Here is a 144,179-nt window from a genome sequence, read left to right on the forward strand (position 1 = left end):
ACGTACGTATATACATACATACGTACGTATATACATACATACGTACGTATATACATACATACATATGTATATACATACATACATATGTACGTATATACATACATACATATGTACGTATATACATACATACATACGTATATACATACATACATATGTACGTATATACATACATACATATGTACGTATATACATACATACATATGTATATACATACATACATATGTACGTATATACATACATACATATGTATATACATACATACATATGTACGTATATACATACATACATATGTATATACATACATATGTACGTATATACATACATACATATGTACGTATATACATACATACATATGTATATACATACATACATATGTATATACATACATACATATGTACGTATATACATACATACATATGTATATACATACATACATATGTACGTATATACATACATACATATGTATATACATACATACATATGTATATACATACATACATATGTACGTATATACATACATACATATGTATATACATACATACATATGTATATACATACATACATATGTACGTATATACATACATACATATGTACGTATATACATACATACATATGTATATACATACATACATATGTACGTATATACATACATACATATGTATATACATACATACATACATATGTATATACATACATACATATGTATATACATACATACATATGTATATACATACATACATACATATGTATATACATACATACATATGTACGTATATACATACATACATATGTATATACATACATACATACATATGTATATACATACATACATATGTATATACATACATACATATGTATATACATACATACATACATATGTATATACATACATACATATGTATATACATACATACATACATATGTATATACATACATACATATGTATATACATACATACATATGTATATACATACATACATACATATGTATATACATACATACATACATATGTATATACATACATACATATGTATATACATACATACATACATATGTATATACATACATACATATGTATATACATACATACATACATATGTATATACATACATACATACATATGTATATACATACATACATATGTACGTATATACATACATACATATGTATATACATACATACATACATATGTACGTATATACATACATACATATGTATATACATACATACATATGTACGTATATACATACATACATATGTATATACATACATACATATGTATATACATACATACATATGTACGTATATACATACATACATATGTACGTATATACATACATACATATGTATATACATACATACATACATATGTATATACATACATACATACATATGTATATACATACATACATACATATGTACGTATATACATACATACATACATATGTACGTATATACATACATACATACATATGTACGTATATACATACATACATACATATGTACGTATATACATACATACATATGTACGTATATACATACATATGTACGTATATACATACATACATATGTATATACATACATACATATGTATATACATACATATGTATATACATACATACATGTTAACATAACATGTTTATATATATATATGTATGTTAACATATGTATGTGCATACATACATATACATGTGTGTATATATATATATATATATGTATATACATACATATGTTAACATGTTTATATATATATATATAATACATACATACACATGTATACACATAAATATGTATATACACACACACACATATATATATGTATACATATACACACTTATGTATAAACACATGTATGTTTTGTTTTTGTTTTTTTGGTAAAATATGCTTTTCGAATTATATTTTAACCTTTGTGTATGCCGACAATCCTTTTTGTTTAGAAGCTCAATGTTTGTTAAATATTACAACAGAGCAATATATAAAAGAATAACAATATAGCTACATTCCAAGATCCAAATATTTATTTTTCACGCAAAACAGCTCCTCCACCATGTTAAAATTTATATACAGAATTATGTCCCCTTTTTTCATCATTATCTTAACCTGAAACTAATTCTGATCTGATTACATTTTTTCTGGAAGAAATTAAATAAAATTATAATAACTAATTACCCATTATAATAATGATAATAATTTATAGAAAGAGAAATAATTATCTTGTAATAGTTTATAATAGCAGGAAAATAATAGCTTCATAATAATTAATAAGAATAGGAAAAATAATTCAATAATAATAATAAATTATAACTTTATAATGATATTTAATATCAGTAGAAAAAATAATTCAATAATAATAATAAATTATAACTTTATAATGATATTTAATATCAGTAGAAAAAATAATTACCTTGGATAATGAATTATATTAGAGCAAAAGTAGGAATAAGTTTGAAAAACTGATTTAAATTGATCAAACAATAAAAACTAACATAAAATAAAGATAAAATAAATGGGAAAATATGAAAGATGTTAAGGTAAAGAGACTTATAATAATTATAGCATTATATTATAAATTAATATAAATCATTATGATAATATAATTAATATAAATTAATATAAATCATTATAATAATCTAATTAATATAATCTAAATTAATATAATAATTAATATAATTAATATAAATCATTATGATAATATAATTAATATAAATTAATATAAATCATTATAATAATATAAATCATTATGATAATATAATTAGTATGAAATAATATAAATTAATATAAATCATTATGATTATATAATTAATATAATATAAAATATAAATCAATATAAATCACTGTAATAATATAATTAATATAAATTAATATAAATAATTATGATATAATTAATATAATATAAAATAATATAAATCATTATAATATAATTAATATAAATTAATATAATAATATAAATTAATAATCTAAATTAATATAATCTGAATTAATATCAATATAATATAAATTAATATAATCTGAATTAATATCATTAATATAATATAAATTAATATAATTAATATAAATCATTATGATAATTAATATAATATAAAAAAATATAAATTAATATAAATCAATATAATATAATTAATATAATATGAATATAATAATCTAAATTAATACAATCTGAATTAATATCATTAATATAATATAAATTAATATGATAATATAATTAATATAAATCATTATAAAATCTAATTAATATAATCTAAATTAATATAATAATCTAAATTAATATAATCTGAATTAATATCATTAATATAATATAAATTAACATAATTAATATAATATAATTAATAACAGTAAAACAAATAGTAATTAAGTTTAGAAAACAAAATAATAATCAAAGAATTTCAAAAATGATTTAAATAATAAAAAGTAAAGATAAAAAAGATATTAAAAAAACGAAAAAAGTTAAAAACTTTTGAAATATCACTTGGATTATTCAGACTACTATTCTCATCTTGGTTGTTTTAGATGATATAACGTTCTTTTTTTTTAACTTTGTGAAACTTTTAAACTTATATTGAAGGAACTTTTAATCTGTTATGAAGAAAGATATTTAATAACATTCTTAAATGTTTTATATTTAAAAGGAAATAATTCTTGTACCTTAAAGTTATCTTCTCTGGCCAGAAACATTCAGCAGCTTGAGTTATCTACCCTTGATTTGACTGCACGACATCAAATTTAAATGAAGACACTCGTCAACATTGGTGAACATCGTCATTTTCATATTTTTTCCTGTTACAATTTGTTAATGAAATCATTTTGTTGATCAAACTAGAATCGTTTTCATCCATTTTATTTCTTCAAACATTTATTTATTTCTTCAAACATTTGTTTCTTCAAACATTTGTTTATTTCTTCAAACATTTGTTTCTTCAAACATTTGGTTATTACTTCTCACAACCATTTTGCAACAAATTTTTAAAAAACAAACAAAAAGAAACTTAGGAATTTTTATTTTAAAAAAGATGCACTTGAAGCAAGTCAAAGGTTACCTTTGATAAATCACTTGTAAAATCTTCAACTACCGGAAGGTCACTAAGAAAAGGGCCTTTAATCATTGAACGAACACGTCCTCAACTGAGATGACAAGAGTAGTCTAACAACTAATCCAAGTGATTATTACTTTTATAAAATTCATGCAAAGGTCTAAGCAGCTTTGTAACACAACACGGTGAAAAGAACCACATTCATTTTTTTTTTTTCGATGCAACTGTGCATTTCAAAAAGACGGACCATCCATTGGTCTATCATGTTTCAGCTTGAAATAGTATTTTCGTTGGAATGTTAGGTTTCGGTTTAAAATACGATTTTTGGTAATGTTCCAGAATAACCAACAGAATAAAAAATAGTGAATAAAAAAAAAAACACAAAAAATAAATGTTATCAAAGCCAAAAGTTATTCTTCTACTTACCTGGATAAGCTTTTTGTGTTTTAACTTATTTTAAAGTGTTTTTTAGTTAAAAATAAAAGTAGTGTTAAGAAGGAAAATAAAATAGTGGTCTCATTAGAGCCAAAGTCAAGCATCATTAATCATTCAAAAATTAAAAAAATTAAAATGCTAGTAAGATATTTTCGAATGATTGGTATAATTTATTGGATGTTCTTATTTTGTTTAATTTTCGATTTTTGAGCGATTATCTACTATGGCTCGAATGAGACCACCATTTTTGTTTTAACTCGACAAGCTACTTTTATTTTTAATTAAAAAACACTTTAAAATAAGTTAAAATACAAAAGTTTTATCCAGGCATATAGAAGAGTAACTTAGCTTGCCATTTATTGGTTGTGTATTTATGTTTTTTTATTTTTGTTGGTTATTTTGAAAAATCGCCTAATTTCTTTATGTTCGTCTCCACGCATTTCTAAAATAGGTTCTGCTGTGGACAATAGATCACACATATGTGAAGAAATAACATTTTCATCAATTGAACAAGCTCATCTTAAAAAATATCCATTTTTATCAATTTGAGTGAAATCGACTTTTGATGAAGGCTTCGAACTCTCAGAACAGCAGAAATTAATGCTTAAAGGAAAAAAATAAATAAAAAAGATACGGAGAAAAAATAAGTTAAAACACAAAAAGTTTATCCATATAAGTAGAAGAGAAAATTAAGGCAAAAAAAAAAAAAAATGTGGGCGAGATAGAATGAAAAAAGATCTTCATGAAATTTTTGGCTTCAAATTTAAATTTATATAATGTCAGAAAAAGTGTTTAAAAATAGGATTTTTCGATTAAAACCAAAATAAATATCAAATACAAAATCGATTACAGTGGAATTACAACAGCGAAGCAAAAAACAATAAGCGAACAAAAAAACGTTTACATAAACACACACAGTATAATTTTACAAACATTATTAGCTACATATGTGCATACTTGTTTCAGCTGTGATTTGTTCCCAAATCCAGCATTATTAAATTACTAGTCTGAACTAGTTTCGATCTTGAAAAAAAAAAAAAAAAAAAAATTGTACATTCGCAATTAAAGCCAGTTGAGATGCTGGATTTTAAAAAACAAAAATTGTACATTCGCATTTAAAGCCAGTTGAGATGCTGGATTTTGAAAAAAAAAAAAATAAAAATCACAACTGTAACATGTATGCACATATGCAACCAATAATGTTTGTATAATTTTGTATAAATAAAGAAAATTATACAATGACACAGCTCTACCTGTTATTGAGCACTAGTTTATAAATACTGAAGTTTCATCGGATTAACATCTAGATAATCACAGCAAGACAATCATATATATGAAAAAGAAACAAACCAAGTTATATGTCCATCAATGTTTCGTCTTTATTGTAAGACTTCTTCTGGATGAATAAATTGAAGTAAATAAAATATCAATACAATAGTTAAAAATATATTTGTTGTGAAAAGCATGACTTGTTTTTTTATTTCAGAAAGAAAAAAAGTCGTTGGAAATTCTGAGATAGAGCAAAGTCAAACGTTTCAAAACAAATATATTTTCAAATATTATACTGCTATTTTATTTTCTCCAATTTTTCACCGAGAAAAAAAATTTTACATTAAATACGAAATACTTTTCACAACAAATATATTTTTTAAATATTGTACTGGTATTTTCTTTAATTTATTCATTCAGAAAAAGTTTTGCAATAAAAACGAAACGTTGATGAACACATAACTCTGTTTGCTCCTTTTTTATCTCTCTATTTTGTCGGAATACTATTTCCATTATTCTCATCATTTTTAATATATGTGTGTGTGTGTTTGATGCACATTGCTGGGGAACCATAATTTAATATGCTGTTTTGTTTTTAAATCCCCGAAATAGTGCTTCATGGTAAACAACTGATGATCCCTTTAAGAACATTGGTACTATTACTTGTTCATGTAAATAGAACTATTCAGCAATATGGGAGATTGATTTATTGACAAAATCATGTTCCAACAAAAGACAATTTTTTCTTTTAGTTTTAAAAAAACTTCCAAGACTTTATTTGAACAGAAATTCAGGTAGTTACTCAGTTTCAAAATGTGTTGTTTTTTTTATTGATAACACTTCGAAAACAATTGCTTTAGGCATATGAGTATATAATCATTCATCCATTACAGTTTTGTGTATTAGTTCATGAATTATAATTTTGCACAATTGGGCTTCATCAGCACATAGAAAAAACAATTTGTCAAGAGTTTCACAACCAACGAATTCGGACCTTTCTTATGAACACATCAGGTATTCATTCTTCCTATTTTTTTATTTGAATACCCGATGTGTTCATAAGAAATGTCTTGATTCATGGATTGTGAAACTCTTGACAAATTGGTTTTTCTATGCGCTGATGAAGTCCAGTTGTGCAAATTATAATTCATGAACGATTATATACGTATATGTCAACACTGAGGCCGAAATAATCGTATGCAAGGTGTTACTAGTAAAAGGCCAACATTTTGAAAATAAGTAACTACCCGAGTGTCTGTTCCTGCTAACATGGTATCTTTAAGAAAAATATTTATAGCTCTAGTATTGCACTATTGAGCTTTCTAAATGAGAACTTTGTTATTTATATGTTATTACTATCCCATATACAGCATAATGACGTTGACACACTGGTTCTTGTTAGATCACCAAAGTTAAGCAACACTGAGCCTGGTCATTACTAAAATGGGGGACCAGTTGAGAATTCCTGGTGGTGCATGTGCTCTCTGCTTGTATCGAGATTGTTTCCAGCCGTCCCGGATTTCTTCTTGCTACTGGAATCAAGCAGTGCCGATATAGGAGAGGTGTGGTTGGAGATTCTGCAACCCTTGCCTTACAAATTACATGCGCAACCACCATTACAGGGGGTATTCATTGTCTTTCGAAACTGAATGAAGGCAATGATTACTATCCGAAGTAGTCACGTTGCATATAAACATAATACTGGTCAATTTACTTATATATATATATAAGTAAATTGACCAGTATTATGTTTATATACGTGTGTGTGTGTATATGTATATATATACTAGCAGGGAGACCCGACGTTGCCAGGGATTGAATGATGATCAACATATGTTTCACACTCCCATTTTTTTTATTGTCATCGAAATCGGTGAAATTGACCATTTTTCAATCAAATCAATTGATTGCCTGCTCTAGTTGGGGACCCATCGCAGTGCACCAGGAGGAAGCTAATTTGGTTTCTGTCGTTAGCTCAGATGGTAGCGAATACCATTTGATTTGAGAAACAGAATCGCATATTTTGTGTGAGATGCTCGTATATGTTCTCAATAAGAAAAATGTGTTTCGATACAGTTTGTTTAAAACATTAATTAATCCGTCTATATACTAGCAAGGAGACCCAATGTTGCCTAGGATTGAATGATGATCAATGAACGTTTAACACTCCTATATTTCTATTGTCATTGAAATTGTTGAAATCACTCATTTTACCAATCAATTCGATCGATTGACTACTCTAGTTCTACGGTACGGTTTTTATTATGACTCCTGGGAAAACCTAGCTCAAAACAGATGTTCCTGATATACCACAAGCCACAAATGGCATTGAAGAATACAAGAGGAGACATGCTATTTGAAAAGATAGAGTAATCAGCACGTCTGCAACAGGATTATTCTGCAAGGATATACTTCAGAACTTGGATTAGATTGACAAGCCATCTCTGCACCCGCACCCGTAAAACAAGTACATGATGATGATGATGATCATCATCATCATCATGTCTTAATATAACCACTTCAGTAGACATCCCATTGCCGATGCAATTCTCCACCTGTATAAGAGCCAAATTCATCCAAGAATGGAGTATTATTGTCACATTTGGACAGGAGCTGTTAGGAGCACCTTATTCTGCCTTGACAGAGTTCAAAATAGACTTCGTAACCTAGTGGGCGGATGCCCTTTTCTCTTCCCTGCAACCTCTTTCCCACAGAAGAGATGCCGCGAGCCTGTCTCTGTTTATCATTATTTTCATGGCAAGTACTCGTCTGAGCTTCAATCTATGGTTCCCCCTTTGCCAACACTCGTCTATCTGAAACCACTATCAATAATTTCTCCCACTCTTTATCTGTGCCTAAACCTAAACGTAGATTCCATGAACAAAGCTTCTTTCTTAGAACTGCACGCCTGTGGAACTCTCTTCTCTTTCCCTGCTTTCAAACTTTCAAACTGACTACAACATGGTCGTCTTCAAGTCCAGTGTAAACAAGTTCTTGATGAGCCGTCCCCTTAAGTAATCTAATTTACTACTACTAACAATGACTACGATATTATCCCATTCGTCCACTCATTAACCCTTACCCCTGAGTGGCTTCCAGGCCTTGATAAGTGGTGACTTCTTTATAAAAAAAAAAAAAATTCTATCCAAATACATATAGAGAGTGTTCATAAAAGTTATTGAGGAATCACGGTGGGATTTTTTAAATGAATAAACATTTTTTTATTTTTGATGGTAACTTATTATATAACATAATACTAGCAGGTCGGCCGGCCTTGCCTAATCATATGCTTAAATATATTTTAATTCATGCAGATTTAGTATTTATAATTAAAGAGCCAATTCTTTGTTGATTATTATATTGTACCCAATATACAGTAGGGATTACAAGAGTTTTAACAAACATGAATTGGGGTGCCATCAGCTAGAATCAAAACAAGTGATATTCATTACCATCTTAGCTAACGACACACGCATATCAAAACTTGACAAATTGACGCAGTTAAACGTATAAATATATATGTAAAACATACATGTCACGTTAAATTATGCCTATCAAGTGCCAATTTTTCAGTTTTGATCCCTATTTTTCCAGCTATAAACCAAACCGATTTTGTTCAACAGGTCTGAATACCCCATATATTAAGTTTCTAGTCAGAGTAGTTTGGTCGTGATTGTTCTGCAGACAGATATATACACTTATATAATCTTAATCATCTCTATATATTATAAATCTCAATCAATAAGGGTTTTATATCTCTGTCCCAAGCTATCCGCTGCCATGCGGGACCCATGTGCTGTATCAGGTCATCCCTCCACATAGTTCTTGGTCTTCACTTTGGTCACTTATATTCACGAGATGTCCATTCTGTTGTCCAGATCGACCATCTGCTGTCATATATATATAGTTTAATTATTTTATATATCCACATAAAAATAAGGAGGTATTATGTGTTTTATGTATAGATTTTCAGTATTTACTTCAACAGTGCTCAATATTTGAGTAGAGCTAGGTAGTAAGTCATGAAAATATATTTATGGCAATTAATCTACACAGATTTCCATGTTTCATTCCCATAGGGAAGCATTATACTAAAATGACTGAAATTAGTCAGACAATTCCCTACAGAAGCCTCTGTGTAGCTTACGTGCCATAATTCTACCATATATATATATATATATATATATATATATATATATATATATATATTTCTGCCATATTATACGCACTTACTAGTCTTGATAATGCTTGGGAACTAATGTGAATTCTGTGCATTTCTGTTCCCAAAGCTGAACCTCTTATAAACATTTTTTAATTTTTTGTTTTTATTTACATCATTTTAAAGTTATGAATACAATACAATAAAATCATTTTTGTTGTTTATGGATAAAAGGCCATAATTATAAAAATTGCAAAAACTTGAATGCAAAATTAATACAATCATGCAATTTTTCATGAAATTTTACTCGAAAAAAAACGCCAAAAAATAAAGGAAACAATTCCAGTACGGCACAACACTTCCTTTTCATACAGTATAAAACTGCGTGATCAATAAGATCCAAGTGTAGTATCTGTTCTGATGCTACACTTTAGTTGATTTGTCTTTAGTCAGTGGAGGGGGTAACCCTTCTATACTAAGGCAATTTTTATTTTTGCCTACTTCCAGAATGCCCCCCCCTTTTTTTTTTTAGGGAGCTGATTTTCCCCTCCCACATTAAAAACGACCTTGTGTCACATTTTGCTTTTGTGGAGAAGCAAATAAATACCAATAGAATTTGAAACAATTGTTTCGTTTGTTTGTTTTTTTTTGTTGTTTTTTTTTTTTACAAGAAAAAGATTTTTTGATATAAAAAACATTTTTTTTTTATACAAGAAAAAAATTTTTTTTATACATCTTTAAAAATATCACCACTATTGTAATTTTCCTCCAAACTTATATCAGGGAAGGGAAATTGCCAGAAAAAAAAAAAAAAAAAAAAAAAAAAAAACTCACCACGAAAAATTTCATTTGTAAAAATTGATTGTAATGAAAATTAAGATATGGTGACCCCGCCCCCCCCCCCAGCCACTTACCGTCAAAAACATTTTATAGGTTTATTGGCCTGTGACCTCATACAGAATGGCCTCTGATAAAACCCATGGAATTGTTGATAAAATTCAAAGTCCTTTATTGTAATTTAGCCCCCTACACCAAAGTGGCAATTTGCCTTGTTTGGGGAGAAAATGTAATAAAAAAAAAAAAAAAAAAAAAAAAAAAAAAATTTAACCATATTTGGTCTGCATAAACTTTTTATCAAGTCTTGTCCACCAAGTCTTAGTTTTGACTGTTCAACAGTCTTTGTTTTACTGCTATTCAATAATTACAAATTTTAAAATTCATGTTCATTTGGGTACTTATACAGTACTAGGGCTGTGCTTATCATTGGAACCGTCTGGGAGTTTGCGGAAGATGATAGAAATAATAATTGAGAGGACTTTTCCAGCTAGTCCATAGCTGACAATTTGAAACATTGACTAATGTATACCCATTAACCCTTATCCTCGAGAGGCCTCCAGACCTTGATAAGTGGTGTTCCCTGTGTAAAATATATATATATGACATATGCATAGATATATATTCTTATTTTGTGTATCCACATAAAATGTTACAAGACAATTTTAATGTATCAGGTTTCAATATTTACTTCAATAGTGCTCAGTACGTGCGTAGAGCTATATAGTAAACTATGAAAATATATTTATGGCAAGTAAGCAACATAAAAACTTTAGTGTTTCATCTGCTAGACAAATATTACACAGTCGCTACATTGAACAGGCTAATGTTTCCGACAATTTGTAGGCAATAACCAAAAGTCCTCGTCAGGCGACATAATAAAACTTATGTGCCACTGAAGGCGTCTAGTTCACAAATGGAAGAAATGAAATATATATTTCTTTTTTTAATAAAAATAAAACGTTAAATTTAAAAGGGAGGGGTGGTAGGTTAAGTGACATTTTAGATTCCAAACATAGAAAGCGATCGGAAAAAAAAAGAGAACGTCAAGACTTAACAGGATAAAAAGGAGGAATAAAAAGGAAAGAACAGAGAAACGGAAGATGGAAAAAAAAAGGGGGGGTTAGCGTGATTACATTGTCATAAGAAATGGGAGGGGTGAACACGGTTCTTGCCAACCAATTGTCCGAAACATTAGCATGTTCAGTGTAGCAACTATGTAATATTTGTCTATATAAATATTATATATATATATATATATATATATATATATATATATATATATATATACAGGGTGACCCCAAAAAAACAGAGGACATTCAATTGTTTTTCTGAGCATTTTACAGTCAACGGAGAAAAAAAAGGCCAAAGACCCTAGTATTTTGATGTGATGTTTTGAATATAATAAACTAGTTATGACCAAAGTTTCATTTCATTCAAACAAAACACTAAGAAACGGGACCTAATTAGAGTTGGGGCCCGTTTTTTTGGGTCACCCTATATATATATATATATATATATAAAATGCGCTTAACTTCAATGGTTTTATGCAGTTTAATGTTTTTCACTGATTAATTGTGTACTTGATGGAAAACAAAGCAAAATCTAATTTGGTATTTTTTTTTTTTTAAATCATTAAACTTTTGGTGGCACCTTCCAACATTTTATGTAAACTGCCCAGAAATTTCCCACTATAACAACTATATATATATATATATATATATATATATATATATATATATATATATATATATATATTCTGCATAAATACCAAAACTTTCATCAAAATGACTGGAGACTGAATTTGGCATTAAATAATCAGAAAAGGGTTGATATGCCATAAAAACAAAACAAACCTAATTCATATTTACAAGACAATCGTTTTTATATGGTGAGCTTTTTTTCAGTCGCCAAAGTTTCCAAACTGCGACCCAAACATTTCTAACAACACGCAAACACTCACGACTTCAATAACATTTTGGTTTGTTATGAGTTTAACAATTCAATCATTTCAAAACTGAAGGCATCATTTTATACAATTCTTTCAAATAAATAAACTGGGTGGGTTGGGTTACATAATTTGTCGTGAATCTTTAAATTGAGGCGGAGAAAAGACATGAGTTGGAAAAAAATAAAGATGCATGCCACATTGTAAAAAAGACACTAAGACGTGGCATGTGGAGGTGCCAAGAGACGTGAGATGCGTTGGGAAAGACACTGACATCTGTGGCACATAGAGATGAGGGGAGAGACCGAGATAAGCAAAAACCAGAAGTCCTAATAACATAAAAAAGAAAAAAATATCAGTTTTTCTTTAAAAATTTAAAAATGTCAAAACTAAATACTTGAATTTAATTTTCCAATTCTATATTTCAAACTTTCATATTTCATGCTTCACTCAAATTTTTTATCAGGACGCATTTTATAATTTTGTGCCTTACTCGACTTTTGTATGTATATTTATACAGAAAACGTTAAAAAAAAATTAGTTGTAAATAACTCCTTATATTACTACATATTATGAATTACCTCCCCTTGCTGATTTTTATTTATGGGTGATTATTTAAAATGTTTTAAATTGTCAATTGTCGGCATCTTCCTCAAGATGCTGTCATAATGTTGTCACAACTTGGGTCATATTTTGGATAAGTACCAAATTGGGTCATATTCTGGATAAGCAACTGCAAAAAGAGGTGGTAGCCTTTTGCTAGACAGTGGGTAGTTTGTAGCAGGAAGTGGAGTGAAATTATGAAAAATAAGCAGTTGCAGCGCATATGAAACAAGGCAGGGGGAGGGGTCGAGTGGAAAAAATGGAATGAGGCAAGCAATCGAACCAGGTACAGCTCGTTCAGAAAGAAGGAAAGAGAGGATGCTACAGGTGTGTAAAAAAAAAAAAAACCTTAGCAGCATCTCTTTTCCTGCAATTAAAGATGCGTCATAGAAACAGCAGTTTTTCTGGAAGCGATCAACCAAAGAGAATTACGTTCGTGATTTTAAAAACTTTCATCATTGTCTTGTCTTTGATGATATTCAGTTCATTTGTTTTTTTATTAACATATTGAAAATAAAAAAATAATGGTATTAATTTAAATACCATTATTTTTTTTATTAATAAAATTGATTTATTAATTTTAAACTCAGCTTTCCTCTCTCTCGCCCTCTTTATTTGTTGCCACTCTTGTTCAGGGGTCAAACGTTTTCCTTACATTTTGAAAGCTCACTCTCCAATTTTGATGGAAATTTTTTTTGATAATTAAACTTCTTTAATATTTGTAACCTCCAATGACAGTTTTACTAAATATGTACGACTAAAAATTATGTACGATCAATGTACAACTGATTGCCACTGCTGTTGATTAAAGCAACTTCGACACAGACAATCGACTGGGTCAGTCAGCATAAAATATCGTAAAACAATCTTGTAATAAACAATATATGAATTTACTCAGAAGTTTTGAGATGTTTTTTTTTTGGTAAATATCTTTTTAAGTCCATACTTATAAATATATTTACTAAAGAAAACTCTTAATTTTTATTAAATATTCCCTCCTACATAGGCAATGTACTGAGTCTGTTAGCGCAAAAATGTCATTAAAATAAACAATAAAATGACTTAGTCGCAATTATTTTGGCAAATTCTTAAGACTGAGACTTTTTTGAATCCTGTGTGCCACTTTTTTTATTTTTCAATCTTTGTAAAAAAAAGATATAAAAATAAATGACTTTATTTCTCTATTACTGAAATAAAAAATAAAACGAATTTAGTCACAACTTTCAGCCGAGAGGTTTTTGGGTTTTTTCGCAAGTTAAATTTTACAAGTGACCTTTTTCTTTAAAATTTGAATTTTGTAACACAATAACAATGTAACACTAGAAAATCTTTGTAAAAGGTAAAAGAAATCCTTATCATTATTATCAACGATTGTTTGTTTTTTTTAAATTAAACTTGAAACTGTCAAAGTTGCTTTGACTAATTAAACACTTAACAACTGAGAATTATCTATATATTAATTTGCTTGTACGTACGGTGTCACGTCATCATCATCGCAAACATTAATTAATGAAACGCGTCATCATCATCGCAAACATAAATTAATGTGAATTATCTCCCTTTATTCTTCAATCTTTATCAGTTTAAATATAGTATAGTATTTTACTTACATTTTTAACGATGTCTTCTGGAACGCTTATGTTTTTTTATTCAATAATAAATATATTTTTTACATTTAACGCTACGAGTTCGTTTTGTTTTTATTGTGCCATTTTATCTTTTTTATTATTTTTATTTACTTTTGAGTGAGCCTTACATAAAAAAAAAATATGTTTAGAAATAAATGTTACAAAAGTCAAGAATAAATCACCAGTCACCATTCGCAAATACACTGAGTGAGTAACACAGAGTCAAAACATATTTTACGTCTTGTTTTTATCAATACAGTGTGTCAAATAATTGTCTCAGTCTTTTAGGATTTAATTAGACGTACAAAAAATCGTGTTTAATTTTTAGTCACGCATAATTAGTAAAATCAAGGCACGACTTATCTAAAAAGTAAACTTGTTTATTTTTTTTACAAAGATTTTTAACAAAAAAGAAAAACAAAAAAAGTGCCACACAGAATTGGAAAAAGAATAATTTTTCAGTTTTTAAAGAATTCATTATGTAAATAAATTCATTATGTAAATACTTATGTATCTATTTACTTTCTGCCTTAAAAAAGAATATATTTTAAAAAATAATTGATTTTTTTGTAAATACTTTTTATGTGAATCTAAAAATATATTTGGCAAAAAAATTAACCTCTCGACTGAAACTTGTGAGTAAATTTATTTTATTGCTTATTTTAATAATACCATAACAGATTTCTACAATATTTTGCGCTGATAAACCCAGCAGTTTGTTCGTGTCGAAGTTGCTTTAATAGCAAAACAGCAGCAGGAGCAAATACTCGTACATTATTTAGTTTAGTCGTACAATTTTAATAAACCCTCTTATGTCCGATCAAAATTCAGCACAACTAAATTGTCCAATTCAGCTCCTGCTGATTCAAGCAACTTTACACGTTTCTATATGACAAACAGCAGGAGCAGTCAGTCGTACATTGATCAGGTATAATTTTTGGTTGTACATTTTTAGTAAAACTCCTCCAATAGTAAAAACGGACAATTCCTATCAACACAGAGAGAGAACAAAAAAAAAATTTAATTAAATTTAAAAATTTTTTAAATGTTTAAAAAGTAAAAAAACAAAATCCTAATTAATCTTTCCCAGTCTTGATCCCAAGTAATCCTTTTCAGTGTTGATCTCAGTTTTAATCCCAGTTAATCTTTTTCAGTTTTAATCCCAATTAATTCCAGTTAATCCTTTTCAGTCTTCATTCCAGCTTCAGATTTATTTAATTCTTTTTCATCATCAACAGATTTATTAAACTCGTCATCTTCATCAAAGCTATCATCGCCAAACGTCTCCTCTTCATCCCCAAATGTCTGAATGTTCAAATTCAATTGCTCTTTACATCGAGCTGAAGCCATAGCAGCAATGTTACGAGTCAGAGAGAGACCCGATATTCCAGAGTTTGCTGCGTAACGTTCTTGCAGGTCCATAAGGTTAGTGTTTTGCAGAGAACGTTTTGGCAGAGGAATGTTGTCGCCATCGTTATCCTTATTAGCATGTAAGAAAAAACCGCTACTCGGCGTAGAAGACGTTGAATCAGTATGTACGGGGGAGGAGGTTGTGATGGGAGCATTGTTGTTTATGTGGTTACTGTTAGTATTTGAAATTCTGTGGGTTGGCGTCAATGAGGGACTTCTGGAAGAATCTTCGGATCCCGGATGTAGAATAAAACTAAAAGACTGTTCCGAAGGAACCGGGTCACTTCCGCGCGACAACGGTTGGTTGGCGTTATTCTTCAGATCTGTGCTGCCATTCTTGAAAGGCAGCAAATTGGTTGAATTCGCCTCGTCGTTGATCAGGTTGTCTTGCAGGGAATCCGTTTTCAGGCTTTCCGTATCAGTTGTGTCGCTTCCGGGAGAAAAGAGCATATTCCGCAGGTGCATGTCGCTAAGGAGATCCGATTCCACTGGCTCCGTGGATCCATGGAGAAAGAATGGCGTCGTCTCTTGTTGGTCTTCTGTATTGGAAAGGAAGCTTTTACTCCAGGAAACTTTATTTACGCTTGATACTTCAGAATTGCTCAAGTCCTTCAATTTGCTCGATGAAAATTCGTCATCCGAAGCAAGGAGATCATCGTCAATCAAATCTTCATTTAAATTATCGGACTGCTGCATCGGATCAACATCTGAAATAAATTATTAAATAAAAAAGAATAAGAAAACATTTATGATGGATTTATTCGCTTTTAAGGTTAATGACTATTAATCTCTATTATCGACATTATTATATATTTGGTGGAGAAGAAAGTTCTTGCGGAATTTTTAATTTTGATTTCAAACGATGTATTTTCAAATAACTATCTAATCGCTTAAATTACAATCGTTTTAAAACAATTATGTCTTCTTTTAAGAACATTAAATACAAGATAGAAAAAAGCAAATTTGTATAATTTTCTTATTTCAATTCAAGCTAGGCCGAAAAGCTGCTAAAACAATGTGATATCAACAAAGTGTTTGGCCCAGGAACCACTACTGAATGCACAGCACAATGGTGGTTTAATAAATTTTGTGGTAGCGACAAGACTCTTGAAGATGATGAGTGTAGTGATTGGACATCGGATGTTGACAACGATCAATTAAGAGCCTTAGTTGAAGCCAATCCATGCACAACTGTTTGAAAACTTGCTTCTGAATTAGACGTAACATATGACAGTTTCCAACCACTTGAGAGAGATTGGAAAGACAAAATATTGATAAATGGCTGCTTAAATTGAACGACAACCAAAAGAAACGCCGTTATAAAGTTTAATCTTCCCTTCTTTTATGAAACAAGAACCTAGGTTTACCCAGCCGGGCAATAAATTATTAAAAAAATAAAAACAAATTTCTGTATAAGAAGTTTAGAATGGTCATCAAAAATAGTATTAAATTACAAATTTTTGTATATTTATTTTTCAAAAACCTTTCACATATAAATTAGTAAATACGGAATTGCTATGAAAGACAGTAGGATTGAGAAGTCAGTGCGCCCTTCCTCGGAGGCACTGACTTGCAAAAAGTGCTTCGGCAGCCCCGACGGCATTCTTTGGTAAGGGTGCCTAGGCAATTAGCAATAAACTAAGAGAGAAGACTAAGCCTGAGAGAGTGAACCTCCTAGAACTGTACAGGAGTAAACTCCCACTGGAAAATCAACAGGGATCATATTACAGGAATGGTCTAATCTTTGTGGATTTTGGGGCCTACAATAAAAATCCCGAGATGTTAAATACAAACAGGTTGATATAAAGTCTTTGAGAATTTTGAGAGTAACATCTCTTTTTCAAAAAATAAAACAAAAAAATATATGCTGTAAAAACAGAACAATGAATACAAATCCAAGATAGCTGTCACGCAGACGAATAACAGGGGAGCAATGTTTTAATTAAATTTTTCTTGTATCATTTACGTTTTTTGTTAATTTAATTATTAATTTGTTATTAACCCTTTATGACCTGAATTATGATGTAGATGATTAAAAAATATCGATTGTTAATTTTAGTTTGAAGAGTAATGATGCTGTAATTAAACTACGACTGAGAATTTTTGCATTTCATAAACTTAGATTATTATCCATTGTGCTTGAAAAAAGTGTGTTCATGACAACACACAAAATCCTCCACTCTCTGAGACAGATGGTAGCATACTGAATGTAGTTGCAATCTGGAGGTATCTGTTATCTACGCATAAACTGAACTAATACATACAAACTGTGTTTGCATCATTTCCCATTTTATTTATTTTCATTTTATTTAATGTATTTATATTCATATATTTACGACTGAATGAATTAGTTCAACCAGGTCATAAAGGGTTAATAGTATTCCTACGTTTGTTTATATTTTTTGTTTTGATATTTAAACACCTGTGCGAACATCTAATTTATAAAATTTAAGTTGCAGAGCAGAGCTAGGGGCCTCAAATGATTGGATTTTTTATGGACCGTTCTTTTATGGGTTTTTAAAAAATTGTTATTAATTTTGTACATTCATCTTAGTTTAATTTTTAATTTTTATTCAGTTCATACGCGTGTCACATTGATGTAGTGGTAACATCACCAGCTTTGAATGCTACAGTTTTGCTTTCGATTTCGATTCTAGCTGATGGCACCCAAATACTTTTTTTTTTTACTTTTAAAATCACGACTCTATAATAATATATACGAAATTTGAATAAATTAAAATATCCTACTTAAGCGTATTTTCATCCCCCCCCTGCTAGTAATATATATATATATATATATATATATATATATATATATATATATATATACATACAAATAAAACAGTAGATGCATTTATGTGTGTGGGTCTGTTTGTATATTATTTAACCAATAAACTCAGACTACTGGTCACATAGCACTAAAATTAACAGGAAATACACCAAAGACGGTTTATAACAAGGAAAATATAGCTGTTTATATATTAGATTATAAACACAATTTTCCTCCAGCTAAGATATGGCTAAAAATATGGCCAAATATGGTTAAAATGTGCCTAAAATAAAATTAAAGTCTTTAGCTGGTTAAAATAGTTATTAAGGGGTCAAAAATGGGTCAAAATTAAAAATTGTACATTCATTATATTTTTTATTTTGATATTTAAACACCTGTGCGAACATCTAATTTATAAAATTTAAGTTGCAGAGTGGCGCTAAGAACCTCAAATGATTGGGATTTTTATGGACTGTTCTTTTATGGGTCTTTAGACGGTTAAAATAGTTTTTAAGAGGTCAAAATAAAAAAAAATCGTTATACATTTTGTACGTTCATCTTAGTTTATTTTTAATTTTTTAATCCGTTCATATGCATGTCACGTTGGTAGAGTGGTAACGTCACCAGCTACAGTTTTGCTTGCAGTTCCCACTGTACCAACTCTTTTCCTTCGATCTTGATGCATATATATATATATATATATATATATACATTTCATCCGTTGATGTTGTTCTTGAAGCCTTTCTTTAGTTTGTGTTGTGGATGCTTTCCTTGTATAATTTCGCTATACGACAGGCACTTAAGTAATCTCTCATCATCCATCCTTGTTAGATGTCTAGATGTTCTACACAATATCAACTGTAGCGAAATAAAATGACTTAAATGTTGATGCAAGTGAGTCATCAATATGCGTATGGCATGATAAACATATATATATATACATTTCATCCGTTGATGTTGTTCTTAAGTAATCTCTCATTATCCATCCTTGTTAGATGTCTAGCCCACCTCATCTGGTTGCGTATAATCAATTTTTACTCTCTCCATGACCTTTATGTGTCTACTCTAACCCTGTCCAGGGTTTCAGATGCGTAAAGTAAGTATGGCAAAATACACTAATCTTTATAATCTGTGAAATGTGAAAATAGTGGCAGGTGTGCATGTTTTATTGTCACAGAGTTTAATCTCTACGACTTAAATGTTGATGCAAGTGAGTCATGAATATGCGTATGGCATGATAAACAGTTAAATAAAAAAGATCCGTACCTTTATTATTCGGAAGGTCGGATTGCAAACTATCACTTTGAAGGCTATCCGTGTGCAAACTGTCGTCCGACTGGTCGCCATCACTGGATGAATCTGTCGAAGCACAAAGAGTGTCGTCTTTCAGCATTTGATTTCGTTTCACAGCAATTTCTTCTCTGCGTTCCATATCTGTTGCTCGAACGGCAATCACATTACGCAACTCAAACATCATTCGGCGCGACTCTTCTCGATCTTGTTCTCGTTTTACCTTGAAAAATATGAAAAAACATTTTTTATTTTAATCAATGGTTAAACATTTTTTTTTTTTTGTAAAATACTGCATGCTGTATATATACTGTAGAAGTCAATAAAGAGAGAAAATGAAGGTATAAACACTATATATATATATATATATATATATATATATATATATATATATATGTGATACTGCGATCTATTGGATGGATAGATATATGCACACACCCATATATAAATACGTTTGGATGGCTAGAAAACGCATTTTTTTTTATAAACAAATTTATATTTAAAAAAAATATGCATTGTTTTCTAGCTTTCTAGATGTATTTATATACATAATACTTAATTTCAAAATATATGAAACACTTCAAATGCAGGTAATATTTTATATATATATATATATATATATATATATATATATATATATATATATATATTAGATCGTCGTGAGACAGGTTAGTTTTATCTTACCAATCAACACATGTGCAACGTCGGCTGTAGCCACAACTACCCCATACAGTACAAGAGGAACCGCGGGATCGGAGCAACGGTTCATGTGCTCGCTCGAATGAGCGACGCTGCCTCTGCGCAATAATGGCTTAAAGCCTCTAAGCCGGAAACGCGACCAGTGCTGTCACGGTATTACAAAAGGCGTCTCTTTCCATTCCGCTGGAGCCTGCCATAGCGGTCGTCGTCGTGGTGGCGGCGGTGGTGGCTTCGTTGGCGGTCTTCGGGCCCGTTGTTGTTGCCGCTTATGCGTGCACGAACGGGCCAACCGACTCAACATGCACGACCGGTGAGGTGTTGCCGTCGCCGTCCTGTTTCAAACCCCCTGTGGAATGTGAGATGAGGGATCGCTCGTAGACCACTTGACTTCAGGCTCGGGGTGTCGTACTTAGTAGAGCAGCCACCATACTGCGATCTATTGAGACTAAAGGACGATTCCAATATTTTCCCCATTTCCAATTCTGTACTCAAGTAGATTCCAATTCTATAAATCAAAAGAAGAGTTGGCTTAAAAGGTTTTTCCAGATATTCAAATTAATTATACGAATTCCACTTGACTGAGTGAACAAGCTATTCTTGCAGCTCAATACAATGATGTCCATAAACTTAACTTAAATATTATTCAACGTAAAATTTCAAGTGAGGTAGAAATCCATCGACACTGTTGTTAATTATCCAACAGCTAGATTTTCCAGGGATGCCACTGCATGTACTGCAACTGAAAATTGACATACTAATTATCATGTTGTGAAATAAAAACCAAGCCAAGCTTTGCAATGGCACATGGCTTGCAGTAAAAATAACTGACAAACAATATCATAGAAAGAACAATCTTAATAGAACCTTCAGTTGTTGAATGATGACAAGAAGACAACAGTTACAAAAATCGATGATGTTCTCATTTCATTTGACCGGTCGAAATGATGATGACGTCAGTAATTCAAATTCGGGATCTACATGGTTAAATGTTCCCCCTTCGCTTCTAAAGGCATGTGCACAGCGAAATCGCAAGTTCCCATTCATCTGCAAACGTTCTGAATTCTTTGCTGCAGAAGGCTATGTCATTATCTGTCAGTAGTTTGTGAGGTGGGCTACATTAAAAAAAGACCACTTCCAGTTCGCGAATCATAGTTGCTAATTGCCTCCACACTGAAAATCGCGACGGACCACAATCCATGATAGTTAGGAAATGTTAAGCACTGTAGTGTGTAATGTCCATTCCCAGCCGTTACCAATCACTGCTCACCTCCAGTTTCCTGTAGAGCTATCCAAGTCTAATAATAGTAAACCAACAGCGACAATGTCATATACGTACATCCTAACTGCCGTTGGATCTATAGATTGGCATTGCTGCTTTTGTTGCCGCAAAGCAACTCTTCAGGTGAAATAAGCGCACTCCTAAATGTCAACTTTTTTTGTGTGAATGGCCATGATTTGGGCAGCATCTACCAATCAGTAGCTTGTGTCCCGCATCCTTGAACCATCATTGTGGTACGCATGTCAATTGTTAATTGTTGCTAATTGACGCAACCAATGTCACGTCTACTGAGAACCCATATTCCTTCACCGATTCTTCTAATGAGCATCTCACTGGCAGTTCCATCCATTTCCAATGCCAAGCTGGATAATTCCACTTCATTGCGGCCACAGTCTCACACATCATATGCCAGAATGTGATTGAACAAGCTCTTCTCTTTATTAATCCAAACCAGGAAAATACAGTCCGTCGTATTTTATGATATTAAGAATTTCTGGGATTGCATTCCCTCATTTCCAGCACAGGTCACCATGCTGTCTCAAGACTGTCAGTCCCAGCATGTGTGTGCCATCCCCAAGCCATTCTGGGTCCTTGCATTCTAGCTCAAATCAAGTTAAACGTTCCTGAATTTGAGATGTGGGCACAACGTCTTTGTCAACAAAAATATCATCAATATAAACTGACATTGTGCGGTCCACAGCTTCTTCCTGTTATAGCACTCTACTAACGATAGCCTTCATGGAGTGGAACCACGTGTAAGCCAAACCCCAAACGTGTCAGACAGTATCTATTTCCATCAACCTCTACCGTCTGGTATAGCCACAGTGTTTCGTGGACTCTTATTTGGAGATATGCAGTGACACGTTTGCTCCTTTTTGGTGCCATTCGCACATCTTAGCACCGTGAATGCATCTACGTGATTGTTAAGTTGTTGAGAGGTTAGAGTCTTTCTTTCAGGTACAAACCAACCCTTGTTCATTCATGCCCAAAGTTCTTGATAATAAAAATCTGGTCGAAGTTCTGCAGCCTCGATATTCTGGCACTCTGTTATGCACTCCTTCCTGCTCACTTCTGATGGTCAAATGTAGCAGTAAAGTCCGGTTCACTGATGGAGATAGCCGAATTTTCCCCACTCTTTATCTGTTCCTAAATCCAAAACGTAGATTCCATGAGCAGAGCTTCTTTCTCAGAAGTGCACGACTGTGGAACTCTCTTCCGTTTGCCTGTTTCCCACCTGACTACAACTTGGACGTCTTCAAGTCCAACATAAACAAATTCCTGACAAACCGCCCCCTTAAGTAAGACACTCTATCAAATCTCCAATACTAATGATTACTATGATACTATCTCATTGATTACTGTACAAGCAATAACCCTTATCCTCGAATGGCTTCCGGGCCTTAATAAGTGGTGACCACCATGTAAAAAAAAAAATGTGGAAACTTTCTCAACGTCAATCCACTCGATATCTTACAATGTTTTTATCGCATTGAGCCCTAACAGCAGATAAAATTCCAGTGGTTTAGCACACATCACCATAGCATCGATCTTAAAATAGTCTGTCAGTTTGTTGAAATAATGACTACGCCTCTTCCGCAGCATACACTGAACAAGCCGCCAATAGTCAGGATCGACATCGAATTGCATTATTGTAAGTGAGCTTCCTGTGTCAATGCCAAACGTCACATCATAGCTGTCAATCTCCAGAAGCGCTGCATTTACATCTTGGTGGGGAGTAGGCTGGCACTGATGCCTCGTCCCTTTGTTTGTTTCCCCGAACAGTTCTAGACCCAATGTCTAACACTGTTGCATCAGTTCCACGTCTTCGGCAGTCTCTCGCTATGTGACCCTTGTGGCCGCATCTGTAGCAGTTTACTTCTATGCCAGGGCAATTTCTGGTAGAAACAGCAGATTTACTATTGATGGATTCACGTGATGGCTTTGGTCCCCGGCTGACGTCAGCACCCTTTGCTCTTGCCCTCCCATGGTTAGGGTTTCAATTTTTGGTGCCTGCTGGAATTTGATGGAAATGGTATCATGGAACCCTGTGACAAAAACCAGTTTACTAAGATACAATGGCAATAGGCTTGCCACATCAGCTATCTTTTGAAGGTGATGTATTAGCCCTCTACTTGGAGATGAGCGAGATTGACCAACTGGACACTGAATGGATAAAGACTCAATTAAAGGAGGCATTCACAGATGGTGTGTTCACAGCCTATAGGAAATTAACCATGGTGAAATGGGTTGGCGAGCAAATGGACATTTATGCAAACAATATCAGATGGTTCGTTGGACTTGCTGGTTTCGAGGGAGTCAGACTAGAAAAACTTGCCACAACACTTGTTTCTATGACTGTTATCACATAAAGTGCTAGTTGTACAAAAAAATAAAGACTTAGGTTTATATATATATATATATATATATATAATTATTTTTTTACTATAATAATTAAATACCTACAGACACTAGTGTTTCATCCTTTCAGGATTCTTCAGTGCAGGGTGTTACGATTACTACCAGTCGAACGATTCGAACCCCGCGACACGAGACATCTCTGGCTCGATTAGCGGAGGCCGTATCCATTCGGCTACCATTAACCGTATGAAATAGCGTTGAATTTTAAACATTTTAATTTAAATGTTCATTACGTCAGACAGACAGTGATCAAATCGTTATACGATGATCTACGCATAAGAGCTAAATTGACCGACTTTTTAATTCAACAGAAAGTGCTCAACGATAAGAAACGAATTTCTTAAAGGGGCTTTCATAATTATTTTTTTACTATAATAATTAAATACCTACAGACACTAGTGTTTCATCCTTTCGGGATTCTTCAGTGCAGGGTGTCACAATTACTACCAGTCGAACGATTCGAACCCCGCGACACGAGACATCTCTGGCTCGATTAGCGGAGGCCGTATCCATTCGGCTACTATTAACCGTGTGAAATAGCGTTGAATTTTAAACATTTTAATTTAAATGTTCATTACGTCAGACAGACAGTGATCAAATCGTTATACGATGATCTACGCATATATATATATATATATATACTTGTGCCCGATATTATTCATACCCCCCCCTTGAAAATTGAGTTTATTAGGTGTAACTTTGTAAGAATTTATTGTTTACGTCCATATTGATACATATTCTTAATAAACCTCTTCTGATCATTTTCATCATTTTAAAATCTCGGGATACTTGTAATAAAAGAAATATACAGCTATTTATAAAATCTGCAATGTTCAAAAATAATCATACCCCCCTTATTTTTTCAGTATTAAACGAGTTTCTGACTGTTTGTTTCCTGTTTGATTCTTATTTTGAATGCTTTTATACAACCTTTGATGAATTTCATTTCGTTTTTTGCATTTTTCAGAAATTAAAATGATATCAACTGAAAACCAATAAAAGAATAAAAATTATTAGAATGGGGAAGAAAAAAGAGCTTAGTAATGATCTTAGGACTAAAATTGTGAATTCACATAAGGATGGTTTAGGTTACAAGTCAATTTCCAAGAAATTTGAGGTCCCTACAGCAACAGTACAGAGCATCATCAAAAAATTCCAGAGCCACCACACAACAAACAACTTGATTGGTAGAGGAAGGAAAAGGAAACTGTCTGCTAGAGCCACCAGGAATATTGTAAGAAGTGTTAATGCAAATCCAACCACCACTACTAAAGACATTTTAGAAAATCTGGAGTCTTCTGGCATAAAAATATCAAGGCAAACATTGCAAAGGACTCTGCATGAAAATGGTCTGAAAGGAAGAAGACCAAGAAGGACTCCATTGCACACCGGAAAACACCTTGCAGCACGTCTAAAGTTTGCTAGGACCCACGTAAATTCTCCAGAGTCCGTTTTCTCAAGTATTTTGTGGACTGACGAAACAAAAATTGAATTGTTTGGCCATATGGATGCTTGTTACGTTTGGAGGAAGAAAGGAGAAGCTTAAAACCCAAAGAACACCATACCCACGGTGAAACATGGTGGTGGTAGCCTAATGTTTTGGGGCTCCTTTTCGGCTAGTGGTCCAGGTAGTTTGGTCAAGATAGATGGAACTCTGAAGAAGGAGCAATATTTGGAGATACTCCAGAAAAACATTAGACAGGATGCGGAGAAGCTCCATTTAGGACCAAACTGGATCATTCAACAGGATAATGATCCAAAACATACTACCAAAATAGTCAAGAAATGGTTTGAGGATAATCAAATTAATGTTTTGGAATGGCCTAGGCAGAGTCCCGACCTGAACCCTATCGAAAACCTCTGGCACATATTGAAAACTGAGGTTAAAAAGCGGAAACCTAGAAATTTGAGGGATTTGGAGAACTACTGCATTGAAGAATGGTCAAAAATCAGTGTTGTTAATAAATATCCAAAACGGTTACAGGCAGTTATTAAGAATAAAGGGCATGCTATTGACTATTAGTAAGAGAGGTATGAATAATTTTGAACTAGTGCCATTATTGTTTTTCTTTGTATACTGTTTCAAACTTGCATAATTTATTTATTTGTTGAGTTTAAATTAAATGCTTATGCTTGATTTATTGTTTGAAATCCCTTTAATATTGTCTACCTTCTGGTTTGAGCAATATTCTCATAGAAATCTCAAAGATCCGAGGGGTATGAATAATATCGGGCACAAGCGTATATATATGTTCGTAAAACGATTAAAAAAAAAAAAAAAAAAGGCAAAAAGCTGTAAAATATTTTTTCAGAAATTTTCAAGGGAGGTAATTCAAACGAAAACTGTTCATTTTTAAAATTACAACAGTTTTGTGCCCCGTCGATGTACATACACCAGACAAACCTGTTTTCTAGCAAAACGCCACCCCTTTCACTGTTGAAGTCTCTAAATGCCAGAAAAGCTTCTAGCTTATTCCCACGAAGTGCTACGCTTTGGAATTCCCTCCCTGTTTCCTGCTTCCCTGGCTGTACTAACATGTAGAGGTTTAGAAGTAATGTGAACAGACATCTTGCTGCCCAACTCCCTACAGAAGTAGTTCCCAACCTTTTTTACATGGCTATAGTGTTTACTATAGTGTTTATTTAGATTTTTGTGGCACACGTATCATAAAAAATAGTATTTTCTACTCATAAAACCTTTTTTGTAATTCGAGTTGTACCCCCCCCCAAAAAAAAACAAACTTAGGTTTGTATATAAGTATAGATTGTTATTTACCCTTTCTTCAGGCGAGAGATGAATATAATTACATTCAAATTCGTCTTTGTCAGGATCAGTATAATCTTCAAATACCTGCAATTATACGAAACAAAAAAAAATAATTAAAAACGATTATTGTTATAGAACAAAGGTTACTTGTAAATCACATGATTGGTATTTTATCTGTAATCAAAAAAAGTTTCTTTAAATTTTTCTTATCGTTCTGATGATATAATAAAGTTATATGTAACTTATTTCTCATTTTTTATTTAATATATCATTCAATTTTAGAGAAGTCAACTTATGATGTTTCTGAATTGGTTATTCGTATTATTTTGTTCTTATGTGATTTAACCTCCGACCTTCTCCAGGCCTATCTTGTCGAGCTCGGGAATTTTGACTGAATTTTGAGTGGAACCCTTTATTTACTTCACGGGAGTAACGTGCTCTTGTTCCGTCAGCCATGACAGCATAGAGGCCCTAAGTAATTCGCAATTGTATTTTCTGGTTGCCCATATTGAGGATTGAACCTTTAACTGAATATCACTTTTTACAATTGATTTTTCCAAGTACTCTAACCACTGCGCCACGGTCCTTTTGGGCAATTCTAATATTTTATATTCTATTTCTAGTTGCAAATGTCACTATTTATTACTATATATTAACATATATATATATATATATATATATATATATATATATATATATATTAATGTTTATGCTAATTATTTGTATATATTATTTATTGTTTATAATTACTAGTTCCCATATTGTATTAAATTCTATATTAGGTCTACTTTCTTCGGTCATCTTACTCTCCACCATTCTTCTGTCTATAATTTTTACTTTGTCCCATAATGGTAAATGGTTTCCCTTTTCTTTCAGATATGGTCAGCTATACCTGACTTTTCATTCTCTCCAAGTACGGCTTTTCGATGTTCTTCTAACCGTAATTTCAGTGGACGACACGTTTCACCTTTTGTATAGTTTTCCACATTTACAAGGGACTTCATATACACAGTTCTTAGTCATGATTTTTTCTGTAGGGGGCTTGATCTCACAGGCTGTTTCCAGAGAGTTGAATCACTCCTGAATACTGTCCTAATGTCATATGGATTACATATTCGTTGAAGGTTTTCAGACAAGCCCTTCATATATGGTATAAAAACTGTGCTGAGTTTTTAAGTGGTGTCCTTTTATGTCTGGTCCAGATTTCTTGGAGCTGATATCATGCGCGCTGGATAGTTGGTTCGGTGGAGGTTTTCTCTTAAACTGTCCATCTCCTCTTGATATGCACTGATGTTACTACATATTGCTTTTGCTCGGTGTTGTAAGCAATGGACGATTCCTTTCTTTACATTATATGGATGGCGGGAGTTGAAGTTTAGGTACTGTCCAGTGAAAGTTGGCTTCCGGTATACAGATGACATAAATCCCTGACTATTCGACCTGCAGTCTTATACTCTACCACTGAGCTAATCTCCAGAAGACAATACCTCTGTTAAGAAATGATTTTCTGAGAATCGAATCTCTCTTGATTTGTTGAGAATTATCTCCCTTGACCGGCTTAATATAAATTATTGTCCTGTATAAAATTTTCTTTTTTTTTTAATCTATAAGAAAGAAATACTATTTATTTTTTAAATTTCCGAAACTTATCAGATGAATTACTGTACAAAACATATTTAAGCCAGACATATAAATTAGTTTTGTGTGAAATTTGCAAAAGATAGACTCAGCAGTTTAAGAACCTATGAGGATCTCTCTATCTCTCACATACACACACACTCACACACACACACACACTCACACACGTCTAGAAACGATAATTTGTTGTTATGTTCTTTTTCTATCGTGAACTGTATAGTTGGATGGATTGAGTTCAAATGGTCTAGTAACAGTAAGTTTTTTATTCTTTTTTGTCAAATAAAATTTCATGGAATTTTATTTAAAATTTTAACATTTGTATAAATTTTATTTTCAGTGAAAGCACGTATGGGAATGAGGTTGAAGATGAGGAAAAAGACAAATTTAAAAGGTAAAAAAAAAAAAACAATTTGTATTTCATTCAATTTTAATTTTGTTTGAAAATAATAATTTTTTATAATCTACTAGTGGGGGGGTTGATCAGCATAAAGTATGCTTAAATATGATATTTTAATTTGTGCAGATTTCGTATATTTTATTATAGTCGTGATTTCAAAAGTTAAAAAAAAATATATTTAAAGGTGAATTAGAAAACTTTAAATGTCATGAAATGATAAAATCATTTTTTTTTATTTACTTTGTTGGTCTTGTATTCCAATATTTTGCTAATAAAATTAGCCTCATCAAGGTTTTATGTCCAGTCAGTATTTTTTTTTTATTTTGTTATTATAATGGAGGAGGTAAGCAGAGTATGAATGTGTCATCTACATATCGCAACCACATTATTGTCTTTAGTGGTGTTGATCCTAATGTCATTTCCTCAAAGTATTCCATGTATGCATTGGCCAGTACTGGGGACAATGGTCATCTCATTGCTAGACCTTCTTCCTGCCGATATATATCAGATCTCATAACAAAGTATGTAGTTTCTACGCAGAAGGTCACCATCTCCATTACATTGGGATGCAAGTGTGTTCTTCCAGTGAGGCATCCGATGTCAGCTTGTTCTCTACCACTGCCAGAGTCTCATCAGTGGGTACTTTCGTGAACAGACTCCCTATATCTAGGCTCAGCATCTGGTTGGAATGAGTGGGATCATTGTTTATTATTTGCACAAAATGAGCTGAGTTCTTGACGTATGCTGGAGATTTGCCAATGATTGGGGTGATTATATCTACCAGGAATCCGCTCAATGGATGGCATGCTGAACCTCCAGCACTGACGATGAGTCTCAATGAAATACCATCCTTATGAATCTTGGGGAGGCCGTATAGGTGTGGTAGCTTGCTGTAATGCTTTACTAGCTGTCTGTATTTTGCAGGTGGTTTAAGGTCCTTATTCTTACTGAGGATCTGTAACAGCTTCCTTTCTGTTTTCAAGGTCAGATTCTTTTTCACTTTACAGTAGCCACCAGATTCTATTAAATCTGACAATTTCTTGGAATATTCTGCTCTATCCATTAACACTGTTACATTACCTTTGTCAGCTGGTAGTATTATATCATGGTCACCAAACAGGGACTTGATAGCTCATACTTCTTTGTTTGAGAGGTTCGGTTGGAAGGCTTTGAATTCCCAAGTGCTTGTCTCACTTTGCCACAATTATAAAGCGGATTCCATACTTAGATATGATAGCTCCAATAGAGGAGGCAGCCTTGAATAAACTGAAAGCACATGAACTAAGGAAGAGGACACAGATACGACAATGGCAGAAATTAAGGAAATATTATCTTTGTATTCAGAGAAAAGGTCGAAGAGTTTGAACAGTGAGCTTTCAGCTAGAGTTTTGTTTATGACGATCAGTGGTTGAGAAAGTTTTAGGTTTTCGATGCTTTATCTCAAATTTGGAAATCTTTACGGAATTTTGAATTAGAAATCTTTATAGTGAATTCTAGAATGTGTACAGAGTATGTAAATTTCATACAAATTCCCAACTCAAACAAGACACACAAGTAGGTCGGGTTAGGTCGGGTTAGGTCGGGTTAGGTCGGGAACAACATCAATCAAAACATTATGCATGATTATGATAATCCAAACGATACAAAATTTTCAAGAAATAAATAAAAACCTACCTCATCCACAATAACCGGATCAATATCATCGGCTGAAATGATTTTGTTCACTTTCTCTGGTTCAGATGTCGGCGTTAGTTTCGGAACTGAAAGTGGAAAAGGAAATTTAATCGCAGCCTGAAATGAAATAATAAAATAACTGCACTGAGTTATATCCCTTGCACTGAAGTAGAAAGAGTTCTCTGCCCATGAGCAACATTACAGTTTGAGAGATAAACAGATGTTTAGTTCTCTTCCACTGCAAGAACTGTGACACCAGAGTCAGAAAGCGGGATAGAGAAGTCAGCGCCTCAAAGGAAGGGCACTCTAGCCTGCAAAAAAAATGCCTGGGTATACCCACCGGCATTTCCCGTGGAGGGCCTCTCTGGCTATTAGCAATAAACTAACCCCTTCACAAAATCGGAAAACAAAGCTTGGGATGGTGGACCTCCTAGAAATGCACAGAACTAAACTCCCACCGCAAAATCAACAGGGACTGGATCAATGCAGGAATGGTCTCATCTCTCTGGATTTTGGGGCCCACACTTTAATCATAACGCATCAACCATTTAATATGGAAATTGTTGAATAAATCTGTTAATTCTCCATTCTTTGATCAACTATAGGGTAACCCCCCCCCCAAAAAAAAAAGGGCATTCAATTGTTTTTCTGAGCATTTTACAGTCAACGGAGAAAAAAAGGCAAAAGACCCTAGTGTTTTGATGTTATGTTTTGAATATAATAAATTAGTTATGATCAAAGTTTCATTTCATTCGGACAAAATATTAAGAAACGGGGCCTAATTAGAGTTGGGGTCCGTTTTTTTTTTGGGGGGGATCACCCTGTATTATTATCAAATGTAAAAATAACAAATGTGTGTATATATATATATATATATATATGGGAGAGGCAGCCTACTGAAATTTTTTTCTCTTTTATAGTGGTTCAATATTCTACCATATTTTTCACATTTTTAATAATTTTAATGTAATTATTTATTAATTATATAAGAAATTTCTCAGTAAATGTTATCAAAAAGTTTTTCAATATTTAATTTTTCCAAAGATTTTCACGTCATATACATGATTTTTAATTTCAAAAAACTAACATTTCAGCCCAAAACGTACATTAAAATAATCCACAATGCATTCTGGAATATACCAGACTTCATTGCTTTGAATGTTACAATTGGAATATGCTTTTCATGCAATCATTTTAGATTTAATTTTAAATTTATGTGCTAACAAGCAAACTTTATAATTACCTATATTTATTTTGCTAAAAACATTTCCTCTGATGACATGAGCCATTCATTAAAAATCCATGGATTAAAGAAAAAGCTGAATTATTTTGTAATCCTTGTCAAACTATAAAAATTTACAACCCATAATTTACACAATTTCATTCAAAGTTTTATTTGAGGTTAATATAAATATGTCCTATTAATTTTTTCCATTGATATAAATATGTCCTATTAATTTTTTCCATTAATATAAATATGTCCTATTAATTTTTTCCATTAATATAAATATGTCCTATTAATTTTTTCCATTAATATAAATATGTCCTATTAATTTTTTCCATTAATATAAATATGTCCTATTAATTTTTTCCATTAATATATGTCCTATTAATTTTTTCCATTAATATAAATATGCCCTATTAATTTTTTCCATTAATATAAATATGCCCTATTACTTTTTTCCATTAATATAAATATGTCCTATTAATTTTTTCCATTAATATAAATATGTCCTATTAATTTTTTCCATTAATATAAATATGTCCTATTACTTTTTTCCATTAATATAAATATGTCCTATTAATTTTTTCCATTAATATAAATATGTCCTATTAATTTTTTCCATTAATATAAATATGTCCTATTAATTTTTTCCATTAATATATGTCCTATTAATTTTTTCCATTAATATATGTCCTATTAATTTTTTCCATTAATATATGTCCTATTAATTTTTTCCATTAATATAAATATGTCCTATTAATTTTTTCCATTAATATAAATATGTCCTATTAATTTTTTCCATTAATATAAATATCTCCTATTAATTTTTTCCATTAATATAAATATGTCCTATTAATTTTTTCCATTTATATAAATATGTCCTATTAATTTTTTTCCATTAATATAAATATGTCCTATTAATTTTTTCCATTAATATAAATATGTCCTATTAATTTTTTCCATTAATATAAATATGTCCTATTAATTTTTTCCATTAATATAAATATGTCCTATTAATTTTTTCCATTAATATAAATATGTCCTATTAATTTTTTCCATTAATATAAATGTCCTATTATTTTTTTCCATTAATATAAATGTCCTATTATTTTTTTCCATTAATATAAATATGTCCTATTAATTTTTTCCATTAATATAAATATGTCCTATTAATTTTTTCCATTAATATAAATATGTCCTATTAATTTTTTCCATTAATATAAATATGTCCTATTAATTTTTTTCCATTAATATAAATATGTCCTATTAATTTTTTCCATTAATATGTCCTATTAATTTTTTCCATTAATATGTCCTATTAATTTTTTCCATTAATATAAATATGTCCTATTAATTTTTTCCATTAATATAAATATGTCCTATTAATTTTTTCCATTAATATAAATATGTCCTATTAATTTTTTCCATATTTTTTTTTTTTTTTTACAGACTCTACTTTTGTAAAAGCTATATCGCCTAAAGAGGTCTCACTTCTTCCATCTTCCTTCCCCTCTACACCTCCCTGGTGCATCCGATTTTCAAATACAGTATTCAGGCCACATCTTCCATTATGTGAAGGACGTTCAACGTCTCGAACAGGTTCAGTGTCTGGCAACAAGAATGGTGGCTGATCTCAAAGGTCTATCCTATGAGCAACGTTTAAGGGCTCTAAATCTTTTTTTCCTTGAGGTTTCGAGGTGACTTCATCATTGCGTACAATATCTTTCAAGGATGGTGTGACCTGGACTAGGACCTGTTCTTTACCCCTACACCGGATGGGCACACGCAAAAAGTCTACCTTCACCCCTGCCCTGGATTACAAGCTCTGTGGACACACGTACAAGATCTATTAGAGTCTTCAATGCCAAGCAGCATTCTTGGTTTGAGTGGCATCTCCGTGGAACCAGCTACCCGATGAGATCGTAAACCAGCCCACACTACAGGGCTTCAAGGCAGCCTTGGACAGACGGTGGTCGGACCTCCACGTATTGTATAGTTTCTCTTTGTATATAGTCCCCTAAATTCTCACAGACTTTTTCCCCTCGTAAATGGCTTGTGCATTTATTCTTTGCAAATCGAATGAATGAATGAATTTTAACCGTGTAGTGACATATAAAAATAAAAAAATACTTCAGTATCGAACACTTTTGTATGAACCTCACTAAAAATTTATTGGTTGTTTTAAATAAATATACAGTAGAACCCCAGGATACAGCATTAAGAATTAGTAATAAAATACAATACAGCATATAATACACATGTATATAATCAAATAACATCATAAGGCTGGGCAAATACAGTCACCAGGGTCAGGAAAAACATTGTATTTCATATCATAACCTGAAAAAAAAACAATCCCAGGGTTCTACTATATATATATACTAGCAGGGCTACCCGGCGTTGCTCGGGACCGTATAAACAATGAAAAAACAAAAGCAGATATTGAACATGTTTTATTCTTAGGGGAGAGGAATCTTTCATCTCAAGTTTTAGCGTTACAAACAAACATTTGTCTTTTATATATATAGATAATGACAGGTTTTTTGGGGGCCCCCCCTCGAAGATAACTGATCAGTTGACCAACTTCTAGCATTCCGTTTGACGTGAAATTTCGATATTTGTCATCCGGGTGATGGGGCTTCGATATGATACCAAATTTGTCAAGTTTGGTTCCGTCTTTCTAAAGTTTTAGCATTACAAACAAACATACATACACACAGACGTTTGGCTTTTATATATATAGAAGACTAGCAGGGCTACCCGGCGTTGCTCGGGACCGTATAAACAATGAAAAAACAAAAGTAGATATTGAACATATGTTTTATTCTTAGGGGAGAGGAATCTTTCATCTCAAGTTTTAGCGTTACAAACAAACATTTGTCTTTTATATATATAGATAATGACAGGTTTTTTGGGGGGCCCCCCCTCGAAGATAACTGATCAGTTGACCAACTTCTAGTGGTCCGTTTGACGTGAAATTTCGATATTTGTCATCCGGGTGATGGGGCTTCAATATGATACCAAATTTGTCAAGTTTGGTTCCGTCTTTCAAAAGTTTTAGCATTACAAACAAACATACATACATACACACAGACGTTTGGCTTTTATATATATAGAAGATATATATATATATATATATATACGCACATCTTATCTTTCTTTTAATAATATATTGGAATTCTTACCCTTTTCCTTGTACCTATTTGTGAATTATTCCACGGATTTCTGTCTTTTAGATTACTTTGGACCATCTTCCAATTACGCGATTCCCTTGGATTTTACTTGTGGAAATAGAAATTTAACCAACTTTTTTAGATTTTACCGTCATTGGATATTTTACCCTTCACCAGACTATCCATTCACGTGAAATCACTTTTTTCTTCACCATATTCCCTCTGCTTCACTTTTTGTTACCAAGTAAGATCTATGACTTAATTGTAGTTTCATTAAATACTTTTGCAAGCAAAATCCCATCTCGCATTTTACTAAATCCTGCCCTCTGATGAGAAGGAAAGTATTTCTTCGAAACTCCGCGGATTAAGGACTATCCACTTATTTTGTACTTTTTTTTTAAAATTAAATATGTTTTTAACTCTTCTTCAAAGTGTTTTTTTCAAAGTGTTTTTTTTTTAACTACTTGTTCTTTATATACTAGCAGGCCACCTGGCATTGCCCAGTCACAAAATACACATAAAAATCTGAGATATCAAAGCATATCAAAACTTGACCAATTAAATGTATATTTGGCAGGCATAGTTTAACGTAGCGTTTATACATTATGTTAACATTGACATTGGGAATTGAATCTTCAACCTTCAAGAGAATATCACTTCCACAATTGATTTTTTTTTTCAAGTACTCTAATCACTGTGTCACGGGTCCAGTGTGGGCAACCAAAAGATACAATTGCGAATTACTTAGGACCTCTATCTAATCATGGCTGACAGAACGAGAGCATGCTACCCCCATGAAGTAAATAAAAGGTTTTGTTCAAAATATCATCCAAGTTCCCCGAGTTCAACAAGATACACCTGAAGAAGGTCGGAGGTTACATCGACCGAAACGTTGTGAAAATCACACTCAAAATGAGAAAAGCAGTTCGATGAATCCAAAGAATACGAATACTCAATCCTCATCTCAAAATTTTAGAAAGAGAATAAAATTTTAATTAAAAATGAAAATCAATTTTATCGTATTTTGCCAATCTGTCATTCATTATTATTTGATTAAATGACAGACTGACTTACCTCCTCTTGATTTATGAAAGTTTCTGCTCTCATCGATGGTAAATCAACAAAACTGAGTTTATTTTTAATTGAAATTCTATTCAGTAATTTTTCGTAAAGATACCTATTTTTGCCTGATGCATAAGTATATAAAAAAAGTTTGGTACTTGTAGTTTAATCAAGACATTAAAAAATGAAATTATTGAAAAAAAGGTTACATTGCACGTATCTGTTACGGAATGAAGCTTTCCCCCCAAAAAAAAGTTCACTTTATTTCATCAAGTATTTTTTTTTATTTTTTTACATTGAAAAAAAAAAAAAAAAATTTGTTATGATACCGAGCAAAATGTTCGATTTTTAGGAAGAAAATCTTGTATTAAAGATGGGGAGGGAGTGTCTGCACTTTAAACTGAGTTATCTCCCCGTGGTCAAAAAATTCCAAGATGGCTACCTTCAACGTGCTTTCATAAAAATGTGTTTTGCGCTGTAAAAAAAAAAACAAAAAAAACTACTCGATCAAATTAAGTGAAATTTTTTTTCGGAGATCTTCAGTTCAAAACCGACACATTTTGCCTTTAATGGTTTTATGAAATGTTGCTGATATTGCTACTGTTTTTTTGTCTAGTTTCATGCATGAAATCATAACTAACCTCTATCAATGAAGCCAAAAGAATTAAACGTCTCAAATCAGAAAACAAGAAACAAGATGAGTATATTTGCTGATGATACAATGCTCTACAACAAGCATGAGGGAAGAACAGATGTACACAAATCTAAGACAATGGCAGAATTGTTAAAAAATGACCTCCAGACTATAGTGGAATTGGGCTGCAAATGGATGGTAACATTCAATGCTGCTAAGAATAAGCTTCTTTCCTTTAACAATTACAAGATGCCTCTCCAACCACTGATATCAATGACAAATAACACCTTACTTGAGAATTCTTTCTTTTAAATTACTTAGCTTAACATCTGCGGCCAATATGAACTGGGACAAATACATTGAAGACATTGCGAAGGCTGCTGCAAAGAAGGTGGGTTCCCTCTATCAAGCTAGAAGACTACTCACACTTGAGAGTATCCTGTACCTCTACATGCACGGAGTATTGTTACCCCATCTACTACTAGTCTCTCCCTCTTGGATAGGGTCCAGAAAAGAGTTTTCAATCTAAAAGGAGGTCCGACTTTGTAAACTAAGCTCCTATCCCTGCGTCATCACCGCAATGTTGCATCTCTGAGGTATTTTGATATAACGTGTTCTAATGAACTCGTTGCACTTGTGCTCCTTCGACGTACATATCCCCGACAAACCCGCTTAGCAACAAAATCTCACCCCTTCACTATTGAAGTCCATAAACGCCAGAAAGTTTTCTACTCTAATAATTTCTTCCCTCAAACAGCTAGACTTTGGAATTTCCTTCCTGCTACCCTGACTGTACTGATATGCAGAAGTTTAATTGTAATGTGAACCAACATCTTGTTAATCTTTCCTAGGTATGGTCCCAAATAGTAGCCCTTATGTCCAAGTGGTGATATACCTTGTTAGGAATGAACGCTAGTAAAAAAAAAAAATATATATAAATAACAATCAAAGTTTTTAATATTGATTTTGTCCTTTTTTTATTTTTTTTAAACGTTTCTTGAAGACATATTATAGATCATATATTAGTTCATCTGTTGGAACTCGTTGTGGTTAGCATTTAGGCCTCGGCAATTCCATTGGATTATCTTATGGTTTGGCATTAGGATTTTTCCTTTAGTTTGCTATTTTTTTTTTTTTTTTTCAAAAGGTTAATGCTTTTTTTTTTTTTCAAGACGCTAGTGCTTTCTTTTGGTTTACTGTTTTTGTTTTTATTCTTTTTTATATAGTGTTTATTTTTTGTACTGCTCTTTTTTATATGATATGCGTTATATCTTTTTTATATGATATGCGTTATATCGTTTTTATATGATATGCGTTATATCTTTTTTATATGATATGCGTTATATCTTTTTTATATGATATGCGTTATATCTTTTTTATATGATATGCGTTATATCTTTTTTATATGATATGCGTTATATCTTTTTTATATGATATGCGTTATATCTTTTTTATATGATATGCGTTATATCTTTTTTATATGATATGCGTTATATCTTTTTTATATGATATGCACTATATCTTTTTTATATGATATGCGTTATATCTTTTTTATATGATATGCGTTATATCTTTTTTATATGATATGCACTATATCTTTTTTATATGATATGCACTATATCTTTTTTATATGATATGCACTAGATCTTTTTTATATGATATGCGTTATATCTTTTTTATATGATATGCGTTATATCTTTTTTATATGATATGCGTTATATCTTTTTTATATGATATGCGTTATATCTTTTTTATATGATATGCGTTATATCTTTTTTATATGATATGCGTTATATCTTTTTTATATGATATGCGTTATATCTTTTTTATATGATATGCGTTATATCTTTTTTATATGATATGCGTTATATCTTTTTTATATGATATGCGTTATATCTTTTTTATATGATATGCGTTATATCTTTTTTATATGATATGCGTTATATCTTTTTTATATGATATGCGTTATATCTTTTTTATATGATATGCGTTATATCTTTTTTATATGATATGCGTTATATCTTTTTTATATGATATGCGTTATATCTTTTTTATATGATATGCGTTATATCTTTTTTATATGATATGCGTTATATCTTTTTTATATGATATGCGTTATATCTTTTTTATATGATATGCGTTATATCTTTTTTATATGATATGCGTTATATCTTTTTTATATGATATGCGTTATATCTTTTTTATATGATATGCGTTATATCTTTTTTATATGATATGCGTTATATCTTTTTTATATGATATGCGTTATATCTTTTTTATATGATATGCGTTATATCTTTTTTATATGATATGCGTTATATTTTCTTATATGATATGCGTTATATCTTTTTTATATGATATGCGTTATATCTTTTTTATATGATATGCGTTATATCTTTTTTATATGATATGCACTATATCTTTTTTATATGATATGCACTATATCTTTTTTATATGATATGCACTATATCTTTTTTATATGATATGCACTATATCTTTTTTATATGATATGCACTATATCTTTTTTATATGATATGCGTTATATCTTTTTTATATGATATGCGTTATATCTTTTTTATATGATATGCGTTATATCTTTTTTATATGATATGCACTATATCTTTTTTATATGATATGCACTATATCTTTTTATATGATATGCGTTATATCTTTTTATATGATATGCGTTATATCTTTTTTATATGATATGCGTTATATCTTTTTTATATGATATGCACTATATCTTTTTTATATGATATGCACTATATCTTTTTTATATGATATGCACTATATCTTTTTTATATGATATGCACTATATCTTTTTTATATGATATGCACTATATCTTTTTTATATGATATGCGTTATATCTTTTTTATATGATATGCGTTATATCTTTTTTATATGATATGCGTTATATCTTTTTTATATGATATGCGTTATATCTTTTTTATATGATATGCGTTATATCTTTTTTATATGATATGCGTTATATCTTTTTTATATGATATGCGTTATATCTTTTTTATATGATATGCGTTATATCTTGTTTATATGATATGCGTTATATCTTGTTTATATGATATGCGTTATATCTTTTTTATATGATATGCGTTATATCTTTTTTATATGATATGCGTTATATCTTTTTTATATGATATGCGTTATATCTTTTTTATATGATATGCGTTATATCTTTTTTATATGATATGCGTTATATCTTTTTTATATGATATGCGTTATATCTTTTTTATATGATATGCGTTATATCTTTTTTATATGATATGCGTTATATCTTTTTTATATGATATGCGTTATATCTTTTTTATATGATATGCGTTATATCTTTTTTATATGATATGCGTTATATCTTTTTTATATGATATGCGTTATATCTTTTTTATATGATATGCGTTATATCTTTTTTATATGATATGCATTATATCTTTTTTATATGATATGCGTTATATCTTTTTTATATGATATGCGTTATATCTTTTTATATGATATGCGTTATATCTTGTTTATATGATATGCGTTATATCTTTTTTATATGATATGCGTTATATCTTTTTTATATGATATGCGTTATATCTTTTTTATATGATATGCGTTATATCTTTTTTATATGATATGCGTTATATCTTTTTTATATGATATGCGTTATATCTTTTTTATATGATATGCGTTATATCTTGTTTATATGATATGCGTTATATCTTTTTTATATGATATGCGTTATATCTTTTTTATATGATATGCATTATATCTTTTTTATATGATATGCGTTATATCTTTTTTATATGATATGCGTTATATCTTTTTTATATGATATGCGTTATATCTTTTTTATATGATATGCGTTATATCTTTTTTATATGATATGCGTTATATCTTTTTTATATGATATGCGTTATATCTTTTTTATATGATATGCGTTATATCTTTTTTATATGATATGCGTTATATCTTTTTTATATGATATGCGTTATATCTTTTTTATATGATATGCGTTATATCTTTTTTATATGATATGCGTTATATCTTGTTTATATGATATGCGTTATATCTTTAGTTTATATGATATGCGTTATATCTTTTTTATATGATATGCGTTATATCTTTTTTATATGATATGCGTTATATCTTTTTTATATGATATGCGTTATATCTTTTTTATATGATATGCGTTATATCTTTTTTATATGATATGCGTTATATCTTTTTTATACGATATGCGTTATATCTTTTTTATATGATATGCGTTATATCTTATGTTTGTTTTAGTGAATTTTGATGATTTCTTTCTTTCTTACATTATATTCTGTTGATACGTTTCTGTTTTTACAACCTCCATTTTTTTTTTTTTTTTTTTCAGTTATTTGTATTTGGAGTTTGATCCGTCTCTCCTTTCTCCTTATTTGGAGTTTGATCCGTCTCTCCTTTCTGTTTTATTTCTTGCTTTTCCAATTTATCTTTCAGTTTTTGATGTTTCAGCTGTTTGTTCGATTGGATTATCTATTTCCATTTCTTCAAAGGTGTTTGATTTCTTTTTTGCTGGGTTTTTTTCAGTCTTCTTTGAGTTCATAATTTGTAGATTTTATTGGTTGGAATTTAGGTTTTTGGTACTTTTGTTTTCCAATGGATTTGTTTTTATTTTGAGGACATTTCTTGAGTTTGAGATGAAGTTTTTTTTTTTTTGTTTCATTTTTTTCCTTTAGTTTAGCCTTTTCAATTTGTTGGAGGGAAAACAGCAAAGAAATACCCATTGTAACTGATATGTCCTAAGGTGGCCTATTATTCGGACACTCAAGGATAAAAAAATAAATAAATGTTTTTAGTTTTTTTTTTGCATTTGTCCAAATTAATTTTAATTAGTTTTTAATTCATTGCATTTGTCCGTTTGGTGTGGATTATTTACGTTTGCTTTCTCTGACACTTTAACATAGGTTCTTCATATTCTTCAACTTTGCTTTCTGCTTCTAAGAAGGGGAAGGTTTTATGGTTATTATTTCTTTTTCTTTCATCCAGCGTTCGCAGGATTGGGAGAAGGCTGAGTGGTTCCTTGGCAATTTCCATATTTGTTTTCTTGACATTCTTCATCTCTACGATTTGTTACTCCTTGGCATACGTCTTTATGATGTCCAAATTTTTGGCATCCGAAACATCATGGATGATGATTTCCACGGGTTCCATATTGTATCCAATTTCAATGCTTTGTACTATTATGGGTTGTATTATGGGTTGCATTATGGGTTGTATTATGGGTTGCATTATGGGTTGTATTATGGGTTGCATTATGGGTTGCATTATGGGTTGCATTATGGGTTGCATTATGGGTTGTATTATGGGTTGCATTATGGGTTGTATTATGGGTTGCATTATGGGTTGCATTATGGGTTGTATTATGGGCTGCATTATGGGTTGCATTATGGGTTGCATTATGGGTTGTATTATGGGTTGTATTATGGGTTGTATTATGGGTTGCATTATGGGTTGTATTATGGGTTGTATTATGGGTTGTATTATGGGTTGCATTATGGGTTGTATTATGGGTTGCATTATGGGTTGTATTATGGGTTGCATTATGGGTTGTATTATGGGTTGCATTATGGGTTGTATTATGGGTTGCATTATGGGTTGTATTATGGGCTGCATTATGGGTTGTATTATGGGTTGCATTAAAAGTGAAGATGTGTTTGTTGGAATTCTTTCATTTGCTTTCTTTATAAAAATTATTCTATATTTTATAACCCTTGTTTTTTTTTAAATTTCGTTTGGCACTTCTTCAGGTTTGAACTGATTAAGTTTATTACGAGTAACTTTGATATTCATATCATGGAATATTTTCATTTTTTAAATTTTATTACTTTGTGGTTTTGTTTCTACTTTGATTAATAAATTTCCATTTTTTATTTTCATTGCATTGTTACGTTTTATATAGTTTGATAGAGTTTTTTCTAGTTTAGAAATTTGTTTTTCTCCTAAAGATTCTATTACATAGAATCTAAGAAAGCCTGTGTGTTGTTTTATTTTCTGAATCAGATAGAGATCTTTGGGGTTTTTTTTTGTTTTTGTTTATAGATTGCTTTCTTTATAAAAATTATTCTATATTTTATAACCCTTGTTTTTTTTTTCATTTTGTTTGGTACTTTTTACTATTCCTTTGAACTGATTAAGTTTATTATGAGTAATTTTGACATTTATGTCATGGAATGTTTTCATTTTTAAAATTTTATTACTTTGTAGTTTTGTTTCTATTTTGAGCAATAAATTTCCATTTTTTTTTTCATTACATTTTTAGGTTTTATATAGTTTGATAGAGTTTTTTTCTATTAGAAAAGGAGATAGTTTAGAAATTTGTTTTTCTCCTAAAGATTCTATTACATAGAATCTAAGAAAGCCTGTGTGTTGTTTTATTTTCTGAATCAGATAGAGATCTTTGGTTTTTGTGTGTGTTTATAGATATCAGTTTTTATTTTTAATTTTCACTGCCACAGTATTGGGATCTATCAAAGGAGAGGTCAGAGTTACACAAACCGATATACTCAACTATGTGTCTCTCTCAAACCATCTGTCACAAATATTCGATACACATCCCAAAATCTATGTGGACAAATAAATTTGTTTTCAGCCATGTTTGAATTAATGATCTTCCCATGTCAATTGACCCTCAGCCAACACCTCTTAACGTCTACTTTTGTTAGGATCTTGTTTATTTTTCATCTTAGAATGGAGATGAGTTTTTTTTACTGTTCTTTTATCCATAGTTGTATGTTGATCCTTGTGTTGTGTAGTGCGGGTTTCATATTAAAACATGACGCTGAGTTCATACTGAAGAGAGACGGGGGATTCATATTGGGCCAATACATATAACGGATATAACGATAATTACAAGTAGATATTTATACAGTTCTGGAATGTTTCTTCTTAACTCATATAGCGAGGGTGATAGTGTGATTAGATGCATAATTCTTATATTTCTTGCAACACATATAGAGAGGAGGAAGAGGGATGCATATTCTTGGAAGGGTTACACAATTTTCATAATAAGATGATTAACGCATTACCTTTTCATTTGTGAAATGACGACACGAAGACATCAGTTTTACAAAAACACAAAAATGGGTAAATTTAATTGGACCGATTGAATCGAATTTCACATTTGTTCTACATAGTTTAATCTTTCTACCCTTCGCTTCCAAAGGGAGCAGCTGACCATTGACTAACTCTCCTGATCTCTGCGGACTAGCAGACTCAACTGTTCTGCCTCAATTCCTGCTATATGACTAACTGTAGCTCTTATATTGAGAATCCTCTTTTTGCTATGGCGTCAGAAGTGTGGTTCCAAAACGTGGCCAACTCACATGGTTAAGCACACGTTTTCCAAGCACACTTTTGACAACAAAGAATTCTTAACTAACTTATTTTTTAACCTAACCTATTTTTTTAACAATACGTTTTTAATTTGCATTGTTCATTCTTTTCAGCAGACATTTTTAATTCAGTTTAATTCGGTCGAATGATGATGACGTCAGGAATTCACATTTGTTCTACATAGTTTAATTTTTCTACCCTTCGCTTCCAAAGGGCAGTTGACCACTGACTGACTCTTGATCTTTGCTGACTAGCAGACTCAACTGTTCTGCCTCAACTACCGCCCTGATCTGACTAACTCTTGCTCCTATATTTTGAACTCTCCTTTTTATTATGACGTCAGAAGTGTTTCCAAAATGTGACCAATTAACGTGGCTATGTTTTTCCTAACACACTTTTGACAACAAAGAATTTTAAACTAACCTATTTTTAACCTAACCTATTTTTTTTTAACAACACATTTTTAATTTCTATTGTTCATTCTTTTTGGCTGACATTTTTAATTCTTTTTACAATATAAACAATATCTAATAATTTATAATAGAATTTAACAATAGACCTTTTTAATATTCCGATTTCTAACATTCTATTTCTGAACCTTGCTTACAAGGTTCGAGTCTCGTCTTATCCTAATCTCATTTTCACTTATCTTCTTATTTACATGCAAACTTGTAATACTTGTATTCTGTGTAAATTTGTTTGGTAGTAAACGTTAAGGCTTGACCTGACCAGCCGATTGATCAAATCGAGCCTCTCCAACCGCCCATCTAGCCTAGGTAAGGGCCGAAATGGAATGTTGGGAAATGGAGCTATTTAACCTGACCTCCAATATCCTCAACTATCAGGACCTTGTCCCAATGCATTACGGGTCGCCACCCATGGCTAACAGGTGGCCTCATTGAGGGACTTTTACTCTCTGCAGGGGATGCAGTTGACGTATTTTGATGCCCTACTGACAGGGCGAGGTCAGTTTATTTTGGTACTGTGATTTTTACCTGCGCCCTATACTGTATAAGCATCTAGTTGATAATGGACAAGTTTGAACTTTCATATTTCAGAAAAAGACAAAGTGATTCTTGTTCATACAAACCTTGTTGGGCTTGTTTTTTCTTGTAGATTTTGTTGATCTTATCTAAACCAACTTCCCAGCATCCTCGACACGCATCAAGTTCGGCCTTAACTGATTCCAACTGTTCGTACCATAGTTTTTCTTTGTTGATCAAGTTCTCTTTGATCTCTTCATCATCTTTCTTTTCGCCATCCAATCCTTCTTTTTGCTGGATTTCTGATTCGGAAAATTTTTCCAACTCCGTTGAAAGTTCAAATGATCTGAATAATAATAAAAATAAAAAAAATAAAGTTTGGTACACATGTCAACTGAAATATCCACAAACACAAGAAACTTGCATTTGACATTCGTGCTACGACTGGTGCTTTTTATAACATGTCATTAATCTAAGGGGATAACTCCATTTGACTAAGAGATTTGTTCCTTTTGTTGTTCTGAGAATTTAGGATGCTGAATACACAACTTTGTGGAATTGTAAAAAAAAAAAAAAAAAATGAAACCATTAAAAAAAGAATTAAGCCATTAAAAAATGAACAAAGCCACTAAAAAAAGAATGAAAACATTAAAAGAGAATGAAACCATTGAAAAAGAATGAAACCATTAAAAAATGAATGAAACCATTAAAAAAAGAATGAAACCATTGAAAGAGAATGAAACCATTGAAAGAGAATGAAACCATTGAAAAAGAACGAAACCATTGAAAAAGAACGAAACCATTAAAAAATGAACAAAGCCACTAAAAAAAGAATGAAACCATTGAAAAAGAATGAAACCATTGAAAAAGAATGAAACCATTAAAAAAAGAATGAAACCATTAAAAAAAGAATGAAACCATTGAAAAAAGAATGAAACCATTGAAAAAGAATGAAACCATTAAAAAAAGAATGAAACCATTGAAAAAGAATGAAAACATTAAAAAATGAACAAAGCCACTAAAAAAAGAATGAAACCATTGAAAAAGAATGAAACCATTGAAAAAGAATGAAACCATTAAAAAAAGAATGAAACCATTGAAAAAGAATGAAACCATTGAAAAAGAATGAAACCATTGAAAAATGAATGAAACCATTAAAAAATGAATGAAACCATTAAAAAATGAATGAAACCATTAAAAAAAGAATGAAACCATTGAAAAAGAATGAAACCATTGAAAAAGAATGAAACCATTAAAAAAAGAATGAAACCATTAAAAAAAGAATGAAACCATTGAAAAAGAATGAAACCATTAAAAAATGAATGAAACCATTAAAAAATGAATGAAACCATTAAAAAATGAATGAAACCATTAAAAAATGAATGAAACCATTAAAAAAAGAATGAAACCATTGAAAAAAGAATGAAACCATTGAAAAAGAATGAAACCATTAAAAAATGAATGAAACCATTAAAAAAAGAATGAAACCATTAAAAAAAGAATGAAACCATTAAAAAATGAATGAAACCATTAAAAAAAGAATGAAACCATTGAAAAAGAATGAAACCATTAAAAAATGAATGAAACCATTAAAAAAAGAATGAAACCATTGAAAAAGAATGAAACCATTAAAAAATGAATGAAACCATTAAAAAAAGAATGAAACCATTGAAAAAGAATGAAACCATTAAAAAATGAATGAAACCATTAAAAAAAGAATGAAACCATTGAAAAAGAATGAAACCATTAAAAAAAGAATGAAACCATTAAAAAAAGAATGAAACCATTGAAAAAGAATGAAACCATTGAAAAAGAATGAAACCATTGAAAAAGAATGAAACCATTAAAAAAAGAATGAAACCATTAAAAAAAGAATGAAACCATTGAAAAAGAATGAAACCATTGAAAAAGAATGAAACCATTAAAAAATGAATGAAACCATTAAAAAATGAATGAAACCAAAACATGAATTAAAATATTAGAAAAGTGCTTTTTTCTAAAATGTTTTCATCCTTTTGTTTAATAAAAATTGCAATTCCTCTGCAACTATTTTTTTTTTGTAAGGTTAAAGATTATTTAAAAAGCCTTCACATTTTTTAATAAAAAACGTAGTTGGAAAAAAGTAGTCGTTACTTTTACTCCTTTCTAATGTTTTCATTGTTTTTTTTAAAACCTTAAAATTTATTTTTTAATAAAAAAAAAAGTAGTCAAAAAATATTAAGAGTCATGTTGCAGTTTTCTTCAATAAAAATTTCTTTTCTTTTGTAATGTTTTCATTTTTAAAAGACAAATCTTTTAGCATTCATTTAAAAAAAATTCACACTCATAGATCTGAAAATTAGCCTTCTCATGTTTGTGATATCATAAAAAAACCTAAGTACCTCCACGGCATGTGGGTCTGATCTCATTCCAATCATACTCAATATACTAATTAAGAAATGTTCCGCTGAGCTAGCCCGTCCTCTCCAAACTCTTCAGCAAATGCCTAATTGAGTACTGCTTTCATGATAGCCTTTGTTGTACAAGTGTTCAAAAATTCAGACAAAAGAACTGACCTGCTCAATTATTGCCGCATCAATCTTCTGCCTCTCTTCACCCAAATTTTTATGTCTTTAATCATTCAACATTTTTCCAGCTACGGTATAACTGGAAATGTTTTCTCAATCATTAAATCATTTCTCTCCGATAGGGTTATAAGAGTAGTGGTAGATGGACAAAAATCAGAGGCCTGCAATATAAATGCTGGGGTCCCTCAGGGGTCAATCCTGGGCCCAACTCTCTTCCTGATCTATATCAATGACCTCCCTAAACACATACTTAAATCATTCGTTGACATCTATGCTGATGACACGACCATCTACGGCAACACATCAAAGGCTGTAAATGACAAAGTTCTCTCTGATTCTCTCTCCTCTGATCTCGAGCGTGTGGTTCAGTGGGGGAAGATGTGGCTAGTTACCTTTAATGCATCTAAAACCAAACTCCTATCTTTACATCATCAACGCTCTGATCCCCAGCTGGCATCAATTGTGATGGATGGCTCTCGTCTGGGTGAGGCCCCGTGTTTTGACAAGCTTCTGGGTTTGACCTTTACTCCTGATCTGAAATGGAACACGTACATCAAGTCTGTTGCCAAGGTCGCTGGAAAGATAGTGGGATCCTTCTACCGCTCCAGAAGATATCTCACTACTGATGCAATTCTCTATCTATATAAAAGCCAAGTACGTCCAAGGATGGAATACTGTTGCCATATCTGGGCAGGAGCTGCCAAAAACAGCCTATCATGCCTTGACAGAATATAAAATAGACTTTGTGGCTTAGTGGGGGATGCCCTTTTCTCTACCCTGTAACCCCTCTCTCACAGAAGAGACGTTGCGAGCCTATCCTTGTTTTATCGTTATTTTCATGGCAGGTGCTCGTCTGAACTCCAATCCCTGGTCCCCTCTCGCCAATCTTTCACGAAAAACACCCGTCTAGCTGAATCCACTGTGAAAAATTTCCCCCACTCTATATCTATGCCTAAATCAAAACGCGGATTCCATGAACAAAGCTTCTTTCTTAGAACTGCACGCCTGTGGAACTCTGTTCCGTCTGCCTGCTTCCCTCCGGACTACAACTTGGATGTCTTCAAGTCTAATGTTAACAAATTCCTAATGAACCGCCCGCCCCCTTAAGTAGACACTCCATCAAATCTCCACACTAACGTAATGTACTTGCAATAACCCTTATCCCTGAGTGGCTTCCGGACCTTGATAGGTGGTGATCACTGTGTAAAAAAAAAAAAAAAAAAACATTAGTCTGCCATTTTGTAAATACTAAGCTTCTTTCTGATCAACAGTATGGATTTAGGGAACCCCATTCTACTGTAGATATTTTAACGGTCATCCCTGAATGCATATACTGTGCAGTAGATAAGACGGGGAAAGCTAGAACTGTAGCCCTAAGGCCTTCGACAAGATCTTAAGAAATGACCTTCAGTCTGTAGTGGAATGTAAGTTGATAATATTTAATTCTACTAAAACTTCTTTCTTTTTCCTGATCTACATTAATGATCTTCCATCATTTCATAATTTGTAGACATTTATGCTGATGACACTACCATTTATGGTAGCACATCTAAGACAGTAAACGACCAAGTTCTCTCCGATTCTCTCTCCTCTGATCTTGAGCAAGTGGTACAATGGGGAAAGGAGTGGCTGGTTACTTTTAATGCATTTAAAACCAAGCTTCTCTCTTTACATCATCAACATTTTTGATCCACATCTGGCATCAATTGAAATGAATGGCTCTCGTCTTCAGGAGGCCTCAAGTTTTGACAAGCTTCTGGGCTTGACCATTACTCCTGATCTTAAATGGAACATGTACATCAAATCTGTTGCCAAGGCTGCTGGAAAAATGGTGGGATTCTTCTATCGATCCAGTAGATATCTCACTGCTGATGCAATTCTCTATCTATATAAGAGCCAGGTACGTTCAAGGATGGAATATTGTTGCCACATTTGGGCAGGAGCTGCTAGAAAGGACTTGTCCTGCCTTGATAGAGTTCAAAATAGACTTTGTAGCCTTGTAGGAGATGTCCTTTTCTCTTCCTTGCAACCTCTATCTCACAGAAGAGATGTTGCGAGTTTGATGTATCGTTATTTTCATGGAAAGTGTTCGACTGAGCTTCAAGTCTATGATCCTCCCCTCGCCAAACTTTCACAAGAAACACTAGCTGAAAACATTATCAATAATTTTCCCCACTCTTTATCTGTGCCTAAACCTAAACGTAGATTCCATGAACAAAGCTTCTTTCTTAGAACTGCACGCCTGTGGAATTGTCTTCCGTTTTCCTGCTTTCCGGCTGACTACAATATGGTTGTGTTCAAGTCTAATGTAAATAAGTTCTTGATAAGCCGTTCCATATAAGTTAACAAATGTACCAAATTGATTACTATATTGTCCAATTTCTATTGTACACTCTTTAACCCTTATCCTCGAGTGGCCCCTTGGCCTTGATAATGTGGTGATGCCTGTGTAAAAAAAAAAAAACCTTCGCAACTACTGAACAACACCTAAAGGCACATTTTTCAAACACCACAGCTTAACATTCAGACAACATGAATTGGAACAAATATATTGAGGACATTGTCAAGAGTTTATACATTCTTTTTATTGGAATCCTTTGAGATGAGTAATTTATGTATTTATTTTTTTAGGCGCAGTGGATAGAGGCATTGAATCTCTAAACATTGTTTGAAAATAGCAGTTTCAATTCTACCCAAAGAAGGCCAGAGGTTTAGTTGGCCAAAACGTGCTGAGCCGACAACAACTATGGAAGGCAGTAATTACTGAAGATACAGTTAAGACACTCAGTATTCCTATCCCGTCGCAGTTAACAACCTGATGAAGGTCAGATGCTGGCTGAAACGTTGTGAAATAACAACTTTAAGATAACAGTTTGCAAATAAATAATAGAGTTCATGAAGATTGTGCCACAGGGTTGTCTGGTTTGCATGGAGTTATCAAATCTGTTGCCAAGGCCGTTGGAAAAATTGTGGGATCTTTCTATCGATCCAGTAGATATCTCACTGCTGATGCTATTCTCTATCTATATAAGAGTTGGCAAAAAAAAAAATTAGTTGGTGACAACTATGGAAGGCAGTAATTACTGAGGATACAATTAAAAGACTCATCATTCCTATTCTGTTGCGGTTAACCACCTGAAGAAGGCCAGAGGATGAGTTGACTGAAATGTTGGGAAACAACAACTATGAAGATGAGGATAACAGTTCATAGATAAATAAAATTGCCAAGGCTGCTGTTGCAAAAAAAAAAAAAAAAAAAAAAAAAAAAAAGGCGTTTCTTCTACCGTGTCAGAAAATTACTCACACCAGCCACAATTCGCCGATGCATGGCATATTGCTGCCACATCTGTGAACATTTGCCACTAGTTTTCACTCTTAGACACGGTCCAAAAAAAAAAAAAAAAAAAAAAAAGGAGTATCAAATCTAATAGGTCCCGCACTATTAATAAAGCAGCAAAATCCAACCCCTTCACTGTTGAGATCCCTAAATGCCGAAAAGCCTTCTACTCTTCCCTCGAACTGCTGGATTTTGTAAATATCTCCTTGTTTACTGCCTCCCCAGCTGTACTAACTTGCAAAATGTTAAATGTAATGCGAACAAACATCTCGCTGCTGAACCACCAGCTAAACACAATCCCAAATAGTAATCTCTTGCATGCTTGGGATTAAAAAAAAAAATTATTTTTAAGTAGATTTGACCGGTTCAATTACTTTGTCTCGTTAAAAATAAAAACATGCTTACCTGTGTAAGGCTGCCCTCAGATGAAGGTCAAGGCTGTGAACAGCCATGTACAGTTCTGACACAGAAGACGTAGCCTGTTTCGGGCTAACAGAACTTTTGGCATCTCGTTCCTGGAAACTACTCCGGTGGAATTCATAGCTATTTCCAAGTGTTGTGGATTGCAGAGTCAGTCGCTTATGAAGGTTGGCAACTAATGGCCAAACTGATGAATTCAGCTTTCCTGGAATAGAAGAGAACCCAGCTTTTTAAAAATGCCATTAAAATCTTATTTTATAGTCATACAAAAATATGAATCAAACAAGAGCCCCCACTCTCAAATATACATAACTATATCTGTGGAAATATATTTTATTTCTTTATAATATATACCAATCCTTATTTAAGAAGCTCAATGTAATTACAGAGCAATATAGAGAATAAATGACAAAAAGTTATATTCTAAAGTTCATGATGTTGACCATCTTATAATTAATTCCTTTAATTCAGTTGACTTTTTTTTTTTTTTTTTTTACATAGGCATCACCACATTATCAAGGCCAAGAGGCCACTCAAGGATAAGGGTTAAAGAGTGTACAGTAGAAATTGGACAATATAGTAATCATTAGTAATGAAAATTTGGTGAATTTGATAACTTATATGGAACGGCTCATCAAGAACTTATTTACGTTAGACTTGAAGACAACCATATTGTAGTCAGCCGGAAAGCAGGAAAACGGAAGACAATTCCACAGGCGTGCAGTTCTAAGAAAGAAGCTTTGTTCATGGAATCTACATTTAGGTTTAGGCACAGATAAAGAGTGGGGAGAATTATTGATAGTGTTTACAGCTAGACGAGTGTTTCTTGTGAAAGTTTGGCGAGGGGGGACCATAGATTGAAGCTCAGTCGAACACTTTCCATGAAAATAACGATACATCAGAGACAAACTCGCAACATCTCTTCTGTGAGATAGAGGTTGCAAGGAAGAGAAAAGGACATCTCCTACGAGGTTACTTATACAATTATTGACAGTATCTGTTTCGTAGTGCAAAATCAATCAATTAATTATTATGTCAATTAGTGAATCTATTTTGCCTTTTGATTTCTTTAATTCAAAATGGTGTAATGGAAACATAAAAGGTATTTGCAGCTTCTCTTCCAATTTTCGAATTTCAATCATGTCAAAACGCACTTTATTTCCTTTTGACGGATTGATGGTTGCTATTTCTTGTGATGAGTTAAGGGCAAAATAGATTCACTGATTGATATAATAATTAAGTGATTGACTTTGTGCTATGAAACAGATACTGTGAAGAATTGTAAATGTCAACTGAATTAAAGAAATAAATTATAAGATGGTCAACATCATGAACTTTGGAATATAGACTTTTGCTATTTATTTACTATATTGCTCTGTAATTACATTGAGCTTCTTAAATAAAGAGTGGTGTATATTATAAGGAAATAAAATATATTTCTACAGATATATATATATATATATATATATATATATATGAAATTTATTACTGTGAGTCCAGAATGAGTTTACAAATTGTTTCAGCTAGAGGAAAATCCTCAAAGAGAGGAAAAATCCAACTAGCATCATCAGAATTCATAGATGGACTACTATGAATTCTGATAATGCTAGTTGGATTTTTCCTCTCTTTGAGGATTTTCCTCTAGCTGAAACAATTTGTAAACTCATTCTGGACTCACAGTAATAAATTTCCTATATACTGCTCTGACTACACATTGAGCACTCTAGTCCGGTTTTTTCACCACTGGTAAATATATATATATATATATATATATATGAAAATAAAAAACGACAATATAAAAATATATACTGATGTATATATATTTATTCCTTTATTCAATAAAGATGATTCATCAATTAGGGATGTAGGATAGTAAAACTCTTTATACTGTGGTGTTTCGAAGCCTAATGCTTCTCATCAGAAGAGAAAAGAAGATGCTAGGTAATTAGGGATGTGACATCAAGCAATAGCTTTTTTTTTTTTTTTTTTTTTTTTTTTTTACACGGTGGTCACCACTTATCAAGGCCCGGAAGCCATCAGGGATAAGGGTCATTGCAAGTACAGTAGGTTAGGTGTTTATTTTACGTTATACGAAACTGATCCCAATTCTAAATTCTAAAATAATTGTATTTTTTTGTTTTAGATTTTGCCTTTCAGCATGTTCATAAGTAATCGCTTTAAAAAAAAAAAAATTAATCTCACTTTAATTTTACAGAGGATTTTAATTAGGCGATTATTCGCTTTCCAAGTAAAATATTAACCAGTTTGCAGTTAAACACATCGTAGAAGTAAGACAGAGCGAATAACCTTTTATTTTCGAAATGGAGTTCTTTTTCTTTTTTTGTAATAAAAAAAATGGTTATTCGTTCTGCTCTGCATTATGTGGTCAAGGATATTTCCAGATAAATTGTTTGATTTCATTAGAACAAAATAATTGGACGTGAGAGGGAGAGGGTAATACATTGGAATTATGGGAAGAACTACAGTGATCTATGCAACAGACGAGGAATATACCTGATAATACAAAATGAAGATATATATACACACACACACATATATATATATATATATATATACACACTAGCTTTTAGCTTTACTGGTAGTTTAAAATCAATGCATATTTATTATTTTTTATCACTACCAGTGGAAGACCGTTTTTAAAAAATAAAATCAAAAAAAAGTTCATTAAAAGAATGGTTTTTAGCATTAGAAAATGAGCACAGATTTTTCAGATTCCGATACCACAAAAAGTTCTGATTTTTTTCGATTCCCAATTCTAATTAATCGTCCCAATAAGGGGGTAAAATTGAAAGCAAAACAGTCGACCAGGGTAAGTCGAATAAGACATTCCTGCTGTTACTTTTGCACATGCGCAAAATCAAACATTCAAAGTTTAAAGTTGCCTAATTTGAAAGTTTTCGTATCCATCTGTCAATAGCTCAGACCGTACCAACACTGGAGAGATAAATAACATCAAAGGTTGGAGCGCGAAAAGTTCTGGTTTCGATTCTAGTACCGAAGACATATATTAAATTATAATATGCATGCATATTTTATGACCGAAAAATGCCGAGCGGCCTACTAAGCTAATTATAATTTTGGTACTTGTACAGTTTAATCAAGACATTAAAAAAATGAAAATATCGAAGAAAAAAAAAAAAAGGAAAATATCGAAGAAAAAAAAAAAAGGAAAATATCGAAGAAAAAAAAAAAGGAAAATATCGAAGAAAAAAAAAAAAGGAAAATATCGAAGAAAAAAAAAAAGGAAAATATCGAAGAAAAAAAAAAAAGGAAAATATCGAAGAAAAAAAAAAAAGGAAAATATCGAAGAAAAAAAAAAAAGGAAAATATCGAAGAAAAAAAAAAAAGGAAAATATCGAAGAAAAAAAAAAAGGAAAATATCGAAGAAAAAAAAAAAAGGAAAATATCGAAGAAATAAAAAAGGAAAATATCGAAGAAATAAAAAAAAATGAAAATATCGAAGAAAAAAAAAAAATGAAAATATCGAAGAAAAAAAAAAGGAAAATATCGAAGAAAAAAAAAAGGAAAATATCGAAGAAATAAAAAAAAAGGAAAATATCGAAGAAAAAAAAAAAAGGAAAATATCGAAGAAAAAAAAAAAAGGAAAATATCGAAGAAAAAAAAAAAGGAAAATATCGAAGAAAAAAAAAAAAGGAAAATATCAAAGAAAAAAAAAAAAGGAAAATATCAAAGAAAAAAAAAAAAGGAAAATATCGAAGAAATAAAAAAAAAGGAAAATATCGAAGAAATAAAAAAAAAGGAAAATATCGAAGAAAAAAAAAAAAAGGAAAATATCGAAGAAAAAAAAAAAAGGAAAATATCGAAGAAATAAAAAAAAGGAAAATATCGAAGAAAAAAAAAAAAGGAAAATATCGAAGAAATAAAAAAAAAGGAAAATATCGAAGAAAAAAAAAAAAAGGAAAATATCGAAGAAAAAAAAAAAAGGAAAATATCGAAGAAAAAAAAAAAAATGAAAATATCGAAGAAAAAAAAAAAAAGGAAAATATCGAAGAAAAAAAAAAAAGGAAAATATCGAAGAAATAAAAAAAAGGAAAATATCGAAGAAAAAAAAAAAAGGAAAATATCGAAGAAATAAAAAAAAAAAAGGAAAATATCGAAGAAAAAAAAAACATATTGGACGTATTCATTATGGAATGAAATTCTCAAAAAAAAGATGTTCACTTAATTTGATTCTAGTTCCCAAGACATATTTTTTATAATTTTTGAAAACATTACTACACACTGAATCAATAACCAATAGGGAATTGTCTCTATAATAATAAATTTATGCATATAATAATAAATTAAATATAATATTTATGCATATTTTACGACCGGTCAATGCAAATTAGTATATATATAAAAGTGACCTTGTCTGTTTGAGTGTGAGGAATGGTTTCTCCTGTCAATTTTTGGTCTACAGACTTGAAACTAGATATGTAGAGGAGGGGGCTTTGCCCGGTCGTAAAATACGCTTAAATATGATATTTTAATATGTCCAAATTTTGTATATATTATTATAGAGTTGGGATTTCAAAAGCAAAAAAAAAGTATTTGGGTACCATCAGTTAGAATCGAAACCAAAATCGAAAACTGTAACATTCAAAGCTGGTAACGTAACATGCATAACGTAACATGCATATGAACTGATTAAAAATAACCTAAGATGAATGTACAATATATAACAATTTTTTTCAATTTTGACACCTTAAAAACTATTTTGACCGGCTAAAGACCTATAAAAGAACGGAAGTCTATAAAAAATCCAATCATTTGAGGCCCCTAGCGCAGCTCTGTGACTTTTAATTTTGGAAGAGTTGAAAATATGGAGACAGACAGACAGACATAGTGAGTTTTATAAATTAGATTTGAACTTGTGGAACAAATTTGATTTGGTTTTAGCCGGTTAAAAATCGCTGCTAAAGGGTCAAAATTGAAAACATCAGAATCTGAAAGGTGTAAATCGACTAAACGCATGCACATGGCTCAGATGGTAAGAAATAAAGCTGCAGAGCTTTGTTTTGGTTTCTAGCTGATGGCACTCAAGTTATTTTTTTTTCTTTTAAAATCACTACTATATATTGGGTACAATATAATAACGAAAAAAGATGGCGATAGACTATGGTGCCCATTCCACACATCTAGTACCGTTTTTCTGGTATGTTCAGGTATGGAGATGAAGCATTATTCAACTTCTATAGACCCACTATCTGCCTTGGGAATCCATCCGTTTTTAGCATGACCACCATTCTTGAACACCAAGTAGTAAGTATGCCTATTGGTCCCGATTCTATTATCCCCAGTGCGACGTCTCTCTCTATCTTAACTTTTTTCTTCCAGTGATGGGGAAAAAAATATAATAATAAATACAAAATCTGCATAAATTAAGATATCATATTTAAGCATATTTTACTATTGGGCAATGCCAGGACACAGTCCTGCTAGTAATAATATACAAATGGATTTTACCTCTCTGAGTTTCTGGCTGCGCATTGACACAGAAACAGAGTGCCAAGCGTCGGATGAATTCTGATTGTTGCATGCCATAAAGATAAAGCATCGCCTAAAATAAATTAATTTACAGATTAAAGTTTGTAAACTGAAAGAAGGATACACAATTAATGATCAAGACAAAAAAGGTTAAAAGATTGATCAAAAAAAATTTTTATGCTTGGTCAAGAGAAAAAAGTTTAAATGCTTATCAAGAAAAAAAGTTTAAATGCTTAATCGAGAGAAAAAAAGTTTAAATGTTTGATCAAGAAAAAAAAGTTTAAATGCTTAATCAAGAAAAAAAAATTTTAAATAATTAATCAAAAAAAAAAATTTTAAATGCTTAATCAAAAAAAAAAAATTTTTAAATAATTAATCAAAAAAAACAAATTTTAAATAATTAATCAAAAAAAACAAATTTTAAATAATTAATCAAAAAAAACAAATTTTAAATAATTAATCAAAAAAAAAAATTTTAAATAATTAATCAAAAAAAAAAAATTTTAAATAATTAATCAAAAAAAAAAAATTTTAAATAATTAATCAAAAAAAAAAAAAAGTTTAAATGCTTGTTCATGGGAAACTCCATGATAATTATCAAAATCTTAATCAAAGAATGAATACCTTTAAAGCAGTGACAGAAAAGTCATCAGTCAATTTACTCAGCTTTTCTTGTGATTCATCGTCCGCTTGAATCTCCTGTAAACTTGGCCCATAATCTTCCAAAGGAATGTTGGCAAGGTAAGTAGAGGCCTTATCGACCTCGTCAATTAATGGATACCTGGATTAATATTAAGGAAACTTCATTTTCCTTCAATAAATAAATGTACAAATAACAAAATGACAAAAATAGATTAAACGTGTTTGACCTTTGACATAGGCACAGTCGACATTGTCCAGAAATGAATGGGGACTATTGCCCCCAGATTTAATTCAATTTTCTTTGAAGATTGTGATAATTAACAAACCGAGCATGCGTGATCCCTCTTCTATGAGTGAAAAATTTACCTTCACCATGACTAATGCTTGTGCAAAATTTTTAAAAAATGCAAGGCATGATTATTGAAAAAGTGTTAATAAATGAACAAACGAATGATTTGGGTGCAATTTTATCCTTATAATGCCCGCTAGGGAAGCAACCAGAATTATTCCGCAAAATCCATTCCAACAAAAATTTACTTTCACCATGACTAATGTTTGTGCAAAATTTTTTAAAATCCAAGGCATGGTTATTGAGAAAAGTGTGAACAAACAGATGAACAAACAGGAGTGAATTACTAGGTCCAATCTCTCCTTTTGAATTTGTGAAATGAGTCCAGTTTGTAGCAATAGGGTTATCAATGATAGTTTGTATCAATGACAAATTCCCAAAATCAATGATCATCATTAGTTCAAGAAATTGACTTCCGTGTTTCCGGCCAGGTTGTTATTTATTCCGCCTTTTCAAAGTATGACAAGATCGGGGGAGTGTGAGTTTTTTTTAATATCATAAGGATGTTTTTTGGAACAGTAGTTGTATTCCAGCGTAGCAACCACCTGGGTTTTTTTTATACTACACTGGGTTAGGTCATTAAAAAATTCCGACTGCAGAATACCGGTTAAAATTAGGGGGGGGGGGTCTCATTCAAGTCTGGCAAATAGATTAAAAATATTTAACCTTTGACATAGGTATGTCTGACATTGTCCAGGAATGCGTACTCATTAGATTGAATCCCATATTCCTTCTTTTTTTTTTTTTACAAAGGGGTCAACACATATCAAGGACCGGAGGCCACTCGAGGATAAGGGTTAATATGTGTATTGCAGTCATTGGGACAATTGTGTAATAATCAGCTATAGAAGTAATTTGCTATAATTTGATTATTTACGATGACGGCTGAGCAAAAACTTGTTTATATTGCACTTGGAGATAATGATATTGTACGGGGTGGGCCAAAATAAGGGTCCTATCTTCAAATTTGAATAACTTCCACAAAATAAAAGTTAAACTCACCAAACTTTATGTGTGTGTAGACTGACCCTTCCGAGATTTTTTTGAAATAAACAAAACAAATTTTGGCCGAAAAACACTTCTTAAAACTTACATGAATTTATGAATTTTTAAAAATAGGACCCTTATTTTGGCCCACCCTGTAGTTAGCTGGTAAGCAGACCAGCAGAACAGAGTTCTACACGCAGGCAGTTCTAGGGAAGAAACTTTGTTCATGGAATCCATGTTTAGGTTTAGGCAACGATAGAGAGTGGGGAATTTATTGACAGTGATTTTGGTTAGACGAGTTTTTTTTTTTTTTTTTTTTGTGAAAGATTGGCGAGGGGAGACCGTAGATTGGAGCTCAGTTGAACACTTGCCATGAAAATAACGATAAAGCAGGGACATGAGAAACGAAAGAATATGGCAGACATGTTATTTTTTCATCAATCATTATGTTCTCACCTATGAGCAATCAAGAAATCAAATCAGTAAACAGGCATATTCACTTCTTCACGCATTCAATGAAACGTGTGTAAGACATACTATATTAACAATAAAACATTATGAGTGTGAAATAAATACATCTTTGACCTTCAAATCTTCTGACCGACTGTAACCGTAACTCCCTGCACTAATGATTCCCAAAAGGATGAAACACTAGTGTCTGTAGGTATTAATAATTATTATAGTAATAATTATGTCGCCCCCTTTAAGAACTCGGTTCTTATTGTTAAGGACTTTAAAGTTGAAATGAAAGTCAGTCACTTAAGCTTACATGCGCAGATCATGATGTTATGATCGTAAGATCACACTTGCTGTCTTGACATTTACGCTTTATGTAAATGTTAATTCCAACCGTATTTCCCACGGTTAACATTGGCCGTGTGGTTTGTTCTTTGCTAGTGAAGTCGGAGATGGCTTTGTGGCCGGGTTCGAATCTCCCAACTGGCTGTAATCGTAACACCTTGCACTAATGATTCCCAAAAAGATGAAACATTAGTGTCTGTAGATATTAAAATAATTATATATTATTAAGCTATATGGAATTTTCTGTGTTTCATCCTTATGAGAATTCATCAGGCTATTGCATGGAATTCATGTTGCTTCGTGTTTTTATATCTTCCCATTGTACTGGGTTTGCTATTCAGCCAATCAGGTTCTTAATTATTTACACACACATTTATTGTAACGCGCTTAAACAATGGTTTTCCCAGTAAGAAAATAATTCTTCATATCGTCCATTAATGGAAGTAGCTATGCCTTCCCATTTTCAAAAATCAGAACCATAACATCAAGGTTTACTCCTCCAAATCCATTTATTTTAGTGGAATTAGATTCAATGTTTTTCAATAAAATCAAATTGTAAATCTTTAATTTACCCCCTGTTTATTTCTAATGTTCCCTTTTTTACATAACGTTTCACTGATTTTCTTTGATGAAGAACCACTGCACGCTAAAATTATAAGTTGTAAGGAAATATTTTCCAGTGGACATGTATTGGTCGTGGATATATGTACTTGTCTTTGTCAGAATGCAGTTCTAGGGCTCATCTATGGATTGGTTGGTTGGTTGTTTTTGTTTTACGGCATATCAACCTTTTTCAGGTTATTTAATGCCGAATCTAGTTATTTTGAGGAACGATTTTTAATGGAGTATATTTTTTTTTACGTCAGATTCTATTTAACCCATAGTTGGGACCCTAACAGGTACTACCACTCTGGGTCAGAGTGGACCTGGGAGCAATGGCAATTAAAGGGTGGCTCAACATTCCCCAAGGCCCACAAGGTGGGGCCTCACCTTCGGATATAGTTTTAGGTCATATCCAGGACCCTCATCTATGTAAGTTGCTGATTCGCACAAAGGTTATCAGATAAAATCTCCACAAAGCTTGTGTCATTCAGTCGACCAATACTGAGGTTTGCTCAAGAGATTGTTGGTTGGTTGTTTTTGTTTTACGGCATATCAACTCTTTTCGGGTTATTTAATGCCGAATCCAAAGATTTTGAAGATTTGAAGAAAAATTTTTTAATAGAATATATTTGTTGTTTTCACGTCGGTTTCTATTTAACCCATAGTTGGGACCCTAACAGGTACTACCACTTCGGGTCAGAGTGGACCTGGGAGCAATGGTAATTAAAGGGTGGCTCCACACTCCCCAAAGCCCACAAGCTGGGGCCTCACCACTGGATATAGTTTAAGGTCATATCCAGGACCCCCATTGAGGGACTTTTACCCTCTGCAGGGGGGCAGTCGGTGTATTCTAATGCCCCACCGACAGGGCCGGCTCAAGAGATTGTAGATGAAACTGTGCATTTGCAAAATCATCAGTGCAGGGTGTCACGATTAACAACAGTCGATAGATTCGAACACAGCAACAGAAGCCATCTCTGGCTTCATTAGCAAGGACCTAATCCATTCGGCTACCGTTAACTGCAAGAAATATTGTTGAAATTTAAATAGTATGAGCTGCCTTCAATAAGTTTCCAGACTTTTTTGTACAGGCATTTAAAATTGTCGTAGACTCTTGAAAATACAGCATGTTATTGCTATACAATTTTAAATGCCTGTATAAAAAGTCTGGAAACTTATTGAAAACAACTTGTATTAGTTTTAGAATAAGCCTGTTATTTTACTATGATATTCATTATGGAGAGGCTATAGTTGTGTGTCGCATGGTGCTGATCAGTCCGGGTCACCTCTACATACCCAGAAAATTTGTGAGATCACAAAAAAACAAAAAAAAAACAAAAAAAAACAACTGAGAAATGATTGTGTTAGTCTTACAAAATGCATATATAAAAGAAGGTTTGCTGCCTGCAAATTTCTTGAGGGATCGTGTTTTAAGTAAAGGATACTGCTCGAAGAGAGCAAGAGTTGAATTGCGACAAGATAACATGTTTGAACGCGATGCCGAGAAGAGTAAACGTCGAAGTTCGGGGCAGAGCCGGTGGTTGACAGGCGTGGAATGTTCAGTCTTGGAGACAGCGATTTGAGAGCTCACCCTGAAAAGAAACACAAAAAAAGAGATACGTCAAACGTAGATGTTACGGTAAAGAGAAACAGACCAGTCTTTCAATTTGTTTTTAAGAGAGATTTTATTAAGAATTTCAAATGGAAATGTTTATTTAAACCAATGTTTCCCAAAGTGGGCGATACGTCCCCACTGAGGGTGGTGCTTTGATATTAGGGGATGGTAACACACATATATAGAGACAAAAGGAAAACTTTTTATACTAAAGAATACACAAAAGTGTGTGTAGATTTTATATATATCTATATATATAAAAGCGAAAATGTATGTATGTATGTATGTATGTGTGTTCGCTTTTTCTGTATGTCAACAAAAGGCTTTTTTCAGAGAAGCGCTCGCTCGCTTCACAACTTTTTAAAACTTTTTATATCACATATAAATCATAATATCTCACAGTTAACAACAAAGCTCACCTGTCTATTTAATTTGCTCGATTTCGGGAAGATAAATATTCAATATTTGTCGCTCGCCGCATGTGGGTTAGTCTTTTTCCTATAACATCTTGGGGGGGGGGGGGAGCATTCAGCAGTGAATGAATACTATCCCACAGTCAAACTTGACCTCATTAACTCATTAAAACGGGCACCTGCTAAATCCAAGTAATTAAATAAATTCAAACGTGTTTCCGTTAGCATCTCGCGGTGGGGCAATCGTTAACCTCGCACGCTTTTTTTTTCACACTTTAATTTCCAACTTTGCCTCAATGGTTCGGGTTCGATCCTCATACTTACTTTTTTTTTTTACCCCCCCCCCCCCCACACACACCTCCAAACACCCGGGCAATGCTGGGTACCCCTTGCTAGTATATATATAAAAGGCAAAATGTGTGTGTATGTATGTATGTATGTGTATGTATGTATGTTTGCTTTTTGTGTATGTCTGCAAAAGGCTTTTTTCCGGCGGGTTCTTGAGGCCGTCGCTCATTCTTAAAACTTTTTATATCACGTCTAAATGATAATATCTATGACTTAACAACGGGGGGGTCATGTATGTATTTAATTTTCCGACTTTTACCAGCTCGCTACGTCTTCGAAAAGTGAAAAGTGGGGGAAACAGTAACTGGCTTGCAGCGCAAAACTAGGTCAAACATCACACCACTTCCTCGCACCTGTATATTTTACTTTATAAACCTTATTTTAACACGCTTATCAATTCCTCTCCCCTCGTGGCGGAGATGGTTAGGTGTCTGGCTTTTTTCCCCTTTCGTTTCCACCTTCGCGTCAAGGCTTCGGGGGTTCAATCCTACCTTCCAACTAAGACATTTTTTTTTTTTTTTTTTATACACCTCCAAACGCCCGGCCAACATTTTTTTTAACACACACACACCTCCAAACACCCGGGCAACGCCAGGTACCCCCTGCTAGTGTATATATATAATATAAATCTCACCTGTCTGTTTAAATGAATGTATGTATGTATGTCTGCCTAAAACTTTTGACAGAGGTGACGGATTTTCACAAGATCGGTAGCGTTTTGAAGCTTGACCCTTCAAACAACAAATATTAAAAAATTGGCCAAAAACATTAATTCCTTCACCCTCAACTGGGCACTTTTCTACAGGGATGGGTCACTTTTTTTGCCGATATTTTCGAAGGTCATCTCCTCAATAATTAAAAACAATAATAATACTAACATCACACTGAACCAAACAAATGTAGTGTATAAATTTATTTGCTCCTTTGAAAAATACACACTCATACACACAGATCATCTATGTCACTCGTTTCATTGTCGATTATCTCTGTAACTGCAACGAATAAACTTATCATGCATCAAAGATACAAGGAAATGTTTGCTGAGTTTTCTTCAAGGTTTTATTGGGAGAGAACAAATTTATGAGAAAAAAAGAGACTAATAACATACATAATCCTTCACGACTGAGACAATTTGTGTTTTTGTTCCTTTTCTCCACATTAAAAAACCACCCTGGTGTCTAACTCTGTCTTGTAGGGAGGCATTGTAAATAGGAACATCATATCTAATTGTTTATTTTTTAACTAAACAAATTAATGACGTAAACAAACACTTGAGAAGAATTGATCTAAAAATCCTTTTTCTTACAGTGCAAAAACGTGACATCATTTGTCATCACTCGAGTCTGTATTTGTCTACCATGTTTAAACTTTGCCATCTCATCTCAACTTCGCATCATCCATGTGACCATTGTTAAAATTCAAACTAGTTAATGTAATCATTACTGTTAAGGAAAACTCAGCGAACGTCTTCTTGTGTCTTTTTCATGCAAAAAGTTTTTTTCATTAAAAATAGTTGAGGCGATCGACGGTCACTCATGAAAAGAAGCAGAAGGTTAGTAAAAGGCTAGCATGTAGAAACATTCTCATGTAAAGATTATTTTTACACGTCAAGTGGCCTCATACCTTAACCATTTCTCAAGGCCTGAAGGTGACTTGAGGATAAAGGTCAATGAATGTAAAAGATGTTGTAATCATTAATAGTGTGGATTGTGTAGCATTTGGATTATTAATGGCGACAGCTCGATAAGAACTTGTTTACATTGGACTTGAAGGCCATATTATAGTTGGCTGGGAAGCAGGCCAGTGAAACAGTGTTCCCACAGGCGAGTAGTTCTATGAAAGAAGCTTTATTTATGGAATATGCATTTCGATTTCGGCACAGATAGAGAGTGGAGGAAACTGTTGATAGTGGTTGTAGCTAGTCGAGTAGGGTTTTTTTGTGAAAGTTTGGCAAGCCATAGATTGAGGCTCATACGAGCACTTGTCATGGAAATAATGATAGAGCAGAAACAGGCTTGCAACACCTCTTCTGTGGGAAAGTGATTGCAGGGAAGAGAAAAGAGCATCACATACTAGATTTCAAAAGAAAAATGATTGTATAAAAATAAATTATATAAAAATTTGATTATATAAAAATTTGATTATATAAAAATTAATTATATTAAAAATGAATTATATTAAAAATGAATTATATGAAAATGAATTATATAAAAATGAATTATATTAAAAATGAATTATATTAAAAATTAATTATATAAAAATAAATTATATATAACATAATTATATAAAAATAAATTATATAAAAAGTTATATAAAAAATAATCCTATAAAAATTATATAAAAAATAATTATATCAAAAAATAATTATATAAAAAAATAATTATATAAAAATAAATTATATATAAAATAAATTATATATAAAATAAATTATATATAAAAATAATTATATAAAAAAAATAATTATATATAAAATAAATTATATATAAAAATAATTATATAAAAAAATAATTATATAAAAAATAATAATATAAAAAGTTATATAAAAATAATTATATAAAAAATAATTATGTAAAAAATAATTATATAAAAAAAACATAAACCGAAAAGATGATAACTTACAAAGTAAATCCTCTCCTTACAAGTTCCACTTCTTGAATAAGCCGCAGCGATTTCTTTTGTAATGTGATCGCATGTTCAGCCTGTTGAAGAAAAGCCAGAACGCATCGCGCTCTATGTTGCAGGAGTATGACATGCCCAGCAATGACGCCTATCAGAACGACCAGCAAAAGGATGTAAATTTTTACCAGCAGTCGGAAGAGGTTAAAGGTCGGGTTCATTAAGATCGTTGCAGACAAGGGGCTGAACAGGCACCACATGTAGAGTAAAAGAATAGGAAACACGGGGTAGAGACTGGAACGAAAAAGAAACGTTATAATAATAACATCAGGAGCAGCTGATTTGAATTTTAACGAGACGTAAATAGTTGATTGTTTTAAAAAAAAAAAAATCTTGTCATGAGATAAGTATAGCTTAGTTCACAGGTCCTTAAACTATATCCGATGGTAAGACCCCCAGCTTGCGGGTTTTGGGGAGGGTGGAGCCACCCCTTAATTGCCATTGCTCCCAGGTCTACTCTGACCCAGAGTGGTAGTACCTGTTAGGGTCCCAACTATAGGTTAAATAGAAACCGACTTGGAAAAAATATATATATATATATATATATATATATATATATATGTACTAACGAGAAACTGCTATTTGTTCATCCTGGCTACGTCACAGTGGTAAGTCTGTTCACAAAAGTACCCACTGATGAGATGACAGTGGTACGAGACGAGCTGACTTCATTGAAGGAATGCACTTGCATTCTAATTGATAATATAATGGAAATGTTAACCTTCTGTGTAGAAACGTGATGGAATCCGATATATATCGGCAGGATTGGTTGGTTGGTTGTTTTTGTTTTACGGCATATCAACCCTTTTCAGGTTATTTAATGCCGAATCCATAGATTTTGAAGAAAAATTTTTTTAATAGAATATATTTGTTGTTTTCAAGTCGGTTTCTATTTAACCCATAGTTGGAACCCTAACAGGTACTACCACTCCGGGTTAGAGTGGATCTGGGAGCAATGCCAATTAAAGGGTGGCTCCACACTCCCCAAAGCCCGCATATCCAGGACCATATCGGCAGGAAGATTTGGCAATGGGATCACCATCGTCCCTGGTACTGGCCAATGTATACATGGAATACTTTGAGGAAACGGCATTAGGATCAACAGCACTAAAGCCAACAATGTTGCGATATGTGGACGACAAATTCATACTCTGGCTCCATCAGGAAGATGTTCAATCTGTCTTTCTTTCCAAATCTGAACTCCATCTGTCCAACTATACAGTTCACAATGGAAAAAAAAGTATCATTCCTAGATGTGCTGATAGCTCGCATTGGTTAGCGATTTATGTTGTCTGTATAACGAAAGCCAACGTTAACTCCTACCATCCATATAATGTAAAGAAAAGGAATGCATATCAAGAGACAATGGACAGTTTAAGAGAAACCCTCCATTGAAACATCTAGAGCTTGAAATCTGAACCAGACACAAAAGGACAACACTCAGAAACTCACCACAGTTTGTATGCCATAAATGAGGAGCTTGTCCGAAAAACTTCAAAGAATATGTAATCCATATGACATCAGGGCAGTATTCAGGAGTGATTCAACACTCCGGAAACAGCTTGTGAGAGTCAAAACCCCTACAGAAAATATCATGCCTAAGAACTGTGTGTATGAGATCCTATGTAAATGTGGAAAATTACACAAAGGTGAGACATGACGTCAACTAAAAGTCGTAACATGTGGAGAGATTGAAAAATCGGGTATAGCTGACCATATCTGGAAGGAATAGGAAACCATTTACCATTATGGGACGAAGTAAAAATTACTAACAAAAATAACAAATAAAGTTTGTTTATTAATATCGAATGAAACCCCAATGCGTCGTTTCCTCATTTCTATAATGTCATCTACTAAAAGTACGGTTACAGGAACATCGAAATTCTATAATATGTGGAGAGATTGAAAAATCGGGTATAGCTGACCATATCTGGAAGGAATAGGAAACCATTTACCATTATGGGACGAAGTAAAAATTATGGACAGAAGAATGGCGGAGAATAAGACGACTCAAAGAATATATTAATTCTATCTTCACACAAGAACACTTCAACATATTAACCCCATTCTCTCTTGCACTCTTCTACCAACGCTACTAACAAAAATAACAAATAAAGTTTGTTTATTAATATCGAATGAAACCCCAATGCGTCGTTTCCTCATTTCTATAGTGTCATCTACTAAAAGTACGGTTACAGGAACATCGAAATTCTATAATATGTGGAGAGATTGAAAAATCGGAATAGGAAACCATTTACCATTATGGGACGAAGTAAAAATTATGGACAGAAGAATGGCGGAGAATAAGACGACTCAAAGAAGAAGCACATACGCTTGGCAGCAATCAATTACCAAGTAGACTTACATGATATGGGAACCGTTAATAATAAATAATAGATAATATATACAGTAATAAAATATGCAGTAATAAAATAAACAAAAATATATAAATAAAATATAAATATTAATAATAATTTAGTAATAAAAATGTGATATTTACAACTAGAAATAAAATAGGTTTGAGTTCGTACTAGAACTGTCAACATGGACACATGTCTGCAATATTTCATGGCGCAATGGTTAGTATACTTGGAATAATCAGTCTGAAGATTGAAAGAATACAATTGCAAATCACTTAGGACTTCTATCCAAGTTACGGCTGACAGAACAAGAGCATGCCGCCACCTTGAAGTAAATAAATAAAGGGTTCCGTTGGAAATTCCGTCCAAATTCCAGAGTTTGACAGAAACATTCCTGAGTTCAGCAAGATACACGTTAAATCGACTGCAATTGAAACATTGTGAAAATGACACTGAAAATGAGAACAGTAATCCGAATTTAATTTCAGAAACCATAAAACGAATAGTTAATAGTTTTTCAAAGAAATATTAGTTAAACTTCATGTACTCACTGACTGAATATATTAAAATATTTGTTTTAATAAAGCAAGAAAAACAACTCAACTTCATATAAGGTGATAAACATTATGTATAAATTTTCCGTATTTATTTCAATAGTGAGTAGAGCTATACATGAGTAGAGCTTAGTAGGAAATTATGAAAACATATTTACGGCAATTCAGAATTCAATGAAGTGATGTGATGTATGAATAAAAACAGACGAACAAAGGTGTTGTTGATTTTATATATCGGATATCTATTTATTTTTTTAAAATCATTTACATATATAAATCAGTAAATATAGACTTACTGTTTAATATAAATCTAACAGAGATGATAAATGTCTTTGATATTTCAAGAAGAAAACAAGCCAAAAGTATGTTGTAAAATATATATATATATATATAATATATATATAAATATCCATTCAGACAATACAAATGAAAACTTTATCAGACAAAAGCAAAAATTTTTTTTAAAAATCGGAGGAGGGGGGGCAGTGTCAGTAGGAGAGAAGTAGATTTGTTTATTGTGTGTGCATACAAAACTGGCAGTCAGTGAATTATAATGGATAATACAGGTCTTTATATCTCTATAAGTACTTGTCTCTACAAAATTTGAATGAGATTTTCTTAATCAGCATAGTCAAAAACCTTTAAAAGTCATCATTCTAAAGAAAATTGTGGAGGTGAGCCTAATGTACAAATTTACCTCCCACCCATAAAAAAAAGTTAATGTGTGCGCAATGTTGAGAATCCAATAGATGATATTGCTGAAACATATATTTTTGATTTGGCGACGATCGTAATAGATTGCGCAGGTTAAAAAAGTATATTTAAATAAAGTACAAAAAAAAAAAAAAGAAACATAGCTATGCCTGAAAAAAAAAAAAAAACATAATTACTAGAACAAATGTACAAAGCAAGAGAGAGAGGAAATAAATGTTTGTTGTTTTTTCTTCGGCATCGCCATGAAGAAATGTAAAAAGCAAGAGAGAGTTGGGAAGAAAATATACAGAGAGAGGTAGGGAGGGAAAGAGAGAGAGAGAGGAAATGCAAACTTGTGCTGTTAAATGTAAGAAAATGGACGCAGCAGTTTACTCAGAGAGCAAAAGTAGGTATCATTGCGACATCATATTTGAATGGTACATTAGCGTTTGTTTAGCATGTGAATACTGTTAATCTAGAATATAGGAATGGTCAGAGGTCAACCAATCAGAATGAGCAGAATTAGTCTGAAGAGACTTTATTATTTTTGAATTTGAAAAGGGAAAGATTATGTTATGTCTAATAGTTTATGATCCAGTTACGAAGGGTGAAACCCCACATCTGTCTAAAGTGCAAAATTCCTCCCAGTAATTGGGGGCAGTAGGAGGACTTGATATTTAGAGGCAGTAGGAGGGGTCTGTAGCACAGTGGATAGCACATTGAGTCTCTACGGTTCCAAAATAAAAATAGCAGTTAAGCACCTTTACTTCAGTAGTTTACAGGGAATGCTCACCTAGAATTGTAGAGATGGTATTTATTTGCTCCCCCACTGAGCAAATTAGGCACAAGGCCGTTTTTAATGTGAGGTAAAAACCAGCTCCCCTAAAAGTAGGCAAAAAGGGGGCACTCTGGTTACCAAAAATAATAATTGTCCCAGTATAGAGGGTTTCCCCTCCATTGACTGGTACAAATTATCTTAAGTGCAGCATCTGCCGGAACAGATGGTATTTATTTGCTCCCCCACCGAGCAAATTAGGCACAAGGCCGATTTTTAATGTGAGGAGTGAAGGGAGGGGGAAGGGAAAAAGGGGACCAGCTCCCGAGAGGTGGGAAATGGGAGCTGGTTAAAGGTCAGGCATGTGGGGTTTCCCCCACATCTGGTCTTTGCTAGTCATAGCTGGTCTTTGCTAGTCATAGCTTGCAGTATCTGCCGAAACAGATACTACACTTTGATCCCGGCCCGAAGGCCATCTACCTAGAATTGTAGAGATTCAACGCCTCTCTATCCACTGTACCACATCCCGTTGCGGTTAATCTCCTAAAGAATGCCAGAGAAATTGTTGAACAAAATGTGCCGAAACAACAACAACTATGACGATGAGGAATACACAAATTACTCATCTCAAAAATAAATCAAGACTGCAAAACATGGAAGATTCTCATCAATGATGTCCAAGCGCCAAACAATAAGAAAAATTTGTCACATATACAGATATTTTCTTTCAAAATCTGATTGAACTGATCAAAAGTAAATTTTCTCACCAACATAGAAGTGCTTCTTTCTCTTTGGTGAAGTCGGCAGATTCTCTTGTTTCGGAAATGTAATTCTCCAAGAATATTTTATCGTCATCTTCCAAGGATTTACTTTGGATAATCCTTTTCAGCAGGAAATGGTTTTGATAACTATGCTACAAAAGAACAAACAAGGATTTAGAAAAAACAATATCATATATATATATACATATATACATACATATAATGATTGCAACGTCTTGTCAGACGAGTGCCACTCCCTCAGACATTTAAAATACATGAGCCCAAATGCCTGAGGGAATATCTATACAAATATGATGTTACAGAGTCTTAGCTTTGTACGACAGCTAAGTCTCTCTCTCGGTTCAAAATGTTGAGATCCAGCAACAAGCAAGAGCAAGATAGCCAGCAACAAATTAAACTGCAGACCAGCTTAATGCGGGTAATGGTCTTCCGCTTAATGGTTTTTTAAATCAGAGATTTGCTTCTCCTAGAAAGGCTGCCTTCACCACGGCTTACGGGAGCCCTCTCCACCCCAATACACATATACACACACACAAATATACATATATACATACACACATACATACATACATACATATATATATATATAGATCGATAGATAGATAGATAAATAGATATACAGGGTGGCCCATAAGTCACTTTACCGTTTGAAAATGAAACAGTTTTTTTCAAATGATTGTATTTCATTAATTCTTTTTTATTACACAGTTTAGAGTGTGAAAATTTCTTCTGCCTTGATTACGAAAGATAATGTCTCTTAAGTAGCCACCTTTCTCAGCGTTGCAAAGTCGAGCTCTTTCTAAGCTATTCTCCATGACAGTTCTTAACATCGAAGGTTGTAGGGAAAGAATTTCCTGTTGTATGTTTGTTTTAAGTTCTTGCATGGCCTGAGATTTATTTACATACATTTTGTCTTTAAAATATTCCCCAAGCCTGGCATCTGGTGCTGTCAAATCTTGTGAACACGGGAGACCATTCAAAATTGGAATTTTGAGAGATTTTTCAATCTTGAAACATCGCAGTTAACAACTGCATTGTGGTTCTAGCTGTATGTTGCTAGCAATACTCTGACATGTTTGCTAACTGAGGTTGAATAAAATTCACTAGCATATCTCTATATTTGTAGTTTCAGTCACAGTATTTTCTTTTGCATCTTCAATCTGCGGAATATAATATCATTTTTTTTTGTTTTTAAAATTTTCTCATTCTACGGAATATATTATAGTGTGCATTTTTTCTTTGAAATATATCACAGCATTACAAGGTTTTTTTGGATATACTTGCACATAGTTGTTGTTCAGATTGATTACCAATATACAGAATTCTCTTGAGGATTTTTTTATCCAGGAACCTTGTTATATCGTGAGATGTGTTAGATCGATATAACATAAAATATCTTACCGCAGGGAGTCCAGTCTACACGTTGGGTACATAGCAGCTCATGAAGAAAGAAACGTAACACTTCCGAACAAATAAGGAAACATAAAAAAAATCTGTTGCATAACAATATACATTTATTAAGAGACACGCACACACACACACGTACATAGCAGCTCATGAAGAAAGAATGTAACACTTATGAGGAAACATTTCACTGTTACATAACGATATACGTTTATTAAGAGACACACACACATGTAACTACAATTTAAACATAGTAGATGAAAATCAGAAGTCCAAATATGATGATCGATGAATGGGGCACGATGTTCATTTTCAAAGTCACTCTCTTTTCCCTCCACTTTCGGTCGTTGATCTCACGAGAAAACGCAAGAAATTAAAGTTTAGGACCAATGGACAAAGGGAGGCGACTTTGCCCAAAGAAGCAAAGAGTTACTCCCCTTTGCATTATAAATTTGTTCGATCCCAACCTTTGAGCTGTTTATTTTGGACGACTTTTAACTCATCCAGAATACCATTTCAAGAACTTTAAATCTGGTACCGTTGCAAAAGGAACAAACAAATGAAACAGAAAACAAATAAAACCCGACTCAGCATTTTTTTTTTTAAGTGCAAATGAAAGGCATTTATTTGCACTTAAGTGGTTTACTGTTTTGTCTATTTGTTCACAGATGCTACATTTGTTTTCTTGGGGTTGGTGTTGTAATTATCAAATAGTTTGACTTAAAGAAAATCTGAATTAATATTTGTCTATCGATTAATGAATGAATGAATCGTTTCTGACTTAAAAAAAAAAAATATTTGGACAGCGTCGGTCTTTGATTTTTAATGCTCCAGTTGTTAAAGTAGCAAGCACCGACCTAACGACCTTAAACTAATTTGTTTGCATTGGAGATGAGGTGGTGGGGTTTTCTTTCGCACTTTTTGATGTTATTTGCGGTTCTTCAAAAACAATGCATTTCACTTTTGAAAGTCTCTGTCCTGGCTACTTCACAGTGGCACCAGCCAGCACATTCTCGCCCTCAACTTTACACGTCCATTTTTCCCAGCATGCATTTTGCTTTTCCCTCAATCATGTGGAGTATTTTTCTCTTTTCTTGTGACGCAAGTTCGCACACACTTGCTAATTTGCATACATGCTTGCTTTAACAGCTGCTGCTGCTAATATCTTCGCAAGTCAGCTATCCTACAGCTGCTGTTGATTTTGTCACACACACACACACACACACACTTATACATGCTTTGTTACCTATATATATATGATGATTGCAACGTCTTGTCAGACGAGTGCCACTCCCTCAGACATTTAAAATCCATGAGCCCAAATACCTAAGGGAGTATCTATACAAAGATGATGTTACAGAGTCTTAGCTTTGTACGACAGCTAAGTCTCTCTCTCGGTTCAAAATGTTGAGATCCAGCAACAAGCAAAAGCAAGAGCAAGATAGCCAGCAACAAATTAAACTGCAGACAAGCTTAATGCGGGTACTGGTCTTCCGCTTTATGGTTTTTTAAATCAAAGATTTGCTTCTCCTAGAAAGGTTGCCTTCACCACGGCTTACGGGAGCCCTCTCCACCCCAATACACATATACACACACACACAAATATACACGGTGCTAGTTGGCCGTTGACCCAGAAAAAGAGTTCATTCGCCCTTTGGAAGGTCTTGTTTTTAATCCTTCAGGGAGACTAGCCGCCCTCCTCACCAAACAAGTCTGGGGGAACCAGTTTAGTCGCCGGTGACCCGACCATGAGGCAGGTAGTACTGGGTTACATGGTACCAGTAGCATATGACATGACCTGACATAAATATATATATATATACACCTATAAACTTGGGGAGTTTTTTGTGTATTAATATTCATATTAAAAACCATATTTCCTATTTATTTAAAAAGAAAATACAACTTTGTTATATACGGGCTCTGAAATTGCATTTATCTGCAAAAGATCTAGCTAATTTACATATTCTTTTAAAGATTCATTTTAATTAATTCCCCATTAGTTTTTCCGGTTTTCTTTGGGATGATCATCTTTAGTTAACTATTACGTGTAATTATATTCATGCAGATATTCTACATATCTTATACTTGCTTAAGTTTATGTAAAAAGCTTATAGTAAACACAAACCTCTTTCTATATATATTTATGGATGCGTATATATATTTGTTTAAAAAATTTTGTCTACCAAACTCCTGTCAGTTTTTGATTTACAGGCATAAAACTTCATATGTGGTTATTCAAATTATTATGCGGAACTTTACATTTGAAAATCGGTGCAAAAGTGTGAAAATTAAAAAAAATGAAATTTGCCAGCTGAAGGTCGAATATTGATGAGTAGAAATCTGGAGCTCGCAGTGGTCCATCCTGGGTCCAACTCTCTTCCTGATCGACATCAATGATCTTCCAAATCACATCCTTAGATCATTCGTAGACATTTATGCTGACGACACTACTATCTATGGCAACACATCAAAGGCTGTAAACAACCAAGTTCTCTCTGATTCTCTCTCCTCTGATCTTGAGCATGTGGTACAATGGGGGAAAAAGTGGCTGGTTACTTTTAATGCATCTAAAACCAAACTTCTATCTTTACATCATCAACACTCTGATCCACATCTGGCATCAATTGAAATGGATGGCTCTCGTCTTCAGGAGGCATCAATGGAAATGAATGGCTCTCATCTTGGGGAGGTTCCATATTTTGACAAGCTTCTGGGCTTGACCTTTACTCCTGATCTGAAATGGAACACGTACATCAAATCCGTTGCCAAGGTCGCTGGAAAAATGGTGGGATCCTTCTATCAATTTAGTAGATATCTCGCTGCTGATGCAATTCTCTACCTATGTAAGAGCCAGGTACGTCCAAGGATGGAGTATTGTTGCCACATCTGGGCAGGAGCTGCTAGAAATAGCTTATCCTGCCTTGACAGAGTTCAAAATAGACTTCGTAATCTAGTAGGTGATGCCCTTTTCTCTTCCCTGGAAACTCTTTCTCACAGAAGAAACGTTGCAAGCCTGTCTCTACTTTATCATTATTTTCATGGCAAGTGCTCGTCTGAGCTCCAATCTATGGTCCCTCCCCCCTCACCAAACTTTCACAAGAAACACTCATCTAGCTGAAAACATTATCAATAATTTCCCCCACTCTTTATCTGTGCCTAAACCTAAACGTTGATTCCATGAACGAAGCTTCTTTCTTAGAACTGGACGCCTGTGGAATTGTCTTCCGTTTTCCTGCTTTCCAGCTGACTACAATATGGTCGTCTTCAAGTCCAACGTAAACAAATTCTTGATGGGCTGGTCTCCTTAAGTAATCCAATTTACCAAATTTACACTACTAATGATTACTATGATATTGTTCCATGGACTTCTGTACACTCTTTAACCGTTATCAAGGCCCAGAGGCCACTCAAGGATTAGTGGCGACTCCTATGTAAAAAAAAAATGTATGATGTAATAGCTATTGGTTCATGTTTTAATTTTTAGCCTTGCAGTAAACATGTCTTCATAGATCAGTCATTAACGTCAAAGGAAAAAGTTAATCATAAGCTGAACGATTTGGTTTCAATTCTTGGTGGTGCCACACGAGTCATTTCGTTTTTAAAATTTTTTAATTATTACTATATATGGAGTCCAGTATAATATAATAATAAATATGAAATCTGCATTAACCAAAATATCATATTTAAGCATATTTTAGGACCAAACAATGCCGGGCTGCCCGCTAGTATATATATATATATATATATATATATATATATATAATGTTAAAAGTCCACGTGTGCTTCTAGGATAGTGATTTAAAGGTTATGAGGGTTTTTTGGACCATGAAAAATGATGTTACTTTTTGTATTTAATACGTTGCAACATTAACAAAATATTAAAAAAACAAAATCTTCTTCCACAAACGGCTAAAATGATTCACGTGAACTTTTTCGAACATGATTGCTAGGAATGAACGCTGTCCACGCTACAAATCTCCAGTTCTTTCAACGGTTTTCGTTTTCTTTTTGATACTTTTTTGTGATCAAGAGCGGAGGTCAGCTTGAAATATAAAAAATAACAATAAAAATATTAAATACAAAAAATAACATCGTTTTTCATGCTATATATATAGATATATAGCATGATAAGATGAGGTACAAAATTGGAGCAAATTTTCATAAATTTATCGGTTGTATAAGATGACTAATAAATCACAAAACTATGTTTGTTTAGCCTAGGCTAGAGATTGCAACATCCAGTATCTTATGAAATATTCAAATATTGTTTTTTAAAGATGATTTTTTAACTTTAAGGGTCGTCTTATACACCGAAATATACAGTATATATATATATATTGTGTACAGAAAGTTGTTAGTTGAGAGACGTCATTGGTACCGTCGGTTTCAAGCCCGATAATAAGGCCCGTTTAAGGTATCCTTATCAAGCTCTCTTCAGCCAATATTCGAATATGAAGAGAGCTTGATAAGGATACCTTAAACGGGCCTTATTATCGGGCTTGAAACCGACGGTACCAATGACGTCTCTCAACTAACAACTTTCTGTACACAAAATATAAGTACGCTCTTAAAATTTGGATTTTCCTTTTAATTGAGCACTCTGCTGGAATTCTTTTTCCAAAAAAAACTAATCGTATATATATATATATATATATATATATCTTATTTATAATATTCAGAATTTTATTATGTTTATATAATTGAGAATTCAGTAATCGTTCATATACCATTAAATTTTAAGTCAGTATAAAGTGAATTAATTTGCAAGCTTTAAAATTACACTACTTGTTGCTATCAATCCAACTTTTGTTGTCTTGTTTTTATATATATATATATATATATAAATAAAAATAAAATAAAAGTTACAATAAGTTTACTAAGGTAATCAAAATGGTAAACTTAAAATATATTATAAATATTAAAGAGTTAATATTTACAAGTAAAATAAACTCAGCCAGATGTAAAAAGCTCAATAAAACCGAAAAGGAAATAGAGTTTTTAACATATTTTATGAATCATTTGTTCATATATATATATATATATATATATATATATAAATAATGGTAACCTTATCTATTGTCTACATTCCATTTTTATTTCATTTCATGGTTTCCCTTTTTTTTTCTTTTTTTTTCATAGGCATCACCACTTATCAAGGCCAAGAGGCCACTCAAGGATAAGGGTTAAAGAGTGTATAGTAGACATTGGACAATATAGTAATCATTAGTAATGAAAATTTGGTAAATTTGATAACTTATATGGAACGGCTCATCAAGAACTTATTTACATTAGACTTGAACACAACCATATTGTAGTCAGCCGGAAAGCAGGAAAACGGAAGACAATTCCACAGGCGTGCAGTTCTAAGAAAGAAGCTTTGTTCATGGAATCTACGTTTAGGTTTAGGCACAGATAAAGAGTGGGGGGAATTATTGATAGTGTTTACAGCTAGACGAGTGTTTCTTGTGAAAGTTTGGCGAGGGGGGACCATAGATTGAAGCTCAGTTGAACACCTTCCATGAAAATAACGATACATCAGAGACAAACTCGCAGCATCTCTTCTGTGAGATAGAGGTTGCAAGGAAGAGAAAAGGACATCTTTTCCTTTTATATGTGATAAGCCATATTCGATCTTGCGTAAAATAAAATGAAATGAAAGCATAGTTTCTACAAAATAAATAAATACAAATCACACGTAAACAAACTCCCAGGCAACACCGGGCGAGTACGTTTAGTAGGAATAAATAAAGTTTATACCAGTTTTGTGAAGAGTAAATCCACGGACAAATATGTCCTCAGCTTCCGGTAAATTGCTCTCGAGAATTGGAGGATATTTTGAACCGTATCTTTCGGCTAAAAAAAAGAAAAATTAATCAAAATTGAAATGACATCAAAAACAAAAATTAAAAATAAATAAAAATTTTAAAGTCATGTAATAAATTTTGATACGGACTGCATTATTGTTGCTTCAAACAGGTTACGTAGTAGAAGCAGACGCACTTAATTAAATCACAGCAGCTGGCGATAAGGAAATGGTATATTTGTTTAATAAATTGTTAGCTGAATGTACAGACTAGTTAAAAAAGTCTAAATAATCATGATCCATAAATGGAATTCGTTTTTTGTCATTAAAATTGTTTTCAATTATAACTTTCTTCAACCTTTAACTGTTTTTACCTTTTTAAACATTGGCCATTGTTTTCAGTAAAGGAAAAAACGTTTTTAGTTTTAGTTAACTTCTTAACTTCTAGTGTGTCTGCTACTGGAAGTGGTGACAAGGCAAATCAGTTCCTTTGCATTTTTTCTCATGCTTTCTTATACTCCTTTCTTTTTTTCATGTCTATATCTTCCCTATACTCCTTTTTTTTTTCCCCACGTTTTTCCAATCGTTTTTTTTTATATTATTAAATAATCATTGAAAAGTTTTTTGGTCTTATTTTAATTAGTTTTATTTTTTAAAGAATTATTGAAATTAGTTTTATTTTTTTTCAAGAATTATTGAAATTAGTTTTATTTTTTTAAAGAATTATTGAAATTAGTTTTATTTTTTTAAAGAATTATTGAAATTAGTTTTATTTTTTTAAAGAATTATTGAAATTAGTTTTTTTTTTTTTAAAGAATTATTGAAATTAGTTTTTTTTTTTTTAAAGAATTATTGAAATTAGTTTGTTTTTTTTAAAGAATTATTGAAATTAGTTTGTTTTTTTTAAAGAATTATTGAAATTAGTTTTTTTTTTTTAAAGAATTGAAATTAGTTTTTTTTTTTTAAAGAATTATTGAAATTAGTTTTATTTTTTTAAAGAATTATTGAAATTAGTTTTATTTTTTTAAAGAATTATTGAAATTAGTTTTATTTTTTTAAAGAATTATTGAAATTAGTTTTATTTTTTTAAAGAATTATTGAAATTAGTTTTATTTTTTTAAAGAATTATTGAAATTAGTTTTATTTTTTTAAAGAATTATTGAAATTAGTTTTTTTTTTTTTAAAGAATTATTGAAATTAGTTTTTTTTTTTAAAGAATTATTGAAATTAGTTTTATTTTTTTAAAGAATTATTGAAATTAGTTTTTTTTTTTAAAAGAATTATTGAAATTAGTTTTATTTTTTTAAAGAATTATTGAAATTAGTTTTATTTTTTTAAAGAATTATTGAAATTAGTTTTTTTTTTTTAAAGAATTATTGAAATTAGTTTTTTTTTTTTTAAAGAATTATTGAAATTAGTTTTTTTTTTTAAAGAATTATTGAAATTAGTTTTTTTTTTTTAAAGAATTATTGAAATTAGTTTTTTTTTTTTAAAGAATTATTGAAATTAGTTTTTTTTTTTTAAAGAATTATTGAAATTAGTTTTTTTTTTTTAAAGAATTATTGAAATTAGTTTTATTTTTGTAAAGAATTATTGAAATTAGTTTTTTTTTTTAAAGAATTATTGAAATTAGTTTTATTTTTTTAAAGAATTATTGAAATTAGTTTTATTTTTTCAAAGAATTATTGAAATTAGTTTTATTTTTTTAAAGAATTATTGAAATTAGTTTTTTTTTTTTAAAGAATTATTGAAATTAGTTTTTTTTTTTTAAAGAATTATTGAAATTAGTTTTTTTTTTTTAAAGAATTATTGAAATTAGTTTTTTTTTTTTAAAGAATTATTGAAATTAGTTTTATTTTTTTAAAGAATTATTGAAATTAGTTTTATTTTTTTAAAGAATTATTGAAATTAGTTTTTTTTTTTAAAGAATTATTGAAATTAGTTTTTTTTTTTAAAGAATTATTGAAATTAGTTTTTTTTTTTTAAAGAATTATTGAAATTAGTTTTATTTTTGTAAAGAATTATTGAAATTAGTTTTATTTTTGTAAAGAATTATTGAAATTAGTTTTATTTTTTTAAAGAATTATTGAAATTAGTTTTTTTTTTTTAAAGAATTATTGAAATTAGTTTTATTTTTTTAAAGAATTATTGAAATTAGTTTTTTTTTTAAAGAATTATTGAAATTAGTTTTATTTTTGTAAAGAATTATTGAAATTAGTTTTATTTTTGTAAAGAATTATTGAAATTAGTTTTATTTTTGTAAAGAATTATTGAAATTAGTTTTATTTTTTTAAAGAATTATTGAAATTAGTTTTTTTTTTTTAAAGAATTATTGAAATTAGTTTTTTTTTTTTAAAGAATTATTGAAATTAGTTTTATTTTTTTTTTAAATTATTGAAATTAGTTTTATTTTTTTAAAAGATTATTGAAATTAGTTTTATTTTTTTAAAAGATTATTGAAATTAGTTTTATTTTTTTAAAAGATTATTGAAATTAGTTTTATTTTTGTAAAGAATTATTGAAATTAGTTTTATTTTTTTAAAGAATTATTGAAATTAGTTTTTTTTTTTTAAAGAATTATTGAAATTAGTTTTTTTTTTTTAAAGAATTATTGAAATTAGTTTTATTTTTTTAAAGAATTATTGAAATTAGTTTTATTTTTTTAAAGAATTATTGAAATTAGTTTTATTTTTTTAAAGAATTATTGAAAACACTTTTTAATATCTTAAAACTATTTTGGGAAAATTTTGTATTGAATATGTTTTTTTTTTATCATGTTTTAAATTTTGTTATTTTGCTTTCAATAATTTTATTTTTATACTTTCATAAACATATATTTATTATATAAATTCAAATAAAACACTTTTATTTTTAAAATCCCCAAAAAACTTACTTTTATAATTTCATAAACATATCTATTATAATATAAAACTCCAAGAGTCTTGCTTGAGCATTGAAACCCTTCATCCGGTTTAGGAGTTCTGGTTTGAAAAATTCTATGCATGCGTAAACAAATAAAAACAAACCATGAATTTTTTTTTGTTTTTTCTAATCAACAATTTTTTCGCTTTTAAAATATGCAAATAAAAACAAAACTGTAAAAGCCTTTTTTTTTTTTTTTTTTACAAATTTTATTTGGATTTTTTAATTACAAATTTTATTTTGATTTTTTAATTCCAAATTTTATTTGGATTTTTTAATTACAAATTTTATTTGGATTTTTTAATTACAAATTTTATTTGGATTTTTTAATTACAAATTCTATTTGGATTTTTTAATTACAAATTTTATTTGGATTTTTTAATTACAAATTTTATTTGGATTTTTTTAATTGCAAGTTGGAATCGTTTTTAAACAAAAACAGATGTTTTACGATTTAAACTATTTTAAAGTCTTTTATATATTCTGTAATTGACAGTTTAAAGACATTAAAATTACTCAAAACTCAGATTAGTTTGACCAGTCGTTGAAATCGTGTTAATAAAAAAAATATTTAACTCTCAACACATTATGACATCTAACGTTTTGTTATAAATGGAACATAAAAAAATTGTACAAAACTGTTACCAAAGGCAATAAAAGTGACATCTCATAGTTAACCAGTTGGTTAAGAAAAAAATTGAAGAAATTAAAATCATTTAACTGGTAAATCCTATTTCAGATCCCTTTAATTTTAAAAGTGAATTTCTTACTGCAACTGCAACCAAACACAGTAGCAGTTACTTTTCTACGTATTCGCTTTAGTGCTTTATGATTTAAACTATTTTAAAGTCTTTTTTAATGTATTAGATTCTGCAATCTAAAGACATTAAAATTACTTGCAAATGTTTATTAATAGACTTTTTAGCTTGTTAAAAACGGGCAAAAGTTATAGCTGTTGACTTTTTGTATGTGCTTTATGCCATAATTATAGAGTAATGTACTAATCCAAATTAATTTCTAACTCTGCATCAAACGGATACCATAATACTTAGTTTGCTGCACCTTATCGTAACAAAAAAACAAACTATTATTCATCAATTAATAATTTTTCATTATGTATATGAAATCGCGTGAAGTGCAACATTAAGAATTGATTAAATAATATTACAAATTGAATTTTAAAAAAATTCTTAATGCTGCAATATTTTAAGTTATAAATTTATTATTTTTTACTAGAATATTTTGTCCTTCTCTTTTCCAGTTTTAACAACTAGTTCTTTACTTTTCTATGTTTAAGCTTAACCATATAACTTTACATGCTCACATTTTTCTATTGTAATCCATGATTTTTTCCAGGTTTCCAATAAATTCACTTGTTCTTTGTTTAATTTCAGTCTTATTTTTTTTGCCCCCATAAACACATAACAACAATGCGTCTGCTTTCAATAAAATATCCCCAATTATCTCCCTTTCATGCTTTCATTCTGTTTCACGAGTTACTTATCTTTTCATGACAGTAGTTGCTGAAGCGATGATGTTGCTATGGAAACCAGTCATAAAAAGCGTCGCTCTTGGCCTTATATATTTTTTTACGATTTTGAACACCAGAAAACTCATCATAAATTTGGTTTTACTGAACGAAAATTGACATTTTTTTTTTCACAATATAGCTGAGAAGGTGATCTATAAACTGTAATATTTGTTTGAAATTTGGTCATAAAATGAGTGAGCGATGAAGCTTTAAAGCAGTTCTAAATGACTAAAACTACCACTTAACCATATATATTCAAATACTACTGTGTTTCAATGATATATATAATTATTTCCACAGACAAATATATGTATATATATAAATAACTACTTCATTTAATAACATAAATTAATATATGAAAGTATAAATTTATGCGTAAACTTTAAGTATTTACTTCAACAGTGCTCAATACGTAGGTAGAACTAGGTAGTAAGTTATAAAATATATATGGCGATTAAGCTACACAGAATATTCCGCGTTTCATCCACCCTAGGATTCATCAGGCATTTGTATAAATAATTGAATTCATTCAATGTGTATCGCAAAAACAAATAATATGCGAGATATATATATATATATATATTTCTTAATCCATTTATGTAATTGTCAAAAATATTTTCTTTCTATCACATTTACACATTAATTGTGTACACTCACTATTCCATATTCTATAATATATACTGACCCAACAAGTCACATTTTTTTAAAATTTTGTTATTAAGTGCAAACAAAGATTAATTGTGTTATTTTTATCTTTTTACAATTTTGTTAATTTTTATTGCATACTTTTCAATGTCTTTTTATTGTCATTTTCACTATGTTTCGGTCGATCTAACCTTCAGCCTTCTTCATGTGTATCTTGTCAAACTCTGAAATGTTTCTGTAGAACTTGGGAATCTGCACAGAATTTTGAACAGAACCCTTTATTATTTACTTCATGGGGGTAGCATGCTCTTGTTCTGTCAGCCATGACTGGATAGAGGTCCTAAGTAATTTGCAATTGTACCTGTGGCACAGTGGTTAAGAGTACTTGGAAAAATTCAATTGTAAAAGTGATATTCTCCTGAAAATTGAAGATTTAATCCTCAGTGTAGCCGATTGAAAAATACACGTAAAGAGATAGTAGTTTTAAGAGAAATATATTTCACTTTTACACCAGGCAGTGCCAGATAACCTTGCTTATAGAGAGAGATAAAGAGAGAGAATGATAGATAGATAGGTTGTCTTGTTGCATCCAACCACAGTGTGCACTGCCGTCTCCTATTGGGGACAGCATCTAAACATGTCTTTTCTGCTTGAAGTTTCCCCAGCCGAAGAGTAAGAAAATCTTTTCATAACTTCTGACTTATTCACTCAAACATAATCCATGTTATTTAACAAATTATTACTTTGTACTGCCATGGCCAACTCACATGTGGAAAAGATGTGCTAATTGACGAAGAAGCGAATCGATGCAAGATGCTCATTATTCTAAAACAAGGAATCCTCATGCTAGTAATCAAAGTTTTACTTACCTCTGATAAATAAGCTGCATCATCTTTTTCTTTTGGGGAAATTTCATGGTGTTTTTTACTCATTGGTTCTACAGGAATGTCCGAGACTCCAGCATCGACCAAATGTTTGTACAAGGCAGAGTTCTATTAATAGAAAAATATATTGAGTTGTTGAATATTCATATATTTATTAAATTTGTTATATAGATATATATATATATCTATATATATATATATATCTATAAAAGTGAACGTGTCTGTCTGTCTGTCTGTGTGTCTGTCTGTCTGTGTACATTTCCCTACGCAATAACTCTGTCAATTTTTAGTCTATAGACTCGAAATTTGAAATACCGGGTACTGAGATTTGGGAAAATCAATGTGACGGGTGTCAGCCAGAAATTTGGCTGTTAAGGGGTCAAATTTCAACGATTTGACCTTTAAGAACTCTACCAAACTCCTCCAACAATTTTGGGTCTACACCCTTGAAATTTTAGATATAGGTTCCGTGGACATGGATCTAATAATTTGATTTGAGGCCAAAACAATAAATTTTCAGGGGTCATAATAGGGGTCAAAGTTTAAAAAATTACCCCCTTTTTTTTTTGCTCAGCATACACCTCTAAACACCCGGGCAACGCCGGGCACCCATGCTAGTATATATATATATATATATATATATATATATATATATATATATATATGATGATTGCAACGTCTTGTCAGACGAGTGCCACTCCCTCAGACACTGAAAGTTCATGAGCCCGAAAAAGACATAGTCCAGCCAGCGAATTCACATGCTCAAGCAGACATGACACTAAAGACGGTCATTGTTATATATACATATATATACACGCACACACACATACATACATGCGTACATACACAATACACAATACGCACACATACATATACATACACACACACACGCAAACATAAACAAGACGGTCATTGGTATACATACATATAAATATATACATGTATACATACATGTCTATAAGCATACGCTCATATATACCCATATGCATACACAATGCATAATAAACAAACATACATATACATACCCACATGCATACATGCATACATATACATCCACATATACAAATACATACACACATATACATTCACATATATATACATACATTTACCTACATATACATACACATCCATATACATACATACATGCAATATACACACATACAAACATATATAAATGTATATATACACACACAAACATATATACACAGACACATATACATACATATACTCATAGATATAAATACATATAAACTCACATGTACATATATAAATATACACACACGTACATATATAAATATACACACACATATATAAATATACATACACATATACATACATAAATACATATAATATATATACACACGTTTTTTTTTTTTTGTTTTTTTTTAACACAGTGATCACCACTTATCAAGGCCCGGAAGCCACTCAGGGATAAGGGTTATTGCAAGTACATTACGTTAGTGTGGAGATTTGATGAAGTGTTTAATTAAGGGGGCGGTTCATTAGGAATTTGTTAACATTGAACTTGAAGACATCCAAGTTGTAGTCCGTAGGGAAGCGGGCAGATGGAACAGAGTTCCACAGGCGTGCAGTTCTAAGAAAGAAGCTTTGTTCATGGAATCCGCGTTTTGATTTAGGCACAGATATAGAGTGGGGGAAATTTGTCACAGTGGATTCAGCTAGACGGGTGTTTTTCGTGAAAGATTGGCGAGGGGGGACCAGAGATTGGAGTTCAGACGAGCACCTGCCAAGGAAATAACGATAAAACAAGGATAGGCTCGCAACGTCTCTTCTGTGGGAGAGAGGTTGCAGGGTAGAGAAAAGGGCATCCCCCATTAAGCCACAAAGTCTATTTTGTACTCTGTCAAGGCAGGATAGGCTGTTTTTAGCAGCTCCTGCCCAGATATGGCAGCAGTATTCCATCCTTAGACGTACTTGGCTTTTATATAGATAGAGAATTGCATCAGTAGTGAGATATCTTCTGGAGCAGTAGAAGGATCCCACCATATACATATATAGCCACATACACACAATTTTTTTTAGGGGTACAAAATTTGATTATAGCTGTTAAAAAAGAAAGACTGAGTTTTTTTGTATCCATGTTAAAAAGAAGGACGGAGGAAAAACATTTAATGGAGGTTGAAAAAAAAAAAAGGGGTAGAGTCAGCCGACTGGGTTTCACCCTTACTTTTCAAAGCCGAATCGAAGTTTTTTTGTTTTTTTTTTGTATAGGGAAACAAATTCAAACGGGAGAACGACTAAAATAAAATCAAACGATCGTAAAGAAAAAAAAAAAAAAATGGGGGAACGACTAAAATAAATCCATCGTTATGATAATTATATAATGGAGAGGAAACGCCTTAGAAACTAATCACGTCCAGACCCAAAAGACAATCCCTTTGCTTACAAAGAGAAGGTTTCTTTAAACGGACGTGAATAGTCTCGAAAACCTTTAGATGAAATAATGAAGGAGTGTGACTTAGAATAGAAAATGAGTCGCTGCTGAAATTCTTTGCAAATCGCAGGTTTTTAAGTAAATGGTCCGTTACAGCAGAACCATACGTATTACTCAAAACATCCATTGGTCGGTAGATTCTATTTCTGATTTTGCTAGATACATGTTGGCCCATAGAAGCAGTGCTCGCAAATGACCTCAACAAATGTCCATTAAAATAAACATTCCTCCACTGCTTTTATATAGCTCGAGCTGCTCATTTATTTACAAACAAACAAACAGCGAGCCTCGTTTTATAGGCAATTTATGTGGTGGGTGAGATATACTTACGACAGTGCTCTACCCAAAGAGGCGGGCTTAAATATATAGTCATCAACATATAGTACTGTTTCGTTGTATCACAGCTCATCAGTGCAGCTAGATTAGCACCTTTCCCTAGCCGAGGATTGAATCTACAACCATCACGTTGATAGTCGGCAGTTCTACCCACTGGCCCATAGAAGCAGTGCTCGCAAATGACCTCAACAAATAAACATTCCTCCACCGCTTCTATATGGCCCATGGGAGCGGTGCTATATATATATTTCCCCAAAACCTCTAGCCTTGATGGAGGGGAGACTAAAACTTGCTGCTATGGTTTCAAATGATCTGAAATAACAGTAAGGGAGCTCATTTTACGTTAAATTAATATAGAAAGGTGATCCCCCACTTTTTGAAACAATGATCAATAATCGCCGAGATTTCGAACTTATAAAATTGCTAAAAAAAAAATGTAGTATATTTACTAGTCTATGATTAAAATTTTATGAACATTGGTAAAAAAAAACACTTTCAAACCAATAAAATATGCTCAAATTTGCCTACATTTATATATATAGTGTCCTGGCAAGCCAGCTTCAGTTTTTCTGCATTGATTGTCTACCCTGTGGTTTTGTCAGGTTACTAATATTATGTCAAGCACAATATGGTATAATCACGTTGACACACTGCTTCTCATGAGATAACTGAAGTAATGTTGAGTCTGGTCAGTACCAGATGGGTGACCAATTTTTTTTTTATTTTTTTTTTTTTTTTATTACATTTTCACCCCAAACAAGGCACATTGCCACTTTGGTGTAGGGGGCTACTATCAGGGGCAACAACTACTGGGGTACCATGTTGGGATTTAGGCAGCAAGATGTCGGTTCACGTTACACTTGAACTTCTGCATGTCAGTACAGTTGGGGAAGCAGGGACCTGGAATGGAATTCCAGAGTTTAGTGGTTCTGGGGAAGAAACTACTGGAGTAGAAATACCTTTTACATCTAGGGATCTCTACTGTGTGGGGGTGGGATTTAGCTGCCTGTCAGGTTTGTCGAGGGTGTCTACACCGTGGGGGCACAAGTATCTGCAGTTCGCCAGAGCATTCACCATTAAAATACTTGTAGAACAAGCAGAGAGATGCAACATTACGTCGATGGGACAGAGGCTGAAGCTTAGATGACAGTTCAGGATCTCTCAGATTGGCGACTCTATTTTGAACCTTGTCAAGGAGCGAGAGACTAGTAGCAGATGCACCAGCCCAAATGTGACAACAATATTCCATACATGGGCGAATGGTGGCCTTATAGAGGTACAGAATACTTTCAGGTGTCAGTAGTTTTCTAGCACGGTAGAGAGAGCCTACCTTTTTCGCAGCGGCCCTGGCAATGTTTTCAATATAATTGTTCCAACTCATGTTTCCTGTGAACGTTAGGCCAAGCAGTTGTACTCTCAGATAAAGAGTCACTGGCCATTGCTATTGGTGGCAGAGAAGATTTCTTGTAATTATTGAAGGAAACCAGTTTAGTCTTGGCAGCATTGAATGTGGCCATCCATTTTTGTCCCCATTCCACTACAGATTGGAGGTCATCCTCTAGTGTTTTTGCCATTTCTTTAGATATATGTTCATTTGTTTTCCTGTCCTGCCTGTTATAGAGTGTGGTGTCATCAGCATATATACCCATCTCAGAGGCAATGTTGTCGGGGAGGTCATTTATGAATATTAGAAATAACGGAGGTCCAAGGATAGACCCCTGAGGCACTCTCGCATTTATATCACACTGTTTAGATGTACGACCGTCGAGGACAACCTGGATTTTTCTCTTATCTAAGAAGGATTTAATTATGTTAAGTATTCTACCAGTGATACTGTATGATCTAATTTTCCTGAGGAGACCCTCATGCCATACCCTGTCAAAAGCCTTAGATATATCTAGAGCTACCGCTCTGCACTCCCCTCCTTTGTCCAGTGAATGGTATATACGTTCAGAGATTAGAGTGAGGATGTCTGCTGTGGAACGGGCTTGTCTAAATCCATATTGTTTGTTAGTCAGAAGTTTAACATCTGTAAGGTGATGGACTAGAGCATGATTAATTATGGTCTCAAATATTTTGACGAAGAGTGGGAGTAGGCTAATGGGGCGATAATTTGATGGGTCAGTTCTTTCGCCAGAATTCTTGAATACTGGTACCACAGAAGCAGTTTTCCAACAGCCCGAAAAGCAAGATTCATTAAGACATTTGTTGTAGTGTTTGAAGAGAACTGGAGCTACTTCGGCTGAGCACTTTTTTAATAGCACAGCTGGGATGAGATCAGGTCCACATGTTTTTGAAGTGTCAATTTGGGAATATCAGGTGCTGTATGTAGGAGGACGTTAAGACATCCCTCCAAGAGTTGCAAAACCCTAACATTGTCATCTCCTCTGAGATATACATGCGACTGGGAACTGCTTGTGAATTTCATACTCCCATGAAACTTTCTCCTTTGGAGGAAGCCAGTTAAATCTACCTAGGGTTAGTGCTGTTTTGGATGGATGGATATATGCACACACCCATATATAAATATAAGTATTACATATATAAATATGTTTGGATGGCTAGAAAACGCATTTTTTTATAAACAAATTTATATTTTTTTTAAAATATGCATTATTTTCTAGCTTTCTAAATGTGTTTATATACGTAATACTTAATGTCAAAATATATGAAACACTTCAAATGCAGGTAATATTTTATTTATATATATATATATTTATATATATATATATATATATATATATATATATATACATGTATTAGACCATCGTGAGACAGGTTAGTTTTATCCTACCGATTGACACATGTGCAACGTCAGCCGTAGCCACGGCTACCCCATTCAGTACAAGAGGAACTGCGCGATCGGAGCAACGGTTCGCGTGCTCGCTCGAACGAGCGGCGGTGCCACGCTGCCTCTGCACGATAACGGCTGAAAGCCTCTAAGCCAGAACCGTGACCGGTGCCGTCACGGTATTACGAAAGGCATCTATTTCCATTCCGCTGGAGCCTGCCATAGCGGTCGTCGTTGTCGGTGGTGGTGGCTTCATTGACCGTCTTCGAGCCCCTGTTGTCGTTGCCGCTTACGCGTGCACGAACGGGCCAACCAACTCGACATGCGTGACCGGTGAGGTGTTGCCATCGCCATCCTGTTTCGAACCCTTTGTGGAGCATGAGATGAGGGATCGCTCGTAGACCATTTGACTTCAGGCTCAGGGTGTCGTACTTAGTAGAGCAACCACCATACTGCGATCTATTGAGACTAAAGGATGATTCCAATATTTTCCCATTTCCAATTCTGTACTCAAGTAGATTCCAATTCTCTATAAATCTATAAATACTTAATTGTTATTTTTTTTTTTTGTTATTGTAAAAAACCCAAAAAAAAACATGTAAAATGTACAGATATTTTCTCAGACGTAATAAGCACACTTGTAAGAGGTGATCTATAGATTTTCATTTTACTGGTAGTTTAACATCCATAAATATGTTTGATTTTATCATTATTACTAGCAAATTAATTAAAATAATAATAAAAATTAAAATAATAAAATAGTAAAAAAAATAGTAATAAAAATGTAACAATAATAAAAAAAAAAAAAAAACAATAAAAAATTGGTTGATGGACGCCCAACTGTTCAGAAATGTCCCATCAAAAACATTTTCTCTTCACCTTCTCCTTGGTTTTCATTACCAGGGCTGTGACAACAGCATATTCTTTTCATTGTTTGGACTCTTGAGTATATATCCGTTAATATCTTATATGTTTTTATGTAAACTGATGTGGTTCTCGGTTGATTGACCGTGTCTTACTGTGTCGGATATATACTTGAGAGTCAAAAGAATGAAAAGAATATTCTGTTGTTACAGCCGTAATCATTACTACCAGCAAATTTATCAAAATAATAATAAAAATAAAATAATAATAAAAATAAAATAATCTCTATATAAATAAAATGAACTCATTTTTTCCCCCCGTCTGATTTTGACATTAATAGGATTAAAAATCAAGATATTTCATGCAAATATAATATGCACAAACGGCAGAACAATATCTGAGGTGTGTTATAGGCTTATTATTTCTCAAATTCCTCGATGATCTTAGATTTCTATACTTTTTCTGCTGAGAAGTCACGGCCAAAATCGGTTAAGATCAATGGAAGTGGTAAAATATTTTCTCTCTAATAAATTCCTCCTCCCCCTGCCACCACTTAACACCGTTTGGGGATCGTTCACAAGGAACATTTGAGAAGAGAACACCGGTTTGGCTTCGTAGTTCTTTCATGTGAAGTTATTTAAAATCACTAAACTAAGCTGCAGTGCTCTGTGGCGTAGTGGTTAGCGTGCTGGACAATTCACATTATATTTTCACGTTCACGCCGACCTACCGTAGTCGTTTTTTTTTTTTTTTTTTTTTCCTAAACAACTGGAATGGACTTTTCTTGGTGGCCAAACTGTTAACGTTGCAGATGTTTTTTTTTTTTGTTTTTTTTCACACTTTATTTTCCTACTTTTATTCATGACTCCGGGTTTGATCCTTCCTACTTACCTACCATAACATTTTTTAAAACTCTCCCCCCCGTCCCGGAAACAAACACTCGGGCAGCGCCGGGTACCCCCGCTAGTAAAAAATAAAATAATAACAAAAATAAAATAATAAAAATAAAATAATAATAAAAAATAAAATAATAATAAAAATAAAATAAAAAAAATAAAATAATAAAAAAAGCTGGTTGATGGCCGCCCAACTGTTGAGAAATATTCAATCAAAAACATTTTCTCTCCACCTTCTCCTTGGCTTTCCTCTGCCTCTTTTGCCTCCTAACATACCCTCAAAGCATAACTTTGACAGGCCATTGGTTGATCGTTTGACGTGGCCAAAAAGTTTAAGGGGTTTTCTTTTGATTTTCTCAAATGATAATAATAAAAATAAAATAATAAAAACTAATACTAAAGCTGCAAAATAGAAACGTTATTCAAATAATTTACAAAGCAGTCGCCATTATTAGTCATGTTTTAGTCTTTCTGTAACTAATCAAAGCAAAGTACAAAAATAGATTATAAAAAAAATAAACTTTTTATAAAAGCGGGCAATATTTATTCGCAATTTTCCCAACTGCTATTTTTATCCATTTTTTCAATGCTTATTTATTCAGAGGTCAATATGTCAAATATACATCAATTAAATTTGTTTCGTTCAACAAATAAATGTTACCAAAGAAACGATAGGCAACTCGGGTTTGTATTACTGTACACAGATTCGAAAAAGTTGTCAAAAAACAAATATATAACAAATAAATGTTATCAAAGGTAAGATAAGTTACTTTTCTACCAAACTGGATATATTTTTCGTGTTTTTCGGATAAAATACTGCTAAAAACTCGCTCAATATATGTTACCGTGACATAGGTTGACATATATTCGGCGGGTTTTTAATAGGATTTTGTATAATTTTTTATTTATAACACCTTTTCCCAAACTTACCGTGTTAAAGAGAGAATCAGACGCCATCTTGAATTTTCCAATACATCGGTAAACACTGTATAGTTTTCGAGCTGAATAAACATGTTACATTGAATAAAAACACGAAAAATATATCCAGTTTGGTAGAAAAGTAACTTATCTTACCTTTGATAACATTTATTTGTTATATTTTTGTTTTTTGACAACTTTTTCGAATCTATGTGTACAGTAATACAAACCAAGCAACTCTTCTACCTACCTTGATAAGTTTTGTTTGTTTTAATGGAATCTAAAGAGTTCATTATAAAAATTAATTTAGTAAAGTCGGTATCATTTTGAAGCTCGCCCTTTGGACGACAAATATAAATAAAAATTGGCCAAAAACATTAATTCCTTCACCCTCAACAGTTTTCTACAGGGAGGGTCGGTTTTTTACTTATATTTTTTGCAAATCATTCAACCCTTGCGGCCACGATGTTGCATATAAGGCATTATTTTGATCGGTTGTAACGTCACAATCACGATGGGTACAGTTTGCTTTTTTTTTTTTCCACCTCTTTTTCCTCTGGCGCATTACAGGTTCGAGCCTAGTTACAACTCCTATTGTTTTTGTTTTGTTTTTTTTTGCTCTAACACCTTTACACACACCTCCACTTTCTTTTCCATCTTCACGTCATGGATTCGAGCCTGCTTGCCTGCCTACAAACAACTTTTTTTTTTTCTGTTTTTTCAACACACACCTCCAAACACCCAGGCAACACCGGATATCCAAGCTAGTGTATCATAAAACAAAATACCTTCAATTGAATTACGCAACCGAAATCGTATTTTATTATTTTTTTTTTTATGATTTCAAGATAGCACAAGAAGTGTTAAAACTAACATATGGTTTCATAATTCGTTTCATGTTTAGTGACTTCTGTTCCATTCCATATTTTAGCTAAACCAAGTCCACTTCCAGCATCCTAACTTTGCGTACTGAATTTCTGAACTTAACCCCAGTGGAGGGGGGGGGGGTACTCAAACAATTTTTAACACCCCTGAAAACTCTTTAAATTTATGGAATATTTAATTTCACAAAAAATCAACAGCAATCTGAATTTCCCCGAAGGACTTCCACCTCCTTTTTATCCCCTTTGTATAGAACTAGATTAAACTAAATATAGCCCATGTTTGGACACTATAGGCCTACTAGCTGTGTTTCGAAATTCATAATAATCGGTTAATTAGTTTAGGTTGAATACAAATACCTAAATTTATATAGTGATAAAAGAAAATGGAAACTAAGAGAAGAAAAATAAAAAAGAAAAAAAGAAAACAAAAAAGCAAAAAAGAAAAAAGAAAAAACAAAAAAGAAAACAAAAACAAAAAAGAAAACAAAAAAGCAAAAAAGAAAACAAAAAAGCAAAAAAGAAAAAAAAGCAAAAAAGAAAAAAAAGAAAAAAACAAAAAAGCAAAAAAGAAAAAAAACAAAAAGAAAAAAAGCAAAAAAGAAAAGAAAAAACAAAAAAGCAAAAAAGAACAAAAAAGCAAAAAAAAAACAAAAAAGCAAAAAAAAGCAAAAAAAAAAAGCAAAAAAAAAGAAAAAAAAACAAAAAAAAACAAAAAAGAGTGAAAACAAGAAAAGAAAAGGAGACAGAAAATCATGTAAAAAGACAGTAAAAAGCAAAAAACAAAAGAAAAAACAAAACAAAAAACAAAAAAGAAAGAACAAAAAGACAGTAAAAAGCAAAAAAGAAAAAAAAAGAAAAAAAAAAAGAAAAGAAAAAAGAAAACAGGAAAGGGACTAGAGTACACTAGAAGCAAAAAAAAAAGAAACAAAATAGAAAGAGAAAACAAAAAAGGAAACAAGAGAAAAATAAGTGAAAGAAAAGGAAAAGCATAAAAGAAAAAATAGAGAACACAAAGAAAAGGAAGAAGATAAGAGTAAAAAAAAAGGCGGTAAAAGGAAAAAAGAAAAAAAAGAAAGAAAAAGGAAAACAAAAAGCAAAGGAAAACGAGAAAAAAAGTTAAAAGCAATAAAAAAAACAAAAAGAAAAGAAAAAGAGAAAAAAAGACAGTAAAAAGCAAAACAAAAAATACAAAATAGTTTTACAAATATGTCTGACTTGTGTGAATAACATAAAAACTTGAGATAAAAATAAAAGTAAAAGTATGTTACCACGTGATTTTATTTTGCAGCAGCCGATTGTGAAACTATTTCACAATAGACAAGTTATGTTTTTTTAAACTTCAAAAAAAAAAAAAAAATGAATTAATTACTTAATGCTAGTAATTTTCTATAGATGTATTAAACAGTATGGAAAGTTTTGAATAAAGAATAAAAAAAAAACTTGGGTGATGTACCCCTTTCTCCCCTTACCTTAAAAAAATTTCCATTTTAATTTTTTATAGTTGAACAACTCCAAACAAAAAATTATATATTAAGCTAGCAGGGTAGCCCGAGGTTGTCCGGGCATGATTAACAATCAACAAATGTTTCACTCTCCCATATTTTTATTGTTTTCAAAATCAGTGAACTCGCCCATTTTTTAAATCAAATCGATTGATTGCCTGCCTTAGTTGCGGGCCCATTGCGGTGCACCGGGAGGATGCTTCACGTGCCTTCCCACAATGACTTAGTCCACAATACATTGTAGTTTATATTGCACTGTAGAGAAGCTACTGCTGATTTTATAAAATTAATTTTTTATATATAGCTTGAGGTTGAAGTTTGAAATGCAAAAGTCAAGTATCATGTTTCAATTGCACTTTAAGCAGAAACGTTAATTTCAACCGCACCTCTGTCATATCAAAGAACCTACTGTTAATTTTATATGCCTGGTCTTACTGCTTGTACAGTGATAATATCTTAAAAATTTTAAATGAAAAGGTCAAGTATTATGGTTCAATTGCGCTTTAAACAGAAACATACACTTCAAACACGTCCCTGTCATACCAATGAATCTACTGTTGATTTTATATGCTGGACTCTTCTGCTTGTGTGGTAATAAAACATAATGCAATTGTGATGTTAGGCTGTATAAGAACGTTAACTTGATTGGAACAAAGGTTTCATCACTGTTCTCACATAAACTGCTTTATTTTCTCACCATCTTCTTCTATTAAATAAATCTCAAACGTCTGTGTGTGTGTTTGTATGTCCACTAAAAACTTTTCTCATGCGCATTGTATAATCACAAACTTGGCATCGTTAGAAAGAGTGATCTTGTATTATTTGATTTCATCGGACTACTGTTCTCATCTTGAGTGTGATTTTCACAACGTTTTGGTCGATGTAACCTCCGACCTTCGTCAGGTGTATCTTGTCAAACTCGAGAACTTTTCTGTCAAACGCAGGAATTTGGACAGAATTTTGAGTGGAATCCTTTATTTACGTCACAGGGGTAGATTGTTCTTGTTTCGTCAGCCATGAATGGATAGAGGTCTTAAGTAATTCGCAATTTCGTATTTTTCGGTCGCCCACACTGAGAATTGAACCTTCAGTCTTCAGGAGAATATCACTTTTTACAATTGATTTTTCCAGATACTCTAATCACGAGTCCGACAGAAACATTCCCAAGTTTGACAAGATACATCTGATAAAGTTTAGAGGTTATTAGTGGACTTTCGGTCAGCGTTCAAGTTGTGGATAACTTGACAAAGACTAAAGTTACTTCTCATGAAAGAGGAGAACTATTTATGGCACAATGGGAGATTCCATTGTGCACACATGGGCCAGTCTATTCCTTGGATTGTGATTGGCTGAATCACCTGATTGGATATGCTTGTACATAAATACAAGCCCTCAGTCCAGCTCAATCTGATGTCTGTCTTGTGCATGAGCTGGACCCTTGGTAAGTGTTGCTGCTATTATTATTGTTGTTGTTGTGTGTTATTGACTAACACAGTTCTTTTGATTATTCTACAGTTATATCGACTGAAACATTGTGAAAATAACACTCAAAATGAGAACAGTAGTCTGATGAATCTAAATAATACGAATAATCAATCCTCATCTCAAAACTTCAGAAATGTGAAAGAGTGATCTCTCGGACAAAAAATATCTAAAAATCAGACTTTAAACTTTAGACGCGATTTGCAAACCACGCATACGCTAATCGTTTGTTACCTTCTTTCATTTGAAATAACTAAATTTTCGATATCGTAGCATCTCCGTAATCATAGCCACATCGATAAAAGTGTTTGGTTACTAACTTCAGTTATGCAAGTTTGCCTCCAACTTGCTTCATTTTTTTTTTTTCTGCTTTCAGTTTTGCTTCTTGCTGATGGCAACCGATTGTCACATTTTTTTTGCACCCCCTCCCGGTATCACAATTTTTTTTTTCTTGTTTCGACCAGACAATGCCACCCCACCCCTGCCCTCATTGTCACATTTTTTTTTTTTAACTCTATCAAGGGTGGATAGGGTGCACCGGGCAGCTTCTGCCTAAATGTTTAGTTTGGTTGTTTTGTTTTATGGCACATCAACACTTTTTGGGTCAAATCATTTTATCAAAAATTTTGTATGATTCAAATTCTTTATATCTTAAAATATTTATTCATAATGTTTAGTTTGGTGTTTTTTTTTTAATGAAATTTTCTCTCTTTTCATGAAAAATAAAATACATGCACTAGTATTGCCATATAAATATATAATATGAAAATCTGTACAAATGCTGTGGGTCAATAACGCGGTAAACGTGGTACGAGTTGAACCCAACTTTCTTGTGTCAAGTTGATTGCCAAGGGGCCAAAAAAAAGGTTACGTACGACATAAACGAGACATGTTAATTCGGGGTCGGCGAACGATTGCACTGAGAGATTGACAAACGCCACAGGTCAGGGAGTGCATTTTAGGTGCGAACGGTTAACATCCCTACACATACACCTTGAGATAAATAGGGACGCACATGAGTTTCTAGCGAGTTAGTCTAGAGTTGACCAGGGGAATCGCAGTCAAACACTTTTGGATTCAGGATGAGAAAGTGGAAAAAGGAAACCTGAATCGATTCAGAAATGCGAGGCTGTCGAGAAAATGTGGAAAATCCAAAATAAAGAATTTCTTCAAACAATAAAATTAAGTCGTGTTTTTGGAAGCAGGCATGAATTGTCGCAATGGACGGAGAAAAAGGTATGTGTCTTAAGATCTCCTTATATGCAACACACACGCGATTGTATATACACATGTGCACACACAAAAACAGACGATCACAGCCATGTTATAAATATATAGACCCACATATACAAAATACACGTACACAAGAATATACAGGTTGAAACAATAAAATTGTCAACCTAGAAAAAACGACATGATTCCATTTCCGGTTGATGAAAACTGGCTTTCTTTTTTGTTGAAGACCATCTACTAGTTGTGTACAAATCTCAAAAGCGATAGGAGACTTCTATCATGTCTGAAAGTGACACAATGTTCAACGAGCGAGATCGGAGATGCGCTGCTGTACAATTCATACTCTCTACCGATCCAAGTTACGACAACAGGACCATTGCCAGCACCCTCAAAACACATCACTGGATTAACATGAATAACAAGGACATGCCTAGTGTAATGAAAACAAAGTTTCCAGCCACGGTTATAGTCTTTCATGTGGTTTCAAGTGAAGGCCACATCAAGCCACCTCACATTTTCGAAGTCTGCTTGAAAGTCAACACCAAAGTGTACCTGGGTGCGCTGAAGAGTGTGGTGATCCCCTGGTGCAATCACGTGGGCGCTGGCAGACCATGTATGTGACAGCAGGACTCGGCACTGGCCCACAAGTCCAAAGAGACCCAGGCCCGGCTTCAGAAGGACTGCTATGACTTTATGCCCATCTCTCATTGGTCTCCCTCCTCCCCGAACCTGAACCCGCTGGACTACTTCGTTTGGTTATATGTCGAGAACATCACCAACATGACCTCCCACAACACCAAAACCAGCCTGATCGCCACCATCCACCGAGTATTCAAGTAGTCAGTGCTTGTGGAAAAGGCATGCTCCTAGTTCCGGACCAGTATCGAGGCAGTGATTGAGGCTGAAGGCGGCTACATTGAATAGATTCCAGTTCTATTTACATAATCAAGTTACCTGAATTGCTTTTTTGAATAAAAGTTTTAAAATAAATCTGTAGTGTTGTTTTCTTTAATGTTGCACCCTGTATACTCCTCTCTTCTTGTTCTCCCTGGATCGCCACCTTGTCGTGGTGGAGAACTTTGTGTGTTCCGATGAACCTGAGAGCGATGCCGTCCGGAGCCTAGGCTCCTGGTAGGGCCACCCATGGCGGTAAGGTTCCAGACAAAGAGTGATCCAAAAGACCTCAACGGCTGATGCGACAGATGATGACAATAATGACAAAACGGCACTGAAGGCAGATGAAGGCTGCAACAGCATCAACCTCATCATTTTCTGTCTCCATCATTTTCTGTCTCCTCATCATTTTGTGTGTCCTCATCATTTTCTGTCTCCCCATCATTTTCTGTCTCCCCATCATTTCGTGTCTCCCCATCATTTTGTATCTCCCCATCATTTTGTTTCTCCTCACTATTTTGTGTCTCCCCATTTTTTTGCCATCATCATTCTGTGTGTCCCCATTTTTTTGTATGTCCCCATCATTTTGTGTCTCCCCATCATTTTGTCTCTCCCCATCATTTTGTCTCTCCTCACTATTTTGTGTCTCCCCATTTTTTTGTGCCATCATCATTTTGTGCCTCCCCATCATTTTGTATGTCCCCATTTTTTTGTATGTCCCCATTTTTTTGTATGTCCCCATTTTTTGTGTCTCCCCATCATTTTGTATGTCCCCATTTTTTGTGTCTCCCCATCATTTTGTGTCTCCCCATCATTTTGTGTGTCCCCATCATTTTGTGTCTCCCCATCATTTTGTGTCTCCCCATCATTTTGTGTGTCCTCATTATTTTGTTTATCATTTCATCATTCAAAACAGTTTGAGTTTCAATTTCATTCAGCATTTCAACTTTGTTCGATTCTGCAAAGAAAGCCGATATCAGTATTGTTTTCTTATTTTATGACCAGGCAAGGCCGGGCGCCCCCTACAGTTATAAATACTTCTATTTTTGTATCTCATAGCAAATAAATAATGCCTCCCACAGTAATTAGTTTACAATACATTCTAGTCTACATTGCACTATTGTTGATTTTATAATATTATTTTTTATAACGACTTGAATTAGAGTTTAACATGAAAAAGTTTCGAATGTTCCCCCGTCTTATCAAAGAACTGTTGATTTTATTTGCTGGGTCTTTCTGCTTGTGTTGGCTAGTCAGAATTAAAGAGTGATTCGTCAGTCTAAATGCTGTTTAGATCTAATTTTTAATCTGTTTGACAATTTTATTTCTTGGATATGCTAGCATTCTGACTATCAAATGTCGATCACGTGATAATCACATTCCAGTATTTGACTTTTTTTTTAGCAGTTCTTTTAAACTGTAATTACTGTTTCAGCAAATGACCAGTTTTTTTTGTTTTTGTTTTTTTTGTACAAATCTATTGAGTAAGCACAATACTAGGATTGTCAGAGTAAAAAAAAAAACACACAAGGTTTCATTTTAGCCATTTTTTTTTTCTTTTTGAAGAATGAGGAAAGAAACTCAATCTTTTTCAACATCTTGAAAGTGAGAACAGAAACCATGAACAAAGCTTCTTTCTTAGAACTGCACGCCTGTGAAACTCTGTTCCGCTTGCCTGTTTCCCTCCCGACTTCAACCTGGATGTCTTCAAGTCCAACACAAACAAATTCCTGACGAACCGCCCCCCCCTAAGTAATGACACCTTACCAATTCTCCAATACTATTGCTACACTATCCCTTTGATTACTGTACACACAATAACCCTTATCCCTGAGTGGCCATTGGGCCTTGATAAGTGGTGAACTCCATGTAAAAAAAAAAAAAAAAAAAAAAAAAAGAAGAAACGGAGGAGAAATGTCATTAAAATACAAAACTTCTTTCAATCTTATATAAATAGGCATTTTGTTCGTCAGGTTTCAAAGAACAAATTTTCATTACTAATGATTATTATATTGTCCAATTTCTACTGTACACTCTTTAACCCTTATCCTTGAGTGGCCTCTTGGCCTTGATAATGAGTTGATACCCATGAAAAAAAAAAAAAAAAAAAAGAAAAAGTCCAATGTGAACAAGTTCTAATTGAATCGTCCCCCTAAGTAATCCAAGTTACAAAATTCCCACTGTTTACTATGCTAAAATCACAATGACTAATGTATACCTATTAACCCTTATCCTCGAGTGGCCTCTGGGCCTTGATAAGTGGTGACACCCTTGTAAAAAAAAAAAAAAAAAAAAAATAAGAAATAAATAAAAGGATAAGCATTATCAATAGCATCGGAAATTATTTTAGAAGTTCAAAGAAACAAATAAAATACATGGAAAACTTTGTGAATTTATCACCGAAAAATACTAGCACACACCAAATTTTACAGAAAATAATAGAGTAAAATTTTAATAAAATATCTGGTGTCAGCAGATCAGGCTGTCTGGAGATATGGGCTTCCGGGTTTGTATTACTGTACACATAGATTCGAAAAAGTTGTCAAAAAACAAATATATAACAAATAAATGTTATCAAAGGCAAGATAAGTTACTTTTCTACCTAACTGGATATATTTTTCGTGTTTTTATTCAATGTAACATGTTTATTCAGCTCGAAAACCATACAGTGTTTACCGATGTATTGGAAAATTCAAAATGGCGGCCGACACTCTCTTTAACATGGTAAGTTCAGGAAAAGATGTTATAAATAATAAACTAGATAAAATACTGTTAGAAATTCGCTCATTATATGTTACCGTGACATAAGTTGACATATATTCGGTGTTTTTTTAATAGTATTTTGTCTAGTTTATTATTTATAACACCTTTTCCCAAACTTACCATGTTAAAGAGAGTGTTGGGCGCCATTTTGAATTTTCCAATACATCGGTAAACACTGCATGTTTTTCGAGCTGAATAAACATGTTACATTGAATAAAAACACAAAAAATATATCCAGTTAGGTAGAAAAGTAACTTATCTTGCCTTTGATAACATTTATTTGTTATATATTTGTTTTTTGACAACTTTTTCGAATCTATGTGTACAGTAATACAAACCCGGACTTCCTGAGCAAAAATGCAACAAATATTGATGTTAACCATGTCTACAAGTTAAGCAAAGACTGAAGTCTCCAGTCTTTGCTTGACTTGTAGACATGGTTTCAATTATGAAGCTATGTTTTGTTATGTATTGATTTCGGTTTCGATTCTAGCTGATGGCACTCAAATAATTTTTTTTGACTTTTGAAATGATGAGTATATATTGGGTACAATATAATATGAAATAACTGACTTTAACAAATACGAAATCTGTGTGAATTCAAATATCATATGTAAGCGTATTTTATGACTGGGCAATGCCGGGCATCCCTGCTAATATATATATATATATATATTTTAAAATATTTTAAAATAAAAATATGATGAAAACCTTTAAAAAAAACCCACAATTGTTGATGGCTACACTCTTTTAAATATATATATATATATATATATATATACTAGCGGGGATACCTGGCGTTGCCCGGGTGTTTGAAGGTGAAAAAGAAAAAAAAAAGGTATTAGTAGTCAGTCAGGCTCAAACTCGTGATGAAACCAAAGGCGGAAAAGAAAGTGAAAGGTGATGCGGCATCTTATCGCTACGCTACAAAGCCATAGGAAGTGAAAAGCGTTCAAATTAAGCGGTGTCAATCAAGAAGTGATTACGCAGGTGCAGAAATGAAGATTGGCTGAAGGCCAGTTCAGCTTTCCGCCGTTTCATTTATTTGTTTCCCCACAATGTTGGGAAAAACAGCTCCCTCAAAAAGGGGAGAACTCTCAAATGAATAACAATTGTCTGATATGAAGAGTTTTCTCCACATTTGATCAAAGCTAATTGCCTCCAAGACGTCCTGGCACGAAAGGCCGCTGATGCCTTTGCATCAGTGAGTTTCGCTTTATTTATACGAAAAAGACCGACAAGTAATCGAAGCAGGAATGTCTTGAAAGCAATAAGCTTTGATTAATGTGAGGAAAACCCTTCATATCAGACAATTGCTATTCATTTGAGAGCTCCCCCTTTTTGAGAGAGCTGGTTTTCCCCAATATGTGGGGGAAACAAATACGGCGAGAAGCTTGACTGGCCTCAAGCCAGATGTTCATTCCTGCGTCTGCGTGAACTCGTTTCTGCAAGTCAACTTTTTAATCGTTAAATCTGAACTCTTTTCACTTCCTCTCGTCTCATAGCGTGGCGGTAAGATCTCAGCTTCTCTTTCACGCGTTCGCGTCACAGGTTCAAGCCTGGCTGTCTACTAATGCTGTTTCCCCGCAATGCCGAGCACCCCTACTAGTCTTATATAAAATAGACATATTTGTTAAAGTTGGAGTTATCGAACTTAGTGGCTTTTTTCTATATATTATGTTATGACCCTTGTCTTGAGTGGATATTTAATATGGCGTCCAGCCAACAGTAACACATGTTTATCCTACGTTGTAGCAAGTAATAAGTGAACTAACTAACGTTGTAGGCAGAGTGTCTTCTTTCGTGTGACAGACATAGCTGTTTAACTGTTAAAAAGTACTACCATATTAATATGAAAGAAACTGAATCTTTTTCAACATCTTGAAAGTGATAACAGAAACGGAGGAAAAATGTCATTAAAATACAAAACTTCTTTCAATTTATATATAGAAAAGCGAAAATGTATGTATGTACGTTTGTTTGTATGTATGTGTGTTTGTATGTCTTGTAAAAACTTTCCACACGGGTCACGGATTTTCGCCAGATCGGTATCATTTTAAACTTCCAACCTTCGCCCGACAAATATCGAAAAATTGGCCAAAAAACGTTAATTTCTTTACCCTGAAATCAGCAGTTTTCTATAGGGGGGGAGTCAGAAAAAAAACGTCCTCTCATGATGAGTTCGGTTCTACGCATGCGTCATATGACATCATAATCTGATTTACTTTAAATATTTGAAAAAGCGACACAATTTTGTGGGCGTCATCTTAGCTCAGTTGCTTAGAGTGCGGCCTCATTATCTAAAGGTTTTGGGTTCGAATCGTGGTGTGAGATGTCTTTTTTTTCCGATTTTTTAAGTTTTAATATTGAAGCAGGGGTTATTTTAAGCCATTTTTCACATTTTTTTCAAATTTTTTAATGTTCGTTTTTCTGTTTTTTTTTTACTTCGCTTATTCTTAGGTTTTCATTAACACCCCCCACCCCCAGCCGACCACACACACCCAAAAACACCCGGGCAACGACAGGTAACCCCTCGCTGGTTATTTAAACCAGTGTTTTTATTTTGGTTTTTATTTTTCAGATTTTTTAAAGAAGTTTTAACGTTTCTTTTTCCTGTTTTCTTTTTTTGTTTTCCCAATTTTTACATTTAACATCGTTCGTTTGCCTTACGTTAGTTTTTTTTACTTCATTTATTCTTATGTTTTGATTAACACCCCCACCCCCACCCCCGCCAGAGCATAAACACCTCCAAACACCCGGGCAACGCCGGGTACCCCCCGCTAGTCTAATATAATATAATTAGAATTTTAATAATAAAACATCTGGTGTTATCAGATCAGACTGTACGAAGATAATGACTTCCTGAGCAAAAATGCACCAAATATTGATGTTATTGTTTTTTTTTTCCTTTCCCTTAGCAAAACTCAATCATGTTCTGCAAAGTCAAACACAGAATCAATTTTCTTCTACAAAACAACCAAACCAAACTCCAAGAATAAATATTTGAAGATGTAAAAAAAATCTTGAAGCAAAAATTTTTTTTTTTTTTAATTGGATTCGGCAGGTGAGAAAGACTGTCAAAATACAAAACGTTAACAGAACTTAAAACATTACCATAATCAGAAATCTAAATTAGTTTTTGAAATAAAAAATATTGCATTAAATAATAAATTCCCAACAAATAAGACAGATGGCACGAGCAGAAATCCAAACCGAAATATTGCCATCTTCAATTTGAAGTTCTACCTACTGAATTTCCTTTAAGTAGAGCTTGAAACATTACCATAAAAAATAATTATAAATTTGGCATGATGTCACAACTTTTTTTTTAATGTATTGTGAAATTTTCTTATTTCAAAATATTAGAAAATACTTTTAAAAATAAAAATGGTTTCGATACAATTGTAAATTGATTCGGCATTCATTTATTTCTTTTAGCATCTTATATAAATAGATATCTTGTCCATCGACAATCACAATTTATAATCACAATTTGCAATAGCATTAAACACATCTTTTAAGTATAATAAACATACTGCAACATTTGTCTTACTGATGCATTCAACACAAACGACCCCGAAATAAGCATCAATTCTGAGACAGTGTGAAAATTATTCAACCGAGAATGACTTAGCTCATAACGTCTCTTCTGTGGAAAAGAGGTTGCAGGGTAGTGCACCACCTACCAAGTTTTGAACTCTGTCAAGGCTGGATAAGGTACGCCCAGCAGCTCCTGCTCAGATGCATCCTAGGACGTATTTGAATGTAAAATAGACATCAAACCAATGACGCTGATCATCATTTCTCTCCATGCAATGCATATCCTCAAGTATTACTGGCCAGATTCCATACTTTCAAAAAATTGAAAATTAATAATTAACAACGTGTTGTTATTGATTATGCTCATAATAATCAATCAAATTAATAAAAAGCTGAACAGGTTGTCGATAATGTCTGTTAATGTATTAATGCAGGTCCGTAACGATTTGATATTTCTGAATATTTTAGATGAGGATCGATAATTTCTATTATTTGGGTTATTCAGACTTCTTTCAGACTCTAAAATCAGAACAGAATTTCAAACGAAACGTTTTCCTTAATCTACATCCATTTTATATATATATCTATAGTAAATATATATATATATATGAATGGAAATGTATAAAAAAGAATACGAAAAGTATAAAAGCTTATAACTTTTCTTTATTCGTTTTCATCGGTGTAGTGAAAGTATGAGCATGCACGGGGAAAAGGGGAATGAAAAAGGAAGGAAGGTAGAGGACAAGGAGAAGGAGCTATAGCCAATGAGAAGGTGCCACGTCAGTTTAAATATATACACATAAATACACACATGCACACAGTACATATACACATATAAACGAAAAATTAAAAATTAAACAGTAAATAAAAATGAGAAACACGTCTTTAACGACTTTTTTTTATAAGTTTTACTGTTTATGAATATTGAAATAAATGAAATTACTACACATTTATTAGTAATAATTTTTTTTTTATATTTACATTTTCTGGTATTGAATGACTGTCATCTCTCGCTGACATACAATGCAGTTCATTTTTGAAGCAAGTATCTTCCGTTCCTTAAGGAACTGATATGCGGATTCAAAATCCTTGGTCCATTCAGTTAGTTCTGTAAACATTTTGGAAAATAGCCGGAATATTTGTTTCATTATTGTTGTAATGAAAAAAAAAAGTTTCATTCAACACACAAAACTAAAAACACATAGTAATGATAAATGATTTATTTTATTCATTGAAATTGTCTAAATTTTAAATGAAAAAAGTTAAAAATTTTTAAAAATGCTATTTAAATTAATCAAATTAATAAAAAGCTGAACAGGTTGTCGATAATGTCTGTTAATGTATTAATGCAGGTCCGTAACGATTTGATATTTCTGAATATTTTAGATGAGGATCGATAATTTCTATTATTTGGGTTATTCAGACTTTTTTCAGACTCTAAAATCAGAACAGAGTTTCAAACGAAACGCTTTCCTTAATCTACATCCATTTTTTATATATATCTATAGTAAATATATATATATATATATATATATGAATGGAAATGTATAAAAAAGAATACGAAAAGGATAAAAGCTTATAACTTTTCTTTATTCGTTTTCAATTGGTGACGCGCAGGAATACAAAATAATATTATGAAAAAAAATTATTAAAAAACTTTTTTAACAGGTACATAATTTTCGACCGATCCTTCAGTCTTCATCGGTGTAGTGAAAGTATGAGCATGCACGGGGAAAAGGGGAATGAAAAAGGAAGGAAGGTAGAGGACGAGGAGGAGGAGAAGGAGCTATAGCCAATGAGAAGGTGCCACGTCAGTCTTAAATATATACACATAAGTACACACATGCACACAGTACATATACACATATAAACGAAAAATTAAAAATTAAACAGTAAATAAAAATGAGAAACGCGCCTTTAACTGTCCAATCTTTTGAATTCTAACGATTTTTATTTTCAGAAAGTTTAGATAAGTCATTGGTACCATCGGTTTCAAACCTGATAATAGGGGACCGCTTTTTATACCCATATCAAGCTCTCTTCAGCCGATACTCATCTGTTTAATAACTGAATTGGAAACATACACATGCATTACAAGATCTCGTGCAAATCTCGTTTTTTTAAACCACCTTAAATTTCAAATAATAAAATTCAAAGAGAGCTTGATATGGGTGTCAAAACCGGTCCCCTATTATCAGGTTTGAAACCGACGGTACTAATGACATATCCCATCTAAACTTTCTGGAAATAAAAATATAAATAATACGCTCTTATTTTTGGAATTTCTTCTTTATAATGGAGCACTCTGCTGGAATCCTTTTTTAAAATTGCACATCTAAAAATAAAAATAGGTTTAAAGCTCTCACATTCAGAGCAGAATTGTCCAGAAGGACCAATGGCGTGGCAGACAAAGTACTGAGTAAAATTCCGTTTTAAGTTCAATCTTCTACAATTTGCGAATTACGTTAGTTGATGGTTATCAGACATCAGAGACAATTTAAATTGTAAAAACACGTAACAACACTGGCGTAAGAAAGCAAGTTTAATGCTAAATACGAGGTGCCTTAAAATTTTTTAGGCTTTTTTCATATGAGCACTTATTAATATAGTACACGCATGAAACTCTAGTTTCCTTCAAAGTAATCTTCTTTGGCTGCAATGCATTTGTTGCACCGTTCCAACTTCTGGAAGGCCCCACGGAAGTGCTCTTGTGCGAGCGTATCAATGACCCTCATCACAGCCTCTTTCATTTTACTTCTACAACTTGCGAATTACGTTAGGTGAAGGTTATCAAATAACAGTTTATGGGAAGGCCTATGCAAGTCCTCTTGTGTAAACGTGTCAAGGACCCTCGTCACATCCCCTGTCACCTCCTCACTTGTCTCATAAAGATAGCCTCTACACCAAACAAAGTACTGAGTAAAATTCGGTTTTAAGTTCAATCTTCTACGATTTGCGAATTACGTTAGTTGATGGTTATCAGACATCAGAGACAATTTAAATTGTAAAAACACGTAACAACACTGTCGTAAGAAAGCAAAATACGAGTTGCCTTAAAAAGTTCCCTTCAAAGTAATCTCCTCCGGCTGCAATGCATTTGTTGCACCCTTCAAACTTCTGGAAGGCCCCACAGAAATCCTCTTGTGCGAGCGTATCAATGACCCTCATCACAGCCGCTTTCATTTTACTCAAATGTCTCATGGTCCTGGATATGACCTTAAACTATATCCGATGGTGAGGCCCCAGCTTGTAGGTCTTAGGGAGTGTGGGGCCACCCTTTAATTGCCATTGGTCCCAGGTCCACTCTGACCCGGAGTGGTAGTACCTGTTAGGGTCCCAACTATGGGTTAAATAGAATACGACTTAAAAAAAACAAATACACTATATTAAAAAATCGGTCTTCAAAATCACCAGATTCGGCATTGATTGGAAATAATTTAAAATGTTCACAAATTTTATCACATAATTCTGTTGTAAATAATTTTATCATAAAACAAAGTTATTTTCAGTTGAATTACGAAACCAAAACTTTTTTCTTCGACGTCTTGTAAAATGAACATTGTATGTAAATCCTTCCTAAGGTTGATTGTATCCCCCTCTTCAATAATGCACCCCCTCCTGTTTAAAGAATTGCCACTACACTTCTATATCTCAACTCGACTGTCTATCGCGTCTATTATAGATGTGGACTCATCAAGTAATTGGGTCTCGTCATCTCTGTGCACCCCGTTATAGTACATATCATCCGTTCTGACCCCCCCCCTTGCAACGCAACATAATGTGATTTTTAAGTCAATGGCTCAACAAGAACTTCCACTCTGCATTTTATGTTGGATATTGCACTGGGGCGACACCAATAAAAGCGGAGATGTGCATACACGCACATTCCCAACGGACTTTGGTCTACATTCAGTGAAGACCAAAAATTCAGTACACAAAGTTAAGACGCTGGAAGTGGAATTTGTTTACCTAAATATGGAACGTAAGTCACTAAGCATGAAACGAAATACGAAACTATGTGGAACCACTTCTTGTTTTATCATGAAAAAAATGTAAAAAATGAACTTTTATTTTTACATTTTTTTTATATTTCTATAAATATTTTGGGTACTGGTAGCGGTTTTAGTTCCATGCCGAACACCATAAAAAAAAAAAACTGAGTTCTCCCTCTCCCTACGCAAAGAACATGTTTTAGTTGGCATAGTAACTAAGCGATCATGAATTTTTATCGACTTTTTTTTATAAGTTTTACTGTTTATGAATATTGAAATAAATGAAATTACTACACATTTATTAGTAATATTTTTATCGACTTTTTTTTTTTTAATAGCATTTTCTTTTTTAATGGCGACGTTTTACTCGGATAGAAATGGTGATAGAATAATAAATTTACTTACGTTGGTTTATTTAAACAATGTTTCGCACCATTCATTCACTTTTATCGACTTTTTCTATTTTTTTTACATAGCATTTTTAAAATTTTTTAACTTTTTTCATTTAAAATTTAGACAATTTCAATGAATAAAATAAATCATTTATCATTACTATGTGTTTTTAGTTTTGTGTGTTGAATGAAACTTTTTTTTTTCATTACAACAATAATGAAACAAATATTCCGGCTATTTTCCAAAATGTTTACAGAACTAACTGAATGGACCAAGGATTTTGAATCCGCGTATCAGTTCCTTAAGGAACGGAAGATACTTGCTTCAAAAATGAACTGCATTGTATGTCAGCGACAGATGACAGTCATTAAATACCAGAAAATGTAAATATAAAAAAAAATTATTACTAATAAATGTGTAGTAATTTCATTTATTTCAATATTCATAAACAGTAAAACTTATAAAAAAAAGTCGATAAAAATATTACTAATAAATGTGTAGTAATTTCATTTATTTCAATATTCATAAACAGTAAAACTTATAAAAAAAAGTCGATAAAAATATTACTAATAAATGTGTAATAATTTCATTTATTTCAATATTCATAAACAGTAAAACTTATAAAAAAAGTCGATAAAAATTCATGATCGTTTAGTTACTATGGCAACTAAAACATGTTCTTTGCGCATGCGTAGGGAGAGGGAGAACTCAGTTTTTTTTATGGTGTTCGGCATGGAACTAAAACCGCTACCAGTACTATATTTTGTTAATATTTAGAATATATTCATATCAAAATAATTTAAAATTTTCACAAATTTTATCACATAATTTTGTCATAAATAATTATATCATAAAACAAAGTAGCTACTTTCAATTGAATTACGAAACAAAAACTTTTTTTTTTTTTTTGATATCACAAGTGTTAATAAAAAAATTTCATCCATCATTCATGGCAAAATTCCTTTTATTCATTTTCAGAAACTTTTCTTATACAAATGTCTAAAATAAATTTTTTTGATAACACAAGAAGTGTTAATAAAAAAACTTTCATTATTTATGAAAAAATTTCATTATTTATGAAAAAAATTCATTAATATGAAAAAATTCATTATTTATGAAAAAATTCATTATTTATGAAAAAATTTCATTATTTATGAAAAAAATTTCATTATTTATGAAAAAATTCATTATTTATGAAAAAAATTCATTATTTATAAAAAAAATTCATTATTTATGAAAAAATTTAATTATTTATGAAAAAATTTAATTATTTATGAAAAAATTTAATTATTTATGAAAGATTCTATGATAAAACGTGTGAAAAAAACATGCCATTAAAAAAAGACTGAGACTAACAACATCAAATCTGTGTGAGAAAGGTTGCAGTGAAGAAGAAATGGTTTATTTCTGCAATTTATCAAGAATCCTCGAACGAGAGAAATTCACCAGCCAAAATACAACAACACTCAATAGTTTAGTAGATTTGAAGAGATAGAGTAGTCTCAGAAAGTGTTGGTATCGATTTTACGAGAAGCCGAACGAACAATAGATCTAGTATATGAACTCCAAGAAAGATTTTTCCTCAAGAGCAGAGTCATCCACAAGAATTTCAGACAGAAGAGGGATATACGATTAAAAGACAATAGTTGAGTCTTAACAGGATCAAATGAAACAAATCATTTCAATACTAATCCAGGACTGAACTCAGCTCAACTTCTCAATCAGATCATATTGAGGGAAAGAGGCAATAAGCAATATCAAGAAATATTGTATTATAATAAAATATCAAAAAGAATTGTATTATATGATATCAAAACAGCAGATTAATAAAAACCACTAGAAAAAGCTGAACAAAATGAAGCAGACAATAGAAAAGGGCAGAGCTTCACTAACAGACGAAAATGTAAAGCTAATCAAATCACAGAGAAACGTCTGAACCTACTTTATGATCCTATTTATTTAAACGTGTTCTACACACACACACACACACGCACATATATATTAATAATATGTGAATTTGTTTAAAGCTCACATTTTTTCAGCAGCAGCGCTTACTATTATGTTGGTGCAAAAACAATATCATTTTCTCACATGTTACTTTTATATATGATTTCTGAATTAATTCATTGATATTCGTATAGCCATCTTATATATTATTTTGAAGCGCGTTTTTCGCTCTATCAAACCGTGTTATTCGTTACCGTTCTCAATCTATTCATTTATTTTTTTGCAGGCTTTTCAACAACATGGACAAAGTTCAAAGCCGCATGATTTTCATGTTTCAGTTCAAATTAGGCCGAAAAGCTGCAGAGACAGCTTATGATATGATGCGTTTGACCCAGGAACCACTAACGAACGTGTGGCACAATGGTGGTTCAAGAAATTTTGCAATGGTGACGAGAACCTCAAAGTTGAAGACGGTCAGCCAGCCAACTACAGTTGATAACGAACATTTGAAAGCCTTAATTGAAGCCGATCCACGCAAAACTACACGAGAAGTTGCTCTTGAACTTGGTCGATCACTCAACAGGCATTCACCATTTTAAGCAAATAGAAAGTCAAAAAAGTTGGATAACTGGGTGCCACATGAATTGAACAATAAAAAAAAATTGTCGTTTTGAGCTGTCTTCTATGCTCTTTCTGTGCAACAAAAACGACCCATTTCTCGAGCGGATTGTGACGTGTGATCCTCAACGACAACTGGCGACGCTCAGCACAATGGTTGGATGCCAGAGAAGCTCCACAATACTTCCCAAAGCCAAAATTGCACAAAAAAAAAAAAAAAAAAAAAAAAAAAAAGAGGTTATGGTGACTGTTTGGTGGTCTGCGGCCAGTTTCATCCATCACAGCTTCTTGAATCCGAGCGGAACAATTACGGCAGAGAAGCACTGCTGACAAATTGACGAAATGCACCAGAAGCTCCAACATATGTGCCCGAGAATGATCAATATGAAGGGACCAATTCTTCTCCATGACAACGCTCACCCGGATGTTGCTCAACTGACCCTGCAGAAGCTGAACGAATTGGGCTATGAGACTCTGCCTCATCCGCCATATTCACTGGACCTCTCGCCCACTGATTATCACTTTTTCGAGCATCTCGACAACTTCCAGCTCGAAAAAGGTTTCAAAAGCCAAGATGATGCCGAATGACTTCATGGCTTTCAAAACTCCGGATTTTTTTATGCTAATGGAATAAATAAACTTGTTTCTCGTTGGCAAAAATGTGTCGATTCTAATGGTTCTTATTTCGATTAATAAAGTTTATTATGAAAGGAGTTATGATCTTTTGAAGTTGAACGTCAAAAAATGACATTATTTTTGCACCAACCAATTGAAACGACCAGGTCAAAATGATCCACCAGCTACTTTTAGGTTGGCAACTAAGTTGTTGCCGTTTTTTAAATGTATATTTTTTTTCAATTAAAATAAGAACTAACAACTATTTAATTAATGATGTATTCTCCATTCGGGTTTACAACTTTGATCAATAACATTTATAGGAAAACAATGAATAATTCTGGTTCCATCGCGAAAGGAATTGTCCAAATATTATTCAATCTAGTAAATTCCCAGAAGCATCATTCAACAAACAAAAGAACGAAAAAAATAAAACTACAACCCCACAAAAAAGAAAAAAAAAAGTTCAAAATACATTCAATAGGCGCGTTTTTATTTTTTAGTTTTTTATTTTTTACTTTACATTTATAAAGGCGTGAAGGAAACTCTAGAATATAAGGGTTAAGTGTTGGGCACATAGTGAGACCACAAGATCAGTTATGGCGGAACTTGGGTAGAATATACATAATGTAAGAAGACAGCGCAATAAGAATGTATTCCATTACGTTGGCAACTAAGTTCTTGCCGTTTTTTAAATCTACATTTATTTAAAAGTACAATAAGAACTAACAACTATTTAATCATTGATGTTATCTCCATTCGTGTTTACAACTTTTTTCCAACGTTCAACAAGATTTTCAATACATTTTCAGTAGGAATCATTTGATTTTGACTAACCAAATTGAAATAACTTGAACCAAAACCAAAATAAACTTTACCTCCCCCCCCCAACTCCCCAATAAAAATTGGGGAGGAGAGGGGGGGGTAAAAGTTTCAGAAAAATAAGAGGAGATCGGTTTTCTGATTAAATAAATATTGAAATGAAAGAACACTTTCGACATTTTTTTTTTAAATTGAAAAATGTTTAGCGATCGCATGATTTTAAAATTCTAATGCATTTTGTTGCCTAAAAAATTTGCCATGACTATAATATAGTTTTAGGTGCAAGAAAATGTTTACAGTGATAAAGAGATCTGATCTTACAAAAAGCAGAAAGAGCAATGGATTTAATGCTTGAACTCCAAGGAAGATTTGATGAAAAAAGCCAGGACAGCAGAGCCATCGATGAGAATCTCAAGAAAAAAAGGTACACACCTACGATTGAAAGACAATAACTGAGTTTTAACAGGATTAAACAAAACAAGCCATTTTACACCCAATTCATGATTGAACTCAGGTCAACTTCTCAATCAGAGAGCAACAAAAAATAAGCAGAATAGAGGGTGGAATCAACAGCATTAATGTCAATTAAATAATTAAGTAATTAATAACTTACAAGAAAAATAATGTTCATCACTTAAAACAATAAGTTTTATTGCGAAAAGATTTTGTGGGCAATATTCATTCATACTAAAAAGTAATTATCTTAATTCTATGCCGCAATGAATATTCTGAGAATTCCTGTAGCAACTACAAGCGACAACCAACAGTATCAGTGCTGACAAGCCACCGTCAATGATATTTTGAATATGTGTTTGACTTTTAAGCTGAGCTCTCATTGGTTCAAGCATTTTTATCCAATCAGGGCCCATCTCTCATATGAACCGAGCTGATTACCAGTGGAAATGAAAGATGACCCTTGCCACCTTCTTCCTCTTTTTTTTAGGCCACGAAATGGCACTGCGATCTACTCATTCATGTTGCTTGGCTGACCACAAAATTTCTCTCTTGAAATGCAACCAAAATACCGCCAAGCTACATGAGCCCTGGATTCAACAAGATCTAAGGATCCCACTTGGACTTACCAAGGTTTTACGACATAAAAAGAAACTGGACGCTTAAGATTTCCATCCGTCTAGTAAATATAAGAGCAACAGTACTCATGAAAAAGAATTTTAAAAACTACCTGGCAAATATACCTGGTGAGCCAAGTGCAAGAGAGACTCGAAAAATTGCACTTACGGAGACAGTTAGAATCTTTAAAAGAACTCTCGGTTGGAATGTATGAAATAGTTTAATGTACCACTTATTTTGCTAGAAGAATTTGCCCTGTGACGATGAAAGCAACAGTCAAGTTGGTTATATGAGCGTGGACGGTGCTTACCATTCCCGAACTATTACAGACTGTGATCCATTGTGGTTTTCAATGTGAAGGCAATTAACACAGCAGGACTTAGCAAGTGTGATTCGTGAACTGGAAGTGACTTTTGTGAACATGGCTCACAGCAAGAGTATTCACAGAAAATGGCACTGCCTTCCGCAGCAAGGAATTCAAGACATTCGCAGACAAGTGGGTTTTGTTGTGCATATGCCCTGGCTGGAAATGGTATAGCAGAGTGATGGTACCATACTGTGAAAGGAATTATGGCCAGGATGCATATTTCTGCACCCTCTTTCCCCACAGAAGAGACGTTGCAAGCCTGTCTTTGTTTTATTGTTATTTCCATGGCAAGTGCTCGTCCTAGCTCCAATCTCTGGTCCCCCCTCTCCAATCTTTCATGAAAAACACCCGTCTAGCTAAAACTACCGTCAATAATTTTTCCCACTCTTTGACTGTGCCTAAGTCATAACGTAGATTTCATGAACAAAACTTATTTCTTAGAACTGCACGCCTGTGGAACTCTGTTCCGTCTGCCTGCTTCCCAGCTGACTACAACTTGGTTGTCTTCAAGTCCAACATAAACAAATTCTTGATGAGCCGCCCTCTTAAGTAATCCAATCTACCAAATTTCTATTACTAATGATTACTACGATATTATCCTATTGATTACTGTACACTCAATAACCCTTATCCTCGAGTGGCCTCCGGGCCTTGATAAGTGGTGACTTCTATGTAAAAAAGAAAATAAATAAATATCATATAGGCTGTCTACCGGTACAACATGACTCCAAAAGACAGCTGCACGAACCAATACCATTTACATTTACGAAATTTGGATGAAGAGTTGATGTTATGCCACCATCAGCGGATCCTGAGCACAGTCCCTACCAGGTCGGAAACTGTGTTGGTGAAGGCACTGGAGAGTCATTGCACGAGATAATCCACAGTTCGTCCTGGTGGATGGGATGCCCTGACATGTGAATAATCTGTCCCCCCCCACTACAGAGTGGAACAATAACATTGTTGCCCTAGAAAAGATGACACGATTCCATTTCCATTTGATGAAACCTGGTTTTCCCTTTTTTTTTTTTTTTTTTTTTTTTGGCAGACCATCTACTAGTTGGCCAGTTGTGTACAAATCCCAAAAGTGATAGGAGCCTTCTGTTTTATCTGAAAGCGGTACATTGTTTAATGAGAGAGATTGAAGATTTGGCACTGTACCCTTCACTTGGTCATACGCTGGACTTCGTTTGGTCATACACTGAGAACATCACCAACATGACCTCCCACAACACCAAAGCCAGCCTGATCGCCGCCATCTACCAAGTATTCGCCAAGCTCTCGCCAGTGCTTGTGGAAAAGGTATGCTCCCAATTTCAGACCCATATTGAGGCTGAAGGCGGCTACATTGAATAGATGTAAGTTCTACTACATAATCGAGTTTTTCAATAAAAGTTTGAAAATAAATCTGTAATGTTTTCTTTAGGGCGACAAATTTATCATTCCACCCTGCAGACAGAAGATTTTGACAACATAGCATCTTCGGAGAGCGAGTCAGAAAGTTTGGCATACAACGATGAAACAAGAAATCAGGAAGGAGTGTGATAACGGTGATGAGAGTCATAGTAGGTATTTATTTGCTTCCCCACGTAAGCAAAATGTGACACAAGGTCGGTTTTTATGTGAGGTGAAGGGGGAGGGAGGGGAAGGGGATGGTACACATAGGGTTGCCCCTACATGTACCAATAACCAATTGCCACAAGGGCAATGGTCACAAAGTGCAGCGTCTGCCGGAACAGATGGTATTTATTTGCTCCCCCACTGAGCAAATTAGGCACAAGGCCAATTTTTAATGTGAGGAGTGAAGGGAGGGGGAAGGGAAAAAGGGGACCAGCTCCCGAGAGGTGGGAAATGGGAGCTGGTTAAAGGTCAGGCATGTGGGGTTGCCCCCACATCTGGTCTTTGCTAGTCATAGCTAGTCATAGCTGCAGTATCTGCCGGAACAGATACTACACTTTGCTCCTAGCAAAAGTGCCAGGTAAGTATTGAGAGTCATAGTAATAAGCGCCCTGTTTAGAGAAGCACTAGTACTTGAACCTGAAACCATTCTGATACAAAAAATAATACGAATGCAAAATTAATCGCTGTCGGGGTTCGAGGTGGTAGTATAAAAAGATGGATTTTGTGTGACAGATAAGTTTAGCCATTTTTTTAATTTCTCTTTTTAAACTAATCAAAACAAAAGGGGGGGCTAAACTGCTTTAAAAAGGCTAAATTCGCCAAATTTAGCTTAAGAACGTCAAGTGGTTCTAAAATGGGTGATCGGTTTACTAGAACGTTGCATTAGAAACTGAGCACCCTTACAAATATTTAAATATTGACTCTTTTTCATTTTTTGATAATCTGGTAGACTAGTGTCTATTCGATAATGATCCACTGAAAAGAATTGAAGAAAAAAAAAATGCAAATAAAAATACAAAAGGGGAATAAGGCTTGTTTTGTCCACCGAAAATTTAATATCGTCAAATAGTTTTATTTTTTAATAAGAAAATAAGGTAAATTTTCAGATTAGCTCCACCTCCACAGTTTTCTTTTAAATGACAACTTTTAGATTCTCGACTATGCTGAATATGAAAATCACATTAAAATTTTGCAGAAATAATTAATTATCGAGATATAAAAAGTTGTATTATGCATTGAATTCTTTGGCGGCCATCTTTTTTACGCGCGTGCTCTGTGCCAGTCATAGAGGAGTAGATTTGTTTATGGCGCGCGCGCACAAAAAAGATGGCCGTCACAGAATACAATGCATAATACAACTTTTTATATCTCGATAACTACTTATTTCTGCCAAATTCCAATTCGATTTTCGTATTCAGCATAGTCAAAAACCCATATAAGTTGTCATTTAAAAGAAAATTGTGGAGGTGGAGGTGGACCTAATCTAAAAAAAAAAAAAAAATACCGAAAAGAATAATTTCTATGAAGTGATTAAAATGTCTTAGAATAAAAAAAAAAATCGTAAAACAAAACAAATAAAACACAAATCCGATTAAAAAAAAAAAAAAAAAAAAAAAAAAAAACACGCCATAATTCTCAGACAAATTTGATATTTCGTGATTAAACCAAAAATGGCAGAAATTCGGTTTATGTGTGTGTTTTTTTGTTGTTTTTGTTGTTTTTGTTTTTTTACATTAAACATAAAAATAAAACCGTTAGAAAAAAATATTCGTATTTTTTTACGACCTGTCCCAGCGTAGTATAAACACCCCGACTACCCCATGTTAAGAATGGCTTTCGAAATTGGGAGGGAGGGTATTCCGAAAACCATTCTTAACATGGGGAGGTTGGGGTGTTTATACTATACTGGGACAAGTCGTAAAAATTTACCAAAATATTTATTAACTGTTTTTGTTCCAAAATATGTTTAATTTTTTTTTTTTTTTTTTTTTTTTGCGCAAATACGGAAGCGAAAAGCGAGTACCCACCTCGGTATTTTTTTTTTTTTTTAAGTTTTTAGCGGATTTTTATCGAATCTAGTCTACCAGATTATATAAAAACTTTAAAGCAATATTTAAATATTTGTAGTGGTGCTCAGTTTCTAATGCAACGTTCTAGTAAATCGATCACCCATTTTAAAACCATTCGACGTTTTTAGACCAAATTTCGCGAATTTAACCTTTTTTTAAGGGTACTGTCATGCAGTGGCAGTGCACTTATTGATTGATCTGTGCAAAAATAATAACGTTATTATTTAAAAAGCCATTCTTAACATGGAGAGGGTGTTTTGTACCTATTCTGTACTTTAACCTTACAATTGAATAAAAAAAACATATCGTAAAACTTTAATTAAACGTGGAAATACGATTTTAAAAATAGCGCGGATCACTCTCTGCATTCGCACCGTTCATAAATATTTTTTAAACAAAATCTCGCAAAAAAAAGTTTAAAGAATGGCTTTCGGAATAAACACCCCAACCTGCCATGTTAAGAACGGCTTTCGCATTTAGGGTGTTTATTCTGAAAGCCGTTCTTAACTTAGGGAGGTTGGAGGTGTTTATACTACGCTGGGGCAGATCGTAAAAAAAAAAAAAAAAGGTAAAACTATACAAACACCGTGACAGCGAATTAACCCTACCCCTAACCCCAAACCTAAACCTAACCCTAAACCCTAACCCTGTCACGGTGTTTGTATAATAATACCAAAAAAAAAAAAAAAAAACTCCTTATTTTTATTATAAATAAAGATTGTTTGAATAAAACTTCGGTCAATGTGAACTGGTTGTCCAACCTGCAAAGGGTATTTATTCCAAAAACCGTTCTTAACACGAGGAAGTTGAAAATAAGAAAATTCCTTTCGGAATAAACACCCCCAACCTCCCCATGTTAAGAACGGCTTTCGGAATAAACACCCATTGCAGATTGGACAACCAGTGCAAGTGCACACCAACCAAAACTTCTATTTTTATATTTGCAAAAAAAAAAAAAAAAAAAAAAAAATACATTATATACAGTGTTGGTCATCCGTACCTTAAAAGTTGTGATGTAATTTTCGCCGAATGGCTTTATAAACAAAGAAGTGCGACTCTCAACGAAAGCCAAACAAAAAATATCGCAAAAATAAATCTTAACTGAAAAAAACATGCATCAACACGGAACAAAACAATAACAAAATATGGAAGACTAAAATCGAATTCATTCGTGTTTAGTTTGAGGGAAAAAAAAAAAAAAAGACCACTTGTTTCTTGCGTTTTTTTATTTAGAAAATATATAGAAATTTAAAACAACCTTTTACTTATTTAATCACCTATTGATTTAATAAATTAATTAAAACATGCATATTTAAAAAATAGAATTTTTCGCGCAAAATCCAAATCGATTTCAACCAAAAGAGATAGAAAGAACGACATACCGCAACAAGATTCGTTATTAAAAACATACGGTCAGAAAGTCAGGGATCAGTTTATAATTACCACGCTAGTATTAAACAATCCCCCACTTTATGACCACTTGCTGCGTGCACGGAGTAAAAACAGGTTATGTCAGAATATTGAAAAGAGCTGCGTTTTTCTGGAGTTCGATGTGAAACAATTGGGGCTAATGTCGCCTTTTTGGATGCAAAATGTGAAGCTAGATGCATCCTGGAAAGAAAAAATAACAAAAAAATGTCTTACGTCAAATATGACATCTTCGTCGCAATCGTCCGCCATTGCTTGACTGTGCGATCCCACAATTCCTTGCGTTTCGTCTGCTTTTTCTTTCCTCGATTCGTTTAATTTTATTATTTATTTATTTTATTTTTTTATGTATATCGCTCGAGACAAGGCATGAAGCCACTTGATGTAAAGGAGCCAACAAAACCCCAACATGATTATTGCAAAGAGAGGAGATGCCTATTGATCTTAGTCTGGAAAAGGCCAAGTCTATAAATAGAAGGAAAACAGTGAGCAGCAAGAGAGTTCCGTGACGTTGCAGTTCTTGAAAAGAAGCTACTGGAATAGGAGGCTGTATTATAACGAGAAATTAAAACAGCGAATTGATGGAGACTACTAGACCAATGAGTCAAACAAGCTGGAACAAAGGAAGCAGGGAACAGATCAGACAATTCTGAAGAACACATGCATAACAGTATTTGCAGAGAAGATTGAGGGGTTTGTATTACTGTACACATAGATTCGAAAAAGTTGTCAAAAAACAAATATATAACAAATAAATATTATCAAAGGCAAGATAAGTTACTTTTCTGCCAAACTGGATATTTTTTTCGTGTTTTTATTCAATGTAACATGTTTATTCAGCTCGAAAAACATACAGTGTTTACCGATGTATTGGAACATTCAAGATGGCGGCCGATTCTCTCTTTAACACGGTAAGTGTGGGATAAGGTGTTATAAATAAAAAACTATACAAAATACTATTAAAAACCCGCCGAATATATGTCAAGCTATGTCACGGTAACATATATTGAGCGAGTTTTTAACAGTATTTTATCCGGTTTTTTATTTATAACATCTTTTCCTGAACTTACAGTGTTAAAGAGAGAATCAGACGCCATCTTGAATTTTCGAATACATCGGTAAACATTGTATGTTTTTTGAGCTGAATAAACATGTTACATTGAATAAAAACAGGAAAAATATATTCAGTTTGGTAGAAAAGTAACTTATCTTGCCTTTGATAACATTTATTTGTTATATATTTGTTTTTTGACAACTTTTTCGAATCTATGTGTACAGTAATACCAACCCAGATTGAGACTAGCAACATCACATTTGTGAGAGAGAGGTTGCAATGAAGAAGAAGGGGTGGATCAATGAAATTACAAATACGTTTATGCAATTTATCAAGAACCTTCAAATGAAACATGGCAGGTGCTCGTCTGAGCTCCAATCTCTGCCCCCCCCCTCACCAATCTTTCACGAAAAACACCCGTCTAGCTGAATCCACTGTCAAAAATTTCCCCCACTCTTTATCTGTGCCTAAATCAAAACGTGGATTCCATGAACAAAGATTCTTTCTTAGAACTGCACGCCTTTGGAACTCTGTTCCGTCTGCCTGCTTCCCACCTGACTACAACTTGGATATGTTCAAGTCCAACGTTAACAAATTCCTAATGAACCGACCCCTTAAGTAAACACTTCATCAAATCTCCACACTAACGTAATGTACTTGCAATAACCCTTATCCCTGAGTGGCTTCCGGGCCTTGATAAGTGGTGACCACTGTGTAAAAAAAAAAAACAGATTCAACAACCCAAACATGAAAACAATTCTCCATACAGTCGTCCTCATAAATAATCAAATTCGACCCAATTTACATCATTAATGACCTTACATTCATTAACCCTTATCCTCGAGTGAGTTTCATGCCTTCATAAGTGTTAACTTCCAAATAAAAAAAAAAACATCTATATCTATCTATCTATCTATCTATCTACCTATAACCCTATAAATTGTAGAATTGCATTCACTAGCAAAAGATCTAGCCAATTTTCATATTCTTTTAAACATTCATTTTAATTAATTCCCTATTAGTTTCTTCGTTTTTCTTATGTGGTGATCATCTTTAGTTAACTATTACGTGTAATTATATTCATGCAGATATTCTACATGATTTATACTTGCATAATATTTGCGTAAAAAGTTTACAGTAAACACAAAATTGTTTCCATATATATTTATGTATACGTATATATTTTTGTTTAATCTATCTATCTATCTATCTATCTATCTATAAAAGTGAACATGTCTGTGTATCTGTCTGTGTGTCTGCATGTGTACATTTTCCTACGCAATAACTCTGTCAATTTTCAGTCTAAAGACTCGAAATTTGATATACAGGGTAGTGAGATTTGGGAAAATCTTTGTGATCAGTTTTCGGCCAGGAAATTGGCTGTTAAGGGGTCAAAGTTCAACGATTTGACTTTTGAGAACTCTACAAAACTCCTACGACAATCTTGGGTCTAAACACTTGAAATTTTAGATATAGGTTCCTTGGACATCGATTAAACTTAATAACTTGATTTGAGCCCAAAACAATAAATTTTAAGGGGGTCATAATAGAGGTCAAAGTTAAAAAAAAATTGACCTCTGCGGTCTCTACCAAATTACTCAGACAATTTCTGGTCTAAACATTTGAAATTTTACATAAAAGGTATTCAGAGACAAGACAAGCTTTTTCATCAGTTTGGGTCGAAATTTTTTAGTTATCTATCTATATATATATCTATAAAAGTGAAAGTGTCTGTCCATGTGTATATCTGTGTGCCTGTGTGTGTACATTTCCCTAAGCAATAACTCTGTCAATTTTAAGTCTACACACTCGAAATTTGATATACAGGGTACTGAGATTTGGAAAAATCGGTGTGATCGGTTTTAGGCCAGAAATTTGGCGATTAAGGGGGCAAAGTTCAACGATTTCACCTTTGAGAAGTCTACCAAACTCCTCCGGCAGTTTTGGGTCTAAACACTTGAAATTTTATATATATGTTCCTTGGAGATGGATCTAACATAATAACTCGATTTGAGCCCAAAACAGTAAATGTTAAGGTGTCATAATAGGGGTCAAAGTTAAAAAATTTACCTTTTTTTTTTTTTTGCTCAACATACACTTCCAAATACCCGGGCAACGTCGGGAACCCACACTAGTATATCTATAAAAGTGAAAGTGTGTGTGTGTGTGTGTGTGTGTGTGTGTGTGTGTGTGTGTGTGTGTGCATTTTCCTACGCAATAACTCTGTCAATTTTTAGTCTACAAACTCGAAATTTGATATACAGGGTATTGAGATTTGGAAAAATCGATGTGATTGGTTTTCGGCCAGAAATTTGGCTGTTAATGGGTCAAAGTTCAACAATTCGACCTTTGAGAACTCTACCAAACTCCTCCGCCAATTGTGGGTCTAAACACTTTAAATTTTAGATATAGGTTCCTTGGACATGGATCTAACTTAATAACTTGATTTGAGCCCAAAACAATAAATTTTAAGGGGTCTTAATAGGGGTCAAGTTTTTTAAAAAATTGACCTCTGCGGTCTCTACCAAATCACTAAACACAATTTCTGGTGTAAACATTTGAAATTTAACATAAAGGGTAATCAGAGATGGGCAAGCTTTTTAATCGGTTTGGGTCGAAAGTTTGAGCTACAAATATATAAATATATGTATGCATGTTTGCATGTCTGCCTAAAACTTTAGACAGAGGCTATGGATATTCACAAGATCAGTATCGTTTTGAAGCTCGACCCTTCAGACGACAAATACCGAAAATTTGGCAAAAAACATTAATTTCTTCACCCTCAACTGGCCACTTTTCTATAGGGAGGGGTCGCTTTTCTCGCCGCTATTTTCGAAAGTCATCCCCTCTTTTTAATTGGCTAGCCTTAATTAAAACCTACGTCACTTCCGGTTTGGCTGTGGTCGTAACAGCAAAGACGTCACGTTTTTTTTCACATTCTTTTCCTCCTTCGGGGTACGGGTTCGATCCTGCCTTCCTAGTACCACTTTTTTTTTTTGCTCAACACTCACCTCTAAACATCAGGGCAATGCCGGACACCCATGCTAGTATATATATATATATATATATATATATATATATATATATATATATATATATATATATATATATATATTGAAATATGAAACAGGAAATATATTGAAATAGGAAACATGAGTTGGAACAATTACATCGAGAGCATTGCCAGGGCCGCTGCAAGGAAGGTGAGCTGTCTCTACCGTGCTAGAAAACTACTAACACCCGAAAGTATCCTGTACCTCTATAAGGCCACCATTCGCCCATATATGGAGTATTGCTGTCATATTTGGGCTGGTGCATCGGCTACTAGTCTCTCGCTCCTTGACAAGGTTCAAAAGAGAGTCGCAAATCTGATAGGCCCTGAACTGGCATCTAAGCTTCAGCCTCTGTCCCATCGACGAAACGTTGCATCCCTCTGCCTGTTCTACAAGTATTTTAATGGTGAATGTTCTGGCGAACTGCAAGCACTTGTGCCCTCACGACGTGAACACCCTCGACAGACCCGACAGGCTGCAAAAGTCCCACCCCCACACTGTAGAGATCCCTAGATGTAAAAGATCTTTCTACTCCAGTAGTTTCTTTTCCAGAACCGCTAGACTTTGGAATTCCATTCTAGATCACTGCTTCCCCAACTGTACTGACGTGCAGAAGTTCAAGTGCAACGTGAACCGACATCTTGCTGCCCAAATCCCTACATAGTACCCCAGTAGTTGTTGCCCCTGATAGTAGCCCCCGACACCAAAGTGGCAATGTGTCTTGTTTGGGGTGAAAATGTAATAAAAAACAAAATCTAAAAAAAAAAAAAAGAAATAGATACATGGCGTGTGGTTGATATACTTCAACTTTCATTTTTTCTTTCTGGAAATATCTAGTGTTTTTTTGTCAGACATGAAAGAAATATTTAGAAATAAGATTCAGACCAAGATTCCAAATGTTCATTTTTCCTTGTTCGAAACACAGAAAACGCACGTGTCTGTAATAACACTCATATTCCACCCTTTTTTTTTTTTTTTTTTTTTTTTACTCTCCTATGTAAACTCCATCATCACCCCCACCGCCACCACCACACCAAAAAGCTTCTGGCTCCAAACTTAGTGTTTCATCTTTTTTATCTTTCATCTTTGCTTTTTCCTCGGATTTGGTATTATTCACGTCGTCATCAGACACACACACACACCCGCCACCCGCGGAAGAGTTTTTCCTATTTTTCTGTTTTTGTTTTTGTTTTCCATTTTTACCTACAAGAGAAATTCTTTCGACTTGCTCTTATGCCTCCGTTGCCGGCAGCGATGATGACTTTAATTGGTATGAACGAAGGTGTAATACCAACCGTAATCAGTTTCTTTCTAGACAAAATAAAATCCAAGTTGTTTTCGACGGCCGTACGATATTAATGCAGGTGCGCCTCAGGGGTCAATCCATAGACATTTATTATTCCTGATAAACGACCTCAATGATAAAATTGTGTCCGAGATGGGTACATTTGTTGAGCTGAGTACATTGGATGATGACATCATATCGATTTTCTATAACGAAGCGCCCTCTCTCCATTTACAAGATTTGATAAACTTTTATTGAATTTATTTAGAGAAACTAGAGAGAGAGAGAGAGAGAGAGAGAGAGAGAGAGGGGGGGGAGAAGAAATACCGAGAGAAAGGGGGCGAGAGAAGGGGAGACAAAAAAGTAATATTAAAGGTAAAAAAAAAGATAGAGAGAGACACTGTAAGTAAAGGATAGAGAGAGAGGGGGGAGGGGGAGCATTATCTATAACAAAGCGTCCTCTCTTTATTTAAAAGACTCGACGAACCTCGAACAATGATTAATACAATTCGACTCAACATAAACCGGGTTTGAATTCATATCAGATATCGCGACCTCTCTTGTCCAACGTTCATTCGAACATTTGACCCGACCATAACGAAGACAGCGGTCAATTCTGTGGGTACATGTTTCCAAAAGAACTGATTTTAAATTTTGACTAAAAAATATAGCGAACAAAAAAACTTGGCAAAAAAGAAAAAATAAGTAACTTGTAAAAATAGACAGAAATGGTTGAGAAGTACGTTTGTTGGAAAGACACGTGCGAAAGGTTTGTTAACGCTTTAATGTGCTCCGACGAACTTCCTGCATTTATAACCCCCCCCCTCACACCAACCTATCTAGCAGCAAAATTTCACCCCTCCACTGTAAAAAAAATAAATAAAAAACAAAAACTTTTGTGTGATTAGGCATGAAATCAAATCTTATCATACACAAGGAACTGCTTCCCTGAGGGGTACAACACGATCGTCTATAAATCCAATGTCAACGAATATTTTTCATTAAAATTAAATCGTATGGAATTTCAGGATGAATAGCAACCATAATCAGATTCTTAGACAAAATAAAATCCAGGTTGTCTTCGATGGCCGTACGATATTATTGCTAAAAAGTCAAAATTGAAAAATTGGTACTTGTGGGTTATCGGATTTTTATCTGTTTGTCAATTGTTTCACGAATGCGCCTGTGCGACTCATTCACATGACATATTACTTATGTTAAGAATGAGTAGGTTTCAAAACGCTTTTTAAAGAAGGTTTCAAGCTAGTCTAATGGTTATCGTACTTGACTCACTGTCTTTAGGTTTTGGTTTCGATCCCAGTTCGAGTATTTTTTTTTTTTTTTGCTTACAAGACGTGAACTGTTTAGAAAAACATAATACTCGCATGCACATGTCGCAGTTTTTCCCCCCGTTTTTTTTACATCTTTTTTTTTTAAGTATGAATTTATGCGCAAAAATATATATGGCAATTAAGCTACACAGAATATTCCGCGTTTCATCCATCCTAGCATGGATGAAACGCAGAATATTCTGTATAGCTTAATTGCCATATATATTTTATAACTTACTACCTAGCTCTACCTACGTATTGAGCACTGTTGAAGTAAATAATCCCAACTCATTGATCGGAATGCAAAGTTGATGTCTTCACTCAGCAATCAGATTTAACATCTAGCTTTGCCCGGATCCCGAATTGTGTGTGGAATACATCCGATATTTCTCCAGCGTTGTCTGTCACCTATGTAACGTTGAGTCATTCCTGAATACTGCCGTGATGTCATATGGATTTTTTTTTTTTACATGGGGGTCACCACTTATCAAGGCCCGAAGGCCACTCAGGGATAAGGGTTATTGCGTGTACAGTAATCAATGAGATAGTATTGTAGTAATCATTAGTATTGGGGGTTTTGATAGAGTGTCTTACTTAAGGGGGCGGTTTGTCAGGAGTTTGTTTATGTTGGACTTGAAGACGTCCAAGTTGTAGTCATGTGGGAAACAGGCAAGCGGCAGAGAGTTCCACTGGCGTGCAGTTCTAAGTAAGAAGCCTTGCTCATGGAATCTATGTTTGGATTTAGGCACAGATAAAGAGTGGGGAAAATTATTGACAGTAGTTTCAGCCAGACGGGTGTTTCTCGTGAAAGATTGGCAAAGGGGACGAGGGATTGGAGCTCAGATGAGCACCTGCCATGGAAATAACGATAAAACAAAGACGTCTCTTCTGTGGGAGAGAGGTTGCAGGGAAGAGAAAAGGGCATCCCCCACTAAATCACAAAGTCTATTTTGTACCCTGTCAAGGCAGGATAGGCTGTTTTTAGCAGCTCCTGCCCAGATGTGGCAGCAGTACTCCATCCTTGGACATACTTGGCTTTTATATAGATCGAGAATTGCATCAATAGTGAGATATCTTCTGGAGCGGTAGAAGGATCCCAATATTTTCCCAGCGTCCCTGGTAACAGATTTGATGTATGTGTTCCATTTCAGATCAGGAGTAAAGGTCAAGCCCAGAAGCTTGTCAAAACATGGAGCCTCTCCAAGACAAGAGCCATCCATTCAATTGATGCCAGATGGGGATCAGAGCGTTGATGATGTAAAGATAGAAGCTTGGTTTTGGATGCATTAAAAGTAACCAGCCACCTCTTCCCCCATTGTACCACGCGCTCAAGATCAGAGGAGAGAGAATTAGAGAGAACTTTGTCATTTACGGCCTTTGATGTGTTGCCATAGATGGTCGTGTCATAAGCATAGATGTCATATTATTTGAATTTTTTTCCGACAAACCTTTCATATATGGTATATAAACTGTGGAGAGTTTTTCCTGTAGTGTTTAGTCCAAATTTTTACGGCCCCATTCCACTACAATCTGTGAGTCGTTTTCTATGCTGAAGTATTTGCACATGAATAAACATAAGTATATAACTTGCACACGGACCAGACACTTGGTTCTGTATGAGGTATGGTTTAGTTCGGTCAAAAGTTTTTCCTTCACCAAAAGGGATCCGATCTCTATTATTATAACTTACCAGAGTGCCCTCTGAGGAAGCCGAGGTTTTCTACTTTAAATGGATTTCATGTTTAAACTCCTTGCGTTTGGAAGCGGGTAAAATATTCTTGGTCGCCATTTTCTTTTGTATGGACATAAAACATCTTCATTTTCTCCAACTAGCAGATTTTGTTTTTTGTTCGACATCCGGTGTGTTACATTTTCTTTTATGACAAGAAAAAAAAAACTCTCCATCGAGTCTGAAAGAAGACATTGCTTATTTTTCTAGAAAGACAAGCCCTTAAAAACTCATATTTCATGTCCCGTGATTCGTCATTGGAGTCTGATTGATGAGATTTGGAACCCATTATTTAATTCACGATGGTAGTTTATTCTCGTTATGGAAAAAGTGCTAAGTCTGTTTGAAAACTCCATCGTTTTTCTTTTGCTTTTTTTTTTCCTCCTAGCAATTGCTTCAGCATATATACACATTTCAAGCATGTTTTTCTCAAGATTCCAAGCGCAAGACTAACTTGATTTTAACTCAAAGCGGTCCATCATTTACTAATAATTAAATAACAACAATAAAATAACAACAATATTCATCGCTTACACACAATTTTACATCGCATTATATTCAGGCCACTAAACTGCGGTTTTACTAAAGTTGAATAATCAACCAGAATAAATGAGAGTGACGGGAATAACAATTAATTTTTCATAAGGAATTAATTTCTATATATAAATTGCATACACGCATCATCACTTCAAGCTGCCATCGTCATCTGAATCATAGGGGAGGGGGGCAATTTTCCTTTTGTCTGTTTGTTTTAGCCGATCAAACAAACTGTTCATTTTTTTCATTAATGAAATTCAGACTCTATTAAACAATTGAGGTGGTTTAGTAAATAGAAATTATAGAGAGTCCTCCTACTCTCTCTCTTTTCTCTTTCTCTCTCTCTCTCTCTCTCTCTCTCTCTCTCTCTCTTTATATATATATATATATAAGTGAACGTGCCTGTGTGTGTGTGTGTGTGTGTGTGTGTGTGTGTGTGTGTGTGTGTGTGTGTGTATGTGTGTGTGTGTGTGTACATTTTCCTTCGCAATAACTCTGTTAATTTTAAGTCTACAGAAATTTGATATACAGGGTATTGAGATTTGGAAAAATCGATGTGATGGTTTTTTCGGCCAGAAATTTGGCTGTTAAGGGGTCAAAGTTCAACGATTTGACTTTTGAGAACTCTACCAAACTCCTCCGACAATTTTGGATCTAAACACTTGAAATTTTAAATATAGGTTCTTTGGGTATGGATCTAACTTAATAACTTGATTTGAGCCCAAAACAATGAATTTTAAGGGGGTCATAATAGGGGTCAAAGTTTAAAAAATCGACCATTTTTTTTTTTTGCTTAGCATACATCTCCAAACACCCGGGCAACACTGCTAGTATATATATATGAAAAAATGATTAATAAAACATGTTAAAAGACATCTTGAAAAAGAGTTAAAAACATATTTAATTTTAAAAAAAGGAAACACAAGATAAGTGGATAGTCCTTAATCTGCGGAGTTTCAAAGAAATACTCTCCTTCTCATCAGAGGGCAGGAATTAGCAAAATGCAGGATCGGATTTTGCATATAAAAGTATTTAATGAAACTACAAGTAAGTCACAGATCTTACTTGGTTAAAAAAAGGGTGAGGTAAGGGGAACAGGAGGCAAAAGAAAAATGATAAAAAGATTTCATATGAATGGACAGTCCGGTGAAGGGTAAAAATCCAAAAATGGTAAAATCCAAAACGGTCGAATTTAAAATTTCAATCCAATGGGTAAATTCCAAATGGTCCAAAATCATCCAAAAGGCAGAGTTCCTTGGGAAAAAGCGCAAATATTCTATATATATATATATATATATATATATATATATATATATATATATATATATATATATATATATATATATCTTGCTTATTTACTTGCACATTGAATGTTTTAGATGGTGGAAAGAAGGGGAGGGTGTGAATGAAACGGGAAGTGATGGATAAAGAGGAATATAGGAAGCAGAAGGAGACCATGAAGATAACATCTAATATATAAAAGGCAAAATGTGTGTGTGTCTCCCAAAAATTTGACACGCACACAATGAACACTGAAAAAATTGGTATTATTAAAAAGATCGATTAGCCAAAAAGTGTTTGTAAGGAGGAGTCAGTTTCGCACAGGCACTCACTGCTATTTTGATTGAAGAAAAGTTCTTTTTTTTTTTTAGGGCTAGGGATTGGTTGCTTACTATACTATCTCTTGACACCCGCAAAAGAAAGGAAGATGACAAACTTTCACAAGAAACACACAAAAACACTATCAATAATTCCGCCCACTCTTTATCTGTGCCTAAACGTAAACGTAGATTCCATGAACAAAGTTTCTTTCTTAGAACTGCACGCCTATGGAATTGTCTTCCGTTTTCTTGCTTTCCAGCTGACTACAATATGGTTGTCTTCAAGTCTAACGTACACAAGTTTTTGATGAGCCGTTCCACTTAAGTTAACAAATATACCGAATTTTCATTACTAATGATTGTCCAATTTCTATTGTACACTCTTTAACTCTTATCCTCGAGTGGCCTCTTGGCTTTGATAAGTGGTGATGCCTATGTAAAAAAGAACAAAAACAAACACTTTATAAGGGAATTTCTTTTGGCTGTCATTCAATTCATGAGACATGCATTTATGTATATATGTACATATTTATGTATATATGTACAGATATATGTATGTATATATATATATATACATATATATATATATATATATATATATATATATATATATATATATATATATATATTAGTGGTTTTTATTGTTGTTTTTCGTTGATTCGTACGTTGAGTTATTTGGAAAATTATGTGTGAATTTGTCAACATCATCATCATCATCATTATCATGTACTGCATATGTGTGAGTCTAAAACAAACTTTTTATTTAAAAAAAAAAAAAAAGGAAGGAGGAAAAAGATCAGGAAAGAAAAGGGACAAAAACGGTCCAGCCCCTGATCACTTACTATGTATGACTTTTGGAATGTTCCTTCATGTGTATTTTACATGTATATGTGTGTGTACGTATGTATAGGCATATGTATGTGTGTGCGTATTTTTGTGCCTCTACGTGATTATGGTTGCATGTGTGTGCACATGCATAAGTATGTTGGCGTACATCTGTATGTACGCATGTGTTTATTGTCATGTGTATGTGGGGTGGAGAGGGCTCCCGTAAGCCGTGGTGTATGCAACCCCTCTAGGAGAAGCAAATCTTAGATTTAAAAAAAAAAAAAAACATAAAGCAGGAGACCACTACCCGCATTAAGCTCATCTGCAGTTTGACTTGTTGCTGGCTATCTTGCTCTTGCTTGTTTCTGGATCTCAACATTTTGAACCGAGAGAGAAACTTAGCTGTCATACAAAGCTAAGACTCTGTAACATCATCTGTGTATAGATACTCCCTCAGTCATGGAAAAGTTGTGACGCGTGTAGGCCTGAAATGCTGGAAGCATGTAATGATTAATCTGCCATCATTATATGTATATATGTATATATGTATGTATGTATGTATGTATGTATAGGTGTATGTATGTATGTATGTATGTATGTATGTATGTATGTATGTATGCATGTATAGGTGTATGTATGTTCATGTACAGGTGTATGTATGTATATCTATGTGTATATGTATGTATATGTGTATATGTATGTATATATGTATATGTGTGTATGTATATACATATATATATTGTTTGTATGTATGTGTATATATGCATATGTGTGTATGTGTATATATACATGTGTGTATGTGCATATATGCATGTGTGTATGTGTATATATGCATGTGTGTATGTATGTATATGTATGCATGTACATGTGTATGTTTGTATGTATGTGCATGTTTGTGTATGAGTGCATATTCATGTATATGTATGTATATATATGTGCATGTGTACATATGTGTATATGTATATGTGTGTATGTATTTGTATATGTATGTGTGTATTTATATGTATGCATGTGTGTATGTACATGTATGTGTATTATGCATTGTGTATGTATATATGTATATGTGTGTATGTTTACAGATATCTATGTGTGTATGTGTGTATATATATATATATATATATATATATATATATATATATATATTTGCATTTATATATATATGTATGTATGCCATTGACCGTCTTGTGTATGTTTATGTATGTATATGTATGTGTATTATGCATTGTGTATGTATGTATGCATATATGTGTGCTATATGTATGTGTGTATGTGTATGTATGTGTATATATGTATGTATGTGTGCATGTATATATATGTATGTATACTAGTGACCGTCTTCATTGTCATGTCTGTTTGAGCTTGTGAATTTTTCCGGCAGGACTAAAGTCATTTTCGGCTCATGGACTTTCAGTGCCTGAGGGAGTGGCACTCGTCTGACAAGACATTGCAATCAATAATAATAATATTAGTGGCCTGGCAAGGCTACAGGAGAAACAACTGAAGCAGCAAAACTGAAGCTGGCTTACCAGGACATTATATATATATAAAACTATGCAAATTTGGGCGTATTTTATTGGTTTGAAAATATAGCTTCTTTTTTACCAATTCTCATAAAATTTTAACCATAGAATATTATTATAATCTTCAAAAAGCCTGCAAACTTTCATGTATTTTCGTCCCATAGAACCAAAGATATGAGCATAAGCATATATATATATATATATATATATATATATATATATATATATATATATATATATATATATATATATATATATATACATATATATATACATATATATATACATATATATATATAAATATATATATATATATAAATATATATATATATATATATATATATATATATATATATATATATATATATATATATATATATATATATACACCATCCTTTTTGGCAATTTTGTAAGTTCCAAATATGGTCAAAATTTTATGACAATTAGTTAAAAAGAACCTATATTTTCAAACCAATAAAATATGCCCAAATTTGCCTACATTTGTATGACCAGGATCAACGTTGCTTAACTTCAGTGATCTAACGGGAACCGATATGTCAACGTGAATTATTTGTTTGCTTTGATTCAAAACTCGTGCATCCACCTAAATTGATAAAAACACGAATATGAGCATTTTAGATTTTCTGAATTCATTCGAATTGGTCTCTTTGGATTCACCTTAAACCCCCATACAAAACTATACTTTTCCATTGGGGCAGAAAAAAAAAAAAAAAAAAAATCAGTGCTAACATTAATATTATTTATCTCTAATTAATTGCTACAATTCTCAACCCAATCAATCACACTCTCATACGCACTTACAAAGTGCCACACACACACACACACGCACACACACACACACACACACACACACACTGCTTGAATCATTGTCGTCTGCTGATTTACACTCATCAAAAACAAATGTATCAATTCATACATTTTGATGCTTATAACATTTCTCACTGAAAAATTCTATAATAAAACCCATACTCATCAAATAAACATCATGTTTACTTATATTATTAATGACATTTCTGACAAAGGGAAAAGAATTGCTGTTTACTAGGCCAGAATCTATTCCATTTAACACTTATTTGACCTTGAAATAGCATTTTTTTATTTTTAGCTTCTTACATCATATGGTTTCATGTCTTGTCTGGAGCGATTTCCATAATATATATATATATATATATATATATATATATATATATATATATATATATATATATATATATATATATATAAATTTAAAGGAGATTAGAATAATAGTCTAAAGAGCTAAGTGTATTTTAATGTAATAGTGAAATTACTAGTTTAATTAAAATACAGGAAATGCTCGTTGTAATTTAGATATATAATAAGCTCGATAGTTAAATGTCCTAGAGCTAATTCAATATTAAGTAATGTGATTTATAATTTAAAAATTTAAAAAAGATTTTTAAAATTTAAAAATCAAATTTTAATTAAATTAAAAATCAGTTTCATAAGAAGGAACAACAACAAAGTCAATTATTTGCAGTTTGCAGACTTTGTTGTTGTTCCTTCTTATGAAACTGATTTTTAATTTAATTAAAATTTGATTTTTAAATTTTAAAAATCTTTTTTAAATTTTTAAATTATAAATCACATTACTTTATATATATATATATATATATATATATATATATATATATATATATATATATATATATATGTATATATATATTGGTGTTGGGACAATTAATTGGAATTGAAATCTGGAATTGGGAAAATCGGAACTGTGGGGATATCAGAATTGGTATCAGAATCGGAAAAAATCATGCTTGTTTTCCGATACTGTTGTGGCTTGCAATAAGCCACAAAAAAAACAGAACAACGGAATAGACTTTAAACAATGTATTACTGGAACAACAACGTAAAAAGGTTACAACTGAAAAGAGTAGTAAACGTCACCGAGCAGGCGAGGGTCGCTCTGGTGTTTAATCCACACCTGGGATCAAAAGGTCTATGGTTTATATAATGGATAGAACAGTCCATTTGGAGGGTGATTCCCCCACAACAGATACCAAAAGCGATTCCTTTAATTAATATTTTTTTTATTTATTTTGTTTAAAAAAATTTTCCACTACTGGTAGTAACAATAAAATAGCAAATATTTATTGATTTTAAAATATTTATTGATTTTAAAATATTTATTGATTTTAAACTTCCACTAAAACTAGTAAAGCTAAAATCTATAAATCACCTCTTCACAAGTTTCTATGTTTGAGAAAATATATGCACATTTAAGATCAGGACAAAATACCAATTTTATAGTTAAATATTTAAAAAGAATCGGAATCAGTAATTGTATCAGAATTAGGAATTTAGTACAGAATCAGTAATTTATTGGAATTGGGAAAAATATTGGAATCGTCCCATCAGTAATATATATATATATATATATATATATATATATATATATATATATATATATATATATATATAACTACTTCATTTACTGACATAAAGTTAATATACGAAAGTATAGATTTATGCATAAACTTTAAGTATTTACTTCAAAAGTGCTCAATACGTAGGTAGAGCTAGTTAGTAATTTATAAAATATATATGGCGATTAAGCTACACTGAATATTCGGCGTTTCATCCACTCTAGAATTCGTCAGGCTTATGCGCATAAGCCTGACGAATCCTAGAGTGGATGAAACGCCGAATATTCAGTGTAGCTTAATCGCCATATATATTTTATAAATTACTAACTCGAACGAGAAATAGCCGTTAAATTACAAATGAGCATCATAGCATTTCTCCTCATAACGTCTTATATCCTTTGAATTCTTATTCTCTCTTAGAATAAATAATATCGTTAGAATTCAAAGGATTAGACAGTTAAAGACGCGTCTCTCATTTTTATTTACTGTTTAATTTTTAATTTTTCGTTTGTATGTATATATGTACTGTGTGCATGTGTGTATGTGCGTACTTATATGTTTATATATTTAAGACTGACGTGGCACCTTCTCATTGGCTATACCTCCTTCTCCTCCTCCTTCTTTTCCTCCTCCTCCTCTACCTTCCTTCCTTCCTTTTCCATTCCCCTTTTCCCCGTGTATGCTCATACTTTCACTACACCGATGAAGACTGAAGGATCGGTCGAAAATTATGTACTTATGAAAAAAGTTTTTTAATTTTTTTTCATAATATTATTATTTTGTATTCCTGCACGTCACCAATTGAAAATGAATAAAAAAAAGTTATAAGCTTTTATACTTTTCGCATTCTTTTTTATTCATATATATATATATATATATATATATATATATATATATATATATATATATATATATATATACTCGAAAATTGATGATCATAGCTCTGCCAGTTAAATCTACGATATTGGCTTGAGAAGCTTCCACCATGGTGTCAAAAGTTTTATCAGAGTTTTCTCTGATTGTCATCTTTAAAGTGAAATTTTCATGTTGTTTACAATAATACCACAAATGCACTGGCGGTCGACAAACTTTTGCATGTTCACCATCACATCAAAAGTCAGCAAACTGTAGTAATGGAAGACAAAAAATTTCGTTTTAACATTTAAAAACAACTTTATTTGTTATCTTTGTTAGTAGCGTGTAGAGAGAAAGGGTTTCTGTGTGGGGACAGAGATTAAAGATTTGACGGGTCTGTTTAATAAGAAAGAAAGACTGTGTCTGTGTGTTAAAGTTATGGTTTATAGCTATGATGAATTATTTGTCTCCTAGGAGTTAGTAGTAGAAGTGTGTGTCACGAAAGATTAGAGAAAGTACTGTAGGATGAGTGTGTGTGTTCACCGCATATGGAGGTAGCCATGTTGGCTTGTTTGTATTCATGCTAGCTCCATGCCAAAGGGCCCAAGTGAAGTGATGCTCCAACAAATGTTGGTTTGCCATAGTTGAACCCTGAATCCGCAGGCCTGGTGCTGGGGCTTGTTGAGCCATAAGAGAGAAGTTGGGAGGGGGGGGGGACGATAAGTCCGTTCTATTTGAAGTTGTTGTAAATCTCAGATCTAGGGAGAAAAAGAGAGAGAGAGAGAGAGAGAGAGAGAGAGAGAGAGAGAGAGAGAGAGAGAGAGAGAGAGTGTGTGTGTGTGTGTGTGTGTGTGTGTGTGTGTGTGTGTGTGTGTGTGTGTTGCCGGTTTAATCTTTTATAAACTCGGTCATGTGATTGAGAGCTGGCTTCTAATTGGACAAGCCAGGAAGGAAGTGTATTTCAAAATCTCCAACAGCGAGAATTCACTCCTGCTTATGTTTGTCGCAATTTCGTCTGCTACACACTCTAAATCAAACCAAATTGTTTTTTTTTTATAAATAATATATATATATATATATATATATATATATATATATATATATATATATATATATATATATATATATATGTGTGGATTTTTTTAACAATCAATTTTAATACCTTTTAAATGGTATTATATTGATTATTGTACCAATATTAACCTCGGTTTAGCTCGATGAGAATTCAGAGCAATATAATTTATACAATCAGAAAAAACAACACCTTTTTTTTTTTTTTTTTTTTTTAGTAGTACACAATTTTTGTTTTTATTATTTTTTTATGACATGTTATTATATATTTTTTCTTAGTCTGACAGCTGTTTCGAAGGGTAAAAGGACAAACGGTTGTTTTAATTATAACATACCGAATTTTCATTATTTACCGTTCTCTTCGGAGACAATTAAAATCAATTAATTACAGTCAAAAAATTGTTTTTAAAACTCACATGGGGATGGAATTTTTTTATCGAGGTTGCCATCTTTAAAAATTTTCCATGGGTTTTTTATAGATCTATATTTTCTTTTTGTTAGCCTTATTTTCGTATTTTTTGGTTTTTTAATTTCTTTCCAATTTATGTATCTAATATCAATTATGTTAATTCTGCATTCTTATTTTGTTTCTTCTTTTATTACGTTTGATTTATTATTTACGAAATTATTTAATTAATTTTTTAACTTCTTCTTAAGCTAGTAATTTTTTCTTATTTTTAATTACGTTTGATTTATTATTTACGAAATTATTTAATTAATTTTTTAACTTCTTCTTAAGCTAGTAATTTTTTCCTTTTTTTTCCTTCGTATCTCTTGGGTGTTTACGTTACATTTTATTTTTTAGCCGTCTATACGTATTTTTTTCTGTTATTGTTTTTTTTCCGTATTTATTTTATTATTAGGCTAAAATGGTTATCATTATGTACATATTTATTATTTCTTATTCTTGTATTATGTTTTTTGTTAATTATTTTCGTTATTTCCAATTTATAATGTTTAGTGTCAAGTTTACGGTCTTTTCTGATTTTGCGATTAAAGGGAATTAACTCTATCAATTCTTTGTTTCTTATTTATTCAGTCATTAACTTACATCTTTTAGAATTTGTGCATTTACCTTATAATTTAGTAGTCAAAGGGAAATAACTTATTTATTTTTTGTTTCAATTATTAATCTTTGTCATTTTTGCTAATTTTTTTTATTTATCATATTATTATTTATTAATCATGTGTATTTATGTTGTGTTCAGGTTTGTTATTTATAAGTTTATTTGCTATTCTAATATTTTTTATTCATTTATCTTAAACTCGGTTTTTTGGTGAAAAGAAAATATTTTTGTTCAGTTTTTGTCTATCTATTTGTTTACTTATTATCTATATCTTGATATTAGGAACTTATTTTTATGCAGACATATTTGTATGTTGTCTGTACGGTGATTTAACAATGAGTTTTTATCAGATGTTAGTATTTTGTAGGATTCTAGTAAACATAAGGAACATTTGCCTGATTTTGATGGATGATAACTTTTTGCCCTACCTATCACGGACCATTTCAAAGTGTACTCTATATTTTTGCTTTTTAGCTCACGTATCCATTCCCCAAGTGCAGTGTCATTATTATTTTTCTTTCTATTTGTTTCTCTCCCATACTAGCCGATTTAGCCGAGCTTGCTATGGATATATTTGTATTACACAATACTAATTGGCATTCTTTTAATATTTATGTAATTACAGGTTCGAAACCAAAACTTCTGGGTAAACGACATTTCTTGTACCACTGGTAAAAATGTAAACGAAAGTTCTGCATTACATAGAAAAAAAAACTGTACAGGTCCGTTTTCAGTTTGTGTTGCTCCCAAAAATGTAAATTAGGATTTTTGCGGATAAACTATGCTTGGTTGTGTATATAAAAAGTACCCCATTTTTAATGAAGGAAGGACTTTCACATAAAAATTTAATAAACAAAAGATACGGCAAAAATTGAATTAAACTTGTAAATCATATCTAAAAAATAGCACGGTTCATAAACTGCAGAAGTACTAAACAGATAAAAACACCCGCATTTTTGTACTTCTGCAATTATTTTTCTTTGAGTGACGCTGAGACATAAAGTGACACCCCCCTCCCCCCCGACAAAAAAAAACCCCATAATTACGTCGAAACTCCCCCACACAAATATATATTATCAACTAAATCAATTACCCAGACAGGAAAACATAAGATGTTTCTCAAAAGAAAATCAGAGAAAAAAAAGTGAAAAAAAAAAACGTGTAGGAATATATCTGATATAAAAAGCATTACTTTACCTTGTTTCTTTTTCAAAGTATTATGGAAACGATAATAAAATTCAGACAGCCAAGTAAATAGTTGAAAAATGATTTTAAAATCGTCCGTAGGAAATAAATTTTAACCTTTTGGTAAACAGCTCACACCTTACAATGAATCAACATTTATAGCCAAGACTTTAATAGAGGGCTAACGATTTAAAATATTTTGTCGCAAAATAAAATCATCCTTAGCCTAATTATTTATTTTTTTTATCAATATTTGTAACTTTTACATTTATAGAAAATAAATAATTAAAACAAATCATTTTATTACCATATCTCTTGATTAGGTTAAAAACTATATCCGTTCATAACCGGAAGTGAAATATCAGTGAAAATTACTTAAAATGTGCCAGTTTAGCAAATAGTACAAAATAACTTGAATTAAAATAATTTAAATAAATTAACTTTAAATAATACTCTTAAATAGAACAATTACATCAATTACATTACTATAATCAGTAATTTTAATTGAGCGAATTATTTAAAAAGATTTTCTTTAATATAATATGCAAATTAGATTAGTTCTGTTGTGTACATTTCCTTCAATATAGTGTATATATATTGATCGTGATGCTATTTATTTATATAGAAAATCTTATAGTAAATAAAATTTATATAAAGATAACCGTTTTCAGCAGGAAGTTTTGTATATATTAATCAAATTGTGAACAAACAAACAAACAGACAGGATTACGGATTTATATATATAATAGATGTAGTAGAAATTTAGAAGGCTATCACAATGCAAGGAATGCGATATAGTCGGTGTTGATGAGAGAAGACGAAAACAAGTGGCGATTTACAAATCAATAAGTACACACATATATTTTATATATACATATATTTATTCAGTTGTATTAAGTATAAATGTCTTACTTGTTGTGTCTGTGACAATATCCATAATATATTTTGGGAAAAATTCCCCTTTTCAGATGGTGGATGTTACAGTTCTATTCAGAGCATACCAGGTGGAATGAAAGGAATGGATTAAATGGCTACAGGAGTTTTAGATAGTGTGCATATGTGCGCATGTGTATATGTATATTTAGCAGGGAATGGTTTGGGTACTAAAAACAAGCTGGTAGATCTCTAAATGGGGCTGAATTCTAGATGGGAACAAAGAACAAATAGGATTGAGATGTTGGGGGGTGTATATGAAATCACTTCAAGAGGGGGAGTATTCACTTGGCTTTGTAGTTGATTGGGGAAGGTTTGATTATGATTTTTTGGACCCATGAATTATTCAAGGACTCCCAAAATATGAACAAATATTCTGTTTATGTGTCTATATAAATTTCCACCTTTAAATATTTGTAAAATATGGTTATTCAGAATTTTAACATATTGTTCTAAGGGAGGTTACTCTATTTTACGAAATATTTGTAAAAAAAAAAATATGATATTTTCCTTCAATTAGTCGAATGTTTTAAGAAAAATGACATTTGTTTTTGTTATTTATGTTATAACACTTTGTTACATTAAATGAAGTAACTATTTACTAGCCTCCCCACGAGGGCAGAGTGAGACATAAGGTCGGTTTTTAATGTAGGGAAAATCCAGCTCCCCAGAAAGGAGCACTCTGAATAGGAACAAAAAAAAATTTTTTTAATTGCCTCAGCCTAGAAGCATTTCTGCTTTACGGATCGAAGTCAGAAAAGGTGAAGTGTAGCATCTGAACAGATACTACACTGTGATCTTTGCCAATTAAATTGAAGTAGTTGAAAAAAAAAAATTTTTTTCTAACAATTCTAAGTAAAACAGAGTTACCTCCCTTAGAATAATAGGTGAAGATTTCGAATAACCTCAAATATTTCTCTTTTGTGAACTTATGCTTTTGAATTTGAAAGGTTTGTGTTTGACATCATAAAGGATGATTAATACCTGCCTTAAGCAGTGTGACGTCATAAAAGAAATGTTTGTTTGGAAGCAGCAACAGAAGCCGTAATTGCTGTTGCGGCTGCTGCTAACTTTAGCAATCAATAAGAAAGTATATATATTTATGGCATTCGCTTTTTCTTTTGTCAAAAACACGGGAAATTTTGTCGTAACATTTGGTCATAAAACGAAAAATGTGTCTATCTATCTATCTATCTATCTATCTATCTATTTTTGCACACACACACACACACACACACACACACACATCTATCTTCTATCTATCTATCTATCTATCTATATGTCTATAAAAGTGAACGTGTCTGTGTGTGTGTCTGCGTACATTTCCCTACGCAATAACTCTATCAATTTTAAATCTACAGACTCGAAATTTGATATTACAGGCTAGTGAGATTTGGGAAAATCTTTGTAATCGGTTTTCGGCCAGAGATTTGACTGTTAAGGGGTCAAAGTTCAACGATTTGACCTTTGAGAACTCTACCAAACTCCTCCGACAATTTTGGGTCTAAACACTTGATATTTTAGATATAGATTCCTTGGACATGGATCTAACTTAATAACTTGATTTGAGTCCAAAACAATAAATTTTAAGGGGTCATCATAGGGGTCAAAGTTAAAAAAATTGACCGCTTTTTTTTCTTTTTTTTTTTTTTTTTTTTTTGCTCAACATACACCTCCAAATACCCGGGCAACGTCGGGCTGAAATGCTAGTATATGTATAAATTAAAACAAAAGATAATAAAAGTTAAAAATAACTTCATTTTATCATTTTAATAAGGATATAACAAGGTGAAAAGGAAGCAAAAACCTCTTTAGATCATGACATTTCAAAGCTAACTACTTCTCATCAGAAGAAAAAGGTCAGCATTATCTCTACTATTTTTTTTTTTTATCTCTACTATTTTTTTACAAAAGTCACTTTGTGTGTAAGTGTGTATAGGTTCCCACATGGCTGGGCCTATCTTTTGCAAATTTCACACGAAGGTAATTTATATGTCTGGCAGTGTTCTTAGATATGTTTTGTACAGAAATTCATCTTACATTACCGTCCGGTGTAATGTTACATATATTTCCTATAAAAATTCTTCTGGATAGGAACAAAAATAAAAATTGTCTCAGTCATGAACGATTTGTCCCCCACTGAAGTGAGGACAAAAAAGGCGGAGTGTAGCATCAAAACAGATACTACACTGTGATTTTGGCCCTTTTAAAGCTATTATCTAAAGGAAAGGAATTCTGATTTTTTCGGAGTTGCTTCCCTTAGAAGAAAATCAGAGGTTATATCAAAACAAGGTAAAAATAATATTCAATATGAAAATAGTAGCTCGAATAATTCAAATAATACAAAACGATTTCTTATTTTTCATTTATTTATTATTGTTATTCAAATGACATGCACTGTTGGGTGTAGGTTGCTGAAAGTGAAAACAGTATAACCATGTAGGAAGCAATAAAGTAAACAGGTTTGGTTGGTTATTGAATGTCTTCTTAGAACAACATATCTTCGCTACGTAACAAAGGCAGAGGAGAGAAGACGTCTTTCTTCGTAGGTGCCAGGAAGCTCTCTGCGGCTGCTGTCTATCTTCTGAGGGGATCTGGAAATATTAGAGTGAAATGTTTATCCTTATGAATTCTGCAGTAATTAAATTTAGCTTTTGAATATTTTTAGTCGTGTGCAAGCGACTCTATAAGTCACTCCGTCAGTCCGTCCATCGGTCGGTCTGTCCGTAACACTTTTGTGCTTGACCTTTTTGGTTAAGATCAAAGGTCTGTTGTTAATAGATGCTGTTCTTAGCTTTTTAAGCTTTTCTTGGCCTTTTGGCCAAGACCACAGTGTAGTATCTGTTCTAGCAGAAACTGCAAGCAAAGACCATATGTGGGGGCAACTCCACATATAAGACCTTGGTCAATGTAGGGGCAACCCTTCATACCAATTGTCACTATCCAGCTCTCCTACTCCCCGGGGAGTTGGTCCCCATTCCCCCTTCACTCCTCACATTAAAAATCGGCCTTGTGCCTAATTTGCTCGATGGTGGAGCAAATAAATACCCTTTTCTTGGCCTTTTGGCCAAGATCAAAGTGCAGTATCTGTTCTTACTACATGCTGTACTTATTGTGATATAAAGTGGGGGATCACTTTTCTGTATTAATTTAATGTAAAATGATGACCCACTTTACAACGAGTCAGTCTCAAAGCCATTCAAGTCATTCTCCAGATCATTCAAGTTGTTTTTGAAGGATTCCAGTTATTTTTTAAGCATTCAAGTCATTCTTAAGTTCATTAAAGTCATTCTAAGTCATTTATTTTTTTATTAATTTAAGTCATTTCAGCCCATTTTTCGGTCATTTTAGTTTATCTTTAAGAATTTCATGTCAATCCTACATTCGCGCATTCATTCATTACACAAGAGCATGCAACTAATGGCTATCGGCCTTGTTTTTAATCAAAATCGCTCTGGACAAGGGATGAAGCCACTTAAAAATATTACTTTAAAGTCTGAATCTAGAGATTGATTAGTGTTAGATGGATAGATTCTAACAAAAAAGAAACACAGCAATTTTTCTCCCTTTGTCAGAAAAATCGTTCATGGAATGTGAGAACTAAAGGACAAAATAAGGGAAGCGAGAGTTACAAGGCTGTTGAAAGTAAACCCAAATTCCATTTTTCTACATTTTCCATGTTCTACTTTCTTTAAAATCTTTTGATTTATTTATATTGAATTAAATTCACCCCCCCCATTTTGAAATGTCTATTAAAATTTTAATAATTAATTTATGTACCAAAGTTTTATATATCACAAATCGAAGATAAAAGATCAATAAATAAAATAGTCTAATTCAAAGCAAAAAAAAAAAAAAAAAGAAGTGTTTTTTGGAAATTTACCTGTAAAGTTCAAAGTGTAAAATCTTTTTTTTTTTAATGAAAGCTCGTGTTATGCTTATATCGTCAAATAAATACTGGACGGTGACGACAATTTTTTCTATTACATTCAATGTTTTTATTTTTTTTTAGATATTTAAACCACGTTGACTTTTCTTTTTTTTTTTTCTTTTTTTTTAATGAAAGCTCATGTTATCGTCAAGTAAATACCGGACGCTGAAACAACAAAAAAATA

General features: G+C 32.6%; 1 protein-coding gene and 1 pseudogene across 1 annotated transcript; one reads left to right on the plus strand and one right to left on the minus strand.

The window, feature by feature from the left end:
* Positions 1 to 15,907: 15,907 nt before the first annotated feature.
* Positions 15,908 to 119,918, minus strand: LOC145243566 (vezatin-like). Its single transcript, XM_080106548.1, has 14 exons — positions 119,821 to 119,918; positions 84,309 to 84,431; positions 78,296 to 78,391; positions 71,117 to 71,262; positions 65,911 to 66,201; positions 62,361 to 62,507; positions 58,158 to 58,314; positions 57,513 to 57,606; positions 52,008 to 52,227; positions 45,806 to 46,044; positions 31,247 to 31,332; positions 27,547 to 27,621; positions 20,351 to 20,597; positions 15,908 to 17,021 (listed from the first exon to the last, which is right to left on the minus strand). Exons 1-14 carry the CDS (start codon positions 119,854 to 119,856, stop codon positions 16,081 to 16,083), a joined length of 2,898 nt encoding a protein of 965 aa, XP_079962674.1. The 5' UTR covers positions 119,857 to 119,918; the 3' UTR covers positions 15,908 to 16,080.
* A 23,192-nt stretch (positions 119,919 to 143,110) lies between these two features.
* Positions 143,111 to 143,237, plus strand: LOC145244088 (U2 spliceosomal RNA; annotated as a pseudogene).
* Positions 143,238 to 144,179: the final 942 nt, after the last annotated feature.

The sequence above is a fragment of the Euprymna scolopes genome, chromosome 22 (genome assembly GCF_053919585.1).
Source record: "Euprymna scolopes isolate OS-2025 chromosome 22, ASM5391958v1, whole genome shotgun sequence".
Taxonomy (NCBI): Eukaryota; Metazoa; Mollusca; class Cephalopoda; order Sepiida; family Sepiolidae; genus Euprymna; species Euprymna scolopes.

Bases quoted from the DNA above. Each gene is read 5' to 3' on its own strand.
- LOC145243566 (XM_080106548.1), bottom strand. From the start codon at position 119,856: ATGGCGGACGATTGCGACGAAGATGTCATATTTGAC. The intron at 46,045-52,007 runs GTAAGCATGTTT...ATTATTATTCAG, and splicing joins CTGAGGGCAGCCTTACACAG to ATCATTTGAACTTTCAACGG. The intron at 27,622-31,246 runs GTAGGTTTTTAT...GTATAATTGCAG, and splicing joins ATCCGGTTATTGTGGATGAG to GTATTTGAAGATTATACTGA.